Source organism: Ochotona curzoniae, unplaced genomic scaffold (assembly GCF_017591425.1).
Source record: "Ochotona curzoniae isolate NIBS_2020 unplaced genomic scaffold, NIBS_Ocur_1.0 scaffold_1852, whole genome shotgun sequence".
Classification (NCBI taxonomy): Eukaryota; Metazoa; Chordata; class Mammalia; order Lagomorpha; family Ochotonidae; genus Ochotona; species Ochotona curzoniae.
Window position 1 is genome coordinate 49,360,369 of NW_024467087.1, and position 144,179 is coordinate 49,504,547.

At 40.1% G+C, this 144,179-nt stretch overlaps 3 protein-coding genes across 3 annotated transcripts; 1 reads left to right on the forward strand and 2 right to left on the reverse strand.

Annotated features, from left to right (window-relative positions):
- The first annotated feature begins 10,250 nt into the window (after nt 1–10,250).
- SATL1 (spermidine/spermine N1-acetyl transferase like 1) lies at nt 10,251–19,425 on the forward strand. The gene is made up of 7 exons (XM_040999582.1): nt 10,251–10,316; nt 12,554–12,605; nt 14,684–14,764; nt 14,996–15,076; nt 16,324–16,425; nt 18,623–18,663; nt 19,261–19,425. The coding sequence occupies exons 1-7, from the start codon at nt 10,251–10,253 to the stop codon at nt 19,423–19,425; spliced, it is 588 nt and encodes a 195-aa protein (XP_040855516.1).
- Nucleotides 19,426–22,868: 3,443 nt separating this feature from the next.
- APOOL (apolipoprotein O like) lies at nt 22,869–105,720 on the reverse strand. Its single transcript, XM_040999699.1, has 9 exons — nt 105,609–105,720; nt 70,753–70,857; nt 63,398–63,517; nt 61,233–61,287; nt 59,352–59,450; nt 41,040–41,131; nt 31,888–32,001; nt 31,563–31,680; nt 22,869–23,398 (listed from the first exon to the last, which is right to left on the reverse strand). The coding sequence occupies exons 1-9, from the start codon at nt 105,621–105,623 to the stop codon at nt 23,310–23,312; spliced, it is 807 nt and encodes a 268-aa protein (XP_040855633.1). The 5' UTR covers nt 105,624–105,720; the 3' UTR covers nt 22,869–23,309.
- Nucleotides 105,721–130,120: 24,400 nt separating this feature from the next.
- On the reverse strand, nt 130,121–133,080 carry LOC121169126. Its single transcript, XM_040999583.1, has 2 exons — nt 132,168–133,080; nt 130,121–130,587 (listed from the first exon to the last, which is right to left on the reverse strand). Exons 1-2 carry the CDS (start codon nt 133,078–133,080, stop codon nt 130,121–130,123), a joined length of 1,380 nt encoding a protein of 459 aa, XP_040855517.1.
- Nucleotides 133,081–144,179: the final 11,099 nt, after the last annotated feature.

Here is a 144,179-nt window from a genome sequence, read left to right on the forward strand (position 1 = left end):
ATTCCTTAGACTGTGTTGCAAAATGACTAGCATCTGGCGAGTACTTATTAACTAGGCATAATCGCCATGATAATAGCCTTTTCTATATTAGCCCAAGACGCCACAAAAGATAGCTTATTGCTTTGATTGGTTTTCCAGTGCTAAAGTTCAGGTGAAGCAGAATTGTCTCAACAAATGCTGTTGATATCAATTCAATTTCTGGAAATGTACTTCCTCTAACTTTACTTCCTCCTCTACTCTATGTTTCTTTATAATCCCAAAGTGAACTGTATCCTCAATTTCATCAATCTTATTAGCTTTCCGTCTTCATTCAGCCCCAAATTCTGTTCCTCTGTAGAACTGCTATCGTTACTTCTCCTTTTCTCCTAGAATTCTGTTTCTTTGATTGGAGGGAGAGAATGGCTGGCATTATTACTCATTGGGAGATGGGACTCCTTTAAAACTAAGGACACAGCAAACAAATGGTTAGAGGTGAGATGAGGAACAAAAAGGGGAAGAGACTATGCATCTCTAAATCCACAGCTGCAGTCTGTCCCCTGCCCCATCTTAGCCACGTTTCAGAAAGGGCATGGGCAATTTGGAGATAGTAGAAAAGCAAGATTAGAGTAAGATTTACTTTGGTTACTGGGTAGTTTCAGAGGAAGACTATTTGAAAGGGGAAGAGCTGGATTTAAAGTATTTCCCTTTTGTAATACTAAGAATCAGAGGAGGACTTTCTTAAATATCTTCGGAATTATCCTATTTCAGCAGTTGCATTTTTCCTTTTACTTATGCATGTGCTAGGTCTAGTGTTTCTCATTAAAAATAAGACATACATTTTCACTAAAATAAAATGGAGAAAGACTAGAAATGTTAAATATTAATTGCTAATAAGAGTGTCTAAGACTCCTTTTAAAGATAGCTTTAATGTACCATTTTCTTCTGAATCTTCTGGAAATTATTTGAGGACTTAGAGTAAGACTATATATATATATATACATATATCTATATATACTATACTATATATATATAGATATACTATATCTATATATACATATATACATTTTAACATGGAAAAATGTTGTGCTTGACATTTGCTGGGTACATGCCAAAACTTAGAGGCTGACCAAGATACTTTAGCTAAGTGTCCTAAATTAAATATCAAATACAAGGCATTTAATCGTGTTTCCAAGAATGTTCATGTATTGATTTTCACCTATTTGAAACACTGAGAGGAGAGGGAGTTCCTGTCTGCTGGTTCATTCCATAAATACTCACAATTGGACAGGGTTAGCCCAAGGCCAGGGACCCAAAACTTAACTCAAGCACATGTGTAGCAGGGACTCAAGTATTTAAACCATCTTTTGCCATCCTCTGCCACTTCCCAGGATGTAACTAGCCAAGGGGAGGCTAGAAGCAAGGCAGCCAGGCCTCAAAGCAACCCCCTGGCATGGGATGTGGGGATCTTCACCACCGGGCCATGGCAATCCTTATACTGGCACGCTCGAGACAGCCTTTGGCTAGGTTTAAAATACTTTTTTTTTCTTCAGTCTCCAAGATCTGTAGGAAATGCTTAAAGAGATATGTATTTTGAAGTCTATTGCGCAAACGTGTTCACCAGACTACTGCTTGTGACCACAAAATTGGAAAGAATTAAAGATGTGCTTCAACACGTCAAAAATGGGATTGGTTTCCCACATGAAAGCACATGCTTCAGCAGTGAAGGGTCTCAGCACCTGCCCCAGGGCAGTGAACTCTGCAGCCGCGCCAGCCGTGCCACCGCACCCGCCGCGCCAACCTCACCAGCCTCATCAGCCTCACCAGCTGCGCCAGCCTCGCCAGCCTCACCAGCCGTGCTATCCTCGCCAGCCGCGCCAGCCTCACCAGCCTCATCAGCCTCACCAGCTGCATCAGCCGCGCCAGCCTCGCCAGCCGCGCCAGCCGCACCAGCTCTGTGGCTTTCTGGCTGTGTGCATTCATGCACCTTCACTTCGCCGAGCCTCAGTGTCCTTGGCTGTGAAAGCCAGATCTTCACATTTATCTCACTATGAGCATGAACAGGGGATTTTGTACAGGAAATATTTGTCATAATCCCTGGCGCTTGATAAGCGCTCAACAGGGCCTTGAACTATTTGGCACATAGCTGAGGTTTGAAACACATTTGCTGTGTATGGTAAATAATGTTATATCTAAAACTTTTAAGATAATGACTAATTGTACGTATTATGTGTACAGACGTTGTTTTGCTAAATATGTACATTGCTTTTTAAACATATTGATAATTTAGTGACAGAACTTGTATATATTTACCAAACATAGCATGCCATTTTCAAATATATGCATACTATGACATCGGCAAATTAAGCAAATTAACTCATGCACTACCTCCCGTATTTCTATCTATCATCTTTTCTTCCTGATGAGAACAGTTAAAATCTACTGTTAATGATTTTCAGGAACATAATACATTAGGGCTGTCGCGATGCAGCAACTTAAGGCGCCACCTGTGACACCAGCGTTTTGCATAAAAGCACAGGCTCTAGTCCTGGCTGCTGCACTTTTGATCCGCTTCCCACTAACACACCTGGAGCAGCAGTGGAAGACAGCCCAAGTGCTGGAGTCTCAGCAAACACATGGAAGAATTGGATGGAGTATCAGGCTCCCAGCATTGGCCTGGCCTAGCAGCAGCTTTTGCAGCCATTTGGAGAGTGATCTTTCCAGCAGATGGAAAAATCTCTGTCTGTCTCTCCCTCTATTTCACTCTGTCAAATAAATAATTAATATTTAAAAGATGATATTATTAATGAAAAATTATGTTGTCAAATTTATTGAAAAATTTTTAGTATTTTGTATTGCAAAGTCAGATATACAGAGAGGAGGAAAGACAGAGAAGATCTTCCCTCGGATGATTCACTCCCTAAGCAGCTGCAAAGGCAGGAGCTGAGCCAATCAGAAGCCAGGAGCCCAGAGCTTCTTCCAGATCTCCCATGGGGATGCAGGGTTCCAAGGCTTTGGGGCCGTCCTCAAGTGCTTCCCCATGCCACAAGCAGGGAGCTGGTTGTGAAGCAGAGCAGCTGAAATTAGAACCAGCGGCTATATTGGACCCTGGCACGTGCAAGGATAGGACTTTAGCGGCTAGGCTATCGTGCTGGCCCCAGTTTATTGAAAATTTTATCTAGCTAGGTACCTAGCTACCCACTTACCTACCTACCTACTTATCTAGATCATCAAAAATGAAGGGAAAGATAGTCAAATACGATGCATCCGCAGATAAGATTCTAAGCAAATTCACAGTTCCAGTTCATGCATTTCTTTAGAAACTGAATCCTTCCAATCTTCATGAGCCACTTTACTCCTGCAGTAGTCAAATGTCTTGAGTTGCCGTTGCAGGTAACAGCAGCATCTAGTCTCTTTGCCCAGCCCTCCAGAGTAGCCTTATTCTTCTATTGATGAACCATCTCAAGATGTAATTAGTCTTCGCAGTCTCTTGCAGCTCCCATCCTCTCTAGCATACCTGCCCCACATCCCTATACTTTCAGGTCCCCCAAAAAGCCACAGACCCAAGGCTAGTATGGGGCAAGCACCTTGGAGAGCCTTGTGCTGGGAAGAAGAGGGGCATATTTCCACACAGCACCAAACAGGAAGCAATCTGAGACTGAATACTGACATCTTCATGAGAACCATTCACTGCCTGTTTTGTACCCTGAGCCTCAGCACACCACATTCTTTTTTGTCAGGTTCTGCTCTTCAAATCATGAATGCTTCCTTTCGATTTAATCTTTCTTGGTTCGAGGCATCCTTAGCCTCTTGTTCTACACTGTTCGCTGAAACAAAACCCAAGTTTTGCTTTTTATATGTAAAGCAATTTTATTCTCTGTCACCACCTTAGCCTGGACTGCACATCCTTGTCTTTCACGGAAGGCTACCGATGGGGAATTTTTTCTAAACAAACAAAATCTGTGCCTGATCTGCAGCCTTCACTAAGCAAAGATGCGGAATACACAAACCCATAGATGTTTCCTTTACTGGACATGTGTTGCTAATATACAATATCTGCAAAGAAAGAAAATTCAGATTTGGGGATGTGCCACTTTCCAGCTGGAGCTAAGATAAAGGGAATATTTTGTGGCTGTCTGTCCTAGATATTTTCCACGCTCAGTATGTATTATATCATAAAATAAAATGCATCAAATATTATTTTTAAAAGTAAATGCTGTTTATGGATGCATGTCCCTAATGAACTTTAAGTTTTTATTGAAAGAATCACCCAGGTTGTCCACATTTTCCAGTCTGGGCCTCTGCCTTCAGACGCCTTCCCATCTAACACTGCTTCCTCCTTCCCTCCCTCCCTTTCCTCTTTGTTTCCTCTTTGTACTTCACAGGTTTTTAGGCCTTTTTTTTTTTTTACAAACAAACAAGCAAACAAACAACAACAAAAAGAAAATCTATCAATTTAAAGTGGAAGGGAAGATAGTAAAATACATTTGCTCTGAGCTGTATTGAGAGTCTCCAGAAATTTAAGTTCCCCTTTTTAATACATGAAAATCATACAAATGCCAGTTGAGGACGGCCCAAAGCCTTGGGAACCTGCACCCGCGTGGGAGACCCGGAAGAGGCTCCTGGCTTCGGATCGGCATAGTATCGGCCGTTGCGCTCACTTGGGGAGTGAATCATCGGACGGAAGATCTTCCTCTCTGTCTCTCCTCTCTGTATATCCGCCTTTCCAATAAAAAAATAATAAAAATAAATCTTTAAAAAAAGAAATGCTGGGCCCGACGCGGTGGCGCAAGTGGTTAAAGGTCCTCGCCTTGCACGCCCGGGATCCCATATGGGCGCCGGTTCTAATCCCGGCAGCCCCGCTTCCCTTCCAGCTCCCTGCTTGTGGCCTGGGAAAGCAGTCTAGGACAGCCCAAAGCTTTGGGAACCTGCACTCGCGTGAGAGACCCGGAAGAGGCTCCTGGCTTCGGATCGGCATAGTATCGGCCCGTTGCGCTCACTTGGGGAGTGAATCATCGGACGGAAGATCTTCCTCTCTGTCTCTCCTCTCTGTATATCCGCCTTTCCAATAAAAATAAAATAAATCTTTTTTTTTTAAAAAAAGATTAAATCCAAACTGGAACTGGAATTCATAATACTGTACTGGATTTTTATCGAACATTTTCAAAAAGGTATCTTACCGTAGTTAACTATAATTTAGATGTATAAACATATAATCAAATTCATATCTACAGAATTATGGTTGTGGATGTATATGGTATGTTGATTCAAAAGATTTGTCTAGAATGGACAAAATATATATTTTTTGAATATTTAGAAATACAGTTGGACAGATACTGGTTTACAAAACTCATAAGACTAACTTTTAATAAAATGGGTTGTTAAGACAAAATTAGATTTCATAAAAGTTTTGAGACAATATGTAAAGGAGGAAAATGTGAAATATTCAAAAAGATGTACACTTATGAAATCAAAACTATATCAGACTTTTTGATCCCTAAACTGGACAACACTGTCACCTTGTGGCAAAGGTTGAATACAGCGTGGTTTCTTTTAAAAACGATTTTCCCTGATGGCATTTGTACAGTGCATTTTGGAGTGGCTACAGCCTCCAACATGTGCTAATAAAAAAACTGTGAGCAAGGATATATATTCCTATGCGTGTCCCCTTAGAATAACAACTGCAAATGTTCAAATCCAATATTCGTTAAAACAAAACATGAAACAAAGCAGTCTTCAACTGATATAAATTTTCATGAATCAGAAGTAAAAGAGGGCCCGGCGCGGTGGCGCAAGTGGTTAAAGGTCCTCGCCTTGCACGCCCGGGATCCCATATGGGCGCCGGTTCTAATCCCGGCAGCCCCGCTTCCCTTCCAGCTCCCTGCCTGTGGCCCGGGAAAGCAGTCCAGGACGGCCCAAAGCTTTGGGACCCTGCACCCGCGTGGGAGACCCGGAAGAGGCTCCTGGCTTCGGATTGGCATAGCATCGGCCCGTTGCGCTCACTTGGGGAGTGAATCATCGGACGGAAGATCTTCCTCTCTGTCTCTCCTCTCTGTATATCCGCCTTTCCAATGAAAAAAGTAAAAGAAACTCATTAGCTAGTTGTAGATCACCAAACTGAATTTTCCAATTATATCCCTTACTTAATATATCAACCCTTCCAGTATTAAAGTAAAAAACCTAATCAAACCAAAACAAAAAGCGCCACAATAAAGATGAAAATTTTGGTTCCGGCGCGATAGCTAGCGGCTAAAGTTCTTACCTTGAACATGCCAGGATCTACATGGTCATCGGTTCTAATCTCAGCAGCTCCACTTTCCCATTCAGCTCCCTGCTTGTGCCCTAGGAAAGTAGTCGAGGACAGCCCAAAGCTTTGCGACCTGTACCCAAGTGGGAGACCTGGAAGAGGCTCTGGGCCCCTGGCTTCTGATTGGCTCAGCTTCAGCCATTGCGCTCACTTGGGGAGTGAACCATTGGACAGAAGATCTTCTCTGTTTCTCCTCCTCTCTGTATATCTGATTTTTCAATAAAAAATAAAATATTTTGAAAAAAATGAAAATTTTATAATTTTTGTAAATCAAATGAAATTATTTCATCTCTTTCCTGATGTTTCAAAAAAAGAGCAAATAACTGAGTTTTCTTCATTTTATTTGAAAATTCAGTAGTGTGACCTATGTCCAGTTACTTAACCTTTCTGAATGTCAGTTTCTTCACCTGTGAAATATATTACTGCAAGAATTCTATGAGTTGATACAGTGCTCCTTAGAACAATGCTCAGCATGACAGGAAGCATAAATTATTAAAATAAAATTTAGCTCTTATTTTTATTAGAAGGTGGATCAATATAAACAATGAATCTCCCTCCAATCTTTATTAGGCTTGGTAGAGTTTTGCGATGTGATCTGAGTTGCCTATCCAACTAAGACAACGGGCTCCCCAGGCCCCCTTAATATTTGGCATCAGTGCCATGATGATTGGGCTGTATAGTTTTATTTGAACCTTTTCATTCATGAAATGGGCTTTGAAATTTGTCTTCAGGCCCAGTGTGGTGGCCTAGGACTAAAGTCTTCACCTTGAACACGCCAGGATCCCATATGGGCGCCGGTTCTGATCCCAGCAGCTCCACTTCCCATCCAGCTCCCTGCTTGTGGCCTGGGAAAGCAGTCGAGGACGGCCCAAAGCTTTGGGACCCTGCACCCGCGTGAGAGACTTGGAAGAGGTTCCTGGCTCCTGGCTTCGGACCGTTGCAGCACTGGCCATTGCAGTCACTTGAAGAGTGAATCATCGGACGGAAGATCTTCCTCTCTGTCTCTCTTCCTCTCTGAATATCTGACTTTTCAATAAAAATAAATAAATCTTAAAAAAAAAAAAGAAATTTGTCTTCATTCCGTAGTTCATTAGACTTGGAAAAATTAGTTAATATTGCTAAGTTCCCATTTGTTGCAAAGATGGGAAATATCTGTCATATAACGAAACCAGCATGGGAAATGAAACTTCAATAATCTGATCCATAATTTTTTTTTTGCTGCATCCCATGTGTTTTGATGTTTTTATTTCAGTTTTATGCCAAATAATTTCTTTTCTCTTGTTGAATTCAGCACTGGCTCATGAATTACGCAGTGGCATCCTTTTTTCTCAAGACACATTCGTGTTTCCTTTTTGTCGCTCGTGTGTTGGTTACTCAGTGGCGCCTTTTTTCATGTAATTTGTTGCTGTTGTGGCTGTTCTAACTCATACCAGTTGTTGACCTTGTTTCATGGCTTCTCAATTATGGAAATGTATAATGATGGAGTACTGGGGTCTATCATATCCAGATGTGGGGGTACAATGCAACATGCATCCCTGCTTCCACAGGAAAGATGGATCCCCAATGAAACTGTTGCACATGTGTAGACAATGGGATGCTGGACTGTCTGACATTGTCTGTACCAACAATGTCAGGGTACACTTAAATAAGAGACTGACAGAATTATGACTCTTTATGAAGGACTACACCATTGTAGTAAAATGGGGAAAATCTGTCAGGGGGTGGGAGATTGGGGGAAAATCCCAGTCTATACAAAATTGTACCACATAATTCAAAAAATCAAAATAAAATATATATAAAAATAATAAAACTTTAAAAGTATATATAAACCTGTTATCATAATATGAGGCTTAGTACAGCCTCAACCAAGTCTTTGGTGAAATAACTTTATTGCTTGAATTACCAAAATCAAACAATTTTCAGCCTTGTGATGATAGATGGTGTTTTGTGTGTGTGTGTGTTTTATTTTTGTTTTGCTTTGTTGCTGTTTTTTTTTTCCCCCCTCAATGCTGGAAGGGCTTGACTCCCTTTATATCCCTCCTAAGAGCTAAGGTGAAGCCAGAATGTATTCTCAGCACGCCTCTTAAATGCACCTGCTGTTTTTAATTAACCAACTCAGACACTTACCCTCATGCCCCTCCTTTCCCCCATTCCCCAATCCTTAAATAACTCAAAACTGACGGCCTCGTGATAGCTAACATCTACCAGATCAGGTATATGCCATCCCTTTACCCTTCCCCCCATGAAATTCCTTCTTCCATCATTGTATTTGCTGGCTCATTTCCTTCAAAATGTGTACTATGTAACTGATACTAATGCTGTTGTAGACTGATTGCGGTTTTTAAAAAAAAAAAAATCATCGCCAGAATGCAGTCCAGGGAGACCGGTCCTTCCTCTCTCTCACCACACGGGGGAGCACTATGAAACTTAGACACCACCATTGTGATGTCACTAATGACGCAGTGACTGGGCTGCTACTGAAAGCTAGTTACACTGCCCCAGTTTCATTTTACTCCTCCCTCTACTTCGGCCTGTTGGTAGGGAAGGCTGGGTGACAAGCACCCGGTCAAGCATCTGTGACCACCAGAATGTCACGCTGACACATTGGAGGTGTCAATAGCCTTCCTCTCTTTATCTGATTCCCATCTTGATGGAGAAGTAAGTAGAAGTATGAATTAAGTTCAGAAGACCTGGAAACAGCCGGAAGCCTCCCACCACAGTACTGAAGCTAAGAGTTCCTATTACATCAAGACAATCATCAACCTGCCGGTCTTCTGTGAAAATCGGCCAACCAGTCTTTGACCAATCAGTCCCACAAATCAACCAGTCCTTGGCCAAGCCATCCTCAGTCAACCAGGTCCATCTGCATACGGACCAATAACACTGATTCAGCATGAACAAACAAGGTACAAGCCAGGATGATAAGAATCAATTAAGCCTGAAACAAGGAAACCCAAGACTACCAGAATCAAACCTCCAAGAGACAAGGCAACTAAATACTAGCCTGTGGGTCCAACGCCACATGGGCTACAGAAATACTGAAAGCTGGCCACTAGCTGCATGCCTGCCAACTACAAGCCAGCCACTGAGACAACCAGTTGCAAGAGAAGCAGTCCTGAATGAAGTAAACAAGTGGCAACCAAACACATGCCAAACGATTCCAAGCCAATCAGGCACAAGCCAATCTGAAACAAGCCAATCAAGTACCAGCGAATTAAGCACAAGGCAATCATATTATGCATATTACACATACTATTCATACTATTCATACTACAGTACAAGCTTATCAAGTAGCAGCCGATCAGACACGTTGCAACCAGTAAGGAGCCAATCAGGCTCTAGCCTAACAGTCCTGAGCCCACCAGCTGGCAATCAATTAGATTTATGGAGATCAGGCTCACCACAACCATACTGGGGTCAACCGAGCCCACATCAATCATATTGGGCTCGACCAGGCCCACGTCAACCATACTGGGGCCAACCAGGCCCACCACAACTCTACTGGGGTCAAGCGGGCCCAAATCAACCATTCTGGGGTCAACCAGGCCCAAATCAACCATTCTGGGGTCAACCAGGCCCAAATCAACCATTCTGGGGTCAACCAGGCCCAAATCAACCATTCTGGGGTCAACCAGGCCCAAATCAACCGTCCTGGGGTCAACCAGGCCACAATCAACCATTCTGGAGCCAACCAGGCCCAAGCCAACCAGTCTGGGGTCAGCCAGGCCCAAGCCAACCATTGCGAAGTCAGTTGGTTCCTAGTCAACCCAACCAGAGTCAGCTGGGCCCAAGAGAACCACACTTGAGCCGGGAGCAACTGTTTCAATCTCTCTGGTGCCAAACATGCCTGAGTCAACTACTTCAGATCAAACCAGGCAAGAGCCAATCAACTCCATGTCTAGCAGGTTCAACTCTAGTAGAACAGAGTCAAACAGAAAGGTTCTTCTCAAAGTTGAATCAAGAGAGCATGCGGCCTCTCCAAATACGACCTGCTGAAGCTCGAGATTGCCCCGAGATCATGCGCTTAATTAAAGTAAGTCTATCTCTCCCTATTGCATGAATTTTCATGGTCACTGTAGGGCTGAAAGACATGAAGAGAGGCATAGTCTGATGGCTCTGCTAATTATGACCTGTGTATGAAACCTTTTGGCCGTTACTTAACTTCTCTATTCTTCATTTTGTTTTCATGCATAAAATTGATTGTAGTAATTTCTGTGTATATATGTAAATCAACATCATATTGTGCACTCAAAAATCATAGATAATTAATTCACAGACATTTTTAAATTAAATGTGCTGTTTGTCCTGGAGAAATTTTAACTTTAAAGGAAAATCTTAGAGAAAAGGAACATGTAACTCAAACAAATGATGTGCCAGGGACAGAACTTCAGCTCTTAATGGGTAAGATATTGGGGGTATTACATCTTAGAACCTGATGATTGCCAAGAAATAAAAATATTGGCACATATTTTCATTTAATTTGAGACATTTATCTGAAAAACCGATTCTTGGACAGCCCCAGGAGTCCCAGGAGCTAGGTGAGAAAACTCACTTAAATGTGTACTTTAATGGCTTTCACAGAAATTATCCCAGTGCAGTTAAGGGTCAATTTAACAGTCATAGTTACTCTGAGGAAGTTGTGTGCCACTGAAAGCAACCATTTATACGATGCACAATGTAAAAGATGCTATATAGACCCGCACAAAAGCAACAGTTGTTTTTTACAGAGTAAACATACAGCTGGAGCAAAGCACAGATGTTAGAGATGGGACCCTTGGAAGAGTTTTATAATGGAAATGTTTCCATCCACTTACCAATATAGCTAAATCCTGTCAAAAATCATCTCAAGATTGTGTTGCATTTAATTGAATGTTATTTTATTGGCTAAAATAAACTACACAGGATGTTCTGGTGAAAGTCTGCTCTTGAAATAGGTTGCTTAAGTCATTACAAATCTGTAAGGAATGACTTGTCTTTCTTCCAAGACTTCTGTTTGATTATGTAGTCACAAGCACAAGTCACAAACAGCAATCAAAACACTGTACCCATTGTCAAAATATAATTAAAACAACAAATCAAAGAAAAAAAGAAAAAAACCAAAAACAAAACACTGTACCCAACAGGTTAGTTATTAGAGATCCATTTTTTTCCAGGTATCAAAAGATGATTTAAAGGAGTTTTGTAACTCTGGTATCTGACAGCTGGCAGACAACGGATATGCTACTCATTGAATAACAGTGACTCTTTCTACCTAGAAAACACCTTCCAAATATTGCCTATTGCCGCCATCAAGAGAAAACTAGGAGGAGTTTATAATGCCATGGAAATTCATTTCATGGAAAATGTATTAAAAAGCTATGCATGGACTTTTTGTGAGAGAATAAATGTATCCTTCAATTTCATTTTCCATAAACATTTTAAACCAACCTCCTCAAATGCCCATTTGTTTTAACTCCTGTTAATTCCAAAAGTTGCAAAATAGTCTCTATTTCCAAGAAGTTTATTGGAGTTTGTCATCATGGTAGTGTCTTGGCTGGATATATGGCAGGTTTTGTTGTACTGTCCACCTACCAGGATTCTTCCAAGTATTGCCTGTATGTACCTGTTTTAGCCTACTCTTAACCACATCATAGCATTATCTGATGAGTCATTTCACAGTTGGTCAGCCATAACTTCTTGCTTGCCAGACTTTCTGTTTTATTAAAGATTTAAGTATTTTTATTGGAAAGGCAGATATACAGAGAGGAGGAGAGACAGAGAGAAAGATCCTCTGTCCACAGATTCACCCCCTAAGCCGCCGCAATGGCCAGAATCAAGTCAATCCAAAGCCAGGAGCCCGGAGCCTCTTCTGGGTCTCCCATGTGGGTGCAGGGTCTCAAGGCCCTGGGTATTCCTGGACTGCCTTTCCCAGGCCACAAGCAGGAAGCTGGATGGGACGCAAGGCTGCCAGGATCAGAACTGGTGTCCATTTGGGATCCTGGCATGTGCAAGGCTAGGGCTTTAGCTGCTAGGCTACTTACGAGATTTTCTAAAGTCATTTATTGTGTTGGTTCTCAAAGTGTGATTTTAAACCTATGGTGATCCACAGATGATCAATGAGTAGTATAGTTGTTTTACATTTTAAGTTTCCAGATAACTGGATTAAATCTGACTCACTTTGACCATTGGCCAAGTCATATGTCCATAACTATTCAGTAGAAACTTCATAATGTTTATCATTTTAAGAATCATCACTCCAATGTAATCTGAAAGTTTGCTCTGCTTTGACAGGAATTGGCTACTTGTGACAATAAACGAGGTGTAACGAACTTGACGATAGCAGGTAACTTTTTTGGGTGTTTTTGAGCAAGAAAAGGAAACAGGTGTATGCACACACTTCTGTCTGTACTTACTTAAGCTGAAGCTGCTGAGCTTGGTAAAGATAATATTAACAACAGCTCTGTATACAGGATATCAATTTGATTGTTGTTTAGTGTTCCACTATATTATATTTCCCTATTTTTAGTGTGAAATTGATGTATAACAGCCCTTACACCTTTACAGATACAATAGAATCAACAAGTTTTCAAATTGTAGAACAACTGCTTTTAGTCAAAAAGTATGATTTCTCACACAGTATTTTGGTAGTAGCTTCAAAGGTTGGAATGGGTGCAAGCAAAGTGATTAAAATATTTTCAAAGTATTTATTATATTTTGATAGCCGGTAATATTAACAGCATTCGTTGGAGATCCATGACGTATTATAATTTCTAAGGCAGTGAGTAGGAAGTCTAAGAGAAAAGATGATTAACATGTATGAAATTACAAATGGCAAAGCAACCAGATACAGAGAGATATTTACTAAAACAAAAGACAGTTTGAGTGTTTGGGTTTCTAATTCCAATCTTTGGGAATATAGACAAAAAGTGGAATTGGCTGGATCGCATGATGATTTTTGAGAAACATTCATAGTGGTTTGTATAACAGTTGCGTCATTTTACTTCCCTATGAGTAACACATAGATTCCAGTTTCTCCACATCCTCACCAACATTTTATTGTTTAATTCCCATCCAGGGGCCAGCCTTGATGCTAGCACCCAATATATCTAGTTCCCTCCTAACCTACCTGGGAAAGCAGTGTAAGGTAGTTCAAGTTCTTGAGTACTTGCCACCCTCATAGGGAACCCAGAAAAAACTCTTGGCTCCTGGCTTATGACCTGGCCCATCCTTGGCCGTCAAAGCCATTTTCGGAGTGAACACGTGAATATAAGATCTCTGTTTCTCCTAACTCTGGCTTTCAAATGATTTTTTTTTTTAATTCCTTTCCCTATGAGTATGCACTGGCATCTAATTTTGACTTCAGTTTCCATTGTCCTAAATGATTAGTGATGTTGAATACTGTTTCCTGAGTTCACTTACCATTTGTCTATCTTCTTTGAGAAATACCTACTTATGCCCTTTGTTTAGGTGTTTGTTGAGTTACAAGAGCTTTTATATATTGTGGATATTAATATTTTTTAGATATGAGTTCTACATACTTACTCCCACTCCTGGAGAGTGTATTTTTAACTTTCTTAGCAGTGTCCTTTTATGCAAAAATGTTTTTACCTTTGATGAAGTTCAATTTATCTATTTTTTTGTTGCTTGTGTTTTTGGTATAATTGGTAATAAATCTGCCAAAATCAATGTCTTGAAGACTCTCCATATTTTCTTCCTAGTATTATAGAGCTTTAGTGCTTACACCGAGATTTTTGATCCATTTTAAGCTAAATTTTGTACATGGTATGAAATAAGGGTCCAACTTCATTATTTTGCATGTAGATGCCCATTTACTGCAGCATTAATTGCTTAAAAGACAGTTCCCCCTGCTCCCCAAGAATGGTGATGGGACCCTTATCAAAAGTCAACTAATCAAATTTGTGAGTATTTATTTTTGGATCGTCTGTCTCATCTCGTTGGTCCATTATGTCTATTTTTTTTTGCCAGTACCACGTGGTTTAACTCTTGAAGCTTTATTGTAGTATCAAAGTCAAGAAGTTGGAGTCATCCAACTGTGTTCTTCATTTCCACAATATTTTTTTTCTTGGCTATTTGGGGTCCCATTGAATTCCACTATAATTTCTGTGAGATCAGTGCTGGAATTTGGATAAGGATTATATTGAATTCAAGATCACTCATGGATTAGTCTGAGTTGAAAATTTAATGTGTTCTCAAACCATTCCCAAGCCTATTTTTTTTTTCTGATTACTAGTGGTGGCTTTGTAAATCCCTCTATTTTTAAAAAATATGTAACAGGTTCAAATCCTTTACATTTCTTAGGAGTTACTTACCTGGTTGGATTTAGGACAATGGCAGCCAGCTAACTGGTAAGCCTTTATCTCAGTGATAACAAACAGCAACTCATGGCTTTTGCATTTTCAGGATTAGACCCTTATTGTCCACCCAGGCTGCAGAAATATGGATTCCTACCCCCATTGCTCTCTGGCATGGAGAACTGTAGAGGTAAAGAATGGGCAGCCACCACTACGCTGAGAGCTAAATTTTACCTACGTTACCTACCCATCAAGCTGTCTCCTGAAAATTCCAAGTGTTCAAATAAATTCTGGAGTTTCAAAATAGTCACTTCAGACAATTTCTGCCAATACAGATGGAGAGGTGACTTCCGGTTACTTTCCGTTCCCACACCTTCCCTCTCCTGCAAACTTTCTGACTACTGTATGTGATTTATTTCAGATTTGCTCAGAGATGGCTTTGGGGATAATCCCCTTTTCTACTGCCTGATTGCTGAAGTTTATAATTCACGTAAGCCATCAGGTAAAGTAAATCTTGCTTCTCCCATTACATCTGGAATGTACTTTCCAAGTCCTAAAAACAAAATACTGTTATATAGCATGTAATCAAGAGTTTTTAAAGATGTGTTTATTTATTCAAAAGGCAAAGTAATAGAGGGAAAGAAGAAGAGAGAAGAGTGTTCTTCTGCTTCACTCTCCAAATGGTTGCAGTGCCAGGACTGGACCAAGCCCAGGCCAAGAGCCTGGAATTCCACAGCGGTCTCCCACATAGTTATAGGGGCTCTAGGGCTTGGGCCATCTTCGGTTGCTTTCTCAGGCCTGTCAGCAAGGAGCTGGATTGGAAGAGCAGACCCTTGTTCATAGGGGATGCTGGTGTCACAGGGAGTGGTTTATCCAGCTATGCTGCAATTCCTGCGCTATTCGTATCCTTGCTTTAAGCAGAGAAACCACAAATAAATGGTTTTTACTTTGCTTAAAACAGGAAATATGTAGTATGTATAATGTTTGCACATGAATTAACATAACTGTCCTTAAAGTTTTAGTTATTTATTTGAAGGGTAGAGATAAAGAGAGACAGAGGGATAGATCTTTCTTCTGCTGCTTCACTCCTCAAATGACCTAAGTGGTTGGGGCTAGGCCAAGCTGAATCCAGGAGCCAGGAGCTTCCTCTGTCTCTCGTGTGGGTACAGGAACCCAAGAACCAGGGTCATTTTCCACTGATTTCTCAGGCACATTAGAAGGCAACTGGACCAGGCATAGAGCAACCAGAACACTGTGCCTATTATAGCATGTTGGCATTGCAGGCGGAGACTTCACCTGCCCTGCCACATCATGGAGCCCAAGTTAGCATACATTTTGGAAGTACACCTCCCTGTGGGTCTGTTGTTGTAGTGCAGCAGGTAAGCACCTGTTTGAGTGTCTGCTGAAGCATCTGGGGCAGCAATGGACATGGCCCAGCAGCTTGGGTATGAGAGACCTGGATAGAGTTCCAGGCTCCTTGCTTCAGCTTGGCCCTGCTTTGTCTATTGTGCCCATTTGAAGAGGGCACCAGTGGATGGAAGATCTCTCTCTCTCTCTGTAACTCCCTTTCAAATAAATAGACTTTTAACTTTCTGTATTATGCATTTCTGCATTGTTTGACATTTTGCAGAATGAGCACTTATCCCTTTAATATCTAAACTAATAAACACCAAAGATGCCCCATTTGGGGGGAAAGAATGTTTTGATATTCATAAAGTATTAACCTCTTTGTATGTCCCCTCATCCTAGGAAGAACAGCCGTTGGATTTGCCATCTATTACTTCAAGTACACTCTCTGGACTGGCAAGTTACTCTACCTAGAAGATTTTTATGTCATAAAAGCTTACCAAGGTAAAATTTCAAATACCAGTTAGAAACTTAACAACTAAAAAAGACATTTCAATTTCAGGAGTAAAGACAGAGTATAAATATGGTGTTTGCGTTAATTTATATAACTCATTGCTATTTCATGAACCTGGTTACTGTCCTAGTTGTTATTGCATGCAGCTATGTCTTAAGGACAGACTAGGAAAAAAAAATAAACATTTCATTAAATCTTATCCAGGCTTGAATAAACTAACTTATCATAATTGTACTATTATCTTTAAAAAATGTTATAGCCTTCTAGGTTGGCTTGAGTAGAAATACATAAGAAGGGCCCAGCACAGTGGCCTAGCGGCTAAAGTTCTCACTTTGAATGCCCCAGGATCCCATATAGGCGCCAGTTCTAATCCCGGCAGCTCCACTTCCCATCCAGCTCCCTGCTTGTGGCCTGGGAAAGCAGTCGAGGACAGCCCAAAGCCTTGGGATCCTGCACCCGTGGGATACCCGGAAGAAGTTCCTGGCTCCTGGCTTCAGATTGGCATAGCATCGGCCATTGCACTCACTTGGGGAGTGAATCATTGGATGGAAGATCTTCCTCTCTGTCTCCTCCTCTCTGTATATCTGACTTTCCAATAAATAAAATAAATCTTTTTTTTAAAAAAGAAATAGATAAGAAATGTACCCTGTTGTGAGACAATAGTGAGAGATTCATTCATTCTTCACTGATCTATAAAGTAATCAATTATTTTCCGCTACCTTTAATATCACGTTCCAATTAAGAAAGAATGAAAAGCACTCCCGACTTGCATTTCAACAAAAGATATTATGAATGTATAATAGGGGACAATGCTGTGGTGTAAAGCCTCTGCCTGCAACACTGCCATCCCCTGTGGGCAATGGCTCATGTCCCACTGCTCCACTTCTGATCTGGGAAGGCAGTAGAAGATAACAAAAATCCTTGGGCTCCCGCACCCATGTGGGAGACCTGGATGATGCTCTAGGCTTCAGCCTGGCTCAGTCATGGCCACTGTGGCCATTCAGGGAGGGAACCAGTATTTCTGCTTGTTTTTCAATTTAACTCCCACAATAAAAAAAGGAGAATGTGATATTTGACCTTTTTCTTTTTTTAAAAAGATTTATTTACTTTTACTGCAAAGTCAGATATATGGAGAGGAGCAGAGGCAGAGAGAAATATCTTGCATCCAATGATTCACTCCCCAAGTGACTATAATGGCAGATGCCATGCTGATCCGAAGTCAGGAGCCAGGAACTTCCTCCAGGTCTCCCACGCAGGTGCAGGGTCCCAAGGCTTTGGGCCGTCCTCCACTGCTTTCCCAGGCCACAAGCAGGGAGCTGGATGGGAAGTGGGGCTGCCAGGATTAGAACCGGTGCCCATATGGGATCCTGGCGTGTTTAAGGCGAAAACTTTAGCTGCTAGGCCACGACGCTGGGCCTGCTAGGCCACGGTGCCAGGCCTAATATTTGACTTTCTGTGTCTGGCTTATTTCATTCAGTTATGTTCTTCAGCTGTGCCCATTTTGCTGCAGATGACAAAATTTCATCCCTCTTTATAGCTGAGTAACATTCCATTGTGCATACATACCAGTTTTTTATCCATTCATCTGTGCATATCAGAACTGCTGCAAATACAGTGAAACTTTGTTTTATACTTTTGTCAAACCAGTGGTTAAGAATGCTATATACTGTCATCTTAATGATCTGATTATTTAAAAAATTTACTGTCTGTATTTGAGTGAAGCTGCCATTTTTCCATTCAATTATGGCTCCTAGCTATTGTCTGTATTCCCACCAAACTAGGATCTTTTTTTTTATTTTTACTTGCTAACTTATCTGGTGAAGCATGAAGCCTTTAAACTGTAATGTAAATTTAGAATGTTATCTGAAAAGAAAACGGAGGAGGCAATCTGAGTGGGAAGCAGAGAGGGGAAGGGAGGGAGGAAGGAAATACCATAGTGTTAGAATTGTTTCTTCAAATCATACTGGAATCTATTCAAAACTAAAAATTAAAAAAAAAAAAACGACATCCCTGCCTCTTTCAAGTAAACAAGTATTTTACAAAAATATATAATACCCAGGTACAAGATTTATACATATGTATATGTACACACACCTATGTATACATACATATATTTAGATTAAAGCAAATATCTTGCTCGATGGAATTTTTCAACTTAGTTTTCAGTTTTCATTATCTGTTTCACAGGTCTAGGTATTGGAGATGAAATGCTCAAACGGTTAAGTCAGGTATGTATCACAATTTGTACTGACATTACATATATTTTTGTTTTCTTCAGCAAATGTTATTCAGCAGGGTACGAAGCAGGTAATTAATCTCATCATTTGAACATAATCTCAAAATGTACTCCAAAATTTTGTACGAGTGAAAGTGGCATTTCAAACGAGATGTCCTCATAGGCTACGTTATTAATTAAAAATTGATCCATCCTATATACTTTTTCTTTGTTACTACAAAGCAGAAGTTAATAAAAGGGAAATTATAAGGCTATCTTATCCATAAAATAGGTCCATAGCATATGAGAATAATATAAAATATTTTACAAAAATATGTAATACCTTTTGTTTTTTTGAAAATATGTATGAGAACATTGTTCTTTTTGAGGATATTTTTCTTTGAAGATTTTACAAATCAGATTTGGGGTTTTAAGGAGACAGGTTTTAAAGTTCCTAGTGGTAGGATTTTTTTTTTTAATAGCTATACATTAATCCAAAAGACAACTACTCTATCACTGTTTAATCATAGTATTATGCACATGGATCTTGCTTCGAGTAGATCTTCACAAAATGTCCTGAAGCTCCACTTCCTTCATTTTTTTTAAACAGATAGCCCTCAGAACCCAGTGTAAAGGCATGCATTTTCTTGTTGTCATCTGGAACCGGGCTTCTGCAGAGTACTACTGTCGTCGAGGAGCTTCCGACATTTCCTCCGAGGAGGGCCGTCATTTGTTCAAGTTTACCTATGCACAACTCACGGAAATTGCAAAGTAGTGATGGAAAAGGCCTTGTAATAAGTAGGTCCACTCTGGGCTCCAACGTCTGAATGTCATCTTAGTCCAATGGCAGTTTGACTTTGAGTACTGTACAATAAAGCAAGTGATCATAACACTTTTTGAGATCTTTTACTATGAAATATATTTTCTAGATGCCATCAACCATATAATAATCCAAACTACCAGTGGATAGCAGCAGCACTATAAGGAAGAAGTTAATTCCAAAGGCATTTATATGTGGCTTTGGACTATGTTCTTTTCACCTACCATATTGCAAATTTGATTTTTTTTTCACATTTTAACAGATGTAAAGTTGGGAGAAGTGTAAGCATCAATCAGTAGCACTATTTTTTCCTTAAAATATTGTATTATATTTGGTAAAAAAAAAATAGTGGTGGGAGTATAAACAGATGTGAGGCTTCAAAAATATGTATTTCTGGGGCTGGCATTGGGATTCACTGGGTTAAGTTGCCACCTGTGACACTGCAACCCATATGAGAATTGGTTCAAGGTCTGGTTGGTCTGCTTCTAATCCAACTCTGATAATGTGCCGGGGAAAGCAGAAAATGATGGTCTGGGCACATGGGATCCTGCCAGACATTGGAAGACCCAGACGGGGTTCTGGTATTCTGGATTTGGCCATGGTCCAGTCCTGGCCACTGAAATCATTTCAGAAGTGAAGCAGAGGATGGAAGATTTCTCTAGCTCTGCCTCTTAAATAACATTTTTTAAAAATATATTATTTTAATTTTTATTGGAAAGCTCTAAAGAGAGAAGGAGAGACAGAGAGAAGGATTTTTCATCCACTGTTTTACTCCCCAAGTGGTCATAGTGGAAAGAGCTGCCCTAATCTGAAGCCAGGAGCCAGGAGCCTCCTCCAGGTCTCCCACATGGGTGCAGAGTCCTAAAGCTCTGGCCCGTCCTCCACTGCTTTCCCAGGCCACAAGCAGGGAGCTGGATGGGAAACGGGACCGCCAGGCCACGAACTGGCACACATACAGGATTCTGATGCATGCAGAGTGAGGACTTTAGTCACTAGGCTAACATGCTGGGACCCCAAATAAATATTTTAAAAAATATAAAAGTCCATTTCAAATACTGGAAGTAAACTCTAAAGAGCTTACCTGTGAATGACTGGCACATCCGGTGCCCCATGCCTTGAGTAGCTTGTCACTGCCTCCTTGACATCTTCCCGGAACTACATTCCATCTCTGAACATCTATAGCTCTTTGACCGTGCTCAGCTTAGGGATGAGACTACACATTACATTGTATTTATGTATGTTTCCCTCCTCCCTGTCAGTCTAAAGCCTTTACTGAATTATTTTATATTCTTTATTGCAACAAGCATGGCAGTTTCTAATATGTACCAGGAAACTATGGGTATAAACATCACACTAAAACTCTTAGCTGTGCCCATAGAAGACTTACGTTGAGAAGACAGACAATATAATCAATTGTGTGGAGTGTCAGATCTAGAAACTGCAAGTGCAAAGGAGTGCAGTGGTGAGGACATCTAAATTACACCTGGGAGACTGAGAGGGGTGACACTGGAATTGGATTTGAAAAATGAGTAGGAATGGTTAGAATGTGGAGCAAAGTAAGACACAAGAGAATTCTAAGAAGAAAAACTAGCACAGGTAAAGGAAAATAAGTACAAAGAGTACAGGAAACAAGACCATTATAGAGCCGGTTTAAGATAACGTTACACTGGCAGCAGGGTGGCTCTGGGAAGAAGGAAGACAAATTACAAGGTAAGCTGGGGATAAGATGTACATCATCCTAAGGAGCTTTGATTTGATTCTATAGGCAGCTACAAGCCACAGATTTCAAAAAGCCAACCAATCATAATAGCTGTCACAAAGACTACTACTCCATAATAATACAGATGCTGGGTTAGAAGAATTGGGTCACAGACACCAGGTGTGACCTCAAACTCAACACTTGTTCTCTGTCGCTTATCACTCGTCTTTCTCAATACAGGGAACAAACAAACAAAAAATATAATTTCCCCATCTTCGCTAAAGGTGTGGCTATAAGACAAGTTTGAGTTGACATGCATACAGAAACCTTTTGAGAACATGCTAAGCAAGCACTGTGCTTTTATGATAAAAGGCAACTGGAAGCAACTTGTGCACATTCTACCCTGCTCCTTCCTATTTTCAGCATTTCCCAGAAGCATAGTAGCTATCTCGTGAGCACAAGCGGCAAACCAACATGCTACAGAGAGCAGTGGACAGCAAAAAAGTCCAGGTCCTTGATGGCACCAATGAGCCATTCTATCATTCCTGTGCTGCCTAATTCCAGGTTTTAAATGGATCCTTATGTTTAAATGCTATTACCAGGTTTACTGTTATTTATAAAAAGAACACATTCTGAACCGGGAGACAGCAAGAGTAATAGTGCGCAGTGGTCAGGAGGCCACTGTGGAATTCAGGAAAGTGTGATGCTGAAGGCACGAGAGCAGCGACAGGGTTAAAGAGGTAGAAATCGTTTGACAAATAAGAAGAGGCAGACAGAGAGAACTTCAGGTTTCCATTTACTGGCCCGGGGATGTATAAGACACATTTGATGGACATAATAAGTAATTAGAAGCATGAAGGCACTAAATATGAATCAGGACATAAATGGTAGCTGTAGCAAGCGAAATCTGTTGAACAAGAGAATGTTGGGAATGAGAAAACGGAGAGGCATACCAACAGATGAGGAGCCTTACATCTTAGGAGATCCAAAACACCAGGAGAATGAAGAATAACAGGAAAAGCAGGAACAACAGAAAGCAAAGGGAGGAGACAGTTTCAGGGAGGGAGTGGTGAAGACTCAGTAATTGCCTGAAACTTAAGGCAGGTTACAGAGGGCTGAATGTTGCCGGTGAGGAATGAAAAGTGTGTAAGGAAGAATAAGACATTAACCGCTTTTTAGAGAAGAAAGCCAATCAGGAAACAACTAAAGGAGAGAGACAGAGTGGGAGAAAAAAGGCTTTAGTGTCTGCTGCCTCTGTTACTGGGAGTCTGAAGCAGTTCAGAGTTTAAGACAGGAGGGAGAAGAGAATCCAAAGACTGAAAGTTAAACAAGGTATAATAGGGGTTCTAGCTAAGGTGGAAAGGGGTGAGACCAAGCACACAAAGAAAAGAAGGATGCGCGGTTGAAAACGGGTTAAGCCTTGAAGAAGTTGAGAATGGCCATGTCTATCCTTTATTTTGTTTTCCTGTACCAAACAGAAGACCTAGTCAGGTTTGGCGAGTTTAAGAGGCTTGAGAGGACTAGCAAGTTTGCATTAGCTTCTGGGGAACAGAACAGTAAATCATCAAGCAGCCAGCAGAAGGACTGCTAAATAGCACTGGGGACCTGGGAAACATACAGTCCTCCAAGACAGATGGCAATGTTTTCCGACAATTAACAGCAGTTAACATTAATAAAGTAGACAAAGCCAAAGCCCATGTGCCACAAAATATTGTTATTTTATTCCAGTGCTGGGAAATAAAAAACAGTACAGGTGAGAATACATCTCTCTACAAAGCGCTCTAATTTAACAGACACTAACTTGGACAAGCTAGAGCAGATACATACGTATAGAAATGCACGCACGGCTTTTCAGATTTTAGTTTCACTAGTGGTCATCTCTGCATTTGGTTTTGCTTCTTGATAAACAGCTTCCAAAGTTATCGGCTGTAGCCCAGCACTGTGTCTTGCTCATCGATCGACTGCTAGTGGGATTGCATTCATGGTTTGTGTTTTCATCACTGATGTGACTAGCCAAACTGCATTTGAAGATCCGAGTGAATAACTTGATTTGTTTCTCTGGATACGTCAGTTACCCCTGCTGTGATTTTCATCATTCTTTGCACCATCACACTTCTGGTCATTCTCTATGCAGCTTATTTCAGCTTCTAGTGCTGTACAGATCTACATCTTCTGGATGGGACTGCCCGTGATCCATGAGCTTGGGGTCAGGCACAAACTGTGTAGCACCTGATAAAACATATAAAATGGGAAAAAAAAAAGCAGTGATTTAACAAATTTATCTTTGCTACTGGCAACACAGCAGTGAACAAAATAGACAAAAAATTCTGCACTAACATGAATATAACAAACCGAGTGAGAGAGAGACAATGACATAAGTAAAACATACATATTATATTATATAGGGATAAGTACTATGCAGAAAAATAAAGAAGGGAAGACCACATAGGGTTCTTGGATGACTAGCAATTTTAAAGATTTATTTTTATTTTTATTGGAAAGTCAGGTCTACAGAGAGAAAGCTCTTCCATCCGTTGGTTCACTCCCCAAATGGCTGCAACGGTCGGAGCTGAGCCAATCCAAAGCCAGGAGCCAAGAGCTTCTTCTGGGTCTCCCACCTGGGTTCAGGGTTCCAAAGCTTTGGACCATCCTTGACTGCTTTCCCAGGCCACAAACAGGGTGTTGGGTGAGAAGTGCAGCAGACAGGATACCAACCGGCACCCATAAGGGACACCAGCTGTTACTGGGTGAGGATTTAGCTACTTAGGCTATTGCACCAGGCCCATGAATACCAATTTTAAATAGGGTGACCAAGGAAAGTCTTCCAAAAAGGTGCTATATGAGCAAAGTGACTGAGGAGACAGTGTGTACCCTGTAGGTGTCGTGAGAAATGCCTCTCAGCTTGAGTCAATAATGAGTCCAGTGGGCCCAAGGCATGTCTGAGGAGTCGATATAGCTGGAACATAGCATTCAAGATATGAAGCAAGGGCCAGTGTGTGGCACAGAGGGTTACGCCACTATTTGTATGCAGGCATTTCATGCTGACGTGCTGGTCTGGGTCCTGGCTCCTCCACTACCTGTCCAGTTGCCTGCTAATGTACCTGCGAAGGCAGTGGAAGATGGCCCATATACTGGGACCCTTCCACTCACGTGGAAGATTCGAGTGGAGTTCCTGATTGCTGGCTTCAGCCTGGCCCCGATCTGGCTATAGGTTGTCATTTGAGGAATAAAAGGAACAAAAGAGAAGATCAATCTCTCTTTCTCTTCCTCTGTACTGCAAATAAATAATCTTTTAAGAAAGATATGGTGTGTGAGGGAGATGAAGGTCAGCAGGACAGTGAGAGACAAGCGAGCAGACGGCGGGAGGCAGGCTCAGGGCCGTGAGGACTTTGCCTTTCACCATAAGTGAGATAAAAGCCTACCAGACAATTCTGAGCACAGCAGTGGCATGATATTTTTTTTTTTTTTTGAAAAAGATCACTGTTGGCTTTGGGCAAAAGAGACACTAGGAGAACAGAGGCAGAAGCTAGGAGACAAATCAGGAAGCGCTTGCATTGCTCCAGGAGAGATGCTAAGGGCTTGAATTCAGCACTGGAGATGCTGAAAAGGGGTCAGATGCTGAAGAATTCCGAAGGTAGAATGAGCAGGCTTTTCGAAGTGGATTGACTGTGTCCTGGGAGTGAGACTCCGAGAAACTGGAAGAACGGTGTTGACATTTACTCAGGTGGGTCAATGTGGATAGAGCAGATCTGGGGGAAAGGAGAGGTGGTACTCAACTTTGGGTGTGTTGAACGCAAGCTTCTTTAGTAAATATCTAACTGCAAATAGTAAGGGGGCAGTAGAACTGTGATGCTGTGGAGTTAGGAGGATGCTCGGGCTGGTTTATAAATTTTGCAGTACTAAACCACATATTTAATTTATAGAACGATACGGAATCATCGAGAATCAGAGGGAGAAGTCCAAGGAAGGAGTCCTTGGGATTATTCAAAATTTTGAGATTAAAACATCAGACTACAACAAAGATGACAAAGAATGAAAATCAGTTTGTGGGAAAAGGAAGTCAAGAGCAAGTGACATCCCAGAGGCCAAGTAAAAAGACTACTTCAAGAAGGGCGACTAAAAGGGAATTGAGGGGGTCCAGTGCAGTAGCCTAGCAGCTAAAGTCCTTGCCTTGCAAGTGCTAGGATTCCATAAGGGCACCAGTTCGAATCCCAGCAGCCCCAATTCCCATCCAGCTCCCTGCCTGTGGCCCGGGAAAGCAGTTGAGGACAGCCCAAAGCTTTGGGACCCTGCACCTGCATGCAAGACCTGGAAGCAACTCTGGCTCCTGGCTTCGGACTGGCTCAGCTCCAGCCATTGCAGCCGCTTGGGGAGTGAACCAGCAGATGGAAGATCTTTGTCTCTCCTTCTCTCAGTATATCCTTTCCAATAAAACTAATAAATAAAGCTTTAAAAAATAAGGCAATTGAGGCTTAGGACTGTGAAACACAGAGAGCAGAAATGCACTCCTGGATTGGCAGCGTGCAGCTCAGTGTTGCTCCCGACAGCCAGCTTACTGTCTGCCAGGCAAAATGCAAACTTATTTTCACACATCATCTTACAATGCCACCATGAGGAGAAGCTATCTTAATATCTCTGTTTCACACATAAGGAAACTTGAATCGAGAGATAACTAATGTCATTCAGTTGATAAGCAGCGCCCTCGGGTCTGAACTTCAGCTTGTCCAGCTTTACTCAGGCTCCCGAGTACAATGGCGTGAGTGTAGTCATCTCCTATAGCTATCTGAGGTACGAAGTGTAACTCTATACAGGCAGAGTCACACACAATGCTTGGAGAAAGGCAAGCTAGCAAAGAGACAACTCTTTTTCCTGAGATTTGTTTCCATTTTAAATGATTTTAAAAATCGCATTTGTTTTGGGTCTGGCACAATGGCTCAACTGCTTAATTCTCCCTCTTCAAACACCAGGATCCCTTAGAGGTACCAATTCACGTCCCAGCTGCTCCACTTCCCATCCAGCTCCCTGCCTGTGGCCTGGGAAAGCAGTCGAGGACGGCCCAAAGCCTTGGGACCTGCACCCACGTGGGAGACCTGGAAGAGGTTCCTGGCTCCTGGCTTCGGATTGGCTCAGCTCTGGCCAGTGTAGCCATTTGGGGAGGAAGCCAATGGATGGAAGATCCTTTTTTCTGTCTTTCATTCTTCCTGTAAATCTGCCTCCCTAATAAAAATAAATAAATCTTTGAACAAAGTATATTTACTTCAAACTGATTTTGTTAAAAGTGAGAGACAATCTTTTCTAAATTCTTCTATGGAAATTAAATTAATTAATTTCATTTTCACCTTTATAATGAAAAATAAAGAAAAACACATGAATGATTCATATCTATTCAGAAACATGATATAAAGTGTGACATTATATAATTATTGCCAAGTGTAGCTTAAAAACATTAACTAGATCAGATATTCACTCCTTATAATAAGTCAGTTCTCCATAAGACAATGGTTTTTAACACGAGAAGTTTGAGGAATCCATGTTACAATTCATGTGATTTCTTAACTAGAATGATAGAGATTGTCTTTATTTCTCAAAATATTTACGTAAGCTACTACATGAACATTATGGTACTTATTATATCTATCGTTAAATATTGTTGCTTAATATATTTAAGGAAGCTCAAGCGTTACTATTTATTTTATTTATGAAAATACGCTGATTTATTAAAACATCCTGGGAAGGGATCTTAGACATATGAGCATGAGCCGGTGCGCCTGAAGGGAGGGTGGTTAACAATCTTTTAGTGGTTGAGTTATTCCCAGTTTCTTTACTCAAACGTATCTTTACCGCCACCTGGTGGAAGCCAGTGCTCAATACATCTGAAAAATGTAAGAAATAGCTATTGTATCAAGTAGACATAGTATCTATCTGACAAATAATTTTATACGTCTTTTTAAAAAATTATTTGTTTTAATTGAAAAGTCACACATATATAGAGAGAAGGAGATGCAGAGAGGAAGATCTTCCACCTGATGATTCACTTCCCAAGTGACCACAACGGCTGGAGCTGTGCCAATCCAAAGCCAGGAGCCCGGAGTCTCCCACACGGGTACAGGGTCCCAAGGCTTTGGGCCGTCCTCGACTGCTTTCCCAGGCCACAGGCAGGGAGCTAAGTGGAAAGTAGGGCCACTGGCATTAGCACTGGCAACCTTAAGAACCCTGGCGTGTGCAAGGTAAGGACTTCAGCTGCGAGGCTACCACGCCAGGCCCGATCTTATATGTCTTAATGTACAAAGCTTTTTTTAAAAAGCCGCTTAAAATATTCATGAACTAAGTCGTCTCTCGCACTTATACTCCCTTTCTTAATTTATATTCGTGTCTAAAATTGATTTAAAAATTCTATTCACTCAAATTTCCTAGATTGGAAAGGTCTTTTGCCTTCAGATCTCCATTCCTAAGATTCCATAAAGGACTTCAAGATTTTAATTTGTCTCTACTTAGACCAGAGATCAGTAACTAGAGGAATATGCATTAGAATTGTCTGTGGTTTTTGAAAAATCCACGAGCTTTGGAGGTCTTGCCTCAGGGGATTCAAATTTATAATTATTGAACAGAGATTAAGTATGCAAATTTTGAAAAAAACACAAAAAATTGCCAGTAAGCGAGAACCCTTTGGTTTAGAATCACTTTAGACTTGGTCTGTCTTCGATTTCTGTCCTTTTTTTTTTTAAAAAAACACACAAAGCTAACTTCCTTTCATGCTCTTCAGAGTCATTAGGGATTACACCTATCATCTTGGAAATTTCTTCACTGCTTGACCTGGGGATCTCCAATTCTCCCCAAAGATGAGCTACTGAGCCAGACACAATAGCCTAGCGGCTAAAGTCCTCGCCTCGCACACTCCGGGATCCCATATGGGCGCCGGTTCATGGTATCCTGGCAGCCCCACTTCCCATCCAGCTCCCTGCTTGTAGCCTGGGAGAGCAGTCGAGGACGGCCCAAAGCCTTGGGACCCTGCACCTGTGTGGGATACCCGGAAGAGACTCCTGGCTCCTGGCTTTGGATAGGCTCAGCTCCAGCCATTGCAGCCATTTGACGACTGAACCAGTGGATGGAAGATCTTTCTGTCTCCTTCTCTCTGTGAATCTGCCTTTTCGATAAAATAAATCAATCTTAAAAAATTAAAATAAAATAATTTAAAGATAATAAAAATAACAAAACATTTTGAATCTTAATGGCCTAACTACAATGATGGATTTTTTCTTTGTACTTTTCATAGTTTTATCATCTCACAAAAATGTATTCTGTGCCTAAACTTCATTGGCAGAGTTTCTAAAAAGCTGGTGTTTGAACAAACAGCAAACAAAGAGGTTTCAAGTTCAAGACAACAATAGATTACTGTTACTGTCTCATCTGTATCTGTTACTGATATTTAGTTTCTACATCATCTCCCTGGTTTTTCGAGTAAGTCAGATATAAAAGATGGCACAGATCACTAAGAGATTGCTGAGTGAATTCAGGATTATTAGAAATTCTACTTCTGTGTGTTGTATATAAAATTAAGATGATATTTAGCATTTACCTTCAGAGTAACACACACTTCAGTGACATGAGCGATTGCAAAGTATGTTCTCACACTGCTCTGCTCCTTCTATTCTTTCCATACTTTAATTTGGTTACTTTTTTGTCTTTACTGATTTGCTGTGGGCTTCGTTAATTCATTCTGTGCTGTCCTTTATACAGTCTGCTGTTAAACTTATCAAATGAGTCCTCAACTTCAGGTACTATGTTTTTCCTTTTTTTTTTTTTTAAGAGATTGATTTACTTTTATTTGAGAGGCAGATTCACTGAGACAGAAGGAAAAACCGAAGAGGAAAAGAGAAGAGAGCAAAGGAAGGGAGGGGGAGAGATTTTGTATCTACTGCTTCACTCCCCAGACAGCCGCGACAGCTGGAGCTGAGCCAATGGGAAGCCAGGAGTCAGGAGAAGAGAGGGCAGAGAGAGAGATCAACCTTCCCTTTGCTAGTTCACCGCTCGAATGGCCGCACAACTAGGGCTGGGCTAGGAAACCAGGCGCCAGGAGCTTATCCAGGTCTCCCGCATGAGTGGAGGGATGCGAGCACTCGGGCTGCTCTCCCAGGTGCAATAGCACGAAGGTGGATGAGAAGCAGAGCAGCCGGGTCTTAACCTGGAGCCCATATGGGATGTAGCATCGCAGACAGCAGCTTTACATGCTACACCACAAGCCTCGTCCCAATAATGGTATCTCTCAATACTAACTGAAAAGTTCGTGTCTACTATACGTTGCACACAGTGCTTTAAATGCATCCATTCAATCATCAAAGAACCACGTGAACTATTATTATCCCCCCATTTATGGATAAGGAAACTGAGGCTTCAGTATTAGATAACGTGCCTCAGGTATCACAACTAGCAAGTTTTGAGTCTGGGATTAGATTCAAGTCTTCAAAAACCTGTACTTGTAATTCGTATTATTTCCCAGGTCATAGAAATAAAGAGAAGGTGAATCCCAAGGCTAGGATATTAATTCTAGATGATACATTGTTGTAGATGGACTCCTTATGCCCGCCAAAATTCCATATATTGAAAACGTAGTTTCCAATGTGTTGGTATTAGGATATAGAATTTTGGAAGAGTATCAGCATTAGGAAAAGTCATGATAAAGACTTTCTCTTTTTAGAATGCTTTTGGTCACTCAAGAGAAGTCAGCAAAGGGCTCCGTAACGCACATGAGTAAGGACAAGATACAATCCCGGGACGATCACAGTGAAACTCAAGCTGCAGTCGGCTTCATCTTCACAAAGAGAAAGGGGAACTGACATTTCGAAAACTGACCAGATATATTATGATCTTAAAGTCCAAAATCTGTGTAACTGATCTTAAAAGTGAAATGACCGAAGAAAACGGTACAACTCTAATTTTTAAAATCAATGATAATGTTTATAAGATAAAGAGGAAGGGAAGGAAGCTGAAAACAGAGGTATAATACTAGTTTTAAATGAGCTAACTTAGGTACAATTGAAACAAGTCGAACTTTGGTGTCAAGAAAATCTAGGCTCTTAACACAGCATTACTATTCACAAGGTACATGATTTGGGGCAAGTTACTTAAGCTCCTAGCGTTTCAGTTCCTTCAGTATAAAATGGAAATAATTATCACTACATCACAGCTTGTTTTTTTTTTTTTTTTTCCGTCTTTGGATGAGAACTGAGTACCATGATACACTGAGGACAACAGAATAGTCTCTATACAGGGCAGATGGCACCATCATTCCTTAATTCCACACACCTAAATTGGTCATATCTCCTTTGCAATAAGATAAAATAATGCACTGTGTCACTCATATCACACAGATGGACAAACTTATGCAAATAAGTGATGTGAGTTTATGTAAATATATTGGTGAAATGGTATAAATACTGTTATGTTCCTTTTGATTGCAAAAAAAACCATGGTAAGTATCTGCTTAGAAAACTCAAATTATCATGATGTGATCCTACAAATTGCAAATTACTAGTTAACTACTTGTTTCAAATATTAGAAAAAATTATGTTATTAAAATTGATGCTACTTGTACTATTTTTTCTAAAGATTTATTTGTTTTATATAGGAAAGGCAGATATACAGAAAGAAAGACAGACGGAGAGAAAGATCTTCTGTCCAATGATTCACTCCCCAAGCGGTCACAAAGGCTGGAGCTGAGCCAATCCAAAGCCAGGAGCCAGGAGCTTTTTCCAGGTCTCCCACGTGGGTGCAGGATCCCAAGGCTTTGGGCCGTCCTCAACTGCTTTCCCAGGCCACAAGCAGAGTGGATGGGAAGCGGGGTGGCCATGGTTAGAACTGGTGCCCATCTGGGATCTCAGCACATTCAAAGCGAGGACTTTAGCTGCCAGGCTACTGTGCTCGGCCCTATTATTTGATGCTGAAAGTTCTCTGACAACTAAGCTGACTAAAACTATGGATGATGAAAACCAAGAGTGACAAGCCGGCTGACAGATAAAAAGCTTAAGAAGTGGAGGCTGAGATTTCCTTTGTAGATGTGACTCACACCTATAAATTGATAGAACTCCGAAAGGCACATTTTCCTCTGCCTAACACAATAGTTCACATTTATAACGTGGTATTAAATGCTTCACTCCATCAACCTGTCACTGCTAATCTAAACGCCCCCACAGAAAGCCCTGTATTATCAACTATGTGGTAAATTTAAAAATTGTACCTAAGCACTTCATAAACTTAACAGAAACAAAAATTACAGATGTGAGAATGATAAAACATTTATGTAGAACACACATAAATAAGTTGAAACTACTAATCAGAATACAATCAAAGTATTGAAAAAGTGAATGAAATAACACTTGAATTATTCCAAACAAACCTGAGGTGAAGTCTGATTTGGTTTTGGTTTCAGAAGTAAGTTCTCTTGACAAAGGCACCGAGTGTTTCAGGACAGGAGCTGTTTTTCCAGATGCTTCTGTCTCAGCCGCCCTTTCTAGCTGTTTGTAAGGGGGGAAAAATTGCGCTAATAAGCAACTCATCATACTAAGAGAACAAAATATCCTTAAAAATATGCAGATGAAAACATTACCATTTCTTCATCTCCTTACATTCTGTGCTTCACCAGTGCCAAGCAGCCCCATCACTAGCCAACCCCCATCCAAATCAAACACGAAGTCTATCTTTTTGAGTCATTTAAACCCTACCTTAGCTTTTGCTTTAGGTTCCGGCAATGATTCTTTTTTATCTGTTTTTGTCCACCATGTTTTAAGTGCTTCATAAAATTGTTGGCTTGTAGCATATGCCTTCTTCCCAGTTACCTATTTAAAACAAAGAGTGAGTCAAGTAACACATATGTTCGAAGGTTAAAACCCATAGGAATACTCAAGTCAGAATCACCAGTAAAGATTTAAATCTCTGAATCATATCACACAAAGCACCACTTCTGAGTTTTGTATGAAAAAATTAGATGCCTAAAGAAAAACACCTAAAAGTCAATAATTTATTTCACACATCATAACATGCCAATTTAAAATTATAACCAGTGTTCTTAAAAGTTATTTTTCAACTGTAATAAGGCAGGATTGAAAATTGCAAAATCTTAGAGATCTGAATCATGATGGTGGCTGAGTAAAAGGCTTTCCTCTCTGCAGAGACAGAAAGATGAATGACTGTACACACACCAAACCACTTCGCAAGCCTGATAGGCCCCAATCCTTAGACTTTCTTTTTTTTTTTTTAAAAGATTTATTTTTATTATTTTTTTTATTGGAAAGGCAGATATACAGAGAGGAGAGACAGAGAGGAAGATCTTCCGTCCGATGATTCACTCCCCAAGTGAGCGCAACGGCCGGTGCTATGCCGATCCGAAGCCAGGAGCCTCTTCCGGGTCTCCCACGCAGGTGCAAGGTCCCAAAGCTTTTGGGCCATCCTCGACTGCTTTCCCGGGCCACAGGCAGGGAGCTGGAAGGGAAGCGGGGCTGCCGGGATAGAACCGGCGCCCATATGGGATCCCGGGCGTGCAAGGCAAGGACCTTAACCACTGCGCCACCGCGCTGGGCCCTAAACTTTCTTTAATAGTAAGAAAAGTCCCACTGAAGAAAACAGGAAAGAGTTGCCTGTGGTACCCCTCCCCCAGCTCCAAGGGGCAGGACAGGGAGAGGGAGACTGAAATACATTCCCATGCCAAGGCTGGTATAGGAAAACACTCAGTTGGACTGAGGCCCCCTACCCTGGCTGCCAGGCCCACACCTATGGAGGAAAGATTTGGAGCTTTCACAGCCAGGTGGTCTTTGCCACCCTTTCACCATTTAAGGAAAGCTGAACTCCAGCCCTGTGGAGAGGTCATGAGAGGGATTTCAGACAGTCCTTGCAATTCAGACCTGGGCCCAAAGTGCTGAAACCCAGCATCCGCACAAAGCCCACAGACCTCCGGCCCCTACCTGATGCTCCTGGACGGAGCCTCAGGAAACCTGAGCTCAGGGTCAAGACTCATTTGGGCACCTGCCACTGCTGCCACCTAGCTAATTTGGTGGACACACCCAGGACATTGTAAGGCTCTCTAAATGTGGGAGTCAGTGTGACCAAGGCTGGGTTAGTCTAGTGGGTCACAGAGTGCCTTTATCACTCTGACATTAGACAGCAAAATGTCACAAAACCATGTCTTGGGATTAGGTACTGGGCTGTTAAAGCCCAACCCTGAACTGATTCTAATGGACAGATTCAACCCTGGAGAGATCTATTGTTGTGGACAGTCTGTGGCCACAGACAAGGGGCAGAAATGGGGACCCCATCTTCCATCTACTGGTTCACTCCTTATACAGCTGCAATAGCTGGGGCTAGGCTGGTAGCCAGAAGCTTATTCCAAGTATCCCTCATGGGTGGCAGGGGCTGAATCATTTAGGCCATCCTCCATTACTTGCCCAGGAACATTAGAAGAGAGCTGGACTAAAAGTGGAGTAGCCGCGACGGGAGCCAGCATCACCATAGGAATCCAGCAGCATAGGAGGTATACGTGGTGTTGCAAGGATGAATCAGTATAAACCTAACAACAGTGGACCTAGGACAAATCACAACTTAGGGTGCTATCCAGTGTTGAAATAGCAGACGTATCCACAGGTTCAAGGAATATAAACAGATTGCTTAGAGTTTGTACAATAGCCACAAATGAAGTCAAATGATTATAACTCATCCTTCACATTCAGGTAATGTTGTACACTAACAATTAACAAATGCTATCAGCGAAACACAGCCACACCTAAAGTTTTTTTTTTTTTTTTAAAAAAAAAAAGATGCCAGGAAACAATAAGCTAGAGACTAAAATTTCCAAATGATCAAGATTTCAAAGGAATCATTGTTAGAACATGCAACAAAAGTCAAGAGAACACGGCAAGCTGCTTATACATTGCAACAGATAGATTGAGGAAAAAAGATGGAAGTAATTAAATGAAATCAGCAGAAATCCTCCCACTGGCTGAGAACGCCAAGTGAAATTCAACACACAGTAGAAGGCATCAATAGAACAACAGATCAAGCAGAACAAAGAAGCACTGGGCTTGCAGACAGGCTATTCGAAAATACACAGTGGGGGAGAAAAAAGATTCAGGAGGAATGAAGAAGGCTTCCAGGAAATACAGTAAACTATGAAAAAAGGAAAATGTTTTAGACATTGGGATTAAAAATGTCACTGAAAATGCCAAAGGAGTAACACACATATTCAAAACATAATGATAGAAAACTTTTCAAACCTAGAAAAAGATACACGTATTCAGGTTCAGGATGGTCAAGGGTCACAAATAAGATTCAACTCAACTGTCTACACCAATATATATTATAATCAAACCTTTGAAGATGATAGAAAAAGACCAGCTCTCCACAGCTGCAAAAGAAGCAAATAATAAAATTTCCTTAACTGCAAATTTTTTTTTTTAGCAAAAAATTGTAGCTCAAGAGACTTTCACAGTACTTAAGAAAGAAAAAGTCAACCAAAAAAACTGGTCCAGTAAACCTATCCTTCAGATAAGGAGAGAAAAAAGATGTTTTTAGACTAACAAAAGTAAGAAGAACTTATCATCATCAGATCTGTGATTAAGAAATATGAAAGAAAATGATGTTAACAAGACAGAGGAAAATATAAGAAGGTAGAAACCTTAATGGCAAAAATAACTATATAAACAATTTCAGAATGCTTCAATATTATAAACATGGTGAATAAACCATTTGTATCTTTCTGTGAAAACAAAAATAACAACATTAAAATGTCAAGCGAAAGGTGATATTGAATCAGGTCAAATGTAAATTCAAAACTTCAAAAGGCAGGAAAGAATGGATCACAAATACAGCTATTATTAGGATTTTTATGCTTTTGTTTTTGTCTCTTTCCCTATCTTTAGTCAGGATTAAGATAATATTTATGGGCCAGGTGCAATAGCCTAGTGGCTAAAGTCCTCACCGTGCATGCACCAGGATCCCATACGGATGCCAGTTTGTATCCTGGCTACTCCACTTCCCTTCCAGCTCCTTGCTTGTGGCCTGGGAAAGCAGTTGAGGACAATCCAAAGCCTTGGAACCCTGCATCCGCGTGGGAGACCTGGAGGAAGCTCCTGGCCCCTGGCTTTGGATCAGCTCAGCTCTGGCCGATACGGCCACTTGGGGAATGAACCAGCAAGATGGGAGATATTTCTGTCTCTCCTTCTGACTTTCCAAAAAAATAAATCGTTAAAAATATATTAACATTTAAGATACTTGATTATGGCCAAAAGAGGTCTTTTAAAAGTCTCATGGTAACCATAAAGCAACAACTGTGATGTGGTCCAGCCATCTGTTGGTTAGTGCCCCATGACAGGTTAACTCACAGTGGACAGAGTTTTCCAAACCTCGCCCTTCCTACCTCCTCTTGCCATTCAACTTAACTGACAGCGTGGAAGTGGCGCACACCTGCCCCCTCCTGCCTCCTATTGTGCGTGGTTAGGCTAGTTAACCACAAGAAAACTTTGGACTCTGGTAGCTCCCTTCCTGCCTCCTGCATTTAGTAATTGAATACATGGAAACTTTGTTCTGTACAGTTCTCCATCTCATTGTAAGATAAAAGCTTACAAAGCCCGGACTTCTGCTGAATGGCACAGTGGCTCCTGGAGTGCAGTGAGAGCTGCTGTCACCAAGTTTGGGAAATAAAGACTCCTCCTAATGTCCTTCAATTGGGTCTGGTGTGATCTCTCTTGCACTCTGCAACATAACCTATAATAGATTTCCCCAATGTAGAAAGCAAGTAATCAAACCATACCACTAGAGAAAACTCAGAAACCACAAATCAAGACAGTAAGAAAGGAAAACGAAAGAACTACAATTATAAAACAAAACAGTTATTCAACTGACAATAGTAAGACTCCACCTATCAATAACTGCCTTAAGTGTTACAGTCTAAATTGTTCAGTTAAAACACAAGGAGTGGTGGAGTGGATAAAAAACAGAACTTAACTAAATGCTGCTTATAGGAAGCCCTACTCACCACTCCCTCCAAATCTAGGATATCTGTAAACCTCATTAAATTCTAGATTTCAGAACATATCATTTCAACAGTCTTCACCCAGAAATGACATATATAAAATACTCATATTTCTTTTAAATGCCCCTCACATATAAATGAGGTCAAAAAGTATTTGCCTTTCTGTGTTTAGATGAACATCCTTCATGTTCATCTTTGAGGGCACAGTAGTTTCCTTCTTTTTCTAGCAGAGCAACATTCCTTTGTATATAGGCATTCATTTACCCATGATGAATACTTAGGTTGTTTCCCATCTCAGCTAATGTGACACACATTACAACGCACATGAGGGTGCAAGTACCTCATGATGCTGATTTCCCTGAATAAAAGTGGAAAGTAAAACAGTGGTTACTAGGTGCTGGTGGTGATCAGATGAGGACAACATTAGCACAACAAGGACAAGTTGACTAAAGGGCACAAACAGAACTAACAAATTCTGACAATCTACTATACAGCACAGGGGGTAATGGCTGTTATTTGGATTGTGGTAATCTACACAACATATGCACATATCAGATCATCATGTTGTGTATGTTGAATATATCCAGTGTTTGCCAAGTATTTTTTTAGTTTAATTTTTTTTTTAATTTATCTTATTTGAAAGACAAAGTTACAGAGAGATTGAGACAGGGAATTCTTCCCTCTGCCAGTCAACTCCTCAATGGCTGCAATAGCCAGGGCTATTCTAGGCCAAAGTCAAAAGGCAAGAACTTCATCCAGGAGTCCTACATGGGTACAAGGGTCCAGCAACTTGGCCCATTTTGCACTGCTTGCCCAGACATAGTAGCAGGCAGCTGGATCAGAAGTGGAGCGGCTAGCCGGGACTCACACCAGCATTTAAATAAGATGCCAGCATCACAGCTGGTGGCTTAGCATGCCACAAGGCTTGTCCCTTATATGTTATTCAGTGAAATTACTTCATTTGCTTATTTGAAAGGTAGAGAGACATCTTCCATCCACTGCTTCACTTCTCATAGACTTGCAACAGGCAATGCTGGGCCAGACCAAAGTCAGGAGCCTGGAACTCAATCTGGTGGTCTCTGGTGGCAAAGACCTGAATACTTGAGTCATCTTCCAATACTCCACAGGATGCGTATAAGCTGGGAGCCAGAGCATTTCCGGAGGAGCTGGGACGCAAACCAAGTACTCCAACATGGAATGTGAGCATCCCATGATCTTAAGCCACCATAACAAACTTCTGCTCCTTCCCAGCAAAGTTTAATAATTTTTTTTAGAAACCAAGCCTTTCAAAAGCAGAATATTTGTTATTCTTTATGTAATTTAATAGCAGAACTCCATGAGGAAAATTATAAAAAGCAAGGAGTACTTCCATTTTGAAGTACATTTTCAAAAGCGTGACTAACCAGAGTTGGACATTTATTTTTTTACCTACAATGTCATGACACACTTAAGAAACAGGATGATGGACTTCTGAGTGTTGCTGAGTGACTACACCATTGTAATACTATAGGGAGGGGAAAGCAGTTGGGGACAGAGGGGATGGTGAGGTGGAAGTGGAAATCCCTGAGCCTATGGAACTGCATTATGAAAAATAAGAATTAAAAAAAAAGTTTTGGGATTATATAGATTCTTAACGTTCCTTTTTGTATCAGATTCCCTGGAGAATCTCTTGAAACCAATGTGACCTTTCCTTACAAAATACACACGTAAATGGGCTGGAATTTTGGAACAGGAGGTTAAAACTATTGCCTTCTATGCTGGCATCCCCTATGGCACCAGTTTGTGAACTGGCTGCTCCACTTCCAATCCAGCTCCCAGCTAATGCACCTGGGCAAGCAGTGGAAGATGGCCCAAGTGCTTGTACCCCAATTCCGACATGAGAGACTCAGAAGATTCGTCTGGCTCATAGCTTCGGTCTGGCCTAGTGCTAGCCTCTGCGACTGTTTAGGGAATGAATCAGCAGATGGAAGATCTCTCTTTCTCTCTCTCTGTAACTCTGCCTTTCAAATAAACAAATGTTTTAAAAAAACAACTGAAAGTTTTTAAAAAATATATAGACATATAGTGCAAAATCTCTTACTTGACATCTGTTTAAGAGAGTTCCCTGATTAAACAAATCTATATTTTTTTAAATTATGATCACTAATGCTCAGAGTGCTCAACATTAATCATAGTAGGTATTCTTCAATACACCAAGGTACTCCTACTTTCACAAGTTAATTTGTCTTCTTACCAAAATAAGTGCAAAGCCTCTATATCAGTTTTGCTCGTAATTAAATAATTTAAACATAAAATTAAAAACATAATTGTTTTCAGGCAAGTTAAATTACATGCCAAGTAAAGACTCAAAAGTCAATGGCTAAAAAAAAAAAAAAAATGCTGTGTAATTTGAGGTACCCAAGTTAATTGTGAAATACTGGGAGATATTTAAAAAGCTGAAAGGGTTTGTTTCTTATTAAGTGTTCAGGCTATGTTAAAGAAATCTAAATAGGAAATCATTGAAGATATATCACAATTATCCCTCACTGTAAGAAAGATATTTTGAGTCTTCCTATCAGAAGACCAATACACAAAATCATAAAGTTGGAGTCAAGACTACACCTGATAGACTATTTTACTACAAAACACGGGGGACAATGGGGAGGTGGGTGGAAAGAAGGGAATGCGGGAGGATGGAGGAAGCCCTATGCCTGCAAAATTGTAAAATGGAAACTAAGAATAAAAAAAAAAAAAAAGAAAAGCTAAATGTAGAAGGGTCAATAGAAATTTGTTTTAGTTTGAAATAAAATTTTGGACATACATTTGAAAAATATGTATTTATATATATTTTTATATCACTTCCTACTTCAGTGTTTCCAGTTGATTATTATTACACCTAACGATGTAGAAGGTATCCACCAAATACACACATTTTTCATATAGTTTTAGATGGGAGAGGGGGTGAACACAGACTTTTTTTCATCATGAATCTTGAGTTAAGAAACTATGTACTCTATATATTCTATCCGGCCAAATATTACACATGATACTCATATACATAGTTTAAACAAAAGTGATGTTTTTAACATTAGAAACTTAACAATTACTGTTTATCCTACAAGATATTTTTGGAATTAACTTTTTCTTGAAGTGCAATAATTCCTTTGTGGGCCTGATGCAAGGGCTTAGTAGCTAAATCCTCACCTAGCACATGCCAGAATCCATATGGGTGCCACTTTGTGTCCTGGCAGCTCCAGTTCCCATCCAGCCCCATGCTTGTAGCCTGACAAAGCAGTAGAGCACAGCTCAAAGCCTTGGGACCCCATACTCATGTGAGAGACCTGGAAGAAGCCCCTGACTCCTGGCTTCAGTTCAGCTAAGCTCCAGTCATTGGGGCCACTTGGGGAGTGAACCAGCAGACAGAAGATTTTTCTCTCTGTCTCTCCTTCTCTCTGTAAGTCTACCTTTCAATAAAGATAAATAAATCTTCTTTTTTTAAAAAAAAAATCTTTGTTTTTCCTTTTGTTAAAGTAAAATCTTTTATTTCAAAAAATAAAATAATACTATGGTCTCATACTCACCTATTTATTCATCCATTTTTTTATCTTTACACATGAACAGAAACATGTCTAGAACATTCTAGCAAATATTGACTGATATTGCACGGATGAAGGTATTTTAGGTAAGTAGTTGCTTTTTTTCCCCTCAACTTTTCTGTAATACTTATTTCAAAAGAAGCAGGCATCATCATCTACTAGGAAGAATAATAAAGGACAGGGAAGCAAGGAGCCAGTTACGCCCCGGCAAGACAGTCACTGAAACTTCTCGGGGCACACTGTCCTAACTGCCAAATGAGAAAACATGGATGTGAGTTAAAAATGGGCAGAAAGCTTTGTTTGGGTACAAACCTCTTGTTAAATGGCTCTTATGCAAATTGTTAAGAAACCATTTTTAAAATTAGTTTATTATTTTATCTATCAACTTTCTCAATTATAACAAGATTTAAAGAGTACTGTTGTCTTCCTTTGTTATACGGTGCATAGCTCCATCACTTAATAACCTACATAGTACAACATATCCTTGACATTCTCAAAATACTGTATAGGCAATTTTAGCCACATCAATAATTAAAGAGATACAGTAATGAGAATACAAGTACAGAAAGCTCTTCTAGCAACACTTTATACAGGTTTGAGCGTGAGAAGAAAATGTTAAATGTTGATAAGAGAGTAAGAAAAGAGGGAAAAACTGCATATCTCACAGCGCTCTTCAATGTTAATATGTGTTAAAAATGTTAGCAAAAGCTGTTGCAGCCAGGAGAATCTGTGGATTTGTAGGTAAGCTCACAAGAAAATGACAAAACAAGTATAACAAACATTTATGGTAGGTGTTTATTTATTGCAGGTGGTTTCCAAACTGAGTTTGTATATGTGTGTGGATTATTTTACCTTCAAAAAACTCTGTAATGCATCAACCGGGTGTTTCCTACGTGATGTTAATTTGCTGAACTGAACAGCTGTCAGCAGGTGCAATTCTCTCTTAATTAAAATTTGAATTTTATATAGCTCAACAATGGAGAAGTATTTCTCCCCATAAATTCTAATTCAGTGTCTCTGAACTTAATCCTCAAATCTGCATTTATATTGTTGAATTATATTTAAACAAATCATCCCATTTATTTGTGATGATCATGTAATTAAGAATGGCATTTACCATGCTGAGATGCTAATGTGATTATATCAGCATAAGAAATGATACCACCAACTACATGTCTCTGAAAATTAAATGTTGCAGATGCTGTGTGACATTTGAATATTGTCACACTGAAAGTTAAAACAAATACGGAAAGGTTGTTATAATACAGAAAAAACTTACCTTTGCAATTATTACTGATTGAACTGGGTAGCAAACAGTTGCTCCTAAAGCGGTCATTCCCAATGGATAAGCAATTTTCTTAAACCTGGAACCTTATAAAATTCAAACAAATTATTAAATTCCAAACAGATTCCATGAAAGACCTGATATTGCATGGCAAGGTTTATCTTTGGCCCCCGTCCCACTTAGAGCCAACTCCCAATTGACCGGGGAGGGTCTCCCCAAGAAGCCGCTGAACTTGACCGGACAATGAGATGCTGGACTCTATGCTTGGTGTATGCTTGCAATGAAGGAATCTCAACTAAACCTGAACTGTGGTTGCGCAATGGGGGTGGGGGGGAGCCCACCATGGGGGGAGGGTTGGGAGAGGGATGGGGGGAATCCCAGTGCCTATATAGAACTGTGTCACATAATACAATGTAATTAAAAAATATATATAAGAAGAAGAAAAAAAATAGAAAAAAATTTAAATAGACAAAAAAAAATATTAATCAACATGCTAGCTAAAATACCCTTAAGGATCTTAACTCAATGAATTTCCTTTAGCCATCATATCCAATTTAAGAAAAGTGTTCTTTTACTATTGATAACTACCTACACAAAAGGAATTGATAATTTTCTTTTTTAAAGCTATATATTTTTTTTTCATGTCTAGGTAGTCCAAAGTTGTAATCATATTTTTAAAAAGTATCTAAAATAAAGTATGGTGATATAGAGAATTTCTACTATCATGACATAATGTTAAAGTGAAATGGACTATCTCTTACGTGTCCTTTTTTGATTAAGTACTTGAAGGTGAATGACCCAACTAACTAATCAGCTAAAGACTTTTAAAAATATATAATTCCTTCCTGTCATTGATTTAGAATAATAAGGCAACAGTATCTGCCAAGTAAGCTGAAATAATTAATACAGTTCTAAGAGTTCCTTAAGTAAGTACCTATGAGTCATTTTCATTATTTTTTTAGACAGCAAAATCTTTTCCAAAGAAAAATTTTAAAATAGAATCTCACTAAGAACTTCAATATTGGGCCCGGGGCAGTAGCCTAGCAGCAAAGTCCTCCCCTTGAACATGCTGGGATCCCATATGGGTGCCGGTTCTAATCCCGGCAGCTGCACTTCCCATCCAGCTCCCTGCTTGTGGCCTGGGAAAGCAGTCAAGGATGGCCCAAAGCCTTGGGATCCTGCACCCAGGTGGGAGACCAAGAAGAGCTAGCTCCTGGCTTTGCATTAGCTCAGCTCCAGCTATTGCAGCCTCTTGGGGAGCAAACCATTGCACTTAAGATTTTCCTCTCTGTCTCTCTTCCTCTCCATGTATCTGCCTTTCCAATAAAAATAAATAAATCTTTAAAAAAAGAACTTCAATATTACAAAATCAATAAAGTTGCAGCTTCTCTGTTTTAGGGCTAGGAAGCTCAGTATCGAAACCTGTTCATGTGGCCTTTCCTTAAAACCTTCATGGAATGCTACTTTCTGAGTTGCAAATTCAGCCCAAGCTCATATTCACCTGGCTGATGGTTCACAATAAAAGATATCCTGAATGCTTGTCTAGGTATCCTGGTCTTTGTGAACACAACCACAATAATTAGAAGGTGTATTTTTTCGAACTGGGATAAGCATTTTGGTTATGCAGAAGAGTTTTTAAAATGCCTAACTTTGAAAGGAAATAGCCTATCTGGCATAATCTGCAAACAACTTTGTCACTTAGGGAAGGTAAAAACAAGACATATTTCTTTGTTTGCTCCTAGTATTAGTAAGCAGGCTTTCTATGTCCACTCTGGAGCCAGGTAGAGGGAGTTAAGTAGGCTGGGTCAACCTCAACTTTCCTTTAGGTTTACACTCTTGTTTGTGCTATGAGGGGAAAGGGTCTAGGCTTATTAAAACATATCCTAAGTTGCTTCTATTTTCTAGTCCTGCCCATGATATCCTACTGTCTAGTCTTGGGGTCTTGATTTTCTACTATCTCCTGATGTAGATTATTTAACTCCACCAAATTCCTAATTGTGCTGCTCCTAAACGCGACAGGTGGCAAATTTCCCTTCATGCTGTATGTGCTCTTTTGCTGATAGGAGAAGCCGATTCACAAAAAAATAAACTTCATTTGGGTTCATTAGCCCAATAACAATAATTAGGGAAAGACATTAGACAACGCCCGTTCTTTAGTAGCTATGTATTCAGTGCTATTAAGCCAGCAAGGGAACACCTTTCTGAAAACCTCTGTGGTATAAGAGGGAAGATGAAACTAACAGCTTTCAAACTTTTTGAACATGACTCGTAGTACAGAATAAATTTTATGAAGATCTTTAAAAAGTTAAATGGCAAATGTGCAATATCTTTTACATTTCATATTTCCCCCTCAAACTGAAGCCTCCATATACATTAAAATCTATGATACACATTCATTGAAACAAGCTTTACAGAACAAGCATATATGTAAATACTTGCATTTTTTAAATTAAATATTTCCTGAGATCTTCTATGTTTATATCCCTACCTGATGGCAGGTTGAAGCCTGCAGTTTGAAAAACATTGTGTTACATTAGTCTAGTTCTGACATCTAGAACTTGGTGAATTACCTAAGGACCAACATTCTCTCTTTACAAGAGGATCACAAGTTTCTTACTGACAAATTAGGTAATGCATGCTACACATTTTCACTCAAAATTTAATTTTGACTCTACTGCATATGGTAACCTTTGTTTCCAATTATTTCCTCCTGAATAATTTACAAAAAATACTGTTTTTGCTGTATCCTGTATGTTTTGATGTTTTTGTTTTTATTTTCATTTCTTCTTAATAGTTTTTTTTCTCTTGTTGAATTCTGTTGTGGGCTGAGGAGTTGATTAGCATTTGTTAAGCTTGGCTCCTGCAGGAAATGGGCTTGGAGGCTAGTGGCACCTTGTCTGTCAGACTCATTAGCATCCAATTGTTCTGCTAGAGGCTTGGGGGAAAGGTATATATGGCTGAATAAAGGGAGGCTGAGAGAGACCTCTTCCACCACTACTGGTCTCCTGTCGGTGTCTGATTCCCTGACCCTCGCATGTCCATGCCACCGGTCAAGCCGGCCTGTACAGGTGGCGCCCAACGTGGGGCACGGCACGGCACGGCACGGCACGGCACAGCACGGCACGGCATGAACATCTGAGGGACCCCTGGACCTGCGAAGGTAAGTTTAGAATTTAAGAATTTTGCAGGGGCATTATTGATTTAATCCCCAGACCCTCTCCCCATTTAGGGGCACGAGGGACAATCTGAGGGACCCCTGGAACTTTAGAGGGGCATTATTGGTTTAATCCCCAGACCCTCTCCCCATTTAGGGGCACGAGGGACAATCTGAGGGACCCCTGGAACTTTGGAGGGGCATTATTGATTTAATCCCCAGACCTTCTCCCCATTTAGGGGCACGAGGGACAATCTGAGGGACCCCTGGAATTTTGGAGGGGCATTATTGATTTAATCCCCAGACCTTCTCCCCATTTAGGGGCACGAGGGACAATCTGAGGGACCCCTGGAATTTTGGAGGGGCATTATTGATTTAATCCCCAGACCTTCTCCCCATTTAGGGGCACGAGGGACAATCTGAGGGACCCCGGAAATGTAGAGGCAGGTTTAAAAATTTTCGCAGGGACATAAGTAAATTTATCAGGGAGCAATAATTCGCTAAAATGCAGGTAATTAAGGGAGTCCGAGATCTGCTCCACTCACAAGGCACCGACAGTAAGCTTAAGGCCTCGCAGAAGTTCGTTGAAACTATCTGTGACGTATCCCCATGGTTTGCTCTCCTTGTAGCCACCTTTTTCTTCTGGCACTTGGCAAATATTGCTTTGTCATCCCATCAAGCAGTGGTGCATCCCTTCCTTCAAAAATTATCTGTAAGAAGGGGAAGGGAGCTGCAAACCAGAGTAAGTAGACAGAAGGAACTCCAAACCAGGGTAACAAAGAAGGAGCTGCAAGCCAGAAATACAAGACAGAAGGAACATCGAACCAGAATAAGTAGACAGAAGGAATTCCAAACCAGGGCAAATAACGAAAGGAAACCGCAGAACAGACAAAGTCTAGAGCAATTGTGCGAAGTAGATTCAGAGTCCTCTTCTGAGGACGAGGAAGGGGTAGAGGATGGAAGTGAGTCTTCCTAGGATCCCCCGCCCATTGGAAGTTTGGCTGAATGCTTTTGCTGTCTGCTTTTTGATTCATCCAGACCTCCAATACCTGACTCTAAGTTTTCTGTTGCCTGGTTGTCCACCTGTTAAATATTTTTATAATATGATCAGGAAAAAAGGTAAAGTCAAGAAAAAAGATTTTACAGAATTTGTCCTGTAGGCTTGCAAATTGTACTTTGGTAGGTCTTTTGTTGTGATAAATGTTTGGCAAGCTAGCTTCATCTGCATATCCATGGCCCATGGCAACTTTTAGGGTTTTAGAATTCTAAGAAATACAAGTAATACAAGGCAGATCTCTTAAGTTTCATTTGTGATACTTTCAAAAATGTGAAATTTTATCTCAAATATTTGTTTTAGAAGTAAACTCTAACGCAGTACTAAATTATTTCAAGGTATAAGTTAGATTAATGTGGTATTGTATACATAGCATTTTTATAGTTTTAAATAAGTCTTGTGTTTTCGGCTGGTTATTAAATTTCTCACTGCTTTAACTTGGTTAAGATTTTGTATTTGTTTTAAAGGTATTTGAGTGATGATTCCATGTCAATATTGGAGTCTAATCTATAATGCATTAGACTAACAACAACAAAAACCTTCTTTTAGATATTTTTAGCCATCCTTAAAAAGGCATCCAAGAATTCAAGTTTCCAATTCTAGGGTTTCCCTTGGTACTCCTATAAAGCCTCAGGAATGCCAACGGATTTATCTCCTGTTTTGTGGAGACAGTTAATCAGGCTGATTGGATTAAGATTATTGCTAAATGGAGTAAAATTTTGTCGTGTCAAAATGTACACACCTATGGAATTGTGAAGGTTTAAATTTTAGTTTACACACTTTTAATGGTTTAGCTCTGCAGTTGTATCTGGTTATTCACTATGTATTCTTAGCATAGCTACTTTACTGAAAAGACTAAAATTCGCATTCTTATTATGATAAAAGAATTTCTTAAATGTGACTTTTCTCAAAGTCGTGGTTCAAAGCTATTTACTTGATGGTTTTTCAGCTACTAGTTTCTGGTGAACACTACTGAGAGAGGAGTTAGAGTGGGTAGTAGGCAGTTAGGGTATTCTGGGTCCCTGAGTAAAAGAGAATTTCTCCACCATGTCTTGAACTCACCAGGGCACGTCTCTTCCAAGGGACAGTGGTGCTATTAGCATATCAATTCCCCACCTGAAGTATCGGCCATTACCTTGGCTATTGTGGAAGGGCCTCAGGCTGATCTCTTTATCATTGAAAGGAGTAATACACCTCTGCCTAAGGCCTGGAATGTCCTATGTCTGGTATCTCTGTGACCTTTTGTTCCAAGGCCAGGTACCTTGGAAATCAGGAACTTTCTTTGTTTATGGAGAAACATCTTTGAGGGAAACCTTTAAAAGGTGCATTCCCCACCATTAATACGGGTTTTTACTTCTTTGCCTCCTGCCACTATGGCAGAGCACTAGGGTTCTTTTTACTTTTCCTCCTGCCACTATGGCAGGAGGTAAGGGTCTTTTCTATCTCAAAACCCCCTCCCGTCGCTAGGACGGGAGTCTTCTTTTCTCAGCCTTTCTAATAAATCTTGCGTTAAAACTAAACTGTGTCCGCATGAAAATTCTTCTTTCCTGCGAGACAAGAATTTGAGGTTGCTGCCATACTCGGAGTCAAAATTCCTGCAACAGTTTTGGTGCCGTGACTCGGATTCTACCCGCGAGACTTGAGTTCATCTCCAGCCAGCCTCCAGACATCCATCTCGTCGGATGGTGAGCAAAGCGGACTCTCTATCCTGTTTTTCGGAGACACTAGCTCTCCACAATTAGTAACTCTCGGAAAAAGAAACACCGGGTCCCTGTCAGCCAGTTAAATGCGTCTAGCGCGGCTGCCGGTCTTAAGACTCAGGGGTGAGGCTTGCTGAGTTTGGCTAAATTGATCCCCTGGAGCTGGGGTCCTTGGCTCCAGGAATGTCGGTTTTGTCCAGACTCAGTTTCCTTTCGCGGACTAAGCCCGTCGCGTGAGACTGGGAGAAGTCTTAGGGCGCCTCAGAAATTCTGGTCAGGGCCACTCTCTGATGCTTTTCGAAAGGCCTCTGGACTGTACCCCGGACTCCGACAGCCCGTCAGGGTGTCGGGCTGAAATCTGCACTCTTTCCTTCCTTCTGCGGGGACTCAGTCATCACCACTGCGAGGCCACGAGCCCTGGGCTGTGTGCCTCAATTCCCAAACAGCCTCAGGCACTGACGAGTCCTCCGTTACCTTTTCTGATATCTTCTCCAAAGGCTTTTTCTCACTAAGTCTCCTCATTCTCTATGGATTCAGTTTTTGGGTTTTCTTTTACTGGTCAGTATGTGCTAAATACCAGCTGGTCTGTGATGGGGAAAAGGAAAAGTCAGGCAGAGTTTCTTTCTAGGCCCCTCTAAAGATGAGATCTAAGATAAACTTAACTGGAAAGCGCTTTAATTCCTTCACAAGGCAGTCAGCAGAGACAGTTCCTCCAGGTCAGCTCTTAACCAGTGTAGTCGCTAATGTGAGCAGAAAATCAGAATCAACACAGGTATTCCTCCAGCTCTAGTTAAGGACATTGTTACACAGGCTTATAGAATCAGGCTGAAGTTTGAGGTCAGGCTTGTTCGCTCAAGGTTAGAATGAATTTCAAAAGGAGAGCATATTTTGTCCGGCAGAAGTCCCAGATGCAGCAGGGTGCAGGGGATATTTTTTGGCACATGCTGCTTCTGACTTGTATGTTCTCCAGGACATCAGAGTATTGCACCAGGCAGAGGCCTAGGTCTAGCATGGCGCAGGAAACAGGAGCGGATTGTTCGCTCCTGGCACATGCTGTTCTAACCGAGACATCCCACAAGGCGTGGAAGGTCGAGCGACGTGAGTCAAGTGTGCTGACTTCACTCCCACCTTCCTCCCTTCTTCTGTGGTCTTCAGCAGCGCACACCTGGACACCACGGGCGAGCTATGGGAGTCCTAAGAGACGTCTTAGACTCAGGAGAGATAGAAACTGAGGGACGCTTCTAGTTTCTATCCTCATTTCAGTGCTCCCAGCACATGCTATTCTGACGAGTATGTCCAGGTGCAAAACCAGGATTTACTTGTACTGGCAGGAGTCCCAGAGCTAGCATGTCACAGGAATGGGGGGCTGAATGGAGATACCCCTTGGGGTGCCTCCGCAATTACAGGGATGCCACAGCCTGGCTGCCAGCTTTGAGCTTTAGAGTGGAGAGTTAGTCTGGATGGGTCTCTTTGCATAACTATGCTGCTGTGCTGTGCTGGCTCCAACGCCATGTGGAGCACACAACTGGCTTTTACCTTGGTCCTTCCCTGTTCTGTTTTTTGCTTTAATTGTCTAGTTTTAGGCTTAATTGTTAGAGATCTAACAGGAGGTAGAAGTTCATTTTGTCTCTCCTTGGTCACTGATCTCGGGAACCAACGGGAATATTGCTAGTTAACAATGGGCCAGACCCCAGACTCCTGCACCCCCGGGGAGAACTTAAAATTCATTAACTCTTTGTAGCCTGAGAGATTCCTTCCCTTTGCAGTTTCCTCTGACCCTGACTACTAGTATTTCATTCTATGTGCCTTTTGCTTCATAGTGTATCTCACTGTTCATGCTGTGTTCATGTTTCAATCAAAGTTTTTCTGTGTCATTGCAACTGGCTTCAGCGATGAGTTCTCAGTGTTTTTGCAATGTTTTCTGCTGCTTTTGTTGCTATTTGGTCTTGAAGTTTAACCATCTACTGATTTATAGTGCCATCCTAGCTCTGACCAGATCTGGCCTACAGTGTTTACACCCAGAGTAGTGCTTGCTATAAGGAGGAGCAGATTCTGTGTGCGAGCTTGTATGTTCTAACTAAAGTTAAAGAATACTTGCATAATTACAAAGATTCTTGGTGAAGTTTCAAAAGCTGCTAATGCATATACTGGTGGTTATGTTTATTGATCAAGTTGTCTTTTAATCGTGAAGCTGTATCAAGTTGTGGGATTATTTGTGTTCTTGCATTGTTGATTATTTATGTTCTAACTTGCAAAAAGCATCGTCTGTGAGATTTTGTCTTACAGGAAGACAGCAAGTCCTTAAAGGATGTATGGTATGATTGAATATTGTGTACAACATCTTAATGTTCACCTTTGGGACAGTGGAACTGAAATCTTATTTGTCAAAGCAACTTTTTTTTAACTTCAAGTTATTTTCTTCTTATTGGTGACTAAATCTGCTAGCTAGTTCCAGTATAATGAACTATTAACCTAACAGACTGCTATTGGTACAAATGTGAAAACCACTAAAGTCTAATAATCTTATTGCATTATTGTTTATAGCTGTTATCCTAATGAACAAGGCCTAAAACAGTGCAAATGTGTGTATAAGTCCTACAGGTGGTTTCACAGTGTGCTGTATGAATAGATGTTTATATTTGTTATTACAATTCTGACAATGAATGCTTCATCTTCTAGTTCCAACAGATACTATTGCATCCATTGCAGATAGAACTAAAGCTAAGCAGTAAGCTACAGGTTCCAACTAAAAGCACCTTCAACTAGTGTTACTAAGAGCAAGATGTGGTAACTTTAAAACACTTAAAGAGATTTTTCAAAAGCTGTTACAAAAGTTTTACTTTATAATGTATGTTATCTGATATACGTGACAAGCTATGTAGTCTATTTCAATTGACTATGGACAAATGTTCATAAATGAGAATTGCTAAGCTGAATCTTATTTTGATTTAAACAAATCTGAGATTAAGAGCCACAGAGAAATCCCCCAGCTTCTTAAACTGCTTGAGGAATGACTTTAAGTATATTCCACTAGATTCTATGTAGAGAAGAATAGGTGATATAGATAACAGATTCTTAACTGCCCAGGACATTAGGATAGAACTTTAGACAAATGGGACCTGAATGTGCCCTGATATCCTCTTAAAGGGGTCACCATGGTCTTTTACCTCAGACCAGGAGGGGATCCCATGGCAAAGCAGGATGAGAGAGGTATGTGCTTCTGGTTCCAGTGAGACCCCCGGAGGCCTCCCAAGTGCTCTTCATTGCAGAAGCAATGGACACTTCATCAGAAAGGCCACCCAGGGCCATGTCCCAACTGCCAAGGAGGTCATTGGAGATCTGACTGTCCTTGAAGGCCAAGTACTTCAGGTCAGTCATCTCCCATTGGATCTCCCACATGGGACGGAAGCAGCCCTGGAACCTGCACAGGCTCAAGGCCATCCACGGACTTCGGTGACACCTCGGAACAGCACTCAGGAGCCCCGGGTGGATCTCACAGTGGAAAGGAAAGTTTTAAGTTTTCGTCTGGACACTGCCTTCTCTGTCCTAGCTAGCTTGGGCTTCTTCCCTCTCTCAGGGTGACCATCAGGGTCTCTCAGGAGCCCCAAATTAGCTTAGGTGACAGACAGATTAATCTAGAAGCTCCGAAAAGCAGCTTTCCTAGGGAAAAGTTAGCTTGTAACTGTCAACCTGTATCACTGACCAGGCTCCTGACAGGGCATGTTTGCCATCGCTCTTCAGTTTGTACTAGACATCACTAGGTAGAACACCCTCACCATTCTGAGGCAGGGTTCATGTCTTCCTCATCTACTAAATTATTGGGGATCTCTCTGTTCATATATTTAAGACTCTTCTGTTCTCCAACTGTTACAACTACGGGACTAATTCATTGCCTTTGCCCTAATGTGTGGAGTTTTGTGAATTCTTACTAGAATGCCATAAGCTGCTGGGTTATTGTAATTCACAACTAGTTTAGTCTTTTGCCATCTATGCTGTGATCCAGATAAGTCTTGTAATGAAATGTTTTCAGTGTTGTGCTTTACGTTCTAGGCTCAATGTCTTCTGACACTCTTAGGGTTTCCAGCAACTGGTAAAGTACAATTGTTATTTTAAAAATCCACCATTTGTATACAAAGCAACTGTAGTATTTTCAAAAGTCAAGTAAGTTTAAATCTTAATTCAGAATCATCAATGCTAGACGAAATTATAACTCCATGGAAACTTAATGTTTACATGCCCTATACGGGTTCAAGTCCTAAAGCCATATGTTAACTTTCATTGGTTCTGTGCCTTCGAATGGACCTAGATAATAATCTCACATAGCTCAGAAAGCTTCATGTGTGTATTATGTTCATTGAGTCTAATTGTCTCAAAACTTGAGCTTAAAAAGAACTATTTCAAACTGATAAATCTAGTTCATAGCCTTAAACACTGCTCAAGTCCAATGTTCAACAAAATGTTTCTCATATCTAAGTTCTAAAACTCAAGTATTTAAACTGATGCTTCCACCAAGCCCATTACATATTAGGTTGGGAGAGATTATAATTGTCTTTGTTTTGTCATCTAGACTTCAACAAGAAAGAACACCCAGAGTTCAAACAACCTGCCAGGCACCTCTGATGACTTCTGCCAGGCGTCTTTGACTTCTACGTTCCACTGGGGACCCTTAGACCGACCCCCAGAGGAATGCCCAACTGCTGCCTTTGAACTTCGTCCCATGTCAGCAGGAAGCAGTCAGAGCGGTCACCGTCCCATTTCCCCCTAACAGCAGTTAGGGTCACTTCTTCTGGGGGGCGGAATGAGAGAGGAGTTAGAGTGGGTAGTAGGCAGTTAGGGTATTCTGGGTCCCTGAGTAAAAGAGAATTTCTCCACCATGTCTTGAACTCACCAGGGCACGTCTCTTCCAAGGGACAGTGGTGCTATTAGCATATCAATTCCCCACCTGAAGTATCGGCCATTACCTTGGCTATTGTGGAAGGGCCTCAGGCTGATCTCTTTATCATTGAAAGGAGTAATACACCTCTGCCTAAGGCCTGGAATGTCCTATGTCTGGTATCTCTGTGACCTTTTGTTCCAAGGCCAGGTACCTTGGAAATCAGGAACTTTCTTTGTTTATGGAGAAACATCTTTGAGGGAAACCTTTAAAAGGTGCATTCCCCACCATTAATACGGGTTTTTACTTCTTTGCCTCCTGCCACTATGGCAGAGCACTAGGGTTCTTTTTACTTTTCCTCCTGCCACTATGGCAGGAGGTAAGGGTCTTTTCTATCTCAAAACCCCCTCCCGTCGCTAGGATGGGAGTCTTCTTTTCTCAGCCTTTCTAATAAATCTTGCGTTAAAACTAAACTGTGTCCGCATGAAAATTCTTCTTTCCTGCGAGACAAGAATTTGAGGTTGCTGCCATACTCGGAGTCAAAATTCCTGCAACACTACCACCACTAAGTTTAATTGAGAACAATTTTTTCAAGTCTCTATAAGTGTGTGTCTCTGTGTGTGTGTGCGCGCGCACATGTGTGTCTTAAGTTTGTCTTCTGTATAAGTTGTTTAGAATTGTAATAATATATTACTGTCTCCTTATTAGTCAGAAAATGTTCTCTTTTTGTGAATTAAGTTTAAACTTCCTGTAGGAAACATTTTAAAAAGCAGGTAAATTTACACATCTGTCTCATCAGCTATCTGGATCCTTAGCTGCAAACCCAGGACACATAATTTACATATCAATATCAAAAGCAGGTTGCCTTGAGCTCTGAATTCTGCAGGCACTCCCAGAGCTTTCTGATAGGACTATAAAAGTATCTAAATGATTTTAAAACTTTGCTACAAACTCATTTACTTTGAATAAAGCTATTATTTGACAGTATTCACTCTATACTGTCCCCATTAGAGTAAGCAACCTGGTAGCTCAAATTTAAGCCTTCCCTGCTTACAATCTTCAAGGACAGATATTATGGAAAGTGCCAACCGTACTATCAAGGATTATCTTACTAAAACTAAAAAGGGGGAGTATAGCACTCCCCGAGATCATTTGAACCTTGTATTATTTATCTTAAATTTCCTAACTTTGGATGCTGAAGGACGGTCTGCTGCAGATCGTCATTGGAATCCGTCTCATAAGGAGAAGGGTTATGTGATGTGGAAGGACGCCTTGACTGGGCAGTGGCAAGGCCCAGATCCCGTCCTCATATGGGGGCGAGGTTCAGTTTGTGTTTTCCCAGAAAACGAAAATGCTCCAAGGTGGATTCCTGAGAGGCTTGTCCGGCAAGCTCCTGCTGCTGAGTCTTGTGAAAGCTCAAGACTGGCCAAGATGATGGCATTTGAATCGGAAGATCAACGGGACAAGCAAGTATATTAGACCTTTATATAAGTATATTAGTATTTGGTAAGCACCCCTCTCTTTATCTTTTCTTTGTCTTATTGAGAGAGGAGTTAGATTGGGTACCCAAGTCATTTTCTCAAAAAATATAAAATCCCCCACCGTGTCTTAGAGCAAGTCTCTTCCAAGGGACAAGGATGCTATTAACATATCAATTCCCCACCTGAAGTATGAAGTATACCTCTGGCCATTGTGGGAGGGCCTCAGGCCGATCTCTTTATCATTGAAAGGAGGGCAGGAAGAAGTAATACACATCTGCCCTAGGCCTGGAATGTCCTATGTCTGGCACCTTTGTGGCCTCTTGTCCCAAGGCAAAGTGACATGGAAAGCAGGAATTTTCTTTGTTTATGGATTTCATGCTAGTTTCTCCTTTAACCAGACTATCAGACTATCTGGTGTGGGACCCCAGCTGTTAGGGGTCTGGCCCAACCTTTATAATAGCTCAATTTCTGCCTGTGCTTTTTCTTATTATTCCCCTGTTATTACCACGGGGAAAATACCCACCTTTTCTATGTGGCAGCTTGTTGGGGTATGGACATGCACTGGCATGCACCCCATTTTTCCCTTCTTTAGGAATGTAATTATTCCTATGGAATTTATCAGTTCCATCTCTCCTCTGGACTAGAGGACTCGCTCACGTGGATATACCTCAGCTCCTTGAATTTTGAACTTGTGTCTGCCTGTATTATCCCTATGTCTCTCTCTTACATACAGAAAAGGCCTCTAAAGTGAATGACACAGAGTTCCAGTGCACCCTGACAGCATGCTAGAATGGCAATTGTGATTCTGCTGTTATCCTGCAGCCACCCTGAATCCTGCCTGTGCCTGTTGGGACTGACGGAGAGGCCTCTGTTGGCCTGATAAGCTCAAAAGAGACTTTGGCATAACGGCGACCATCGTAGCCAGTACATCAGCAGCCGCCACCACCAGCTTTCGTGGTGACAGTGATCGAGGTCGCAGATCTGACTGCCAGTGTTATGGAACAACAGGACTTTACTATGAACATCAGGGGTGGGCACGCTTACGCTGTAACTGTGGGTTGATTTGTTGGCACAGAACAGCAGATGCTGTGAGATTTGGTTTGGCCTCCTGTACTCCATCATATGCCTCTTTGTGTGTAACCCCTGTAGTGCAAAATATTTCTCTAGGCCCGGGAATTGCTGTCTGTGCATTGCTACCGAACTAAGATGTTTCTATGGTCAGGGCCTCTTGTCTCCCATTATGCCTCTATGTATGTTTCACCTGTGTAGTGCTTTGTTCTCCCAAGCCCAAGAATTGCTGCCTGCTTGTTGCTACTGAGGTAAATCACTCCTAGCCATGGAACAGGGTAACCAACCTCCCCAAGTATGGTTTGTGCAGCTGCAGCAGACAACGCATTGGATGGCAGCCAGTGACGGGTAAGATGGACCGGGCACTGACCAACCTAAGACAGGGGCTCCGTCATGCTACGGAGATTCCCAATGACGGGTAAGGCTGGTAACCTAGAGTCCACAACCTAAGACAGGCGCAGACAAGTCTGCTTTAAAACAAAGAAGGGGGATCTGTTGTGGGCTGAGGAGTTGATTAGCATTTGTTAAGCTTGGCTCCTGCAGGAAATGGGCTTGGAGGCTAGTGGCACCTTGTCTGTCAGACTCATTAGCATCCAATTGTTCTGCTAGAGGCTTGGGGGAAAGGTATATATGGCTGAATAAAGGGAGGCTGAGAGAGACCTCTTCCACCACTACTGGTCTCCTGTCGGTGTCTGATTCCCTGACCCTCGCATGTCCATGCCACCGGCCAAGCCGGCCTGTACAGAATTCATCACTGGATTACAGGTCACACAGTGACATCATTTTACCCAAGAAGCTTTTGTGTTTTCTTTCCTTCACCCATGCGTCAGTTATTCAGTGGCATGTTTTTTTTGACTCCATGGCACTGTAAATTTTTTGTTTTAACTTCATATCTGTTCTTGACTTTGTTTCGTGCCTTCTCATTTAAGGGAATGTACAGTGATGGCATAATAGAGACTATCATATTCAGACATGAAGATACAATGCAGTATGCATCCCTACTTGCAAATCAAAAATGAACTCCCTCGGGCCCAGCGCGGTGGCGCAGTGATTAAGGTCCTTGCCTTGCACACCCAGGATCCCATATGGGCACCGGTTCTATCCCAGCAGCCCCGCTTCCCTTCCAGCTCCCTGCCTGTGGCCCGGGAAAGCAGTCGAGGATGGCTCAAAGCTTTGGTACCCTGCACCCGCGTGGGAGACCCGGAAGAGGCTCCTGGCTTCTGACCGGCATAGCATCGGCCGTTGTGCTCACTTGGGGAGTGAATCATCAGACGGAAGATCTTCCTCTCTGTCTCTCCTTCTGTATATCTGCCTTTCCAATAAAAAAAATAATAATAATAAAAATAAATCTTTAAAAAAAATGAACTCCCAATGAAACTGTTGGACATATATAAACAATAGGATGCTGGACTGTCTGACATTGCCTGTACCAGCAATGTTAGGGCACACTTAAATAACAGACTGATGGACTCATGACTGCTCATGAAGAAGTGTACTATTGTAATGGTATAAGCAAAAACAGTTGGGGGGTGGGAATTTAGGAAGGGAGTAGGAAAATCCAGTCCCTATGGAATTGCACCATAAAATTCAAAAACAAATAAAAAATTAATTAACTAAACATAAAAAGGGCTACTGAAGTTTACAATGCCATAAAGTTAAATAACATGCTACTGGATATGATAGTTTCTTTTCACAGTTACTATACATCCCCTTAAATGAAAAGCCATAAAACAAAATCAATTACAGGTAAAAACAAGAAATTAAAAATGCCATGAAGTTAAATAACATGCTACTGAATGACTAATGTGTAGCTAAAGAATTAAAATTCCTATTTTTCTTTCTGTTGTTGATTTTGTATTGTGGCTTTTTCATTTAATAGGATGTATAGTAACTGTGTCATGGAGACTATCATATCCAGATGTAAGGATACAATGCAGTACGCATCTCTACTTCTAGACCAAAGATGGACTCCCAATGAAACTGTTTACTATATCTTGACAATAGGATGCTGGACTCTCTGCCATTGTCCATGCCCGCAATGATGGACATATGACTGTATGAAGAACTATACTATAGTAATAACATAGGGGAACTCAGTAAGGGGGAGATGGGATTGGGGCGGGGTAAGGGAAATCCCAGGGCCTATGGAACTGTATCATAAAATGATAATAATAAGAAGAAAAAGTAGTATAATTTTTTTCAAAAAAAACCATTAGAAAAAAACAAAACAAATTCAATCAGATGTTGCTTATATTTTAGAATAAGGAATGGGAAACAGAAAGGTATTAATGCAAGCGGACTTTAAGCCATTCACGGGAAATTCACATTATTTTTTATATGTGATTTTCCTTTAATTTTCTGAAACACCTAGGGGTAGACAATGGAAAGGGGAAGCACGGTTACAGTGGGACACTGAAATGTTCTATTTACACAGAGGTTTTGGATCTAATCAAACATACTTGACACAAGACTACTTTTAGGACTATATCTGGACAATGTATCACAAAAGTTTCTGACCTCAGATTCTAGACTAGTTTCAAAGTATCCTTTTAACCATATGTAATTTAATTTGAAGATAATGACTAACAACTGGAATGTGGACAGAACGGATACATGACCAGAACGGGCTACCAACCATAGAGCTATACAAACTTGGTAAGGGTTGGTCCAGGACAGGAATCAGTGTGGTCTACTAAGAGGATTTTCCATTTTCAGAGGTAGGAGATGTCAAATGCAAAATTTACCATGTGCTGGATATACAAATATGAGGATACTTTAGGAAATGGAGTTAAAAATATAAGGTCACATTGGTACAAGAATTCTTGAAATCCATGCCCAGTTTTTTCATAATATGCTTTTCCATGAATATTTTGAAAACTTCTGTATGTACATACTTTTTTAACACCACAATCAATCTTATTTTTAATTCCATTTTCCAAGAAATTTTTGAAATAGCCTGTGATGTGCTTTTTCTTAAATCCTTGCTTCCATTCTAGAAGTTTGGAATTTTGGTAATGCTACATAGTGTCTATCAATAACATCTTGATCACTCAGCTTCTAATGAGCTTGCCTCAATGACGACATCTTACATTGACACAACTCATTACTGAAAGTGTTAAGCACAATTTATACAATTCCACTAGACAAAATTCTAGAAAGTTTGCATATGGTTTCCTCTAAACTTCACCCTATGTGCCTGCTCCCTTTACTGATTTTACTTAGCATCCATTCAGTGTAATAAACTTCACCCATGAGTATTATTAAACCTCATTGGAGTCTTCCTACCTAATCAATGAAACTGGAAATATATTGAGTACCAGAAAGAAAGAATGGTAAATTTGGTAAAGACACAGGTACAAAGAACAAAGAAAGAAAAACATATAAAGTCTCTTGCTGAATTAACATAGTAAATTGAGTTGTCAACGTTCACAAATTGCATTCCAACCTGGTGAATGACAGTCAACCAACTTGGTCAGTGAGACCAAGCAGTTCTGGTATATGAGTGATCATGACTAGGAAAAGAATATTAGTGAGTCTTACTATATATATATATATATATATATATATATATATATATATAGATCTCTCTCTCTATATATATATATATATATCTACATTAGTATAAGGCTTTCAAGGCGTTTTGGTAGTTATAGACTATACCAGGTATAGCATCATATAACTACCACTATAATCAGGATATAGAACAGTTACATCATTCCTAAAAAATAACTCATGGTATCCATTTATAATTCCATTCCTTATTCCTAAAGCTGAAGCACAACTAATCTTGCTCCTGTTAGTTTTTTCTAGAAGGTTATCTAAAGTAAATCATATAGACGTTTTTTTCCTGTCAGATTAATCAAGATAGCACATAAAAGAGCATTATTTCTTATGGAAGGGCTTTTGATTGGTTGGGATGATACTCTGCCGGCTCTGCCTGCGGACCAGAGATGGTCTCCCCATGAAACTGTTGAACTTATCTGGACTATAAGATGCTGGATTCTATGCTTGGTGTATGCTTGCAATGAAGGAACCCCAACTGAACTTGAACTGTGGCAATGCAGCAAGGTGGAGGAATCCACTACGGGGTGAGGGGGAGGAATCCCAGTGCCTACAACTGTGTCACATAATGCAATGTAATAATATAATAAAAAAAGAGGATCATTCCTTTAAATGGATGTGTTAGTCTGCTTCTGGGTGATTATCAAGAGCTACCATAAACATTTGTACACTGGCTTCCCATTTCTCCAGAGTAAAATACCCAGAAGTAGAATTACTAGGTTATATGGTACAATATGTTTGTACAATGTGTAACAAACTGTTTCCCAGACTGCTTGTCCCATTTCTCATTCTTACCTATACTGTGCATGAGAGTAAGCTGCTCTCTATTCCTGACTACAGTTGGTATGGTCAGTCTTTATAATCCTAGATGTTCCAATAGGTATGTTACTACACCTCACTGTAATTTTCATCTGCAGTTCTCTAATGATTAATGATGCTGAGAGTATAAAATCTGTATGAAAGCAGACCCAATATACAACTGAATATAAAACTTTCAGGGACTGCATTATGGCACAGTGGATTAGGTCACCACTTTGCAATGTGGTCATTCCATATGAGCAACAATTGATGTTTCAGCTGCACCACTTCCAAGGCAGCCCAAGTATCAGAGGCCCTGCCACCCACATGGGAGACTCAGATGGAGTTCCAGACTCCTGGATTCAGTCTGGCCCAGGGCCAACTGCTGTAGCCACTTGGGAGTGAACCAGTGGGTAGCAAATCTCACTCCCTCCCCCCTACTTCCCACTGTCTCTTGTTGAACTCTGCCTTCCATGCCTTTCAAATAGATTAACAATTTTTAGAAAAGCTAAACAATTTATATGATCACTTACGTGGATAGTACACAATAAGATTTTTTCATGACAGTAAATTCAAAACTGGCGCAAAAATGCAGAATCTAGTTTTTAAAACACTACCTTTTCTTGCTGAAATCACGCCTGCCAATCCTGAAGCTGTAATCACTCCAATTTTTGGAAGAAAATCTCGAGGAGGATTCTTCAGATACACATACGCATCTTAAGAAATCAGTATAAAATTAATATAAATGACAGATTACAACTGGGCATTCAGTATAGGTATATCATAAAACCTTGAAGATATTTACTAAGATCATAGTAGATGACAAACACTTTAAAAGAGCAATGCAAAATTATCATTTTGAGTAACAAAAACCTACCCACAATGCTTACTTATTACAAAATAAAATCTTCCTTCTATAGCTGCTGTAATAATACTTGTTTCCTTAGTTACGTAGGTGATTATTACTTTTTACAGAGACATATGATGCCAGAACATACAACTCAGTAAGAATGACTACAAAGTCAGATTTCAGACTGTGTCTGTATTATAGCCACATAATGAACATCCCTCCGCCCTTATCTATCCAAACACTGGTAGGATTCAATATTGACATACTTTATTAAAGTTCATTGAACAATGGTTTAGAGATACACACACCTACTAGACCTTGCTTGCCAGTGTTCTCCAATAATCTCACAGCGGCATGGCTCTTGGTGTTCATCGTGATTAGGAGATGAGAGCCAGGCCAAACAGCAGAAGAATGGGCAAAACTCCAGATGCCTTGGCTTTACAAATATTTAAGTTGTTTTTGATTTCAAAAATAACAGTGTTCTATCCTAGCTGACTAGTTGTGGTTATCACATTTAATCCAATTCTTAAAGATTAATGAAGGGTATCATTTTGAAGTAATTCTTAATGCACTAAATAATGATAGTTAAAATTCAGATCATCAACATCAAGGAGACATTTAAAATTTTAGCTGATCTTTCTGCCCCCCCACACACATATCTATTTTGACAACCAGTACCAGACAAGAATATTAGTAAGCTATATGAGCAAGCGATACCTACTACAGAAAACAACCAGCAAGCTAATGAGTCAAAACATTGCTTTTAATATTAATTTAAATATTTTACAGTGATTGATTATATGATATCCTAGCAAGTAATAGTGAAGCATATATTTCAACAAATAAAACCCACTTATATTAATAGGAATTGGAGATAATTTTTTTTATTTATAAGAATATAATACGGATTTTATAGCCAAAATAGAACTTCTAATGTAGGCACTAGCATTTTCTAGTTATGTGGCCTTGGTAACCTACTTTAATCTTTCCAAACTTAGTTTCTTCCCCTGTGAAATAGAAATAACTATAATATCAACACATAGAATTGTTACAACAATTATTTAAATTATGTAAAGTGCTTTGTTCAATGCCTTAGCATATAATAACTGCTAAATAAATGGCACATATTTTTCCTGTTATTATTATCAAGACTATTCATATATTACCAATAAACTACAATATATAGTATCTTTTAAGTAGGAAAAAGTTTGATAATGGATAATAAATCTTTCTCATATTTAAATAGTCCAACTTAAAGGCACAACAGGCATTGTGATGATGACAACTAAGCTTCCTACTGCAATACCGGAATCTCAAATCCCACTGGAGTGCTGGTTTGTGTCTCAGCTGCTCCACTCTGGATTCAGTTCCCTGATGCACCTGAGGAACCAGTGGAAGATGACCCAAGTGCTTAGGGCCCTGCACCCATGCGGGAACCATGGCAGAAGCTCCTGTTCCTGGCTTCAGCATTGCCTTACCTTGGCTGTTGTGGACACTTGGAGAGTGAAATAGCAGATGGAAAATTGATCTCTCTCTCTCTCTCTCTCTGTCTCTCTGTAGGCATGTGTGTGTAACTCTTTTAAACAAATACATAAATCTTTACAAAAAGACACAATAGAACATTTCTAATTATGAATAATTTACTTACCTTTTCCAAATTGCACTGTATCTGTTATCCCATTTTTCACAAAGACATAAACACTCTAAGCAAAAAAGGGGAAAAGGGAAAAAAAAAAAGGACATGTACATTTCTGAAACAGTTTATAATAAGGTAAAACAGCCTACATCTCTCTGAGCTGACTTAGCATCAGACTCAAATATAAATGCAGCTTGTGTATTTATTCACTATGGCTTAACAGCTTCTGTTCATTTCTTGTTCTTCATTCTGTTTAACATAGACAATGTGCTTACTCTTTTCGTCACGTAAGTGGGTAATATCCATAAATTTATTAGAACAGCTCACAGAAAAGACAATAAAGCAATATAAAGATTTATCATCTTATTTTACAATAGCTTTGAAAAATGAAAGGAATTTAAATAAAACATGAAAGAAGGCGTATTTCAACTTAGAAGTAGCATGATTAATAAAGATGCAATGGCAACAATATACCAAGTTGTGGAGAAAGTAGAGATAAAAACAAAAGTCTAAAGGAAAGAGTTTCATCTTCCAACTTTTTTAGTGTGCATTAGGATGAAAAAACTACCCTAAATTTAACATTGATCACAGGGTAGAAAGTACGCTACCCACGCTAGTGTCCATTCTGCTGTTGAAAAGGTAATTAGAGAAAGACATCATTTTTACAGAATATATTATGTTTTCAGGAGAAAATTATAAAGGAAAACTTGTTTATACTGAAGACAAGATACTTGGGAAAGTGCTTTCTTCAACCTACTTCAGCATGCTAGCAGAATAAAATGTTCTTTTAGTACCAAGTTGTACCATAGTTACAGCAGTAATTTAAAGCTGTCGCAGGAACAATTTCCTCACTGAAGACAAATGTGAAACTTCTATGGAAGATTAGGTCTCAGGAGACTCAAGTCTGAGTCATCTAGTTATTGATATATAGCCTGCAAAGCATGATTCAGACCATAATTACTTAAGATATTGCCCTCAGAGACTGAACTATTAGAGGTGTCTAGTACAAGCAACACCATTACAAGTGTATGACAAACACAAATTTCAAAAACAATACCACATATTCATCAGATGTTTGAAATATCACCTGGAATGACGAGCATGTCAATTTGGTATTTAACTTAACGATAAATTATTTCTCATAAGCTCATTAGAGTTTTCTTTCTTAAACAGATTAGAACTAAAAAATGCAAGAGTTCATGCATAGATAGGTTGTAATTGGGGAAAAGTTATGAGGATAATGATGAAAACACTGGTACCAACATCATTATTGAAATATCAGCAATGAAGATGCTAACACATCTGCTTAGGTAATAATAAATTAACATCAGAGTTCTACCAGCTTATTCCACCACTCTACTACTAGGTATTGCTACTTGAAGCCTAAGTATTAGAGTGAGGCAAATTTCACTTTGCCCAGTAGTTGACTACTGTCAGAATGGTCTCATGAACTAAACCCAACAAGTGAATAACACTTTGCTCCACCAAAAACCAACAATTCAGCATTAATTTCTGAACTTTTTATGCGAAAGGAAGTGTAACTTTTCAGTGACAAAAATGTTTTCTGAACTACTTTAATCTATGCAATGGTGATACAGAAGTTTAAATATGGCTACCAATTCACTGCTGTTACTCTTACTGAAAAATAGAATTCAATTTGCCTCTTTTTTAAAACTGAGCTTGCCATATTGATTAATTTAACCAACAAATGCTGCAGAAGTGAACTTACAGCACACATAAAACTGGTAAGAAGCTTGGCAAAGTCTGCCTAGTACCTGAAGCATCATTTCTAGGAGCCCTAAATTGTTCGTGTAACTATCTGACTACCACGGGTAGGTGCTCTAGTCAACAATACTAGCGGAGCACTGCCTTCCGGACACTTTTGACAAGGTGCCAGAGATGAAAATGAACTGTCCTGGAGTTTCTAGATCAGTGCGTTTGCCAGATGAATAGCACTGAATGACCTCTGTCAGCACTATATGTAACAAAAGAATTGGCTATCTGAACTCTAAGCAAATTTCCCACTCAAAAAAAACCCATGAGACACTATACAACAGTTGCTATTTTAAGCCACTAACTTTTGGGGTTATTTTCACACGTTAACAGTATGATTATTACATGATGAATGGATAATTTTTCAGGAGCCTGATATTTAATCATTACTAGAATTGACTTACCTTGCACCAGCCAATATAACGACCAGCTCTAGTACGGATGGATGCAAAGCCCATTTGTAAGTGACCAGGCTGCTCTTCAACATATTTAGATTCGAGAGGTGGTGCAGCATAAATAGGGAGCTAGAGGTAAAAGAAAAGTTCATGCAAAAAGAAACAAAATATATAGACTGCCTTTTCTAGTAAAATGGAAGAAGAGAAATCTTCAAAAGCAATTACGAATTCTAACAAAATGATTTTAAAAACCATCTGCAATGCAGGGATGATACAATAAACTCGTTCTAAAGATCATACAGGGACCAGAAATTAGAAGTAACATCATAGAGCATATTATCCATTAATTCTAGTCTTAAATATCTTTAGAGAAACAACTACGACTTAGAAATATTTGTGTGTGTGTGTTTGTGTGTGTGTGTCCACTGGAGTTCTTTAATTGCAAAAATCTGGAAATAAGTAAAACTCTCATTAACAGTAGAAAAGGCAAGTAAATTGGGGTATAACCACAGGATAACATAAACTAGGGAAGCAAAATTTACAACTACATGAAAAAAATTGGTTAAACTACAGAAATTCAATGTTAAGCTATAAAAAAAAAAGATAAAGAAAAACAGCATGCAGGATTGTTCACATTAATATATATAGTTCATGTGGGCTCGGCCCTATAGCCTAGTGGCTAGTCTTCACCTTGCATGCGCCAGGATCCCATATGGGCACCAGGTCTAATCCCAGCAGCTCCACTTCCCATCCAGCTCCCTGCCTGTGGCCTGGGGAAGCAGTTGGACATACCCCAAAGCTTTGGGACCCTGCACCCAGGTGGAAGACCTGGAAGAGGCTCCTGGCTCCTGGCTTGGAATTAGCTCAGCTCTAGCCATTGCGGTCACTTGGGGAGTGAATCACCAGAGAGCAGATCTTCCTCTCTGTCTCTCCTCCTCTCTGTATATCTTACTTTCCAATAAAAATAAATAAATCTTAAAAAAAAAAAGGCAAGTGCAGACATTTCACTTAAGACACTGGCTTCTCTGTTGAACTTATCTGGACAATAAGATGCTGGACTCTATGCTTTGTAGATGCTTGCAAGGAAAGAATCTCAACTGAATTTGAACTGTGGTAATGCAACAAGAATCCACCATGGGGGGGGGGGTTGGGGAGGGAAAGGGGGAATCCCAGAGCCTATAAAACTGTGTCACATAATGCAATGTAATCAATTTTTTAAAAAAAGGCACTGGCTTCTTGCATCCCATGAAAGAATGTCTAGATTCTAGGCCCAGTGCGGTAGCCTAGAGGCAACGGTCCTTGCCTTGAACGTGCCGGGATCCCATATGGGTGCCCGTTCTAATCCTGGCAGCTCCACTTCCCATTCAGCTCCCTGCTTCTGGCCTGGGAAAGCAGTGGAGGATGGCCCAATGCCTTGGGACCCTGCACCCAAATGGGAGACCTGTAGGAAGTTCCTGGATCCTGGCTTTGGACTGGCTCAGTTCCAGGTGTTGTGGCTGAATGAACCATCGAACGGAATATCTTCTTCTCTGTATATCTGACTTTCCAGTAAAAATAGACTAAAAAAAAAAAAAAGAAAGAAAGAAAAAAGAATATCTTGGTTCAGTCTTGGTTCAGGCCCAGTGCAATGGCTAGATTGGCTAATTCTCTCCCTTCAAGCGCAGGGATTCCATGCAGGTGCCACTTCATGTTACAGCTGCTCAAATTTCCATGCAGCCCACTGCTTGTGGCCTGGGAAAGAAAGCAGCAGAGGGTGGCCCAAAGCCTTGGGACCCTGCACCCGTGTAGGAGACCCAGAAGAGGACTGAGGCTCCTGGGGTCCACTTGAGCCAGTGTTTTCATGATCTTTGTGTCTCCCTCTGTAAACCTGCATTTCAAATCAAAAGGAATAATTTTTTTTTTAGAATGTCTGGGTTCAAATCCCAGCTTCATTCTCAATTCCAGCTTCCTGCTATCTGTGGACCTTTGGAAAACACAGCATCTTGGGTTCTGCCAGCCACAAGAGAGACCTTGACAGAATTCCCAGCTCCCAGCTGCAGACTTTCCCTGGGTCAGTCTCTGTTATGGTGCGGATTTTGGCAAGTGAACTAGTAGGTGGGAATTTTTTTTCTCTTTCTCACACATAAACATATTTTTAAAGGAAAGCAATTTTATTTTGCTGTTAGTTTATGGTAGACATAATCAGGGAAAATCAGGTTTGCAAATCAAACAGCAAGGAAACTAAATGAAAATATCTTTGGATTTCTTCCTCTATCAACAAACTTAAGACTATACCAGATAATGCTACATTTCTGAAAAATGCTAAAAGAGTAAATCTAAACTAATCTCACTACAAAGTGTGATATGCATATGTTATAAAAATAGTCCACTAGTTATGTATTCATATTCTTCAAAACATCATCTTGTGCAAGGTAAATATGCACAAAATTGTCAACTTTCTAAAACTTACATTTTCTTCAGAAAATTAGATGGTAAGTTTTTAAACTTTTCAAGTATTAGGTCACAAGAAAACTTTTACTACCAAGTGACCTTCTGCAACTCATACTAGGAATAAAGAGTTAGTCTGCCTCTTTTAAAACTAATGCATGAGGTTCCTGTGTCATAAAATGGAACAGTAATAAAAAAAAGTTATGGGAAAAAAAACGAATGCATGAACAGAAGTCATTGTACTTAGGTCAGAGGTATATATTTTTATATTAAAGATGCATTTTATACATACCTTTGTATATGTATATATGTGTGTGTGTATGTATATACATGTGTGTATATGTACATGTGTATATGCAGTAGATTCTATGCTGGTATGGAAATCTCACCTCTGTCCTAGAAAAAGAACTGTGCATGGATACACTACATTAGAGTAGGCAAAATTACTTACATCGTGTTTATTATGTCCCCATTCTCTTTTTTTTTTAAAGATTTATTTATTTGTATTACAAAGTCAGATATACAGAGAGGAGGAGAGAAAGAGAGGAAGATCTTCTGTCCGATGATTCACTCTCCAAGTGAGTGCAACGGCCAAAGCTATGCTGATCTGAAGCTGGGAACCAGAAACCTCTTCCGGGTCTCCCATGCGGCTGCAGGTGTCAAGGCTTTGGGTCATGCTGGACTGCTCTCCCAGGCCACAAGCAGGGAGCTGGACGGGAAGTGGGGCTGCGGGGATTAGAACCGGCATCCATAAGGGATCCCGTTGTGTTGTGTTTAAGGTGAAGACTTTAGCCGCTAGGCCATGCCGCTGGGCCTGTCCCCATACTCTTAATTCTTTACAGTTCCAAATTCAAACTTGGTATTTGAGTGGTCTTAACCTATCCCCACATAAATCTGCTGGCTCTTAATTGATATCCTATTATACATTAGATCTACAGTTTAGAAGAGGTTCTTTATCTGGGGCCTATGAAAAATAAAATTTTGTATATGCAAATTTTAAAAAGATTATTTATTTATTTATACTGATAAAAGTCATATTTACAGAGAGGAGGAGAGACAGAAAGATCTTCTACCCAATGGTTCACTCCCCAAGCGACCACAATGGCTGGAGCTGAGCCAATCCAAAGCCAGGAGCCAGGAGCTTCTTTCATGTCTCCCACACGGGTGCAGGGTCCCAAAGCTTTGGGCCATCCTTGACTGCTTTCCCGGGCCACAGGCAGGGAGCTGGATGAGAAGTGGAGCAGCCAGGATACCAACTGGCACCTATAAGGGATCCCAGCAGTTTCAAGGTGAGGATTTAACCACTTAGGTTATCGCGCTGGGCTCATGACTAGCAGGAAGCTGGATGGGAAGAGGGGCAGCCAGCACATGAACTGCCACCCATTTGGGATCCTGGCGGCTGCAAGGCAAGGGATTTAGCTACTAGGCTATCACATTTGGCCCTTATATATGCACTTTTCTAGGAGGAGCATAACAAAGTTTTCATCAAAGTCTCAAAGGAATCAGAATGGTTAAGATTCAGCACTTTAACAAATTTTCCTTCTAAGTCATGGGTATTCAAGCATAGCTGGAAGGTTTATGATAAAAGGATTTCAACTGTACTGTGAGATTTTTATGCATCAACCAGTAAGACATTACTGTAGTCTCCACTGAGAGGAGAGTCTGCTCACTATGGAATACAACTAATGTCAAGGACTCTCATGCATTCTATAATATAGTACAGAACACTGATTTTTTTATTTTAAATTAAAAATATGTAAATTCTACTAGGAACAAATTCTGCTTACTTTGATACCTATATTTTGAGCTATCCAAATACAGGGATATCAAAGAAGGTTTTAAAATGTCACAGTTCTAAGACTAGTAAGAAGAAAGAGAAACAATACTAAGAGTTAGAAATTGTACAGGGAAGTGAATCTACAGTTCTGAGGAAAACTAATAAAGCTTCACTCAGTACTTAGAATAGTACTTTAGGATCCAACATTGTGATATAGTGAATTAAGCCATCAATTGCAATGGCAGCCTCCTGGAGCCCTGGTTTGAGCCTGGGTTGTTCCACTCCTGACCAAGCCCCCTGCTACTGAGTCAGGTAAGGGAAGGGAGAACTGTCCAAAGTACTTGGGCCCCTGCTATCTACGCAGGATTCCAGGATGGAGTCTGTGGCTCGTAGCTCCAGCTTGGCCAGATCTGGCTATTGCAGGCATTTGGGGAGTGAACAGCAGAATTGGAAAAACAAAATCCTTTCTCTTTCCTTCCTTCTGCCTTTGAAATAAAGACAGAAGCCTTTACAAAAAGGATAGTATCTCACATATAAGAGGAGCTATATTTGAAGTGTTATCTTACCTTTATATATGTTAGCCTGTCAATATATTAGATTTTTAAAATGCTTTCTGAGCTATAATTATGCTTCTAAAAAATGTATCCTAAGGAAATATAGATTTATATCAAGGTTTAGGTACAGGGAGTTTCAATAAGCACTGATTGTAATAGCAAAGTAGTAATATTGTTAATTTCTACAAATTTATACAAAGCATACAATGGATGGTGGTACACTTACATGACGGAGTACTTACAACTGCATTAAGAAGCCTTAACAATATCATACAGCTATTACGTAGAAGAGTCATGATTCAGATTTAGACCAGTCTGACTCAAAACATATTATTAATAGATAAATCTTAGGAGGGACCTGAGGCCAGAATAAATAAATAGCACAATGGTGAATAGAATCAGAATCTTCACAACTGTAGCTCAGCAGGTTCACGTGTCAGGCAAGGTCAACAGCACAACATTTAAAAAGGCAGAAATACACTTGCAACGGAGTCCAAAAAGTCCCTAGTGTTTTGCAAAATTCATGAATTTTAAAGAATCACAAGCTCACTATACCACAGTCAAAGACTGGCTATAAGTATTTTTGATAGTGAGCACTCAAAAGAAAAATAAATACCCACACAGATTAATAGGTATATGATAGGTAAGAGGTTAGAGTCTGAATCTATCTTCAAGACTCAAAATACTTTAAAACTAAAGAAAATAACAACCATGCTGCAGGAAGCTAAAGTTATGACATACAAGGACTGACCAAAGAAATGAATATGCTTATCCAGGAAGTAAAATTACTGAAAGAATAGTTGACATTTTAAGGGTTGCTTCTTTGGAAAAGAGATAAGAATTTTTTCTGATGACAGTGATGCACATGGTACAATACCGACGGGCAGAAGTTATGAGAAGTTATGTTTGCTGTAAGGAAAGACTTTACGTTCAACGAGAAATGAAACACACTCCTTCGGTTCCTTTATCCGGTATTTTATCCATGTAAAAGATGAATGGCCTCGATTTGTGCCAACTGTGAAAGGGATTAGAGTATCACACAGGGAGCTGAATTAGAAAATACTTATGATCATTCCCCAAACTGAGATCTTAATGATCCTACTTATCTGAGATTATGCAATGTTGGCTGTACCTGCACAAAAACTAAAAAAAAAAATACATATTTTCCTTTATTTATTCATTTTTAAAGATTTATTTCTTTTTCTTGCAAAGTCAGATATATGGAGAGGAGGAGAGACAGAGAGGAAGATCTTCCGTCTGGTGATTCACTCCCCAAGTGAGTGCAACAGCTGATGCTATGCCGGTCCGAAGCCAGGAGCCAGGAACTTCTTCCAGGTCTCCCATACGGGTGCAGGGTCCCAAGGCCCTGGGCCATCCTCGACTGCTTTCCCAGACCACAAGCAGGGAGCTGGATGGGAAGTGGAGCTACCGGGATTAGAACCGTCACCCATATGGGATCCCAGTGTGTTCACTGAAATTCGAATGAGATGTTTCAAGGGCCAGTAATTAATCTAGCACACTGGGTTCCAATCCAGGCTGCCTTACTTTCAATTCAACTTGCAACTACTGTGCCTGGGAAAGGAGCAGAAGATAGCCCAAGTACTTGGGCCCCTGCCATCCATGCGGGAGACCCACGTGGGGTTTCAGGTCCTTGGCTTTGGCCTCACACAGACCCAGCTATTACAGTCATGTAGATGGAAGACCTTTCTCTCCTTCCCTCTCTGCCATTTTGTCTTCCAAGCAAACAAATCCTTAAAAAAAAAAGATGTTTAGATATTTGAATTATATATAACATATATTTTTGAAATACCTTATGACTACTTCTCTCAACTTACAGAATGTATCTTATAAAGATCTCAAATGCAAGGTGTTGCGTTATGGCACCCGGAGTCAGACATGTCACTGCTTGGGACACTTGCATCCCATATGGAGTATCTGGGACCGAGCCTCACCTTCGGATTTTTCAGCTTCTTGTTAACGTGCTTGGGAAGCAGCAGGTGATGGCCCAACAACTTGGGTTTCTATCATCCACGTGAGATACCTGCATGGAATTTCTGACTTCTGGCTTTAGGTTGGCTTAGCCCTGCCTACTATAGGCATCTGGAGAGTGAACCAGAGGGTAGAAGATATTCTCTCTCTCTCCCTCCCTCCCTCTCTTACTTTGTGTCACAATCTCACTGTCTCTCCTTTGCCACTCTACTTTTCAGGTAAATAAACCTTCAAAAAAGGATTAAAAAACGTGCCAGGATTCCATAAGGGCAGCAGGTCTAATCCTGGCAGCCCCGCTTCCCATCCAGCTCCCTGCCTGTGGCCTGGGAAAGCAGTCAAGGACGGCCCAAAGCCTTGGGATCCTGCACCCGTGTGGGAGACCTGGAGGAAGCTCCTGGCTCCTGGCTTTGGAATGGCTCAGCTCCAGCCATTGCAGTCGCTTGGGGAGTGAATCATTGCATGCAAGCTATTCCTCTCTGTCTCTCCTCCTCTCCATATATCTGCCTTTCCAATAAAAATAAAATCTTTTAAAAAAATATCTGTTTCATCAACACAGGTAACAAAAAACACTTAGCTCTTATATTATGCAAACTTCAAAAACGTTTGTAGGCAATTACCTGCTCCGGTCTCACTAGATGCTTTTTGGATTCCTCTTCTTTGGCTGCATGCACACTCACAGATGCATATATCAGACCCACAGGAGTAGTTGTAAGTTTTCCCACCTGTGAAAGATGCATAGAAAAGATATTTTTAGTTAAAAAAGCATTCCATCTCCCATTTCTGATAAATCTCAGAAAACATTGTTATTTTTACTTAAATATATTAAATACTTAAGCCTCCCAACTACTTCATACGTTTTTGTAATTCGTTCCTAAAATCCTCTTCTCATACTTAAAGACAGCAAACTACTTTTAATTACTTGTTATCCACTTCATGCAAAAATACAGTAATTATCAGGAATCATATTTCTGCATAATAGTAGAAGCACTTCAATAATTACCAAAATTGTAGGGATGAAGGGGGATTGATCATGGTATTCAACACATAAATACTAACAACAGTAAGAGTGTCTCAGAACTATCAAAACTATTCAAGCAATATTTTGGGACACTGTTCTTCACAATGGGGTGATGGTCTAGTGGCTAGGATTCAGTGCTCTCACAATGGGGTATCTAAGATGACATCCAGTGGACAGCCCCCATTCCCGGGTAGTGATTTGTTTTGGCATCCTCCATCCTCCCACCCCAAATACAGGAGAAAAGGTCATATAAGGAAACTTGGAAGCATTTGTCCCTTCCACCTTGACCCTCCCCAACCTAATCAGTGGTCCTCATGTGCGTGCATTACTTGTCAATTATGTAAATATCACCAAAAATTAAAAATTAAAAAAAATACATAAATACTGCCAGAGCACCTACTATGTACCAGATCCTGGCACATAAATAACTAACTCTCCCAGTGTTAATCATATACCAGAATAATTTCCACAGATTATCCATTCAACAAGGACGAAGGAAGAGCTTTCTAAGGAGCAATACTTCTTTTGTGTGTGAGCCAAATGTTTATTTGTTCATTTATTGCATTTGAGGTACTCTTTGATGATATCCTTGGCTCAGGACTCTGCCATAATCCTTAACGACTACACAACTGCAGCCAACCACTTACTGTGGCTGTAAAATCTCTCTCTCCCTAACTCTGCCTTTCGAACCAATAAAATAAACAAATATTTCATGGAAAGCATGTACTATAAAAACCTTTGCATATTTTTAAATTACATTGAATTAAGTATATTTTAATTGTATTTTCTTTTTTTAGTATTCAAATACTATAGAATTCATTTATTTATTTTTTCACATTTTATTATTATTGCTATCATTTTACGATGCAGTTCCATATTCCCTTAACTCTCCACTGTACTTGTAATTTGCTCTACTATGTTCTTAATTTCTGATATTCCAGTCTTGATTTGCTTTACTACTTCCTTAAATTCTTTGAACTCTTGCATTAACTTCTCATTTTTGACCAGAATCTTTAAAATGAGTCTTATGGATTCTGTGTCCCCCATTTTCTCAATGTCTTCCTCAGTTAACACTGAGGTTGGCATAGGGTTTTGCTCCTTTGCAGGGGAGTTTTCAGTCATATTCATTGTGCCTTTGTCTCTTCTTTGGCTCTTGATCATTGTACTTCTGGTTAGCAGAGTCTTCTTCTTGGGGCAGGTTTCTAAGCTGTGTCATCCACAGGTCTACAATGTGATTTTACTTATTGCAGTTGGTACACAACTTTTTGCTTGCAGCCACTTGTGCCACAACCTCCAGCGAGTTCCAGGTCTGGCTTCTTATGTCAGATATCTACCATGGTCTCCACAGCCCCAGCTCTTGACTCACCACTCTCCACCTCCTGTGATACCGTGCTGAGGCTGCACTGTTGTCTCTGCAACCTTTCTCCCTCTTCTGGTTGGAGCAGGTCCCAGGATTAAAGAGACACCAGGTATACTATCTGGTTAGGTTGTTGGTGGCGCTGATCTTGTTGGAACTTGTTGGATGTTAGGTCTGGGTGCCAAACAGACTTGTTTTGACCGGTAAGATGCCACAGTCAGTATTATTTTCCTGCGGGACCTCAGCGAGTTCTTGCAAGCTCAGCACATGCGCAGTTCACTGCTGTCCCCTGCCATCCCAAAGCTATTGCCACAGTGCGCAAAATGGCGCCCAACGTGCTACCATTACAGTTCTTGATCTACTGGCTGTCAGATCCAAGGGCTACCCAGACTGCCCCAGATCGAACCCGTAGAATGCCACGTCGTTGCAGTTCACTGAGTAAGAAATGAGCTCACTCCCCGCTCAGAGCATGCTCAGTCCTTTCCCTTGCCCTTTCCTCCTTAGGTAAAATGGCGCCCAATTCAGCTCTAGGGGGCTGACTGGGCTATGAAATCCTCGCTGTTCTCGCACTGCCCTCCTGGGATCTGCTGCTCTGTCTCTGCTCCTGGTCAAATCAAACGGACCAGCAGGACAGACAGTTCCCCGTCTGGGTTTCCCTCCCAAGCTCCCAGTGAAAGTCCCTTCCCACCTGGTTACTGGTGGAGTTCCAGCTGCTGGTGGAGTTTAGATCACCGTGCTGGAATATCAATCACTGCAACACCACACTGCTGTGCCCGCTGCTTTCCTGTGTCTGTCAGTCTCCAGGTACCCCTCTGCTGTTGTTCTGTCCTTTCGTATTTCCTGAAATATGTCCTCTCTGCTTCATTCTGGTTAAATGCTTCTCCATCCATTTAAACGTGTCCTTACCCTATTCCGCCATCTTGATTCCCCCAAAATCAAAATAAAATCTTACTGTATTTTCCATGAAGCTTTTGAACTTTCCTCACATTTCTTACCTGATGAATTCGTTCTTTGGTATCAGTCAGACCCTTTGCTAGCTAGGGAAGTTCAAATGTCACATATGTGGGCCTGAAGAGTCTGTTAGTTTACTGCAATCTGTCTTTTACCTCTGAAACACATTTGCTCATCAAAATACATCAATGGTTTTTTTTTAAGTTTATGTTTATAATTATTTTTGTTTTCTATGACAGTTTTATAGGCATAATTTAAACAGATCTGTCTAAATGCAGTGAGCGATGAAGAGTGGCACTGCTCAATAAAACAATGTCTTTCCTTCTCCTAGTTACCAATTTGTTTAGCATTTTATATTGGCTTCTCAGCAGTCAGAGACACAACATTTGACTTCTCATCAATTCAGCTCATGACAACGAGCGCGTTTTCCCCAGTGCACTTCAACAATGAGTAAGCATGTTATGACACACGCAGTGACAAACATCAGCAGATTATGCAGCAAGTATCCCACATAAACATCAAAATGGGCCTTCAAATTTGAGACCTGTGGGCCTGACGCAACAGCTCAGGGGCTAAATCCTCACCCTACAAAGTGCCAAGATCCCATATGGGCACCAGTTAATGTCCCAGCTGACCCACTTCCCATTCAGGTCCCTGTTTGTGGCCTGGGAAACCAGTGGTGGATGGACAAAACACCTTGTATCTCTGCACCCACATGAAAGACCTGAAAGAGATTCCTTGCTCCTGGCTTCAGATTGGCTCAGCTCCAGCCAATGCCGCCACTTGGGGAGTGAATTAGTGGATGGAAGAGCTTTCTGTCTCCTTCTCTGTAAATCTGACTTTCCAATAAAAATAAATGAATCTTGTAAAAGTTTTTGAGATCTATAAGAAAATTCAATTGTGCTTTTTAATATTGGAGGTAAAAATTGGTTTTAATTATTTGGTTCAGGATCTTGGTAAAGCTGTTCCTAGCACCTAATGACAAGGTGAAGTTAGTATCAAACTTTAGGCCAGGTACCGGCAGCTAAATAGAACACCAGGCACTGGAGTATCCTTGGGCTTAGCTGTCTGTGAAGCTCAGAGAGGTGACAGTGTTATCAGGGAAAGAACACAAGCCTGTGAAGTGAAAACCCGGAGCTCTAGTCATCTCCAATATGAACTGGGACAACAGCTCCGTTTGCCCACCTACTAAAGGTGGCAGCACTACAAAGTACCCAGTTTTCTTCTGATGTTGACAATGCAGGAGCCTAAACTTCAGTTATTTTTCACTTATTTTAAACACCTTTTCTTAAAAACAAAACAAAACTAAAAAACTGTACTAGGTCCAGCGCAGTAACCCAGTAATTAAAATCCTTGCATTGCATGTGCCAGGATCCTATATGGGTGCTGGTTCATACCCCCAGCTGCTCCATTTCCCTACCAGTTCCCTGCTTGTGACCTGGGAAAGCAGTTGATGATGGCCCAAAGCCTTGGGGCCCTGCACCCATGTGGGAGACTCGGAAGAAGCTCCTGGCTCCTGGCTTCAGACTGGCTCAGCTCCAGCCATGGTGGCCACTTGAGAAGTGACCCAGTGGATGGGAGATCTTTCTCTCTGACTGCGTAAATCTGCCTTCAAGCAAAAATAAATAAATGTTTAAGAAAATCTATTTTAAAAAAATCAAAATGGCAGAATAGGGTAAGAACATTTTTAAACAGAGAAATACTAGCCAAGCTGAAGCAGAGAGGGCACATTCCAGGAAATAGAGGAAATTGGAGAAGGGAACTATGGAAATCCCAGAGACTATGAAACTGTATCATAAAATAATTATAATAAATGAAAAGAATATATTTATTTGGAAGAGTGTGTGTGTGAGAGAGAGAGAGACAGAGAGAGAGAGACTTTCATCTACTGGTTTATTCCCTACATTGCTGCCAAGTGCCAGGCGGACTGGGCCACGCTGAAGCCAGGAGCTAGGAGTTTCATCAGTGTCTCCCACGTGGATCACAGGGGACCAAGCACTTGGACCATCTTTCCTGTTTTTCCCAAGCTGTTATCATGGAGCTGGACTAGAAGTGGGGCAACAGAAATACATACCAGTGCCCATACAGAATGCCAAGTGTTTCAGGGTGCAGGTTTTATCTGCTATGTCACAATGACCCCACATTTTGAACATCTTGAATATAGGGACCATAATAGGAATTTTAAGAATTTTCCATTAACATTCATTGAAAACATACAATTAAAAACTATTTGCTGGGGTCAGCACTGTGGTCTAGCAGAGAAAAGCTACTACCTGCAATGCCAGAATCCCACAGGGGTGCTGGTTTATCATCCAGCTGTTCCACTACCCAAATAGCTACCTAATAATGCACCTAGGGATGCACAGGATGATGTCCATACTCCTTGGGCCCATGCGCCCAGGAGGAACCCCTCCCCCCAAAACCTGCTGGCTCCTGGCTCCGTGTTGGCCCAGCTCCAGCCATTGTGACTATTTGGGGAGTAAGCCAGAGAATGGATCTCTCTAGAAAAGCGGCAGAATATGGTGTATCTGTTGCTATTCACATAGAAGACCCAGACAAGTTTCCAGGCTCCTGGTTTCAGTCTGGTCCAACCCTGCGATTTGGGGAATGAACAAACTCAACTAATCTCTCAGTCTCTCCCTCTCTCCCTGTCATTCTCTTTCAAATAAATGGAATAAACCCTTAAAAATAACTGAAATTAAAATTACTTCCTAGTTAATTTGAAAATTTCATCCTTAAAACCTATTTTCTTTTTCATGCTCCCAATGGGGACAGTGTATATTTGTGTGGAAACAGAGATGTACAAGAAAGGGTAGGTGAAGTGTGTAATTATTAAACACGACAAATAGAGTTCAAATAATAACAATCATTTCATTAGTAATCTAAAAATTTCAATATGTCCTATCTAGCAGTAGGACTGATATAAGTATTATAATACCTTAGTCCCAGCTCTGTTCTTAAAAAGATATGAGGTCTCTGGGAGTCATGTCATCTCTCTGTGACTAATTTTCCTTACTTGGAAAAATAAAGCCTTGACCCCTTTGCTGTAGTGTAGCAGGCTAATCCTCTCCCTGTAGCACTGGCATCCCATAGGTGTCAGTTTGTGTCCCAGCTGCTATGCTTAAGGTCTGGAAAAACAGTGCAGGATGGCTTCAGTCCTTGGGCCCCTGCAACCCACATGGGAGACCCATAAACAGCTCCAGGCTCCTGGCTTTGGATTTGCTCAGCAACAGCTGTTGTGGACATTTGGGGAATGAACCAGTAGATGGAAGATCTCTCTGTCCCTCTTTCTGTAAAATCTGCATTTCAAATAAAAATAAATCAATCTTTAAAAAAAAAAGTCGTAGCAGAACTTCCAACATTTGGAGCAGGGGTCTTCCTCTAGGGGATCCCCCCTCCTGACTGCAGAGACAGGAGGCTTCTGACTTCAATCTTGCCTTACTCACTTAAAAAAAAAAAAGTACTAGAGCAGAAGAGCAGATAATCTCTTAGGAGTCTCATCTTAGGTCTGCACTATTGGATACGGCAGCTGCCAGCTACATGTGCTACTTATACTTTATTCAATTAAATTAAGTCGACATTTCAGTTTCTCTATCCCACTAGCCAGACAGACATGACTGTTGTGGCTACATACTGGACAGTATAGAGCTAGCTCACCGCCACTACGCAAGAAGGTTTTAGTGGGGAGAGGCATCTCAGAGCTCCAGCCTATAGTTCCTTCTCATGACTCTAACAAAAAGATTATATACATGAATTCAGCTTTGAAATATATATATTTGAAAGGCAGAGTTACAATTAAAGAAAGAGAAGGGAGGGAGAAACAGGGAGAGAGAGAGAGAGAGGGAGAAAAGGAGAGAGAGGGAAAAGGAAAGAGAGAGACAGAGAGAGAGAGAACCATCTGCTGGTTCATTCTAAATGGCTGCAATAGGCCAGGACTGGGCCAGGAGCCAGGAGCGTCTTCTGGGTCCCACTTGGGTTATCTTTGCTGCTTTCCCACATGTGTTAGCTTGGATCTGAATTGGAAGTGAAGCAGTCAGAACTTGAACTGGTGCCTATATGCAATGTCAAGCATCGCAGCTTAACACACCACACCATAATGCCAGCTCCTGTAGGAAGAGAACTGATTAAGACAGGATATTGGGAAGCTTTGCCAGTGTAGAGCCACAGCAGGCTGCAATCCCCTTCTCTGGGAACAGCTGGTACGGACATGCACAGGCTGGGGACTCCCCAATCTTCCAGTTTACAGTTTGACCTAACAAATCAGAGAGGTGCTTCCCTTCCCAGCAGGATTTTGAGAACTCCCATATCCTCAAGTACAGGTAACAGATCAAAGAGAAAGGCACCTGCTACAGGAACAAAATGTTTACTAGTAACCCCTCTCTTGCAGTTAACACGTAAATCATATCCTGCTTCAAATTCTCCTTCCTTTAGCCAACTTGATTCTCAGTCTGTGAAAGTTGGATGCTGTTAATACACCTTGGCTACTGACCATCAGCCCGCAGTCCATATGTATGATTATCAGCTCCATGCACTAAGTGCATCACTGGGGGTATAGCTCAGTGGTAGAGCATTTGACTGCAATAAGTGCATCAGTGCCAAACAGTGAGCAACCCCATCAAATGTATTTGTTTTAATGGTGCATCAACCCATTCAGAGTATATAGACATGCTATCCTAAAAGTAGTACAATAACTAGATGTTGATGACACTATATAGGAACACAGTGGCGCTACAATTAGTTCAAAGTAAATGGAATTTATTAAAATGAAAAAAATTGTGATCCAGTGCAGTGGCATAGTAGGTTAACCCTCTGCCTGCAGTGCTGGCATTCTATCAGTGCCCATTTGAGCCCTGACTTCTAGACTTCCAATACAGCTACCTGCTTATAGCCTAGAAAAGAAAAGCAGTGGAGAAAGCCCAAGGTTTTGGGCCCCTGCACCCAGTGTGGGAAACATAGAAGGAGCTCCTGGGCTCCTAGCTTTGGATCATCCCAGCTCCAGCCATTACAATCATTTGGAGAGTGATTCAGCAGATGGAAGATGTGTCCTTATCTTCCAAGTAAAAATAAATGAATCTTCTCAAAGAACAACAACAAAAATATTGTATCTACAAATAAAAATGCTTTTCTTAAGATACTCTAAAAATAACAGAAATGTAATTAACAAAACCAAATATACAATTTATTTTTGTTTTTAATTTTTTTAGTTTAAAAAGATTCTATTTTTATTTGAAAGAGAGAGAGGGAAACAAAAAGAAGAAGATCTTCCTTATGCTGGCTTACTTCCCAACAGGCCACAACAGCTAGAGCTGGGCCAATCTGAAGCCAGGAGCTTCTTCCAGGTCTCCCACGTGGGTGCAGGGTTCCAAGATTTTGGGCTGTTCTCAACTGCTTTCCCAGACACAAGCAGGGAGCTGGATGGGAAGTGGAGGAGAGCCAGGCCACACACTTGCACTCATGGAATTCCATGGCTGCAACACAGAGGATTATCTACTGAGCTACCACAGTGGCCCCATTTTTTCTTATTTTTTAAATAGGCATTAGATAAATGTGCTAGATACCAGTGATATGAACATAAGAGAAAACCTACTGGTCCTCCTCTCACTCTCATTTCTGATAAAACTCACTCATTTCTGAGCTTCCTTGCTCTCTCACCACTTACTAGGTTGCTATGGGAGTCCTTTACTCTGGCTAACCTCAACTAAATGCTTGATGTGTGTCACTGCTCCAAGGAATGCTTCCGCCACAAGAACCCTGCTCATTCTTCCAAATTACTGCAGACAGCACTCTGGAATTATGTTTTTCCAAATTGTCTAATGAAATTTGCTCTCTCACACTCCTTTGAATTCCATCCAGTCTGCACTTTCATTGAAGTAATACTAAATATTAGCAGCTTTAGAATCAACCTTGGGATCCAGCGCATTCCCAAGCACCAGCATTCCATATGGGTACCAGTTCATCTCCAGGCTGCCCTGCTTCCCATCCTACTCCCTGCTTATGGCCTAGGAAAGCAGTAGAGGACGGCCCAAAGCCTTGGACCCTGCACTCACGTGGGAGACTGAGAAAAAGCTCCTGGCTCCTGGCTTTAGATCAACTCAGCTATGGCCATTGTGGCCATTTGGGGAGTGAACCAGAAGATGGAAGATCTTTCTGTGTTTCTCCTCTCTATAATGCTTTCAAAAAAAAAAAAAAACTTTCAAGGAAAACAAAAATAAAAACATATTGAAGTATAAAGCCTGTTACTTTTATCGTAAGCATAAGGTTGTCTGTTATAATTATCATCATCTGACAATTTACTAAAATAACATTCATAAAATATTCAAATACAAATGTTATAACTTCTAGTCTAGTAACACTATGGAAACATTAGTACAATCACAATATAAAATAAAGAGGAGGAAAAAAAACTTTCTATAACAAAAGCTGGTTTTTTTCTGAAACTGGCACTATGGTGTAGTAGACTAAACCTCCGCCTCCAGGGCTGGCATCCCATACGGGTACCAGTTCATGTCCTGGTTGCTCCACTTCCCATTCAGCTCCCTGCTTATGGCCTGGGAAAGCAGCAGAGGATGACTCAAGTCCTTGGGCCCCTACATTCACGTGGGAGACCCAGAAGAAGCTCCTAGCTTCAGATCAGATCAGCTTCAGCCACTGCAGCCATTTGGAGAGTAAGAGTAGGGAAGAACTTTCTGTTTCTCCTTCTCTCTGTAACTCTGTCTTTCAAATAGAAAAGAAATATTTTTTCTTAGATGACACTATTCTAACCCTGGTTCACTTCCAAAATGCCTGCAACAGGCAGGACAGAGCCAGATCAAACCCAAGATCTAGGAACTCAACCTGTTATCTCCCACATGGTTAGCAGGACCTGACAGCCTTCAGGTATGTACTACCAAGAAGCAAGAATGGCAAATGCAGCTGGGACTAATGTGCAAGCACTTTGGTGTGGGACGTGGGCATTCTTCACACAAAACATTTCCATATGTTACCATATTTATTTTTAATTTAAAAAAATTGGTGTGTCAGAGTTTCTAAGATGGCCGACCTTGGAAGGCTGGTGTAGCTGAGAGCGAGCAGAGGGACAGGGATGGGATTCAGCTAAGCAGAGAACAGAAGAAGAGAATTGCTGGGAACGGTGTCCGAAGTCCCCAGGAGCTGGTACGACCAAGGCAAGTGTCTCACAGGGGAAGAAAGCCACAAAGCATGCTCATGACCGTGATCTATAGCTGGTGTAGGTGAAAGCGGACGCCATCCAGGGCAAACAGAGATGTTGTCAAAAACTGGTGAGTCACGAATCGACAGAGGGAAAATCTCAACAGAACTTTTTGCCTACCCGTAAGAGACAAAGGGAGGCAGAGGGAACCTCGGGCAGGACACTAGTGAAAGAAAGCCAGGCTGAGAAAGCCACAGACACAGACCCAGGCAGCCTCTGCTGGAGGAAGGGATGATATTGGGGAGAGGGTAAACGGAGAGTGAACCATATGAGTCAGAGGCAGGCGGGGTGAAGCTGGAATCCACCAGCACCCAAGGGCTCTGATGCCTGAGTCTCCAAGAGACACACCCGAATTAACCTGAGAGGGTGACATGGAGTCCCTCAGGGGCAGAGGTTTCTGTCGGTCACAGAACAACATGAGTAGGAATACTAGGAATGAACAGGATTAGTATGCAGGTTGAGCAGCCGCCTGCCAGCCAGGCAGGAGCCATGTAGGCCACTGACAACGGATCTGCAAGTGCAGGGAGTGAACATAGCACTTGCCCATCGAAAGCGGAGGCAAGGTAGGGTGAGCTGCCTCAGAGCCAGGCAGTAAAGAGAGGAGATTGTGCCTGCTGATTGCACACTGAAAAAGCAGCAGGGATACTCTCACACCAGATGACCACCCAGCGAGCAGAAACCACGGAGGCACCAAGCAGCGAAGGTGTTTGCACATAGAGAAGAAGCTGGGAGGCACTTGCCCTGAGTGCAGAAGTAGCAGAATTATCCCCACCCGGGACTGGGAAAGGAGGGGACATTTAAGCGCCGAAAACAATGAAAGTTCCGGTTGTCCACAAGGTGGCAGCAGCTGATAAACATTTTGGTTGCTCAGCTGTGATGGGCGCATGACGTTTTAAAAGTATCCTCACAATCCACCTGCTACCTGAAAAAGGCAGGTCAAAGACATACCTTCACACCCACTCACAAGCAGGGTCACTGCATGTACATTTCTGCCTTAGTAACACACAGGTCATCAGATAGGCACAGCTGTCCCAGAAACCCCCAGCAACACATCCACAAAATGGATTAGGTTCCTAGACTCAAACCATCTACCAAAACTTAGCGAAGAAGCAATGGAAAACCTAAACAAACCTGTATCAGAGGCAGGGATTGGATCTATAAATAAAGCCCTCCCAACTAAGAAAAACCCAGGCCCAAACGGTTTCACTGCTGAATTCTACAAAGCATTCCAAACAGAGCTGACCTCAATCCTGTATAAACTCTTCAAAACAATAAAAGGGGAGGTAATTGTTCCGAACTCATTCTATGTTCATTGCAGCACAATCAATAATCACAAAAACATAGAAACAACCTAAATGCCCAAGAACAGAGGACTGGATAAAAAAAACTGTGGTTCATGTACTCTATGGAATAGTACTTAGCTACTAAAAAGAAATGAAATACAATTGTGGCCAAATGGGCCAAGCTGGAGACCATTATGCTAAGGGAAATGAGCCAATCCCAAAAGGTCAGATATCATATGTTTGCTCTAATGTAAGATAATATGCTCTCAAATCTAAGGATTTTACACATGAATTTTGCCTTATTGCATCTCTTAGTTATTTGTACCTTTTGTAGTAAGATCTTGTGATGTAATGCATTAATCAGTCATCCATAAGAGACTGATTATAATCAACTAAGATTGTCAATGTGCTTTTTATCACTGTTATTGCTACTGCCCACAAGTAACAATGATCTGGTCCTTATTAGTAACAGACGGGACACAGGCTCACATGTATTCCTACAGGAATACCACCCTAGCGGCACATTGATACCTTTGTTCTATGTTCGTCAACTTCATGGGAATGAAGTTTCACCATTTTTCCCCATAGTGGACTATGAAGTGCAGCAGAAATTAATATGTTCAAAGGTAGGAACAGAGAGAAGTAAGTCCTCATGCATGCTGCACAAGAATGGACTCACAGTGAAATGATTATCTCCTATGATGTTGGGAGACACCTCAGCGGCAGCATGATGGACTTGTGAAAATTCACGAAAGACATCTGCTGTGAGACTGGAGGGGAGAACCGTGGGGAGGGAGGGAACTTGGGAGGAGAAGGGAGACCCAAGTGCCTATCAAACTGTGTCAAAAAGCAATTAAAAATGCCCCCAAATGAATTACCTATTAAGTAAATTGATTAACTTTCTTCAAAGTTTTATGTTATTTATTTGAAAGACAGACTGACAAAGAGAGGGGGAGAAACAGATAAGAAAAGAGATCCTCAATTTAGTGGTTCACTTTCCCAAATGGCTACAATGGCTGGAGCTGTGCCAAACAAAAACCAGGAGCCTAGAATGCCATCTAGGCCTCCTGAGTGGGTGGCAGAAGTTCAAGGATTTGAACCATCATCCACTGCCTCCCAGGCACATTACCGGGAATTTGGATCGCAAGTGCAGTAGCAGGGATTCAAACAGGCCCTTAGGTGGCAGCCTTATCTGCTGACTCACAGCAGCAGCCAAGAGATTTATTTTGTTTTTTTGAGCAGATTTGGGAAAAACTGTCTTCTTTACAAGCTATACTTTTAAGGGTATAGTGTAATTCAGTTACCTAGAACTTACAGGCATCTAGAAGAGTTCTAACAAAAGCTCTAATCTCAAAGTCTCTTTGGTCAGATATCTGCCTCTCAACATCCAGCAACCAATCCAAAGGAAGAACCAAACAGCTGAGTATTACAGGCAAGGGCACTCCAAATGACTAGTTGTCTTACAGAAAGACAGGTTACAAATACAAACACCAAAAAAGTAAAAGCAGTAAAGAGGTAAGGCAGAAGTACACCATGGCTGGGAAAGGAACTAACCATACAGTTACCAATGGGAAACAAAACAGCCCTGTGTTCCGGTAGTATTAAGCTAACTGTGCCGTTCCTCATCAGAATGTCTGAAAATATAAGAGATCTTTGAAAACAGCGTGTTCAATGTTTGAGGAATTTTATTAAGTTCCAGGTGTTCTATAAAGTCTTTTTAAATCTCCACAATATTATATAATATCAGGTATTATGTAGGATGCTGCTGGCTGAAGTTTTGGATTGTCCAACTCAAACTAGCTTCAACAATGAAAAAAAAAAAATTTACTCCCCACACAACAGAACCCTAGAAGTAGTCCAAGCTTGAGGACTTCCTGATTCAGTGACTTGGGTTCTTGCATCTTTCTGCTCTATTACTCACATTATGAATGAGAGTGTTTCACACAGCAGTTAAGATGTGGTTTGGGACACCTATATTCCATATTAGAGTGCCTGGACTTGAGTTTCAGCGCCTCTACTTCTGATTTCAGCTTTGTGCTAAGGCACACTTCTAATGGCACCAGATGATGTCTCAGGTACTTCCATTTCTGGCACCCAAGTGGGAAATTAAGTCTGCATTTTGAATTCCTGGTTTTGACCTGGACCAGCCCTGGGTATTGTAGACATCTGGGGAGTGAACCAGGGAGGAGATGAAAGATATGTGCCTCTGTTTTTCAAATCAATTTTAAAAATGAATAAAAAATAGTGAATGTAACTTCAAATGGTGCAAAGTGCGAGGTATTAAACATTGAGGCCAGTGTGATAGCTCAACTAGCTAATCCTATGTCTATCAGTGCCAGCATCCTACATGGTCATTGGTTTGTGTCCCAACTGCTCTACTTCCCATCCAGCTCCCTGCTTGTGGCCTGGGAAAGCAACAGAGGATGGCCCAAAGCCTGGGACCCTGCACCACATAGGAGATGCAGAAGCTCCTGGTTTCTAGCTTCAGATCAGCTCAGCTCTGGTCATTGCAGACATTTGTGGAGTGAACCAATGGATGGAAGACCTTCTCACTATCTCACTGTTTTTCTCTCAGCAAAATCTGGCTTTCAAGTAAAAATAAATGATTAAAAAAGAAAATTACAGATTAAGAAACACTAAGAGAAAGTGGTGACCAGCAGAGTATCTTGAAACAAAATAATCTGAAGACGAATATGCTGATGACATAAACCCACTTTAATTTTAGTAAGAGAGGTGTAAGCAATTAACACTCATTGCATGCCTACAATACTTCAGAATGTATTTTAGCAGTGTAGAAAGCAGACTATTCTGAATGGGGTGGGCAACTAAAAGAACACAAGTCATCTGCAGTGACCTTTAGAAGGCAGAAAAACACTTGGAAAAAGGCCGCATTTGATTTACTAAGCATGTCACACTGCCCACAAAACTCAGAAACTGTATTTATTTCATTTCCTGTTTATGGGGGAAAAAGAGCAAATGACACCAGAAACCTTTTCAAAATTACTTTCTAAGGCTATTTCTGAGTTCAATATCAATTCAGGTTAAATATCTATATTTACATCTGCATGTTCAGAACAGTCAAAACATCTTACCATTGGCAAAACTAAAGACTTGAACACAATGAAGGATGAAGAAGAGATTTAGCTCTCTGGCTTAAGAATGATGGGAATTCACACTAAATGTAAGATTGAATTTTGTTCAAAATTACAGTTCTAGCATTTAAAAGGTCAATTTCAACTTAACCAGAACAAATAACTACCCAGTTTTGTGTGACTGTATTATTAAATAATACAGCATTAATGTTGAAGTATTCCAAGTACTGAGTACTTTAATTATGATGCTGTATAAAACAATAAAATTACTTTGGAAGTTTTGAATTCTTATCATTCAATAATTGTGATTTAATTATTGCTAAGCAACACTTAAAGTATTTAAAGTTTATCTTAGGTAAATAAAAATCTGGGAAGCACAAAATTAAGCATAAAAATGTATACAGGGAATACAATTATTTTAATAAACAGGTCCTTAAATCTTCCAGATTGGGGCTGGCATAGTGGGTTAAGACACCATCTACAATGTTAGCATTCCATATGGGTGCTGATTCAAGTCTCGGCTCTTCTGCTTCTGATCCAGCTTCCTGCTAATGCACCTGGGAAAGCAGCAGAAGACGGCTCCAGTACTTGGTTCCCTGCACCAACGTGGAAAACCTGGAAGAAGCTCCTAACATCCGGCTTCAGGCTGGCCCAGCCCTGGCCACTGTGGCCATTTGGGAATGAACCAGTGAATAGAAGATTTTTCTCTCTTTCCCTATCTCTCACTCTACCTTTCAAATAAATAAATTTTAAAAGATTCTACCAGAAATCATGCTGATCAAGGCAAACACACTAAATGTCAACAAAGACACACACACACACACACACACACACACACACATGAACATATGCATGCCATATTTACAAAAAATAATCACATATTTACCTTGTGGAGATATGGGAAAGCGATACTGAGAGTATTCTTCTTAAGAGACACTAATATTCTACTTAAACATGATTTTCAGACATGTCAGATTAGAATTAAGATGCTACACATTAGAACTACATGTAATTTACCTTTATAAAGCATTTCTTTGTTCTCTCAACTCCACAAGCAATATTATTTCTATGTCCTTTCTTATGTCTTGTGACATAACCAAGTTGTCTTTTCTAGCTCCCAAACACAGTAACTACATTCTTCCCTCATGCCCTCATTCATTCATTCCATTGTCCCCATTGCAATGACTTCCCCTTTTCCTGACACCAGCTGCTACACAGCAGGTACCCAGAAAAATCACTGCTGAAATAACACACTTAGATAAGCTCTGCCTTTCCCTGAAGGCCTAGCGCAAACCTCACCATGCCACTCAATATGAGGCATACAAATCAATAGCTTTCATTTTATATGCAAATCCAGTATTCAATAAAGGCACTTTTTAACAGTTCCTGGAAAATTAAGAGATCAATTTATTTTGGTGCAAAAAAAATTTTGAAATTGTACACTTGAGGGGTGTTCAGAATACTCATGGAAATGTATATTTATTATGAAAAAAATCTATGCATGTATTCCAGGAAAAAAATAAAGAATTATTTACCTTATTTGAAAAGCAGAGTTATAGAAAGGGGGGAAAAAGAGGGTTAGTGAAGAGAGAGAAAGCTGATTTTTCATCAACTGCTGCACTATCCAAAATGCAGAAATACCCAGGGCTGTGCCAAACTGAAGGTTGGAGCCTAGAAGTCCATCCAGGTCTCCCACAAGGGTGACTGGACCCAAGTACTTGGGCCATACTCCACTGCTTGCCCAGCCACATTAGCAGAGAGCTGCATATGAAGCAGAATAGTCAAGACTTAAACTAGCAGCACTCAAATGGGATCTCAGGCAGAGGCTTAACCAACTGTGCTACCTGCCAGGCCTTCAATTTTTTTTTAACCCAAATAAATTTCTTAGTTCTATTTTATGCAAACTTTTTAGCACCTGCAGATGTTATATTACTGTTTATCTTTTTTTTTTAAAAGGATGCAGCCTATTTTTCTGTTATCATGCAGATTCAATCTAAATAGTCATCTTTTCATATCCAAAGGACTTACTAAACTACAGAACTCAAAACTAAGTAATACAATGATCTACAGATTTAAATGAGGCTATATACATACAGAATCTAATAAATTATTTTATGTAGCATTTATTGAATACCCCCTTGTCCATACACAGCAAACAATTAAAGGTCTTAACCTAATACTATAAGACTACTTCAGCTTTTTCAAACTCTAATAAAAATGATAAACTATCTTTCCCCAAAATGTACTGACTTCCAAAAATTTCTTGCAGGACCCCAGACTCCCTGAAGCATTGGATGACCTAATCAACCTAGCGCCATCACAAATGAAATTTATCACAAATGATCATAGGATTGTTCTAAATGTCAACTATAAAAAAAAATTCTTAGTTAAAATAATGCGGTTGTTGCCATTATGTTATATTAAATAAATAATGTAAGACATTAATCTTTGAGCCCAGTCCGGGAACCCAGTGGTTAAAGTCCTCGCTTTGCATGTGCTGGGATCCCATACGGGTACCGGTTGGTGTCCAGTAGCCTTGCTTCCCATCTAGCTCCCTGTTTGTGGCCTGGGGAAGCAGTCCCAAAGACTTAGGACTCTGCACTCACATGGGAGACCTAGAGGAGGTTCCAGGCTACTGGCTTCAAATTGGCTCAGCTCAGCCATTGCAGCCACTTGGGGAGTGAAATCAGCAGATGTAAGACTTTCCTCTTTGTCTCTCCTTTCTGTATATCTGCCTTTCCAATAAAAATAAATAAATCTTTAAAAAAGATGTTAACTGATGTGTTTCTTTCTCCTAGAGGAAATATTACTTTATATACTTAATTTTTAAAGACTTTTTAAAAATGTCTCATTTTGTGAAAGCCAAGAGATCAAGCAGTAGAAGGGGTTGGAAAGAGATGAACAGAAGTTTCCCTTGCATAGTGACATCAGCATTAGAGAAGCTGTTCATGGGGAGATCTCATCACCACAGGGCTATTTATAAACTCTGAATCACTGCATTTGGGTAGGGAACAAAACGAAGTTACAGTCTGCTACCTGTACTAAACAAGAAAGTAGCATGCATACATCCCCAATTACTTCAATTTGTGTATTTTCTTTTCATCTCTTCCCCTACCTTTTCATTATTTTGCCCACAACTATCAGTACCAAATTGTTTTTTCAGTCCTCATTTCCTGTTTTTTCATCTTTCTTCCCAGTAATTCACCTTACAGCCACACGGGGAAAACTGTGACTGACTACATCAGTATCATTCTTTTGGGTTTTTTTTTAAAGGTTTATTTATTTATTGGAAAGTCAGATATATAGAGAGGAGGAGAGACAGAGAGGAAGATCTTCCATCCCATGATTCACTCCCCAAGTGAGCGCAACAGCCGATGCTGTGCCGATCCGAAGCCAAGATCTAGGAAATTCTTCTAGGTATCCCACACGGGTGCAGGGTCCCAAAGCTTTGGACTGTCCTGGACTGCTTTCCCAGGCCACAAGCAGGGAGCTGGATGGGAAGTGGAGCTGCTGGGATTAGAACCGGTGCCCATATGGGATCCCAGTGCGTTCAAGGCGAGGACTTTAGCCCCTAGGCCACGCCACCGGGCCCAGTATCATTCTTTATAGGGGATTTATTTTGTTTATACACCCTATATGCCCAAATGTGCAAATAGGAAAATACTATTGAAGAAAACAAACAAAAATGGCATAGCTATGCATCTCAAACATCAAGCACTAAATGAGAGAAACAGCAATGGGTGTGAAGATCAACTGCTCATTTTTAATAAGCAAATGATTATTAAACCTAACTTAAAAGGGTAAAAGTCAGACTGGTTTCAAGTTAAGGGCTTTGTATCTGGCTAGTATCAGAATTCAGCCTTGGGGACCAGAGAGTTTTGGTGTGTGGGTAAAACCGCTGCCTGAAATGTACCAGCCCCTTTTGGTGCCAGTTTGTATTCAAGCTTATCCAATTTTTTTAAGGGTCTATTATTTGTATTGGAAAGGCAGATTCACAGAGAGGAGAGACAGAAAAATCTTCCATCACCTGGTTCACTCTGCAAATGACCGCAAACGCCGGAACTTAGCCTATCCAAAGCCAGGAGACAGGAGCTTCTTCCAGGTATCCCACCTGGGTGCAGTATCCCAAGGCTTTGGGTCGTCCTCTACTGCTTTCCCAGGCCACAAGCAGGGAGCTGGATGGGAAGTGGAGTGGCTGAAGACGAACCATTGTCCATACACAATCCTGGCACCTTATAAGGGGAGGATTAGCCAACTGAGCCATTGTGCTGGGCCCCATCAGCTGTTCCATGTCTGATTCAGCTCCCTGCTGATTAATGGCCTAAGTAAAAGCAGCAGAAAACAGTCCACATGTTTGGGCTCCTGCCATCCACAAGAGAGACCCAGATGAAGCTCCTGGATTCAGCCTGGCCCAGCCCTGGCCATTGATGCCATTTGGGGAGTGAACCAACACATGATAGATCTCTCTCTTTCTCTTGTTCTCTAACTCTGCCTTTAACAATACATAAAGGGACACATGTTTTAAAAATAGAATATTTGCCTCAGAATGTAAAGGGGCCTTAAAGACTTTTACTCCTATGATATTAGAAATATCCTTTAAAATATGCGACCAACCATCTCCTCACTGCTCCCCCAATTTATACATGGCTCTTTCAGTGCCAGAAAAACTCTACTCAGAGAGGATTCTCTTTTTCTTTACAGTTCTATGATACTGTAAGGAGTGACTTGAATGGTGGCCCCAAGAACTGATGAGACCCCACCATCCTGGACACAGCCATCACCTTAAATACCTGCTTACATGGCACTACCTTAAATCACCCAGGTCTAAATCCTCTTAAAAGTCTCCTAAGTTCTGTGCCCTTTAGGCTTAAACTGTGTTCTCAGCCAATCCACTGGGCCACCTGGCAGCTCGACTCACCAATGCCCTGATACACTCATCCCTGGCAGAACTTACAGCAGAACTGCCAACCCACATACTCTGAATCCCTGCCTTTAGGCTTCAAAAATGCCCTTTGCCCTTCATTCCGGGCTGCCTGCCATCTCCTCTCTCCCTGATCCTGCTCTCCCCTGCTGCTACTCTCTGGAATAAAGAGCTCCTATGGCTCCCTCATTGTGCCTGGTATCTTAGCTTGGTGGCTAAAAACTAACAAAGGTCTGTAGATTCAATTGAAATATATGCCTGCATAATTTTCATTGGTCCTGTTTCTACTTCTTTGGATAATATAGAAAATATCCAAGCATTCTCCCACAAAAACACATCTTAATTTCACTTGTCTATACACTTGTGTCTTCTAGATTATTCCACAAAGATAATAAGGTTTCTGATAACAAATGCCACTAAACCCATCTTGTGCTTTAATGGAGATACTATTGCATTTTTCTTTTTTTTGGCTAAGACTGAAAGATTTTTTTTGGCTTCATTCTGGAGCTACTGCCTAAGAGCTATTTCTTGATAGCAACATTCAAGTCTTCCACAACAGTACACTGCTTCAAAGTAATCACCAGTGACTGACAGAGGATCTGTATTTATCAAGGTGCTTATTTTATTCAGAAAATAATGAGGGAGTGAATCTATAAGAGAATAAACTATCATTAAATCTATGAGAACAGCCAAGCCTATCTATCAACCTTGGTATTATTTATTACACTAGGATATGAACAGCAGATAATTGACTAAAAGATGAAAATTTATAAAACCTGCCTATATTTTCTTACAAAATTCTTGGAAAAATATTGAGGAACTGAAGTACAAATAACCCAACCATCAAAATCAAGTTACAAAAATGTACCATTCTGATTCAAGCTGCCCATGTCAGCACTTCAGTCTACTTCAAGGGATTGCAAATGCTGAGATCTAAATGAACGGACCTGTGGAAAAGTAATAGGTACAAAACAGCTGCCAAACTATAAAGTACTAGAGATTGTATCATGCCTTAATTTACACCCTAATCAGTAGGCCTTCCCTAGATCAATGAGAATGCTACTTTCACTCTCATAAATATAATTGTCATACTAGAATTTTACTCTCTTCAATCTGGATTATTCTTAAAAAAACGGTCCATAAGCCATGAAAACTATTTCACGCATCACAGCACAGGTTTTAAGTGAACAATCTGAGGATTAACCTCTGCATTCAAATTTCTAGCTCAGTGCTTCAATGATGAAGAAAAGATACCAACTTTATACATAACGGATATGGCAACCAAAGAAACACAGTCTGCTCTACAGTTTCAAAGATTATTTATGTTACAAAAAATATCATGAATAGCTAACCAGGAATCTAAAAAAGAAAGCAGAACAAGTTTAAGAACAAAGTATAAACAAGCATTTAACAAAAATTGATGTAGTACAATAGATTGCTATTGTACTTGTTTGAGATGTTCCCTGTCATGAGTAACGGGTTGTGTTCACCGGCATGAAGGATGTAAGATTTCAAATGAGGTCTGAAGACGGGGCCCAGCATTCATTGCCTGGTGGTTGAATCCTTGCCTTGCACCTGTTGGGATCCCATATGGGCACCAGTTCATGACCTGGCTGCTCAGGTCTCATCCAGCTCCCTGTTTTGGCCTGGGAGAGCAGTGGAGGATCATTTGGGGCCTTGGGACACTGAACCCACACGGGGAGCCCAAAGGAGGCTCCTAGCTCCTGGATTAGAATTGGCTCAGCTCCAGTCGTTGTGGCCACTTTCGGGGATGGACCAGTAGACAGATGATCTTTCTCTCTGTCTCTCTTCTCTGTAAATCTGACTTTCCAATAAAAATAAAAAAATCTTAAAGAAAAAATGAGGTATGAAGAATAGAGGAAATATGACATTAGCTATTGAGAATATAAGGTTTCTTCCAAAACAAAATAACAGCATCTAGCAGTTACTGGACATTTGTAATAGCCCGAGTATACTGTTGTTTACATAATAATTCTATGCATATTTTCTAATATTCATACAAAAACCTGGAGAAAAACAAGTACTATTCTTACCTTCATCATTCAGATAAAACTAAGGTTTAGACAGATTAAATGATCTACTGAAAGTGATACAGCAGGAAACTTCTCTCACATGAGTCTAAGGAGACGTGTGTGATTATTCATAACAGGAAAAACTATCTGGAGAAATTATAATATCCATTAAAAGACTGGAAAAATATTCTGTCTTCACACAACATTATACAGCAATGAAAAGGAAATTAACTACAGGCATAATTATAAAGATGTATAAGCACAAATATCAACAATGGACAAAAACAAGTTGCAAAGAACTATAAATGGCATATTAAATGTACATAAAACTAACATCCTACAAAACAATAGTATATAAAATTTAGGGCTGTATGCATGTATAGTAAAAATCTAAAACCATGCAGAGCCACATTACAGAATAGTCAGGACAATGGCTGAATGCAGTCAGGGCTGAAAGTATACAGCAAAGGTTTTGATTGCATTTGAAGTGTTCACTGCTTTGTTAATACCTTCCTGTATGTTTGCACTATTTTGCATTAAGTTTTTAAAATCATAAATCATCTTGAGATTTGTTCCCATTGCCTTCAAAATGAATTCCCAACTTAGCATTCAAACACCACACCAATTTGCTTTGTTTCTAATGCAATTTTTTCTTAAAGCATGCTCAAATTAAATTTTCTGATTTAGCCAGTCTAACTCCCTTTAGTTCCTGAAATGCAGCACAACAATTTGTTCTACTTAAAGCCACTGATGGTAACCCAACTTCTTCGTTTGTTAAAATCTATACAGTCTATACTCTAAAAAGTATAAAATGTTTATGAGAGCACCTACTATATAGGTCACTTTTTATTTGAGTTGTGAAGGACTTATATACTTATCATAATATTTAAATACATGTTATCTTATACTGTCATCCATTTCTTTGCCAACAAACCTCTAAGATCCTTTACAGCAGAAACAATATCACAGAATCCTTTCGGTATTCATGTGTAATAAACATTTTTAAGCTATTGAACAGAATTTGAGGCATTATATTCACCAAGATTCCGTAGATAATTCAGTATTAATGCAATAAAAAATTCTCATAGAGAAGTAATAGAGATAGCCAATAGAAGAAAACTCACTGCACCCTATCTGAGAGTGATGTTAAAGATATAATCCTAAACTATTAACTGCATGTCACAATTTGAAGACAGAGAAGCTGCAGAGTGAATATCATGATTAAAATACAGAATAGATCACAAAAGACTACTTCCTTTAACAGTACATGTTGGAGATTTTAGCATTAGGAGTTACGTTTTACTATAACAATAAGGGATCTTCTAAATAAAAACCTAAAAGAAAAAGGGAGCCTTACAGTTTCAAAAGAAGGTGAGAGGTATAATTTACTAATTCTGTGTCAGAGCTGCCAAAGGTATTCTTTTTCATATATATTTAGCTTTTGTAGTTTCTACATGCACTGTGATTCTCACCTCTACTCATCCTTAAACAGCCTTTTCCTGTGGATGTTCTCTAAATTTTTCTCTTGTTTTTCAGGAGTTTGCCAATGACTTGTATAGGAGAGTGGAAAGTGAAGTGTGTAAGGTATATGTGGTTTTTAGCCTAAGTAGTCTTGCTTTACTGGCATTACCACATCCCCCATCACAGAGAAGCCTGAAACATAAAATGGTCTCATAGGAGGGTTTCCCTCTGTCTCAGGAAAAAGGAAGTACAGTGAGTCTGATCTCTGTTATAAATACCTGGAACCTTCATCTCAGGATTCCCAGACTCCTCCAAGGCTTAGTCCAGCTGACCTGGTTGCTAGTGCTTCCCTTACCATCCCTGCCATGACTGCCTCCACCACAATCTCCAGCGGTTTGCCACTGTGTGTCCTTTTAGTGTGTTACTGAATTCAGTTTACCATTCTATATCTATATTTGTCCTATAATGTGACTATTAATCCAGTTGATACTGTGTCATTTTTTTTTTTCACTTCTAACTGGATGATTTCAAAAGCTTTACTGTCAAGTTCAGATTGGTTTGGTCTACTTGATTGAGTTTGTTGTTAAAGCTTCATAGCACATTTTTTCATTTCATTTGCATTCATTACGTTGTTTGGTTCTTTTTCTTTCTTTTTTTTCTCTCTTTTTCCATGCACTTATTTGAGAGGCAGAAAGACAGAGAGCTCACATCTGCTGGTTCACTCCCCAAATGGCCACAACCAACAGCCCCTATATGGAAGCCTAGAGCAGGAGCTGAGAATTCAATCTGGATCTCCCGAGTGGATGGCAGAGACTCAAGTACACCTACTGCTGTCTCCCTGGGTACACCTTAGCAGGAAGCTGGAGAAAGAACCAGATATGGGGCTCAAACTCAGGCACTCCTATAAGAAATAATGGAATGCATTTGCCCTCTTAGATAATGTCTCTGTTGACAATCTCATTTTGTTCATTTATTGTTCTGAGTTCACTGAGTTATCTATGTTCTCCTGTATCTTTTTAAGCTTTCTTAAAATAATTATTTTAAAAGCAACTGAAACTACATGTTGTCTACAAGAAACTGACTCCATAAAGATATGGAAGGATTAAAGAAACATGTATGTGCATTTGACATAATGGCTAAAAACACTGCTTATTACTAGAGTGCTGGATTCAAGTCTGATTTCCTCTTTCTGCTATCTGCACACAAGGAACCAGAAAACAGTGGCTTAGTTAGGCCCCTGCCACCCATTAAGCATACTCCAACTGAGTTCCTATCCCCTCACTTTGGTCTGACCCATTCCTAGCTATTAGAAGCATTTTGGGAGGTGAGCCAGAAGACATGAGATAACCCTCCATCTCTGCCTTTCAAACACAACAAAACGAGGTTAATAATAATAATTTAAAAGAATAAATGGCTAAAGAAAAAATAATCATTTAGAATTATTTCTCATGTAATCATAAATCTCTATTTGTTCCATGTTACCCACTGGATAATTATATTGATCCTTTGACAGTATCAAATTTCCTTGTTTCTGGGTGCCTGTGCACAGGTTTCTGGTGGCCTTATGTTGATGTGAGTGCAGGTGAGGGGGCAGTCATCTTTTATTACCTTCACAAACTCGGCTTAGTAGGAAAAGATGTTCTTTAGGTAGCTGGAGCAGCACCAGTTAAGTGCGGTATAGTGCCAACAGTCTTGAGAACAGTATAGCAGCATGGTCTTTGTGCAGCTTTGTAAGCTGAAGCTAATGTTTTCAAAGATCACAGTAGTCCTTGGAAGTCAATTCTGTAGTTTTCTGCAGTGGTTATACTGGCCAAGGCCATTTGGAATCCTTGATTTTGCTAGCTTCTTGGTTACTCTTGTTCTTTTTTTTTTCCCCCAGAGGTGGATGTTTTAGCAAGGTGACTCTTGGCACTCACAGAGTTACAGCAGTACTGGGATCACTGGAGTGCTTGTTGGCACTATGGTTTGAATGATGGCCTAAAATCATAGTGAAGAACCTGGCAGTCAAGATGCTCCTATGAAAATGAGGTGATGTTTTTCAAAAATGTTACTAATGTGTCAGGTCTTTGCTATCAAGAATAGGATCAGTGCCTTTCTAAGAGTTAAAAGTAGCATTCCCACTACTTCCAAGTGAGGACTTGACAAGAAGACACCATTTTTACAGCAGAAAGCCTCATCAGATACCTAACCTTTTGGCACCTGACCTTGGACTACATAGCCTCCATAAACTGTAAGCAATAAATGTAAATGTTCATAAACTATTCAGCCTACGATAATTTGTTAAAGCTGCTCAAATGGACTCAAACAGGAGAGGTAGTATTACTGCTTACAGTGCAGGCATTCAGAGCAACAGCAGATCTGGGAATATGTAGTTAGCAGTGAATGAAACTGTCACAGCACCCAGGAACAGAGACACAGATACATCTTCTGTGGCACTAGCCCTAGTGACCAATACTTAAACTTCACCTTATCTCCAGAACCCAGGCCTCTGTTACACTCTGTGCTGATTTCATATCACATACCCAGAAAGGTACGTGGCCCTACACTCTGTTAACAATCTACACAATTCTGCTTTCTGGGTATGTGATATGAAATCAGCACAGATCTAGCAATGACAGAGTGTAACAGAGGCCTGGGCTCTGGAGATGGGATGCAGCTAATAGCACAGCCAACAGGGATAAACAACATGCAGCTACAACTGAGAACTAAGAGAATGGAGGACATATCAGTCACAGTGCAATATTTGCTATGACTTGGGCTGCAAAATACAGGGTCCACAGCAGTGGCAGTGTGATCCCAGTGATGGTAAGTCAAAGCCTTGGTTACAGATCCCGGAGCCAGGGAAGAGAGCTGTGGCAATGCTGATTTAGAACTTGAAGCAGGGTACAAAACAATGATTAGTCTAGCCAATCAAAACACTAACTACTCAGAGAATCAGCTAGATGGTAGAATGTGGTTCTCTTAGCACTAGTTTCCCAGTAGAAACACTAACAACTTCTAAAATACCTTCAGAAGAACTAAAGAAATCCAGTAAGAGATCACACAGCCTCAGAATATACCACAGAATTAAGAAGAAATGTATTGAAGAGGGCAGGAAAGACAATTTTTCTTTACCTGTATTACTCTTCTCCCACTCCCAGATAGCACAACATAGAGAAATAGCCTCCACATGGGAAATACAAGAAGGAAGTCATGACCAGATTTTGCCTGACTCTAGCACCAGGTTTGCTTCAGTAAAGCTAAGTAGTGTACATGGCCAATTTCCTGAGCTTCCTGGGTCTACCTTAAGCTTCAGACCTGTGCCCCCAATTCAGTCTCCAGGCAGTTCCATCCCCAAGCTGGCATTAATGGCTTTAAACTCTGGACTTTTCTCAGTGCCAGGCTAGTTCCAGCAGTCACTGGCTTGGGAACAGCCCCAGCATCAAGTTTGGACCCCTCAACAGGTTGCAGGTCTACATAAGCAGTAGGCTAACTGTTACAGTCAGTCATCAAGTTGGCCCCTGTGGATACAGGCCCCAGATACAACCAGCACCAAACTAGTGCCCTTAGCCTCAGACCCCAGGTTAACTTGAGAACTGAGCCTCAAGCCCAGACTAGCACCAGAAAAGGCCCAACAGACCCAGATTGCAGGTCTTATCTTGTCAACTCAATCACCATATCTCCTCCATTGCCCAACTGACATCTTCAGCCCTGGACTTCAAGTCTAATACATTTCCAAACCATTGCTACAGAATTGCGGTACAGTTCTACCCTTAGATCAGGCCAGTCTGAGCAGCTCTGGCCTTGAGACCACTCCTAATCCCTAGCTGGCATCCATAGCCCAATCTTCTGGTCCTCTCTAGCATCACTCTGACCCCACTGAATCAGACACCAGGCCAGCCCTTGTACACACAGGATCTAAACCTATTAGCATTGAGCCAACAACTTTAGCTCTATGTTTCCAATCCACTACCTCAACATGTGAGTTGCCCTAGTATATACCACCAGACCTCAGCACTAGAGCTCTCCGCAAGGATCCAGGCTCTAGGACTGCCCCCTGGTTCCCAAGTCCCAGTCTAGTATCTAGACTCCCCAAACCGAGACCAGCTTTTGAGGGTATAGACTCCAGCAGAGCATCTATATACCAGGATCCAATTAGCATAAGCAGACCCAGGCTCCACATACTATGCCCAACCAAGGATCTAGGCACCAAATCAGGATCCATGTTTCCAGGTTCCAGACCAAATCCATTTAGAAACAAGCTCCATGTCAGTCCCAGCAGAAGGACAGCCTCAGGCTTAGGCCGCCCCTTCAGGTCCCAATTCCACTCCAGAAGACCCCGGTCCCAGACTATACACTACAGAACTGAGGCTCTGAGACAAGACCAACCCTGAGAACTCAAGCTCCAGAGCCACCCCAAGCGGTCTCAAGTACCAGGCACAACCTAATGTCAGGCCAACTCCCATGGACTCATCTCCAGGCCCATCTAAGTAGGTCCAGGTAACAGGTTCCAAATGAGCAATCTAACATTTTACCTCAAGGAATTATAAAGTTGAACAAGCAAAAAAAGTTCAAAGTTAACAGAATGAAGAACATGAAGAAGATACAAGCAAATATAAATAAAACAAAGACTAGAGAAACAACAGAAAAGATCAGTAAAACTAAGAGTTAGGGGGTCAGCTTTGTGGTACAGTGGATTACATCACTATCTTCATTCTGTATGAGCAGAGATTGGAGTTCTGGCTCTTTTAGCTTAAATCAAGTTCCCTGATAATGTACTTGAGAAGGCAGTGGAAGATGGTCAAGTACTTGGGCCCCTGTGGCCACAGTAGGAAACCTGGATAGAGTCCCAATATCCTGGCTCCTAGCTTCAACAGGGGTTGCAGAGATTTAAGGAGTGAACCAGCAGATTGAAGATCTGTCTGTCCCTCTCTGTAACGCCTTCAAATAAATAAATAAATCTTTAAAAGAAAAATTTTAAAAAATAAGTTGGCTTTCTGAGAAGATGAGAAATACTGACAAGTTTTAGCTAGACTAGGTAATAAAAAAGAAGACTCAAAAATGCAATGAGAAATGAGAGAAGAGACATTTACAACCAATAACACAGAAACAAAAAGGATTATAAGAAACTACTACGAGAGCCGGGCAGTTGGTGAAGCAGTTAGACCTCCCTTGGGATGCCCAAATCCCAAATCAGAGTCCCTGATTCAAGCCTTGAATCCTCCACTTCAACTTCCAGCTACTGGCTAATGTGGACACTGGAAGGCAGCAGACTATATAAGTTAAGTGCTTGAGTTCTTGAAATCCACATGAGAGACTGAGACTGAGTCCCAGGCTCCTCCCTTCAGCTGGTGGGGGTATCTGAGAAGTGAACCAGCACATGGAAGATCAAGTTCCCCTTGCTTTCGTCTTCACCCTCACCCCTGCCCCTGCCGGTACCATTTCCCTCTATGTCTCTTCTCCTGCCTTTCAGAAAATATGAAATAACAAAAAATTTTCAAAGACTACTGTGCATAGTAAGAGATAGCCTGGAAGAAATAAATTCCCCTAGATACACAGAAACTATTACAACTGAATTATTTCACTTATATGTGAAATCTAAAAAAGTTGAACACATATAAACAGAGAGTAGAATAATAAGTACCAGGGGAAAAAAGGATGGGAGAAAGGGGAGAATGCTGGCCAAAGGATACAATCTCAATTATGACATGAATAACTTCAGGAGGTCTAATATGCAGCTTAGTGAAGTTACATGTGTAAACTCTTTGGTAGTCATTTCACAAAATATAACAAATCATATTTTAATGCCTATATTTTATAGCCTATATTCCTACTGAACGACAATCTTTTTTTTTCCTTTTTTTTATAGATTATTTATTTGAAAGTCAGAGTTACAGATACAGAGAAATCTTTCATTAGCTGTTTCACTCCCCAGATGGCCAGAACAAGTAGGGTTGAGCCAGACTGAAGCTAAAGAGCCAGAAGCTCCCCATGTGGTTGGTCAGAGGGGCCCCAGCACTTGAGCCACTGTCAGCTGCTCTTCTCAGGCCATTAGCACAGAGCTGGATTGGAAACAGAGCAGCTGAAGCTTAAACCAGCTCTCAAATGGATGGAACACAAGCAGCAGTTTTACCTGATATACCACAATGCTGGCCCCAGTTTTTACTTACTAGTTGAATCCCATTTAGTGAAGCATTAAAGCCTTTCACTATACTGTAAATTAAAAAAATGTTATCTCCAGGCCCAGCGCGGTGGCGCAAGTGGTTAAAGGTCCTCGCCTTGCACGCCCAGGATCCCATATGGGCGCCGGTTCTATTCCAGCAGCCCCGCTTCCCTTCCAGCTCCCTGCCTGTGGCCTGGGAAAGCAGTCGAGGACGGCCCAAAGCTTTGGGACCCTGCACCCGCGTGGGAGACCGACCCGGAAGAGTCTCCTGGCGGCTGTTGCGCTTACTTGGGGAGTGAATCATCGGACGGAAGATCTTCCTCTCTGTCTCTCCTCTCTGTATATCCGCCTTTCCAATAAGAAAATAATAAAAATAAATCTTTAAAAAAAATGTTATCACCAAGATTAAGGAAGAGAAAGGAAGGAAGGGAAGGCAGGGTGGGGGAAGAAGGAGGAAGGTAGAAAAGGCAGTATTTCATTCCTAAAATTGTAATTTATAAACAACATGGAATCTATTCTCTTTGCAATAATTATCACATTAACATGAGAACTGTACTGTAGGAATCACCATGCATTTGCTGTGTTCCTGAGAATCTAATGTATTAATCATAAATTCCTTAAAGAACAAATATTTTTTTAAATTTTGCTAGACTACAATGTTATTTCTCAGTTAGACCTCAATAAATTGGGGGGGGGGAGAGAGAAAAATTCCCAGAGAGTCACACACCTTCCCCCTCTACATGAAAACCCTAAATTTATCATTTACCCAAAAACTACTAATAGCTACAAATCACAAACTCAAGTGTCTAGCTAGCTTTTCAATATCATAAGTAAATATCTAACACAAGATACTTAGGGGAAAAAAAAAAGTTCGTTTCAGCTCATAGTTTTGGAAGTTCTCAATTTCACACAGGGCAGGTCCCCCTTTGGTTCAGCCGTCCGATGAGGCCAAAGGGCAGCAACAGCAGACTGTGTGGAGGATCTCAAGGCAAGTCAGGAAGCAGAAAGAACAACTAGCTCCAACTCAAGTTTTGCAACACCCCTTAGGAGGGAATTACCTGCTGCGACCACACTCGCAGCAACCTCAGGACCTGCCATTAGGTCCACCTCCTTGATTATAACTGGATTAAGTTCTCCACTTGGCAATTTTAGGATTTAATCATCTGCATGAGTTGAACAACTAAGAAATATTTGAACCATAGTACTCAGCAACTTCTTTTCCGTACTACCACCTATTATGGCAACATAGATTTCATTACTGATCTACTCCTTTTCTTGAGTTTGCTTGGCAGACCTATAGAGAGCATTCACTCCCCCAAAGACCTGCAACAGCTATGGTTGGGCCTAAGCCAGGAGCCAGGAACTCCATCAGGCTATCCCATGTTGATGGTAGGAAACTCAGCATTTCAGATATCACTCACTGTCTTTTAGTGTGTATTAGCAGGAAGCTAGATGGGAAGGGATGTGATTCAATCTCAGGCACTACACTATGGTATGCAGTGTCCCAAGTAGCATCTTAGCCTGCAGTGCCACTACAACAGTACCTAATCCTGATCACTGAGGGTATAAAATTACCTACATTAGAAGACTTTTTTCTGAGAATTAAATAAAATGCATCAGAAGTCTGACACAGTGCTCAATAAATAGTAGCCACATTTTTATATCAAATTGTATTATAGGGCCCGGCGCTGTGGCCTAGCAGCTAAAGTCCTCACCTTGAACGCGCCTGGGATCCCATATGGGCACTGGTTCTAATCCTGGCAGCTCCGCTTCCCATCCAGCTCCCTGCTTATAACCTTGGAGAGCAGTTGAGGATGGCCCAAAGCCTTGGGACCCTGCACCTGCGTGGGAGACCGGAGGAGATTCCTGGTTCCCAGCTTTGGATCGGCGCAGCACCGGCTGTTGTGCTCACTAGGGGAGTGAGTCATCGGACGGAGGATCTTCCTCTCTATCTCTCCTCCTCTCTGTATATCTGACTTTGTAATAAAAATAAATAAATCTTTAAAAAAAAGAATTGTATTATAAACAAATTTGCTTTCAACCTGTGATACTAATGAAGAATGGCATTTGTCTGAAACACTCCACTCCTCCCAAACCTTTCAAATGAAAGGTAGTCCTCTCTCCAGCCATTCCACCCAATTCAAGCAGTCAGGAAAAGTGCTCAGTAGACTAAGTTAACTGTCTTTAGTTGCCCAGCAAACTGCCTGACTCGCCCCTATCTTACTTCTCATTAATACTTTCCGAGGCTTCAATAATAATGCACAATGTTCTTTTGGTACCTTGGCCTCACAAAAGCCTTCTTACAGCCCAAGTTCTCCAATAATCTTACCCAATAATCTTACCCACGTCTATCTCTCACCTCCAAGATACTAAAACTCCAAAATTTATCTGACTAAAAATTGAATGTTTTTTTTTTTTTTGCCTCTCTTACTCTAAATTTGCTCTTCTTTCTCACTTTCACACTATGCTCCTCAATTTCCAAACAGCCAAGGTTATAACTTCTACCTTCCATATCATTATCCAGTCTGCACAACTATTTGGATAAACTCCCTGGCTCTTCTATCATTCCCACCAAGCCCCTCTAGGCTGTGGACATTGCTAGAGAAACAATGGTGGATCCAAACCATATGGACCCTCATTTCTCAGCAATTTTTTCATTCAATGTCTACAGACCCTTACTGAATTTCCTACACTCCATTTCCATGCTTAAAGGCTCATCTACTTTTTCCTCTTTCGGTAGACAACCTAATACTTAGAAGGCAAAGACATTCAAGTGAGCTCCCTTAATTTCCTTCCTTTGTTCTTCAGAATCTCTCTGTCTTTACCTTTCATCTCCACCAGTTCTGGCCTCCAAAGCTCAGGGCATCTCCTCTCTGCCAAAGATAATCTTCCTATTTTTCCTCTTGATTTTACTACTTCTTTATGAAATATGGTTAAAAGTCTAGGCTCGAAACTCAGACCATGTGATTTCAGATCTAGCTCTACCACTTGCTATTGTGTTACACTACCTTTCTAAGCCTCGGTTTGCTTACTATAAAGAATAATTGCAATACCTACTCATAGTACTACTGTGAAACAGACAAAAAGGCAACATAAATCACTCAGCAAAATGCACAGCACATAACAAAATAGCTATCGTTGCTATTACCGTTTGTTTTTTTAAAAATATATATTTATTCTTATTTGAAAGACAGAATTACCAAAAGGAGAGCCAAAGAGAAAAATCTTCCATCCACTGGTGCACCCCCCAAATGACCACAAGTTGGAGCTAAGCTGACCTGAAGCCAGGAGCCAGCAACGTCTTCCAGATCTAACATTGTAGGTGCAAGATCCCAAGGACTTCAGGCATCCTCCACTGCTTTTCCGGGCCATAAGCAAGGAGCTGGATTGGAAGTAGAGTAGCCGAGACACAAACTGATGCCCATATGGAATGCCGGCATTGAAAGGGGGAGACTGAGCAACTGAGCAACTGCACTAGCATGAACCAGCAGATGGGAGCTCTCTGCCTGTACCTCTCTTCTCCGAATAAATTTTAAAAGAAACTTTTCTGGAATTTGCTACACCTATTCCAAGATTTCTTTCCTTCTTTCTACCATCAAACTTCTCTAATATACATTCTCCTACCTGAGGAAGCAAGAAGTCGCAGAAAGACCATGAAGTCAAATATGCTTGTGTTTAAAACTGAATTTCTATTTAGCAGCTGCATAATCTAGAGCAAGCACTTTCTCTGAGCATAACATTTTCCATCGGTGAAATGGGTATATTATCCATCCCTTAAGTTCACCAAGAGGATTAACTGAAAATATATAAATATATCTACATATACATTATATTTATAATATATTTATATAATACATTTTATATTTATATAATAGATTTTATAATGTAGATTTCTATTATATTTATATAATATATATTCATCCTTTCCTTAACCCCCTACAATCTGGTTCTCTCTCCTTAGCTGTCTTCAGCTCTTACCACAACCAGCATCATTCATGACTTTGAAAAAATTATTTAATTTCTCAAAGCCTTAATTTTTCATCTGCAACATGGCCGCAACAATATCTATCACATAAAGTCTTTACAAAAATAAAGTGTAGATTTTTTTCAGCCTAGTGCCTGACCTCTAGTAAGCACTTAATAAATGGTGGTTGATGGTGAATTAATGGTCAAATCAAAGAATTGTTCAAGTTTCTCCTTCTCTAGGCTTCAGGGACAATGTACTATCCTGAGCTGCTTTTGAACCCTGACTGTTCCTTCTGTCTTTGCACCTGCTCGATGTTTATGCTCTTTAAATCACATGTGAGTTCTTTCTCCTTTGAACCCGAAGAGCACTTTGTACTTCTCTTGAGATTAGGCACTGGCCTTCCTCTGTATCACAGTCCCTTGTATTATAAATTGTGTCTCTATGGTTATTTTCATTTATTTTCATCTGCCAATTATCTGTTCATGTGAGAATGACTGAGTGTCTAATATAAGGCACAGCTACATGAGATACTAAGTATACAAAACTTAAGATAATTATTGATCCTAAGGTCTCTGTGCTTTCGGAAAGTAGAACAGGTAAGTAAGCAGTCCATTTTTGCAGAACAGGAAATACTAAGGCTAAGGGAGCAATGTTGTGGTGTAGTACATTAAGCAGACTGTGACACGGGCATCCCACAGCCAAGTGCCATTTTGACTTTGGCTGCTCTGTTTCCCATCCAGCTACCCGTTAGTTGTAGCTAGGAAGGCAGCAGAATATGGGCCAACAATTCAGCCCCTGCCACCCATGTGGAAGACCCAAATGAAGTTCCTGGCTTCTGGCTTTGGCCTATCCCAGCACTCGATATCACAGTCATTTGGGGAGTGAACTAGCAGATGGAATACATCTTTCTCTGTATTTCTCTCCCCTGACACTCTGCCTTTTAAATTTAAAATAAATAAATAAATAAAGCTAAACACAAAAGAAATACTACAGTTAAGAGTAAGCCCAGGATCTTGGGGCCCGGCGCGGTGGCTCAGTGGTTAAACGTCCTCGCCTTGCATGCCTGGGATCCCATATGGGCGCCGGTTCTAATCCCGGCAGCCCCGCTTCCCTTCCAGCTCCCTGCCTGTGGCCTGGGAAGGCAGTCGAGGACGGTCCTTGCAAGGCAAGGACTTTGGCCACTAGGCTATCACACTGGGCAAGATGTTGGAAGGTTTTAAGCAGGGGAGATGCATAACCAGATTTATATTTAGTATTAATAGTCTGACAATTCAGGGGGAAATTCATCCTATGGGGAGTATACTACAGGTAGCCAAGTTAGGAGGGTGTAACAATAATTCAGATAAATTATGTGAGAATCAAAAATTATGTGAGAACAATGAATCCAGATAGACATTAAGTCACTATAAAATAAACTTCAACTGGACTTAATTATTCATACTTATATCTCTGGCACCTGGCAGAATATTTTACACTTGAAGTCCGATACGTCAATATTTGTAAGACTACAGCTATTAAAGCCTAGTTAGAAAACATCTGCAAACAGCAGAGTCACTTCCTGTAATCTGATTCCTAAGTAAAGACCTTTCCCCAATACAGACCTCAAAACAAACTTCGGTTATTCGAATCCAAAGACTATAAACCCTGCCACTGCGGATCTGTTTGACCCGTAAATAATGTTTGAATAAAGTCCTTCGCAGGGGTCACGAGGCCCCGCCCCGTGCACTGAAACAAACAGTAAGAATTCTTTTTTCTTCGTCCCAGCTCACGACCCAAACGCCGGCTGTGTGCCCCGCCGTGGTACCAGGCATTTTCCCTCAACCGTTCCCCACTTTCCGGCAGGGGATAGAGAACAGACAAGTGTCCCTGACCGAGACAGCTGTAATGAGCTTCAAACGTATCACGACTCCAGAATGCTCACTGTCGCTGTCTCCAGCCTGTCCGGTGCTGCAAGACTCCCTTCGGAAGGTAAGAGAATCCCTTCTGCAGAGCCTGGGATGCTAGGGGGCACTCTGAGAAACTAAAGTTTGTTTTCACTTACCCTAACGACCGCCATATCTACGACCCTCTCCGTTCAGGTTTTCTTACGGCGAGCGAAGAGGGACAAACTAGTTCCGCTCTCTTCCCTCACCATAGCCCCGCCCTGTTACGCCCTTCTGCCTGCTTCCGCCCTTTGTCAGTCCTCCCAAAGCTGCTCCAGCGGCAGCTACGGTTAGCTGGTTTGATGTTCCTAGCGGTTTTTGTTTGTTTGTTTGTTTTTTATTGCAACCAACCCTCAATGAGTTCACGATGAAAATCTTTCAGAAAAGTCTCCACCGTCTGAAAGTTCTCTTGGGCACACAACTTTTCATTACTTTTCTTTGTTTCTGGTATGTACAATTTGTACAGATAATGACACAAAGCACAACTTCAGCTGCCTTAGTGAATGACTGCGAGTAGATAACAGTCACAGGGGAACAAGTGAGCAACTTCACTCATTATGAAATGCTCACGAAACGTCACAGGTGCAAAGGAAAGTTGCTGTGGCTTCCATTATCAAGCTTATGGTTTTGTTTTTGTTTTCAGGAGAAAAGGTGGCATTGATGCTTATCCCAGAGAACTCATTACTAGGAAGGAAAAGCAAAAGCACTACGCAGGGGAGAGAGTGTGAGGTTGCTGATTTAAATAGGTAAGGGGAAACCCTGATAAAGTTGAGGAAAATCCGGGAGGAATTTAATGAAGAGTGCTCCACGCAAGGACTAGCCTAGGGAATTACCAGAGTGGCTGGAGTGACAAATACAGGAGTAGTGAAGTAGTTCACAGGGTAGGAGCTGTGTGTGCCACCTCAAGGGATTCGGATTTTGTTCTGAATACGGCGGGAAGTCATTGGAAGGTTTGGAGCAGAGGCGTGACATTCTCTTTAAGTTACATTTTAATAGAATGATTTTGCCAATCTCGAGGGTGGATGCCATGAACAGATGCAACATTCTCCATAGGAGGAAAGTGTCCTTAGGCTCCCTGTGAACAACTCTGGGAAAGGAGAGAGATTGAGAGTGTACCCTCCCATCCTCAATATTAATTTACTTATTCATTCAGCAAATATTTAGTAAAGGCAAACTCGATACCTGGCATGAGTGACACAGGAAAATTTTCTAAATCTGAAGCAGACCCTTCTTTCATAGAATTCTCTGTATGACAAAAATGTTTTAACAAATAACAATGAAATATAACTAATAATAATGGACACCAAAAAAAGCAGAAGAAATGAAGTGTATATATGTGCAAATATACTATCATGATAAAAGCAAAGCACAAACTAATGAATTAATGAACAATAATGAAAAATAATAAAGCAATGTATTTTAATTGCATTAACACCTTTTTAAGGACAAAAGTTTACACCCACGTGTTGATTTACCACAGGAATAAATAATATTACATTTTCAGGTTTTGAGCCTTAAGAACTATATGGTTTTCAATTACTTGATCAGAATCTAATGTCTAAAAATACTTTATTGCCTGCCTATTCAATAGATGTATATATAGATTTATTAGTCCATTACTATTCTAGTTGATGAATAAACACTTTTTCTTCAAGTTTTTGTGAATTTTATTCAGTACAATTTCACCTCAAGCAACAGATACACAAATTCGAACTCTGAAATTGTGATAAGCTTGGAAAATATTTGTAAAAATACAATTACAGCTATTTGCTCTACAAACATATTTGGAAATGTAATATGATCCATAAAGTTTTTATAAGATGCATAGAAATGCTATGAAAAATTGCTCCCCAACAAAGGGTAGATTGGAAAATTGGGAACTTGATTGTATCCATCGAGCTTTTAATTGATCATTTAATTTCATCCGCTCCCCCTTATTTCTTAGCTAATACAAAAACAAGTACACATCCTTTCCTTTCCTTTCCTTTTTCTTCTTCCTTTCCTTTTCTGGTGAAAGCCTACTTAGAGCCTGAACCAGCATACAAACACTGGTGCCCTAGAGCCACAGGAAGGGGCCTACGGCTACAGCAGCACCACAGTGGCCAGAAGCCCTGAGGTGTGGAACTAGGTATGCACAAATGATAAGCCATACTACTCCAATGAACTAGCCAAGACCTCCAATACCTCTTCAAAAGGTAAAAAGGTAAGTATAGCCTTTGGTTTCTATATATTAAGGCTGTGGCACTTTAAGATTTTTTTTTTTAGTTTTATATTTTTTATTGGAAAGTCAGATTTACAGAAAAGAAGAGACAGAGAAAAAGATCTGCAACAGTGAGAACTGAGCTGATCCAAAACCAGGAGCCAGGAGTCTCTTCCAGGTCTCCCACATGGTTGCAGGGTCCCAAGACTTTGGGCCATATTCTACTGTTTTCCCCGGCCATAATCAGGATGCTGGAAGAGACCTAGAGCAGCTGGGATATGAAGTAGCACCATATGGAATCTTGGTGCAGGCAAGACAAGGATTTAGCCACCAGGCTACCAGGCTGGACCCTAAGCAGATGAGTTTTACCAGACTCTTCTCTTGATCCTCTCACAAAGCTACCATTGGATGTCACTGGAAGCTAATCTTCAAACAAGAGACTATTGCTTTAGGCAATTTGACCTACACTTAAGATCAACTTCTATAACAAATCCCTAAGTGTGTAAGCATTCTAAGTAGTCATAGGCAACCCGCAGGCCTTAAAATAAGTATTCGCCAGTCAGGGAATAGCAGGCAAGGGGCCTGACTCTTTAGTCTTAGGAAAGCTGCATTAGCAACTTGCCACAGCACTGGTCAAAAAGTGGCAGGTCGAGAGTGACAAGCTTGGGTTCTAGACAGGGCTGGACTCATGGTGCACAGTCTAGCTTGTCTCGGTTGATAGGCCGGAGGCCCGATACTGGGATCCTAGGCAGACCAGAGCCAAGGTATATGTGCCAATGTGATGATCCGGGAGTGGGTAGCCCAGGGGCCTCATGAGACTGTACCCACTGTGCGCAACTTTCCTTGGGTGGGGGTTTGAGGCCAGGGTCCTGGGGGTGGGGCACATCTGAGAGTAGGCAGGCCTGATGCTGGGATTCTGGTCAGGCTGCATGCCGGGTACACTAATGTGCTGGCCTGGAAGCCTGCCGGCTACTAGGGGATTCTCACTGGGTCCTAGCAGTCCAGATTAACATGTTGGTCTTGAAACAGGCAGGAAAGGGACCTCAAAGGTCTAGGCAGGCTATGCCCGCAGTGCACCAAAGGACTGGTCTGGAAACGGTAGACCAGGGGCCTGACTCTGGGGTCATAGGCAGGCTCTACCAGGGGCACTGAGCTTGGCCAGAGGATTGAGGTCAGGGTCCTGTGGGCATGGGAGGGAGGGATCTAATGGCCTTTGACAGGTCAGGCAGCTGACAGGTCCTGGACAGACTACATCCACTACACAACAGTGCACAAGTCTGGGAAAAACAGGCCAGGTGCCTGAGGATTTGGTCACAACCATGAGTCCCACTAACCGCCTTTGGTGTAGCTAGGAAACCTGGGCTTTCATGTTCCATTGGTTGTAGACACAACAGGATTCCAAGCTCAGGGACCAGAGACCAGGGGCTGTGCCCTGACATGAAAGCACACAGTGCATGTTGTGTTGCCTCCTATTGCTGGCTCCTGTGCAGGGAAGAGGATCACACCCAGATAACACAAGTAATGAATCAGCCTGCTCCTCAGATGCTACCTCGAAAGACAAAAAAAAAAAAAAAAAAAGTTACAAACTACTTGGAGTGGCGATGACAATGCAGGGGGCACAGCCATTGGCACCAGCTAAACATTCTATGGCTAGTAAGATGGATCCATTAAATAAGGAAAGATTTCCAAACCCCGGACATGCAAGCCCTACATGCCTGATCAGCAGGAAAGGGCTACAGAAGATGAGATGAATGTACTTCTTTAGCAATCTCTAAGAAAAGGGATTGTAAATTTCAGGAAGGAATGGTATGGGTCGGAGGTAGCAAACTTGGAGTCATGAATTGGAAGCCATACTTCCCCCACATTATACATCATACAGTTTACTTACTTATCAATCGTTGTCTCTTCCCCAGGTTGTATACCCTCTTACTGGGACTTGGTAGTGGGATCCGGCTTACTAAAAGCCAGGCACCTGGGACGGGCGTCCTCTCTCTATCACCTTACTCTCTTTGTCCACTCTATCCCTGAATGTGTTTCTGTGATTTCCTGACCTTTTAAAAAATAAACTTTACACACACACACCCCTAAAGAACTTTTAGAGGAGAGCTACAGTCCTTTAAGCTTTTTTTTTTTTTGACAAACTCTCTTCTTTGAAATTTAATGACTAGGGTGAGAACATCAAATTGTTTTATCACCAAGAACACCAATTTACTCTAAATCCTATTTTTTTTCCTGAGGCTTTTTGAAAATGCTTGTTGAATTGTTAAGGACATGACAATGTTTTGTTTTGTTCTATGTTTTGTATGAATGTATATCACCAATTTCTGGCAATCTGTTTTGAGAGAAGTGTTTGGAGATGGTCAGAAAAGAGCTTTATGAACTGTTCCGGTTTCCCTGTGCAATTCAAGACCTTTGTTTTGTTTTGTTTTTAAAGATTTATTTTATTTTTATTGAAAAGTCAGATATACAGAGAGGAGGAGAGACAGAGAAGATCTTCCATCTGCTGATTCATTCCCCAAGTGACCACAACAGCCAGAGCTGAGCCTATCCAAAGCCAGGAACCGGAATCTTCCTCCAGGTCTCCCACGCAGGTGCAGGGTCCCAAAGCTTTGGGCTGTCCTGGACTGCTTTCCCAGGCCACAAGCAGGGAGCTGGATGGGAAGTGAAGCTGCTGGAATTAGAACTGGAGCCCGTATGTAATCCCAGCACATGCAAGGGGAGGACATTAGCCACTAGTCTACTGCTCGGAGCCCTCAAGATCTTTTAAGTCAATCTTAATAGTTTCTTATTCTGTATTTTCCATTGAAAATTTTGAACCCAAGACTCCACCCCCCATATGTAAACTAACTGATATTAATCTAGGAGCCCTGGAATACATTTTTGTTAATTACTATAAGTCCGTCTTGGGTTTTAGAATTTTGTGACAATGGCTCCTAGTTCAAAGTAAGGTCACAACTTGAAATCAAGAGAAGAGCATTTTCTCTGTTCTGACAGTTGTTAAGATTTAGGAGATAGCTGAGCTTTTGGAGCTTGTGACTGGTAAAATGAGTGGGAAGGGAAGTAGATTGGAAGGAGAAATAAGGGCAAAGAGAAAAGAATAAGAAAGGATTGGAGAACAGTAATATAAACACCCTTACGTCGAGGAGTGGTTCGTGGGGAATCTAAAGGAGAGATTGTTTTAAGTTTTCATTTTTTTTTCTTTTGTGTGGTCTAAGGAATGTTTTAAAGACTCAATTTATGGATCTGATTTTTTAAAAATATTTTTCCCAACCAATAAAAACTGCAGATCATTGAATGCTCAAAATTCTATTTTCTTCTTTTTTTAAGGCACCACTGAAATATATCATTTAAATTCACATCCCGTATTTGAATGAATGAGTTCGATTCTGTTATATACTTTCTATGGATTTTGAGAATTGTGTAATAACAGCAATCTACCATAAAGTATAACACAGAAGAGCTTTAAGTGCCCTGCAAATCTGCTGTGCTCCATCTATTCATACCCCACCATCCCAACTCCAGGAAAACAATTGTCTCTTTTCTGTTTCCATAGTTTTGCGTTTTCTAGAATGTCATGCAGTTGGAATTATACTATATGTAGCCTTTCCACATTGGTTTCTTTCACTCAATAGTATATGTTTAAATATTCTCCATATCTCTTCACAGTTTGATATGTGATTTCTTTGTATTCTCTTTTTATTATTAACTTCACATTGTATGAACCATAGTTTGTCATTCCATTCACCTAAAAGGGGACATTTTTGTTATTCCCGAGTTTTGTCAATTATGAATAAAATTACTATGAGCATCTGTCAGCAAATGTTGTATGTACATAAAATTTCAACACTTCCGGGTAAATATCAAGAGCTCAGTTGATCATATGTTAAAAAAACAAGTTTATTTCTGTAATAAAGTAGCATATTGCCCTTATGGGTACACACTGTTATATTCCTACCAACAGTGAATAAGATTTCTTGTTGTCCTACATTCTTGTCAGCATTTAGTGTCAGTGTTTTAGCTTTTGATCATTCTGATTGATGTCTAATGATATCTCTTTGTTTTCATTTGTAGTTTTCTTTTACATGGATCTTTCGGACCTAACACCAGCACTGGCAAGATTAGCCTATTGAGCAAACACATTGGCCCAAGTATGTATCATTTTTTAATCTGGTTGTTCAATTTCTTGTTGTTAAGCTTATTGAGAGGTTTTTTTTTATGATTTATTGATTTTTATTGGAAAGTCAGATATACAGAGAGGAGAAGAGACAGAGAGGAAGATCTTCTGTCTGATGCTTCACTCCCCAAGTGGCCGCAACAGCAGAAGCTGAGCCAATCCAAAGCCAGGAGAAAGGAGCTTCTTCCGTGTCTTCCATGTGGGTGCAGGGTCCCAAGGCTTTGGGCCATCCTCGACTGCTTTCCCAGGCCACAAGCAGGGAGCTGGTTTCGATGTGGAGCAGCCCAGATTAGAAACCACACCCATATGGGATCCCGGGCATATCAGGCAAGGATCTTAACCACTACGCGATTGCGCCGGGCCCGAGAGTTTTAAGTTTGATTTAAGTTAGGTCTTTCAGGGCCCAACATGATAGCCTAGTGGCTAAATCCTCACCTTACACATGCCAGGAACTTACATAGGCTCTGATTTGTGCCCTGGCTGCTCCACTTCCCATTCAGCTCCCTGTTTGTGGCCTGACAAAGCAGTCCAGGACAATCCAAAGCCTTGAGACTCTGAACCCGCCTGCGCAGACCCAGAAGAAATTACTGGCTCCTAGCTTTGGATTGGCTCAGCTCTAGCCATTGCAGCCCCTTCGGGAGTGAACCAGTGGATTGAAGATTTTCCTCTCTGTCTCTCCTTCTCTCTGTAAATTTGACTTTTGAATAACAATAAATAAATATTTTCTTAAAAAAATAATTGTTGGATCTTTTACAAAGTACAGAATAAAATAAATTACAACTCTTATTGTCCTGGATGTCAGCAGAGGTGCCAGGAAGTACATATGTGTCCTGAGTCAATTTAGTATGTTAGAATTGCTGAAGTTAATAGGCAGTGTCATAAAATTAAGAATAGTAGTATGTGCATGTGGTATACATTAATTTTTTTTAAAGATTTATTTACTTTTATTGCAAAGTCAGATATACAGAGAGGAGGAGAGACAGTGAGAAAGATCTTCCGTCCGATGATTCACTTCCCAAGTGTGCGCAATGGCCAATGCTGTCCCAATCCGAAGCCGGGATCCAAGAACCTCTTCCGGGTCTCCCACACGGGTGCAGGGTCCCAAGGCTTTGGGCTGTCCTCCACTGCTTTCCCAGGCCACAATCAGGGAGCTGGATGGGAAGTGGAGCTGCTGGGATTAGAACCAGCGCCCATATGGGATCTCACTGCATTCAAGGTGAGGACTTTAGCCACTAGGCCATGCCACTGGGCCCAATTTTTAAATTAAGTTTTTGAAAGGCAATGTTCATGAGTAGGCATTGTAAGCTACTACTTGAGATTCTCACATCGCATATCATAGTGCCAATTTGTAGTTTATTGCATCTATGGTATCTGTTGTAAAATAAAATATAGAGTATTGCCCAGTGATATCGATTTAATGAAGCTCTTTAATAAAAATGAGCATACTAGATTAGTAATGTGATGGAATATATGCATGTTAATTTGCAATTTTATTCTTTTTAAAATTATTTTTACTTTTATTTTTATTTATCATGATGCAGTGCCTTAAGCTCAGGGATTTTCCATTCTGCCTTCTCTATTTCGATCTCCCCCATAATTTATGGAGGATAATATATTGATAATTCAATGACACAAACATAGTAATATAAAGGCAAAGTATTGTATTTTGTAGAAAAATACACAATGAAGTTATCAGGATTTGCCTTGACAATTGCTTAGTCCTTCTCTTATAAAATGAAAAAATATTTTCTGTAAATGTTTTATATAATCTAATAATAAATATTCCAGAATACACATCAGTAAAACTAAAGAATTTAGACTTTTGTTAATCAAATTTGTTAGATGTTCTGCTCTTTCATTTCTTTCTCTTTTTTAATTGTGTTACTCCATGATACAAGTCCATAGGCTCCAGGATTTCCTTTCCCCCTTCCTAAAACCACGCACTCCCACTAATTCCCCTCCCCAAGTCTTTACAATACTATAGTCCTTCACATTAAGTCATAAGCCCATCATTCTGCAATTTAAGTGGATCCTGATATTGCAGTACAGATAATGGCAGAAAGTCCAGCATCTTATTGTCAAGAAGTATTTAACATATTCATTGGGAGTCCATCTTTGATGTGGAAATAGAGATGCATACCACATTGTATATTCACATCTAGATGTAATAGTCTCTATTACACAGTTACTATATATCCCCTTTAGTAAAAAGCCATAGGGCCCAGCACAGTAGTCCAGTGGCTAAAATCCTCACCTTGTACATTCCAGGATCCCATGTGGGTGCTGGTTCTATTCCCAGCATCCCTGCTTCCCACCCAGCTCCCTGCTTGAGAGAGCAGTCGAGGATGGCCCAAAGCCTTGGAACCCTGAACCCGCACGGGAGACATGGAGGAAACTCCTGGCTCCTGGCCTCGGTTCAGCCCAGCTCTGGCCATTGCAGCCACTCGGGGAGTGAATCAGTGGATGGGAGATCTTCCTCTCCCTCTTCTCTGTATATCTGCCTTTCCAATAAAAATAAATAAATCTTTAAAAAATGAAAAGCCATAAAACAAAATCAGCAGTGGAGAGAAAAATAGAACATTTACAACATGAAGTTAAATAACATGTTACTGAATGACCAGTGTGTCACTGAAGAAATGAAAATCAAAGACCTTCCTCAAGCAAGCAATGCTTTTGTGTGAAGAAATAAATAAAAAAAAAAAAACCAAAAAAAACCCTCTTTTTCTTAATGAATGAAAATAAAACAAAAATATCAACCCCCTGAACTGTAGCAAAAACAGTATTGAAAGGGTATTAATTTGATATTTTACATGAAGTTTGCCTTACATCAGAGAGAACGTATGATATTTGTCATTTGTGGATTTACTTGTTTCATTTAGTATAATGGTCTCTAGTTGAGATCATTCCATTGCAATGATTTTCATTCTTTTTAATGGCTGAATAATGTTCCATGGAGTAGATGCCTCATAGTTTCTTTATCCACTCCTCTTTGGATGGGCATCTGGGATCTTTGCGTGTCTTTTTTTTTATTGTAGGTTGTGCTGCTGTAATATAGGATTACGGGTTCCTTCCTCATATACAGATTTCATTTCCTTTGGATATTTTCCCAGAAGTGAGATAGCTTGATCATACACCAGGTCAATTTTTAGTTGTCTTAACACTTTCCATACTGACTTCCATAGTGGTTGTACTAGCCTACCCTCCCACCACCACATTTTAATACAGATAAAAGCAGAAATGTTCAAAAATCACTTACCTTGAGCAGAGTCTTCCTGATTAGTATTTTTTCAACAAAAATGCTGAGGTTTAAGATAACTGAAAGTTGTTCTATTGCATAAGTAATGCACATTAACAATTGGAACTTATTTAGATTGTAAATAAGTAAAGACAACAGAAGAGTTTTGAATTATTAACAACATAGGCAGTGCATATTTCTTATTACATTTTTGCATAAATGCCTTTCTACTGAGTAATAGATGAATTAAATAAAAATTTTTAAATTTTGGGAAAAATTACTGGCAAAACCTTGAACAACCTCACCCTTACTTTGTTAATATCATTCAATGACTTATATAAGACAACTCTGGGTCATTTCCATGTCTTCACTATTGTGGCTTGTGCTGTTATAAAATATAGGATTGCTAATCACTTTCTCTTATGCAGATTTTACTTCCTTTAGGTGTATGTCTAGGAGCAGGATAGCTGGGTCATATGGCAAATCAAGTTTCAGTTGTCTGAGCACTTTCCATACTGACTTCCATAGTGGTTGCACTAACCTACAGTTCTAGTAGCAGTGAAGCAGAGTACAGTTCTCCCCACATCCATACCAGCAGGTGTTGTTAGTAGAGTTCTGAATGTAGGCCATTCTCACTTAAGTTAGGTGGACCTACAATGTGGTTTCCCTAATAGCTAGGGAGCCTAAGCATTGTTTCTTGTGTCTATCAGCCATTTGAATCTGTTATTTTGAAAAATACCTTCTTATTCCCTCTGCCCATTTCTTCACAGCATTGTTTGTTTTGCTTTTGTTGAGTTTCTGAAGCTCTTTGTAAATTTTGAATATTACTCCCCTATCTTTTGTATAGCGTGCAAAGATTTTCTCCCATTTGCCTCTCTGCTTTGTTAGTTTACTTTGCCATACAGAGCTTCTTAGTTTTATGTAATCCAATTTGTTTATGTTGCCTGTGGGAAACCTTTGCCAATGCCTGTATCTTGTAACGTGCGTCCTATGTTTTTCTTTAATAGTCTGATGGTTTCTGGGTACAGATTTAGGTCCTTGATCCATTTAGAGCTGGTTTTTTGTATACGGTGACAGGTGGGGGTCTTGCTTTTTACCTCTGCAGGCTACTATCAAAATGTCCCAACAGCATTTGTTGGAGACCAGCCTTTTTACTTGAATTATTTTCTGTTCTCTTGTCGAAGATCAGTTGGCTGTAGATATGCGACCTCACTAGTTTTGTCGTATATTACAGTTAGTGGGTCTCTAAACACACTTGTGTTTATCAGCTTGGTTCCAGGAAATTATAGGTGAAGCTCTTATTTGTGACTACTGATAGAAATTCCATTTGCGTTCCTTGGCTGATAGAATAGGGATTATTGTGGGAAAAGCCAAATGGAAACTATTCTGAGATTCTTTTTCTTTTTTTTAATCAAAATACTAAGCCAAGTCCTTAATACAGCTTCTGCATGGTCATGTCAATTATGACAGTAATCATCAAAGATTTGTGTTAATTTTTTTGAGTTCAGCCTTTGGGTAAAACTGATGGGAGACTACGATACAGTGACCTGAATCATGTGATGAGTCGTGATATTTTTCTATGTTGGATAGGGTTTTCTTTTTGAACAAAATAAATATAACTTCTTGAATCTAATATGCAGCTATTAATTTAGGCAATACATTTTTCTCTGCTGTTATTCACTAGGTTATCATATGAAGGAATTCACCTTAAAGTGGTTATATGGATCTGTACCATACTATCTGAAGGCCAGCACAATTGTCTTGCTGTGACTCAGAAATTATTTTGTCAAGTTACTGACTCACATGAGAACATTCACCATTGTGCTCTCCTCCAAAGTGCCATATCACTTATTGTGCCCATAAAGATGATAGTGTGGTAATTGGTCATGGATAACTGGAAGTTGTAAAAACGTTAAATATCTTGGCATGGTATATGGGTGTTGCTGGGAAATAAAAGTTGAAAAAGATATTCTGACTTGCTCCATCAGTAAAAGCCTCTTCACTAGAGTGGTACTGTGGTCAAGGGATTTTTTTTTCCTGCATAACTGAAGACAAACAGCTGTACCTTGAGCTCCCTACCACTAAGAAGAAGATATAACAGCTGACAGATATTTTTAGATTTTGGTGGCAGCATGAACTTCACATGCATGTCTTTCTTCTGTTCAGTTACTGAATATTGTAGAAACTATTTGCTTTATGTGGAGACAGAAATAATTAAAAAAAAAACTCTCAAACCTGCCCAGGGCAAGACACTTCCTTCTCCATGCATTAGCTCTCATAATTTCACTGGTTTACTGATATTTGAGTGCCTATTGAAGATTGAGACAAAAGCAAGTTTTAGTTTGTGGTAAGCTGAAATAAAAGAGTTGCAATGGAGTCTAATTACATGCATTCTTTGGTTGATGTAGCAAAATGCCTGAGATTGGGTATCTTAGGAAGAGAAGATATTTATTAAGCTCACAATTTTAGAGGTGGGAAATCCCATGGGTTTGACTTCTCATGTGAATCTTAACTGTGTCGCAACATAGCACAGAAGTGAGAAGGGACACAGCTACATGCAGAAAACCAACCCGCTGTTCAATGTGTTCTAAGCTATAGTTGGGCAGGAGTAAGATGCTCTCATGTTAGATTGCACAGTAGTGTGACTATTGATAATAGTAATGTTCTGTGTGTTTCTCTAAAACACACCAAAAAACTAGGAGACATGACTTTGAATGTTTTCACAATAAAGGAATATTCATTGCTTGAGTAGATGGATGTGTTCACTCTTAATAGACATTATACAGTCTATATGTACATATATCAACATTTACAAAGTACCCCCCTTAATGTTATACAATGTCATCTTAAATTTTTTAAGATTTATTTTTATTTTATTTAAAAGTCAGAGAGAGAGAGAAACCTTCAGTTTGCTATTTTACTCCCTAAGTGACTGTAACAGCCATGGTTGGGCCAGGCTGAAACCAGGAGCCAGGAGATTTATCTGGTTGCAGTGGCTCAGTCACGTTGGTCGTCTTCTATTGCATGCCCAGTGTTTTATCAGGGAGCTGGATAGGAAGTGAAACAAATCAGCACACAAACCAGCACTTATCTGGGATGCAGGCACTGCAGATGGCAGCTTAAACTACTGTGCCACATTGCTGTCCTTAAATTGTTTAAATTATCAAAAACAAAACAAAACGAAACATCATGCTCTTGTGAAACTATCCAGGTTATAAAAGACCTACCCTAATGACTTCTGAGGTGGTAATTACTTATCTGCCACAAAATTAGAATATTGGAGGGGCCAGCATGGGGATGTAATCCTTTTCCTGCTGGTACCTATATGGTCACTGGTTCAGGACTCAGGTGCTTCATTTACCAGTCCAGCTCTCAGCTTACAACCTGGGAAAGCAACACAGGAGGTTCCAAGTGCTTGGGCCCCTGCAACTATGTGTGAGACCTGAACGAAACTCCTGGCTTCCACATGTGGACCATCCCAGCTCTAGCTGTTGCAGCCATCTGGGGAACAAACCAGCAGATGGAAGTTTGATTTTTTCTCTCTGTCTCTTCCTCTATGTCCATAATTTTCAACTTTCCAAGTAAAATAAATGCATTTTTGAAAAATTTAAAACAGTGGAAATTCTCAGCAGGAAATTAAGTAGAATAATAAGAAACAGATCTATTCTCCTCGAACAAATATATAGTATTCAACAAAAAGCATGCCATACAGGTTCTGGTTCATGTCCCAGCTGCTCCATTTCCAGTCCATCTCCCAGCTAATGAGTTGGGAAAAGCAATACAAGATAGTCCAAGTACTTGGGCCCCTAAACCTATGTGGGAGCTCCAGATGGCATCCAAGTTTTTCTCTCTCTCCCTATAAATATATAGGATCCCCTATACCTACAAGACTGTACCATGATAAACAACAACCACACTTGAATAACTAAAAAAAAATAAGAATGTTGGAGTGTTGATGTAAATATGTGGTTTTAAATATATGTTGATAGATTAAGAAGTATACATGTATAGGTGTTTGTTTCTGTACAGTAAAAGAGACCACACATGTACAGTACTGATCTGCTTAAAACCTAGATCTGGGGTTCTAAAGAGCAATGTTCCCTAAAAGAAATTAATGTTCCTTGGAGAAATGATTGATTCTAGGTGTGTGGTAGAAAAAAATACTGGACATCTCTGGAGCATCTTCTGCCAGCAAGCCATGCAGCACAAAGGAACAGTGAAGCATGTTGAAAGGATATCAACCCTTTGGGTGGTTACAGGGACTAGTATGGGAATAAAAATAAATAATAGTAATGGATTTTAAATCAATGGATAAGATCACAAACTCTGCAGATATAAATAATTGATGAAAAATTGAATTTTTCATGAGGAACAGAATACTTAAGTGAAACAAATGGAAATTGTGTGTCATATGGTGAGATGCAAGAGGAAGAATACAACATCCTGCAGTATTCCTGAAGACATGTAAACAAAATCTATGAGAAAGCATCAGCAAACTCCAAATCTAAAAACATTCTAAGAGCAAGAAAAATTGGACATTTTTTTTTGTAGTCTTCAAATAGGTTAAGTTTATAAAACCCAAGGGGGAAGGCCAGGCATGGTGGCCTAGCAGTTAAAGTCCCTGCCTTGAACGCGCTGGGATCCCATATGGGCACTGGTTCTAATCCCAGCAGCTCCACTTCCCATCCAGCTCCCTGCTTGCAGCCTGGGAAAGCAGTCGAGGATGGCCCAAAGCCTTGGGACCCTGCACATGCATGGGAGACCTGGAGAAAGTTCCTAGCTCCTGGCTTCAGTTCAGCTCAGCACCTGCCGTTGCGCTTACATGGGGAGTGAATCATCGGACGGAAGATCTTCCTCTCTGTCTCTCCTCTTCTCTGTATATCTGACTTTGCAATAAAAATAAACAAAATATTTTTTTAAAAACCCATGGGGGAGACTGAGGAACTGCTCCAGGTTGAAAGAGACTAAGAGATCATGATTCATGTGATACCGAACTGGCTCTTTATGCCATAAAGGCTAGTGTCAGGGCACTTGGCATAAATTGATAGAGTCCTTCAATTGCCTGATCTTTATCACTGTGTTGTGGTTACATAGATAAGTGTGCTTTTTAATGGTAAATACATAGTAAATTATTTCAGGGCAATGGTAATCAGATATACCATTTATTTATTTAAATGTATACTTATTTTTATTTGAAAACCAGAGTGACAGAAAGAGAGATTCTATCAGTCAGTTTGTTCCCCCAGATGTCTACAAAGATAAGGCAGGTCCAGTCCAAAGCCCAGAGCCTAAAACTCCATCTGCTTCTCCCACACTGGTGGCAGGAGTCCCAATAATTGTACCATTCTTCACTGCTTTCCCAGGATTACTTGAAGGGAACTGGATCAGAAGTGGAGCATCTGAGACTTGAACTCGCACTCCAGTATGAGAGCTTGGCTTGGCAAATGGCCCCACAGCACCCAACTCAGCTAGGCAACTTAGTGTTACGTGGATCAGAAATAAAAATGTTCTCTAGGATATAGTGGGTTTGAGGGGGAGGAGCAGTATATGATAGTTTCAAAATGAAAATACAAATTCCTTTGTCACAATCCCAGAAATTTGTATTTAGTATTAGAGGCTAGTCTCAGAATTTGTCTTGTCAACTATTTTTTTCAAATGATTTTTTAAAATTACATAAAACCTGAGGGACCAAATTAGAGAAAACTGTCTTACTTTTTGCCATTGTTGAACTATGATATGGTAGGTTATGGCAGAATTTGTTGTCTAGCATTTTGCTCCTTTATCTAGAGAAAATATTCTTCTAAAATCACTATACTTATGAATACCACTCAATATCTACTCGATAGTATTTTGCACACAATAAAGAAGGATCTAAGCAGACTTCTTTGTCTGACTTTATTCACTGTTAGTGCTTTCTTATAAGAAAACTTGTCAATGATTGCATTCTTGCCAGTGTAGCCTTTCATGACTATCCTAAATATTCAGTCTGATTCCTCTACTGTACTGTAAACCCTGGGATGTTTGTGCAAATTTATTTTTTTCCACTATTGTATCTCCTAGTACCTTGCACAACACAGGCTACATAGTTGGTGCTCAGCTGCGCACTGCTGAATGAATTTCCAACTCTTTCTGCAGGAAATCTTCAATGAAGTGCTACTATTATGATACAGATATTTGTGCATTCACTAGTTGGAATCATTTTGTCTAATATAAATGTTTACCTATTTAAACATAACCAGAAATGTTAGCCTAAAATTGGAACACAGCAATAATGAGTAATGGCTAAGTTAATTTGACCTTACTTATCATATTTGTCTCATCAACGTATTACAGTGGGTAAAAACTCTAATAATATGTATTACATAGAATACAAAGGATTGTTATACGTAACTGATTTAGCAATGTTACTTAGAATTTAAAGTCATAGCATCAAACCTGTTTTTGATCATTTTTTATAATTATTACTTTTTTCTAAAAGATTTATTTATTCTTAATGGAAAGTCAGATATACAGAGAGGAGGAGAGACAGAGAGGAAGATCTTCTGTCCGATGATTCACTCCCCAAGTGGCCAAAACAGCCGGAACTGAGCCAATCCTAAGACAAGAGCCAGAAGCTTCCTCCAGGTCTTCAGTGAGAATGCAGGGTCCCAAGGTTTGGGGCCATCCTCGACTGCTTTCCCAGGCCACAAGCAGGGAGCTGGATGGGAAGTGGGGTTGCCGGGATTAGAACTGCTGCCCATATGGGATCCTGACATGTTCAAGGCGAGGACTTTAACCACTATGCTATAACGCTTGGCCCTATGATTATTTTTAAACATGTTTATTTTTTCCTACTTGGAAAACAGAATGAGAGAAGAAATGATTTTATTCATTAGTTCACTTAAAAACTGGGCCCGGATGAAACCTGGCGCCTGAACTCTACCCATGTCTCTCCTACATGGATGGCACTGTAACATTAGTGAATGCTTATTCCTTCCTGTTCACATCCTGGTTAACAAAAAAGTTTAGCTATTGATATTGTGACTAATTAGATTGTTTGTTCATTTCAGCAGATAAATAATACTTGCTTGAAAATTCCAGAAACCAGGCCTGGCACAAAGGCTCAACTAACTAGTACTCCCATTGCAAGTATCAGGATCCCATATGGGTGCCAGTTCATGTCCCAACTGCTCCACTTCCCATCCAGCTCCCTGCCTGTCGCCTGGGAAAGCAGTCGAGGACGGCCCAAAGACTTGAGACCCTGCATCTGCGTGGGAGACCCAGAGGAAGCTCCTGGCTCCTGGCTTTGGATTGGCTCAACTCCGACCATTGCGGTCACTTGGGGAGTGAACCAGTGGACAGATTTTTCTCTTTGTCCTTCTCTCTATATATCAGGCTTTCCAGTAAAAATAAATTAAAAAAAAGAAAAAGAAAATTCCAAAACCCAGTCTTAAGAATGCTCGCTGAAGCTGCAAAATGATCTGTTCCACAGCAGTCAGCCTGACCAGAGGATTGGGTTTATGGACCATAGAATGAAAGGAACCACTTTGACTCCAATCAACCCCTTAACACATGGCTTAAGGCCAACATGCAATAGCTCCTATCCATAGTTCCAGTTCTCTTTGTTCCTGAATCTCCTTTTCACTCTCAGCTGCTTTGAAAATCTTCTGTTGACTTGAAAATTGGGAAAAATACTTCTGAGATTAAAGGTGTGTGTCCCCTGTCCTTAAGATCTGTAACTTCTTGAATGAAATGGTTTTCCTCGTCAATTCTGTTTCTGGTGAATTGGCTGTCCAGCAAAAAATATCCAGTTCTAATTTTAATGGCAGCAGCAGTGACCCAAGTACTTGAGCCTTCACCTGCTGCCTCCCAGAGTGCACATTAACAGGAAGCTGGACCAAAAGTGGAGTGGCTTGGACATGAAAGACACTCTGAAATGAGAGGTGGGTATCCTAAGTAGTGGCTTAAATCACTATGTCACAACATTTGCCTTTGAAATGGGTGTTTTGTCAGGTACGGCTTAACTTTTCAAGCACTCAATTGCTTGACTCTATTAGCTGTTTGTATTACAAATAGTGGAATTAAGGATGTTTATAGCATTAAGAAAAATGTTTCTAAGAGAAATAAAAATAGAAAACACAGAATTTGAATGCAGATGACACCATTTATTGAAATACAAATTTACAAACATTTTTAAAGCAAATGAAAAATTTGATTTTAGAAATACGTTACTTTCACGTTTGGCCAAATACATATTTTCAGCAGATTGATGCATTAGAAAAAAGATAATTTTAAGACAATTTTGCAGTGCACCTTACACATCATTGTAACATTGAAAACTATGCCTAATGAGTACCACAAAGTGACATTTACCATCAATAATTTTATTAGACACAAAATATCAACAAGATAATCCTGCAGAAATATGACAGAACAAAATGTAATCAATTACAGTCAGTATCACAATTTGCTTAAAGAGAAGGTAGAATAACAACTAACACTTGTATGTTATATAACCAAGAGCACAAGTTACAACATTGTACAAATACAAAATTGAAAATATTCAAGAGAAATATCATTATCCAGGTGTTGAAAATTGGTTTCCAAGATGTAAGAGGGAAGTAAATTCATTTTTTATTTCTGTAGCATCAAACAGAATTAGCTTTTTAGTTGATAAGCTTTCTAATCAAATTTGTGTTCTAGAAAAATTGACTTTCTGAATAAAAAGCTGAATTTTGTTGAGATTTGTAGAGAAAATAAAATAGATGAAGCATAAAGCACAAATCACTATTTCCAATTTGGAATCCTGGAAGCTAGCTGTCCATTTGATTTTTACTTCTAACTGATTAGGAAACAAAAGTCAATATTTGAATATTTGTTTTACTGCTTGTCACCTTTAGCAGGGCAAAGGTTAAGAATCACAGATTTATATTGTTAATTGCAGAGGAAGTGATATTGGAAATATTCAATTTGGGGAGAAATTAGTCTTTAGTAAAATATATGCTAGTCTTTTTAGGGTACTTAACAAATGCAACGTGTTGTAAAAACTCGATGAATAAACTTAAATGGCGATAGTGTATGTATTTCTTTTGAAACCTCCTGTTTTCTGGGTCTCCTATGGAGTGTATGTGCACACGTATATTCACACATACTCACCCAGGAAGACACTAAAATCAAATTGCTTAAATCATGTGACTGTACTTGAACAAAAGCCTTTAGGAAATAGATGTAGCAGTTACATCAATAGTTGTAGAAGTAATTTTAATTTTACTTTTAAAAACAAACCTAATAAATGTTTAGTGAGTGTTGCTACAGAAATAAAATTAACTTAGTAATTTAAATTTAAAATAGTTATAACCCCTCTGTAAGATTATTTGTTGTAATTTTAAGGTAGCAAGATAGTAAAATTCCTTTTGTAAGCTTTGCAAGATTAAGATAATTACATAGATTAAGCACCAGTTCTATATTCTAGTGCTGTGACAATTCAACCTCTGAATAAAGGAAAACATCACATCAATCCACATCACGCTTTATTTAAAGATACAATACACGCTCAGGTACACACATCACAAATATATTAATATCACCTTAAATGGTACACTGTGTAAACATGGTAGACACTTATTAAGTGAGACAGACATCTACAATGGCCAGCAACTAGTGGCAATGCATGTTTTTAAAAATCAAACACAGCATCAGTGTAAAATGAAAAATGTTTCACAATACCAGTGTACTTTACTTACTATCCTTTTCTTCACAAAGCCAAGCTGTATTTCCCCTTTTCAAAAGGTGGACATTTTAAAATCATGATTAGTACAGTCTTAAGCATCGCATCAACTCTTGCTGATTTTCGCAACCAGAAAAGACCTTTTTTTTTTCTTTCCAAGACAATTTTATACTCCAGTCACTGGTGATAAATGTAGCAAAAGAGAAATGTGGTATCCCTTACTGGAAAAATACCGGACAGAATCACATAAAACTAAAACATTTGGTTTGAGAGTTTGAGAAGTTATTATGTGTAGAGGTGTGCTTACTAAATTTTGACAGTAATGGGTATTTCCAAATCAATAGTACTTTTAAATGAATTCTTCTTCACTGACTTTAAATCCCTCTAAATACTGCACATATTTAGTGTTATATTGGCATTAATTCTAATTATCTAGTAGTGAAATGCTAGATTTATGGAATAAACTTTGTCATTATTATTCTTCAACTTTCCAATTCTAAAATGGTTGTATGTTTATTTTAAATGACTCTATACATTGAAAGAAGAATCATGAAAATATATGTATATCTTCATGGCGACCCTCATTCGATTGAGGTTCTAGGGACGGATCAACACTATTAGATGTGGATATTTCTAATATAGTTCAGCGTTACGTAACTACTATTTATGTCATTGTGTTTTTAAAATGAGTTTTATTCTGAAGATGATTTTTGATTTTAATATACGTATAAGAATAGAGAAATTGGCTTATATTGAATACTAGTTACATAAGGTGATGAAATATACTAAAGGTGAGTCAGTTTTAAAAATAAACTCTTGAAATATTCATTTTTAATAGCAAAAATATGCTCTAGGTAAATTCAAAAGGTATGTATTTTAATTTTTCATTAATATTTTACAATTTAGATGAATAAATTGGATGTATATCTGTTCATGTACTCAGAGTCTAAAATGAGTACTTCTTAAGGTGAGAGGCATTTTATAATATATGAAACAAGGAAAAATTTGGATTTTTGAAATCAAAAATTAAAATAAAAAGGCTTGAAATCACATTTCATTTGTTTTCATAATTGAAAAACCAGTATTAATCAGCCTATTTTACCTACTAAAAATTTGATTAGGAGGTACATGGTTTTCAGGTTGTGACATTTTAACATAATAAATTTGACTCAGCTCTTTTAATATCATGGTTGTTACAATTTGGGATACTGTGGTACATTCTGGAAAAATACAAATTTGAGTTTTTTATTTTTCTAGACCAATAAAGCATAAAACAGACATCCGTACTCTATTCATGACCTTTACGTTAGTCTTTACTCCAACCTGAGTTCTAGATGTCAAAATACTGGGCAAGTTTCTGATTACTGTTTGGGTGGAATTGAAGAAGTAAACGTGTGGTGATAGTTGAGACAGGAGAAGTAAAGAAGAATGTTGGACTAAGTCTCAGGACTAGGCTGAAAGTGTGGAGACTGGGCACGGCATAGAGTGAGTAATGCGGATAGTATGGAATGAGACGGTGAGAGGAATAATGTGAGTCATGGGGTCAAGATAAAGGATGGAGAAGATATCCGAAATGGGGTAAGAGGCGGGAAAGTATTAAGGGTCAGGTAGGTATGAGGTTTGTGGGTATGGAAAGAGGTCAAGCCTGTTGTAGGGGGGTGGCATTAGGTAAAGAACAGGGTAAAGTTAGTGTTGGGAGAAGGGGTTGGAGTTAAGGGATCAAGAATCATGTAAATTTTAATAATATGAATGCAAAATGAAATCATTTTAAGACATTTTTGTTCAGGTTAATAAATAAGATGGTATCAAAAGAGCAAAAAGTTCTTGAAAATAATAAAGAAAACATCATTGACTTTAAAAGCTATATTTTATTCTAATTTGGCTTTGCTGTTCTTTTTTCCTCTCATTTTCCACAAGATTGTCATTCATCAGTGATGCTCTCTGCTTGTAAATTGGTTACTTAACAAGGCACATGATCTGGTAAAAGCACTTTGCTATGTTTTGAATTTTTGTCAAAAACATATTTAAAGTATAGTAATTAAATGGAAATGTCACATGCAATTACTAGGGCTTTCTTGTTAGTTAATGGATTTTAGAGTAAATAACCACACTGTTTATACTGTCTCAGTCCTGAAAAAGAAATAGCATTGTACATTCAGTTACTATTAGATTAGTGATGAAGAATTCCCTGCCACAGTTTTAAATATTTTTTCTGTAGTTGCACATTTTAACACCACATGTATAAACCCTAATTCTTCATTTTACTTTCCAATTGCACACTGACTCTTTCAATTATTTGAAGACTCTTTCACAAACTATTAACTCCCCTTTAATCTAACACATAGGTTATGGTTATAAAGTGGATTATTTTCCTACTCAGAATGCTTCCAAAATATCTTGAATTCAATGAAACATTTTGAGAAATATTTTCCTGATGTTATGCCTACTGAAATGAAGTGTAAGTGACATGATTAGATCTCACAGGCTCTTAGGTGTTCTGTGATTGAATCAATCTTTCTTAGCTTTGAGGAACACAGATTAGTTGCTTAATTTTTAAGGACATAAATAGAGATAATAAATATTTTTCTTAAGTAAAAATTTTTAAATTCTTCTGATAGCAAACTTATGAATTAGAAATCAATTGGACTTAACCGGATTTACTTTATACAACTTAATTTAAATATAAAAATCATTTTAGTACCATCAGGTGGTTGAATGTAAAATGATTTGTAATCTTAAATTGTATCTCTTAACAATGAGCAGGGCACATTTTTCTAGAGTATTACAAGGAAAGATTCAGGCTTATTACAATAGTTAAGTAGGAACTACTCATTTTCTGATCTGCTGTACTTTCTTCAATAGATTATGTGGAAAAATTTCAGTCTTTTCTCCTGTCTTATGACATCATAGAATTTAGCAAGTAACTTAAACCTATTTTTATTTGGTAAGAGCAAGAACATTAGAAAGGACCTACAATTTTTCTTCAATACTATCCTTGGACATTTTTAACAAAAACATCAGATTCAATTTATGTGAAATTGTGATGAAGTTTTTATTCACTATATTCCATGATATTTATTCTTTCTTCTGTAAAATTATGATGACTATTGAGGGATACTAGATAATTTCCCTGAAACAAAAACTTTAAGAAAACATGACACAGTCTTTGAAGATAATTACCAGTCACTGAATCCTTTGCATTGCTGTTTTGAATTGACAAAATTTAGCAGAATAAAACCAATGTTATAAGCAAAAGTTGTTTATGAAATCGAGAATCACCTTAAGCTATCTTCCTATTTTATTTTTTTTAAATAATTTCATTCAATTTCTTAAAATTTTACAAAGAAAAAGCAGCTGGCCATTTTACATACAGTTTTTATGTTTAAATTTAAAGCCACTAAACACAATTTCCAAATATATACGCATGACAAAGCACGAGGAATTAAACTCACAGAGCAGGGTTTTATCATTGGTGGTGGTGTTGAAGTGACCATCTCCATTTGCACACCAGTATTATGTATAACTAATCCTAATTTTGATTATCATCTTTCTTTTCACTTGTTAGTTCTAAGTAAGTCATCTTTCAGTTTCCACCTTGTGTTTGGTTTTTGTGCACACAAGGTGGTTCCTTTTGAAAGTTAGAATGTAACAGATATATTTCACAAAGTCAGTGTGACAGGAAAGCATATAGCGTTGATTATCTGTTCACCAAGGTGAACTGTCAGGTTTTTTTTTTTCCCATCAGGCATTGACAGTAACTGAAGTATATGACAGCTTTTATCCTACAACTTCTGTGGTTTTGTCACCCCATGAAAGATGCAGGTTACTCAAGTTTGAAATGGTGTCCCATCTTCTGGGATGGTAAGAAGTAGGAAAAAGAAATCTCACTACCTTTTCTTTTCTTTTCAGGCCAGTGCCCTGGTTCAGTAAGTACACACTGAACCAAGGGGGAGAAAGAGAGAGTGTACAGAGGGAGACTAGCCAGCCTCAGAACCTCTTTTCTCAAAGATCAAACAGATCCTGTGAGTGGGCAGGACTTTGTCCTCAGACCACAGATTACTACCCCTTGCACAGTGTGGCAATGCACATTAAGGGGTTAGGTGGTATCCTATAATTTAAATTGCCCTTAGTTTCGTAAAAACAACAACTACCATTATTCAGAAAACTGGAAAATTCAAGTGTACAAATTGACTCGTGGCCCACATGCCCTAAAATTGTGAACAAAATGTATAGAGTGTATGAATAGGAATTAATGAGATTGTTTCTCCTATGTAGCCTAAGAATTAATCTCATTATCTTCCACTAAAACTGTAAAGAGTCTGTTGATAGAAATGTGTTGAAAACCAAGTTGTATAGATAACGGTTGCTGTGTAGTTTGAATAATGTGCTGATCACTTGGGCCAATCAAAAGTGGTCCTTGTCCCTCTGATAATGGTGTTCTAGTCAGTAATTTACTAAAAATATGTCAATGGTTTTCCCTTCTGTCCTATATCTTTTTATGACAAACTAATTTGGTAGTTGGGAAAATAAAAGTAATTTCAAAATAAAAATATTTTAACATGCAATATTTAGGCATCCTGTGGTGCTGTTAATCTTATCCATGTTATTTACATCACAACCACATATGCTATTTACAGTTCTACAGTTGTTTGTCTCCTTGTATTTTTAAGGCTTCCAGTAAATATTTACAATTTTGTCAGATACATGTCGGAAAAATAAATTTAAATATTTAAATACTCTTGTAAGCAAGCTTTCTTCAATGGCCTTATCTGGATATCTCAGAGAAGCACTAATCAAGAATCTTCTGCCAAATTTCCTGGTTCCTTAAATTTCAGTCAACACATTTCATGAACATTCAGTCGGAATTATGCATATGACTATTAATAACCAAGAAATTACTTTTATTTTCCCATCAAAATATCCAAGAAGACCTGAAGTTATTGTGAGTATGAGATGTGCAATATCATGTGGAGTTTAGTTGATATTTTGTTTAGTGATAGATAAATCGTTCTCAAGTAGAAAGTTCAACTTGATCAAGTAAGCATCTGACTCCACTACGATTCACTCTCAACTCAAATCATATAAACAATTGATAACTACGATTAAGAACAACTTATACCTAAACTCCTATCTTGTACCAAAATTCTGATTGTCGATACTCATAAGAAGTATATGTCTAATTCAATTTGTTCATTCTGAAATCATTTGTCTTATTGATTATTCTCAGTTGTCAGATTTGGTGAATTTTCAATTTGATGGTTAAGTGTCATAGTAGGTTTCCTTACTGAGCAGATCTACTTTGTAAGGTGCCATCTTTTATAACTGGTGTTCACCTATCTTTAAGAGTTCAGTAAGTGGAGAGGAGACAATGCGTCTGGATGTTCCAACCCTGTTTCTGAAAGTTTCCACATTATACCCAGGAAATTCATTGCCACTCCTCCTAGTAACTCCATCATTACCTCTGAAGACGTGAGAATTACCCAAAGGAACTCCACCATTGCCCCTAGGAACTCCAGGAAAATCTGTGGGGATCCCAACATTATTCACAGAAACTCCAATATTTCCCTTAGGAATTCCAACATTAACCATTGGGACACCAATAGTATTGCAGGAAATTCCAGTACTGCCACTGCGAAGTCCAACTCTGTCTCTGCTAATTCCAATCTTATTGCACTTTGCAGAAGAATTCTCAAAGCTTGGATTGACAGGAGGATGCTTGCTGGAACCTGACAAAATGCCCTTGTGCCAAGCTTCTTCAATGCTCTTCTTCTGCTTTGCATTTTCTAAAATTAAACAGCAAAAAATAGGTTTTAAATGATAGAAGATTGATTTATGTATAGAAAAGAAATTGAATATGAATGATAAAGATGCCCAACTTTGATCCAATCAACCTCGATAATTTAGAATCATATGACAATAGCACCACAGTATGAAGCCTTTGGTTTAGCAAACTAGCATCCAACACTGTTTTAGATGTAAAAGATGGACAGAGAGAAAATAAAGTTCTGACTAAACAGGTCCACACAGTGCCTAGGATTTGGAGGGAAAGCAAAATAGAGATGTAGGGAAAAGACAGGGGAATAGAGGTGAAAAAGTTTGTGGTGAGAGGAGTGCTGTGTGGGAAGATAGTAGCACATGAGAAATTACAGTGGAAGGTGATCCAAGGGCTTTGTTAGGAACAAACAAGCTTAGTATTCATTTTGTTTTCCTTTTGTAATATGAGAAACCAATGCAGTTGAGAATCCAGTGGAAGCATGAAACCATGAGAATGGGAGCAATCAGGAATTTGCAGAAATCTTGGATGTGAGATTGGGATTGAACAAACTGTGTGAACATTTTAATGGATTATATGATGATCTGAGCAAACTGCATTATGCTCAAATGCCATTCACTAATAAATAACTTCCCAGAACCAGAAATATGCATAGAAAGACAGACAAATTGCACGATGGTCAAATTATGACTTCCAGACAAAGCTGGGGTGAAATTTCACGTTTTTCTCTGAAACTACATTCAGTTGCCTGGTGGGGCTACTTTTCAACAAAGTTCCAGTTTATAATACTGTCTCCAGGAAGTTCTGGAGGCAGGCCTCTAACATAAGTTGGAACCAAAACTTCTTAACATTACTCAGGTATACATAGCGGTATTTTTGCATATGTTTAGACACCTTAAAATTTTACTTTATAGTTAATAGAAATGTTCAATTTAGGGTTTAATATGTATTGTAAACACTTTATGAAATGAATTATATTAATATTATAACAGCAGTATAGACTACAATGACAGTTCATTTGTCAGTTAATACTTTGTAGCTGCTAGAATGCTCACATGCAGGAGAAAATGGGAAATGTTACTTGTTATTTTTTAACCAACAGAGTTTCTGCTCGTTGTTGCATTTATTTTGTAATCCAAGCAACTGTTATTTAGTTGCTACATAATGGAAGTGTTAAGAGGATAACTATTTCTATTCCGTGGTTTACTCAATCTGTGACTGAGTCAGAATTAGTCATACTCTCAAAATTATCTGCTTAACTGAAGTTATTTTCTAAAAAAAGAAATATGTAATACTTCAAACTTCTGAAGTTATAATGTGTATGTTTTAAGGGTTCATTTCTCCATGAATTTTAACTGGTGTTTGATTGAATTTATCAAATTTATGGTTAGGCTATCATCTCCAGATATAAGGCTTAAAACTGCAGGGTACTCAGAATTCTCTCAGAAAAAAAAAAAAAAACCTTATAGGATAGAAAGAATTAGATTTTCAGGTAGTTATTTGGAAAATAAAAGTTACCGAGGAGAGTCAACGTCTCTGGAAAATTATATGTCATTTACTGAAGTTGTATAGCATGCTCAAAATTCTTACCTCTTTTGAGCAAATTATGATCACTTGGGAAAAAGAAGCGTGTCTCCTCTGGATTCAGTGTTAACTCAGTTGTATTTCGGTTTCGGCTGCTGGCATCATAGTATCTTGGCAAACTTTGACTTCGCTGCCGCCGGAGCTTGGGCTGCTGGGGCAGCAATGGGAAAGGGCCTTCCAAAGCCTGGGGATGACGACCCCTGGGAGGAGTGATTGTTTGACTTTTCTCTGCTGCTGGAAGATGAAGGTGACCAGTCTCCCTGGCCTCTTCTGTGGAATTGGTTTGGAGAATGTGGAGCCCTTCACTGTTCAGTGGTGCTTCTAAAAGCTCTGCCCAGGAACGCCGGAAGATGGATCTTTCTCTAAGAGGATACATGCTTCTTGCTACTTCTAGGTCATCACTTCCTGGGGATTCTGCATTTTCGGGAGATTCCAGCCACAGATTTCTTGGGGTTCCTGGGTTACTGTATTCTGAGGATGGTGAACATTTATTTATTAAAGCCTCCAGGTGTATAAACCCAGTGAATTTCAAAGTTGGAATTTCTGTATCATCTAGCTCCTCCTTTCCAGGCACACCAGCAACAAGTATTGCGGTGCCTTTCCCCCTTTCATCTGGACTGACAATTCCTGTAACGTCTAAGCGAAGAGATTCTAGGACCCCTGAAGATTTAATTGGAATTTTCTCTAGGCGAAGAAGCCCTGAAGTTTTTGGTCTTACAAGGGCAATGCACTCTAACTCCTTAGTGAGTGGGGTGGTGGTAAGCATCACCACCTCTCTGATAATCCCCAGGTCCCTTGGAAGGATACCTTCACGAGCTTGTTGACTGGAGGCCTTAGCTGATTTCTGTTGTTTTTGTCTTCTGGCCTCTTCCCGAATGTCCGCATCAATAGGCCGAAAATAGATGAACTCATCAGACATGTTTTGAGCACGTCTGAATGGGAAGTTTGGATTGATAGAAACAATCTGAAAGAAAGTTCCAGTTCAAAGAAATCACATTACCTCAACACACAGAATACTTCAGTCTTCCAGCACACATTTCCAAATGCAAATACACCGATCCAGAGTTCCTAACCCCCACCCACCTGCTTAACGAGATCTTACCTCCAGGCCAGAGCCCACCTGACTGGGCTTAAGGCCAGGTATTACACTATTAGAGACAGCCCCTAAATCCTAGAGCTCATTGAAGTTATTCAGACTGTACCAAATGGGCTTCTCCAGCCCAGTTATCCCTTCCATATGTTGACCTTACCATATTCCTGTACACAAATATGTAATAATAAAATAATAGGCCATATTAATATACTCAAATACTATAATCACCCTTCTAGACAGTGCACTTCCATGCTTTTTCTGTTGTTTTGTTTCAGTGTATTCACAGTTTGAAAACTATTCCTGCTGTTTAATTCCAGGAAATTGTTATCTCCCAGGAAAAAACCGGCAGGACACCAGCAAAAATGATGGAGAAAGTAACCCTGAACATTCTCGTCACCATAAGAGCAATGCGAAAACAGAAAACATAAGAAGTGATTTTCCTTTCAGAATTCTGATAATTAACAAAAGGCTTACAACAAATAGAGTCATTTATTTAAGAAAAAAAAAAAGCTGAATTTTGGAAAGAACAATGAGCTTTGTTGCGTTTTAATTTACTCTATGCCCATCACCAGATTTCTCCCACATGCATTCAAACACCCAGTTCTATGATAGATTTAAAAACCGACAGCCTGCAATCATGGCGAAAATAAGGAACCTGGTGGCCAAAGGGGAAGACAGAAGGGACTTTATACTTTCAACGAATAATATCTGAACAAAGTGTCATCAATTGTCCTGTCTGGCAACCACTGATCTGCTTTCCATCTCAATTGTTTTACTTATTCTGGATGCAGCACATAAATTATACAAATTTGTGGCCTTTTGATTCTGGCTTCTTTCACTTAACACAATGTTTTCAAACTTCATCTACTTTATGGCATTTGTCAGTACTTCATCACTTTTATGGACGAGTAATATTCCAACACCACATTTTGTTGATTCAGGCAGTAGTTAGTTGATAGACATTTGGGTGGTTTCTATGTTTTTGCTCTTAAGAATGATGTCAATATTCACACTCATGTTTTAAGTCTTTGTATGAATACATTTTCATCTCTTGGCTACATGCTTCAGAGTCTTCAAAGTGGAATTACTGTATTATGCTCTAACCATTTAACTATTTGTGGACCTTTCAGATCATTTCTCAAAGTGGTGGCACTGTCTGAAATTTCTTAGAAGGCTTTTAAACTTGTGTTTAACTTGGTTTTCTTCCAAATATAGTTTAATAGTAACAATTTTTAAAAAAGCTTCACTCTATCCATTTGAAAGGCAGTTGCAGACAGGGAGGGAAAAATACAGAGAGAACCTCCCTCCACTGGTTCATTTCCTAAATGGTCACAATGGTCGGATTTGGGCCCTGCCAAAGTCAGGAGTTTCTGCTGGGCCTTCAATGTGGCACTTGAGTCATCATTTGATTCCTCCCATGGTGTATATTAGCAGAATTGTGGATCAGAAGTAGAACTGGATGGCTGATGGTAAGGTAATCCTCTGCCCTGTGGCACCAGCATCCTATATGGGCACCCATTTGTGTCCCAGATGCTCTGTTTCCTGTTCATCTCTATGCTTGTAGCCTGGGAAAGCAGTGGAGGATGGCCCAAGTCCTTGGAACCCTGCATCCATATGAGAGACCAGAAACTCCTGGCTTCAGATGAGCTCAGCTATGGCTGTTGCAACCATTTAAGGAGTGAGCCAGCAGATGGAAGACTTTCTCTATCTCCTTCTCTGTAAAATCTTTCAATAAATAATTTAAAAAAAAAAAAGGAGAAGTGGAACTGGGTTTAAAACTAGTCACTCAGATATGTGTTGTCGGCATCTCAAGGAGTGTTTCAAATCCTGTACCAAACACTTGCCCCAATTATACCAGTATTGATCACCTCAGATACTGCAACAATATGAATGAGATATAAACTAACCCACCTTCTTTTGTTATTTTTCCCAAATCTGTTTCCTGAAAATGATACTCAAATTCCACACTAGGAATTTTTACTCAGACACTGTTTTGTTCATGAATACACTTTTAAAAATTACTAAATGTGCTAGCAAACAATAGAAAATTAGCATAATCCTCTTTTGGCTATCACGGATCAATGTTGATATGATGACAATACTTACGGTAGCTGCTTCATAGCAATTGTTACACCAAATTATAGGAAACTCTCTCTTCAGGGCCAAAACACATTTCGCATAAATCATGGCACCAATATGCTGGTACTCTGTAAAACAAAAGAGAGCTCTGCTTTTGAAGAATCTATCCAAAGTTAACTTGCAGACTGGAAAACTCTAGATAGCCTTCAATGTATGTTAGAGCTTGAACAGAAGAAAAATACTTTCAAAAGGAATGTTTTATCCTTTTTTTTTTCTTTTCTCCCTCTATCACATAGCATCTTAGCTGGTAATGATAATGGCTGTTATTTTTCAACTACTCTGGAAATTTGGGGTATGTAGGCAGTCTGCACCTAGGATTTCATTAAATAATTACAAACTGAGATTACTTTTGGCAATCCAGTAACTATCAATTTCAAGAACACTAAAACTGAGTTCATCTATGGAAATAGTGAATATTATAGCACACACAGGCTGCATTTTTCCACTCTGTGTATGTGTGTGTGTGTTTCTGGGCAAAATAGTTCAGTAAATAGTTGCTAACGTGAATATTTTTTAAAAGTAAAATTCTTCCATTTATTTATTCATACTTAGTAATTGGCTACACTTTTACAAGTAAGTTGCAGTGAAACTTTTTGTCAGTAAATATTGGAGTTTCAGAATCTGATAATGCTTGCTTTTTCATGAATATGCAAGTTAATAAAATGTATATGTTTTGCTGCCTAAGCCTCTTTTGAAAGTCTTTTTCACTACTTTGAAGATCAAATTACTTGCAAGATTTTAAAAAACATATTGCCAGCAGTAATGAATGCATGAGAATGTTTTCTACAATAAGAACTTTTGTTTCCTTGGTCTCAAAATCAAAATCACTTTATAAATGACCCTTCTATCAGTGAAAGTGATTAAATTATACTTATGAATTCATTAAGGGAACTGAAGAATTCTAGGGACTATATAAATTAAATTATTCCAAATCTAATTTATCATGTAGACAGAATTATATATATATGTATATATACACACACACACACACATATATATATGTATTATTTATAGGATTTGCAGTGTTTGGAGAATAGAGAATAGGTAAGAAATTTGTGCTTTGACTTATCCCAAGAGGCAGTCAGGAAACACTAGGTATAGCATATTTAAAATGTTTCCTATTTTAATAGATCAACTGTCTCCCCCAACAGATTATATAACATCTGGGAACCCAGGAGCCTTCCTTCCACCTGCCAAGTGTGTAGCTGTCCTCGAGGGGCATGGAGACTTGGGCTGGGGGGCCAATGGAGCAGAGCCTAGAAACTCCCTTGTGTATTTGGGTCCCAAGCAGATGGCTGGGTCGGGGGCTGGTTAGGGTCCGAAGCTGTGGTATGCTAATGGGCTGGGCTTGGGAGCTCATTAACATGCTTCAGTCCCAGCTGGGCAGAAAGTTGGGGTACCTGGTTGGCACATGTGCCAAAGGACTATAAATGAAGTCCTGGGTGGGTGGGCAGAGCTCCAGACCAGCATGCCACCCCACCAGAACACCAGGCTATGGCAACCCATATGCTTATGGTGCAGAGGCTGTGGATTGATCAGGGAAGGGGGTATAGGATGTATGGGAGGGGGCCACTGAGGAAGTATGTTACAGATGAGGAATGAATTCTGATGACAAGGCCATTGTACTTGCAAGTAAGCAAGGCAGTTGAGGCCAAGCAGTTTGGAGGAGCGAAGCTAGAAGACCTTTGTGGGTCAGACCAATGCATTTGCCCATGTGGAAGACCTGAGCTGGACTAGTTAGAATTGACCACCACAGACCACCACCCACCATTGCACACTAAAGCTAAGGACTGAGGACCTACCTAGCAGGGCTAGATCACAGTAACCACCAATGAGTGTCAGAACAGGAAATAGGAAACATTAGGGCCATGACGGTAACCAGCACATGAGAGAACCAGGCCTGGGAGCATATTCGGTGGGGGATATGTAGGATCAACCCTGTAGAACTTCAAAATTCTCTGGTTTGCTCAAGAGCTGGTGGTAATAATGGGTTGAGCTAGGCATGACCATAGAACCCCAAGACACTCATGCATACTGGGGTTAGGAATAGGCCAGACTGGTCCAGACTGTGGTAACTGTAGGCACATCAGGAATTGAGTGTGAGGTGGTCCAGGCTGGGCCGCAACATCTACAAGCTCACACAAAGGCCGATAAAGACCTAGCAACAACTGGCACGGGTGGGACTTGGGTTTGCAAGTGGGGCTGGTAGAGGAACTTGGGAAACTCCCCTGTTGGGTCATAGCTGCCCCTAGTGAGTACATGATTCAGGGCCGGTTGTTAGTTGGGCTGGGCAAAGCTGCTCCACTTGTTGGCAAGTGTGTGGGCTGGTTTGAGGGTTTGGTGGGGCGGACTGGGCAAGGCCCAACCAAAACACAGCACACTGGCATGTACAGGAGTCAGGATGGGATGTGGGCAATGCTGGGTTAGGCTATTACACCTACCCGTTTGCATAAAAGTCAGCGATGGGGGCAGATTGGACTGGGCCAGGCTGCAGCATGTGATGGCTAAGGACAAGATGGGAGTTGAGCTGTTGCCAGACTAGGTCAGAGTACCACCAACACATTGAAATCTGTGGCTTGGAGCAGGCCTGGTCAGGGAGCTAAGGGGACACCCCAGATGGATTATGGTTCTCACTGGTGAGCATGAAAACTGGAAATGGGGGGTATCAAAATGGGCTGGGTATGCCTGCAGTAACCTTGGAAAGAATGTGAACTGGGTGTGGGATGTGCCAGACTGGGTTAGGCTCCAACACCCACTGGTTATATCAGAAACCAGGGTGGGTATAGGATGGGCTGGGTAGATCTTGGCACCTGCTAAACCACATGAGAGTTGGGTCAAGTGGTGGGTCAGGAATGGCTGGGCTATTGCACCCAACTGTAAGAACTGGAATGGTTGTGGGCCAATTGGGCAAGGCCACTGTACCTTCCAGGACAGGAGGTGGGCCATGTCAGGCTGGACTAAAAACACATTGGTGTGATGAGATCTGCCACTGGGAGGAGACCTGATAGAGGAGCTTGGGGAACTCCTCTGTCAGGATGCAGTCTCTGCATGTGAGCACAAGAACCAAGGCAAGGAGCAGCCTAGACAAGGCCAGGATACAATACTTGCCAGCAATCTTGTGTGTCTGGTGTGGAGGCAGTCCAGGCTAGGACAGTTTATGACACCCACTGGCAGATATGAAGAGCAAAATGCGGTATAGGAGAGGCTAGGTTGTGCTGCAACACCAGCTGGTTCACATTAGGGCCGGGACTGAGGGCAGCTCAGACTGGGGCTAGGCTGTAGCACTCACCAACATGAGCCAGGCCAAGCTACAGCACCTGCCAGCAAATGCCAAGGTGAGGTGGGCCATGCCAGACTGGGTCGCAGCACCCATCAGCACTTGTAAGACCCAAGAGGCAGGGGATGAGCATGATGGAAGGGCGGTGAGGACTGCACTGCTGGACTACTGCTCCCGCTGATGAGCATGAGACCTGTGACTAGGGACAGGCCAGGCTGGGCAGGGCTGCAGTACCTGTTGGCCTGCAAGTGAACTGGGCGAAGGGCAGAGCCAGGCTGGGATAAGTGACCATATCCACTGGTGCATGCATGAGCCAGAGTAAGTGCAGGCTGGTTGGGCTTTGCCACAGCATCAGCTGGCAAGTGCTGGGAATAGGGCAAGTCCTGTCAAGTAGACTGCAGAACCACCTAGAAATGTGCAAGATCCAGGGCTGGGAGTGGGCCTAGTAGGGAAACTGTGGGCATCCATCTGAGGGGCTTCAGCTCCCACCTGTGAGCATGGGAACCAGACCTGGGGACAGGCCTGGCTGGGCAGGAAGTAATATCTGCTAGCAGAAGTGAGAGTTGGATAGTGAGGTCCATTGGACTGAGCTAGGCTGAAGCACCCCATGGGTGTGTGCAAAAACTGAATGGGATGCGGGGCAGACCAGACTAGTCTGTTGCACATACTGGCATGTGCAGGAACCAGGGCTGGAAGTAGGCCTGGTGGGAGTTATTGGGGGTTTCTCTAACAAAGCCGCAGGTCCTGCTGCTGTGCATGAGGGGCAAGTGCATGGTGGGTAGGTTTCAGCTGGGCTGTAGTATCCATTGGTTTGCATAACAGACGGGGTTGGAGAGAGAACTCACCCAGTAACTGCAGCCACTAATGTGTGTGTAGGTTGATGTAGGTGACAGATTAAGCCCATACTGGCTAGCATACACAGGAGTCATGTCTGGGGTCACCTCATTCATATTTTCTTTGGGAACACCCTCCTCCCCACCCAATTGAACCACTGGACTCAGAACTCCAACCACAAAGAAAGCACAGGGTCTGTGGTCTGACCCTGGAGTGCATGTCGGTACTGAGCCTCATCAGTTGCTGATAACAGTGCAGTTGCTGGTGTGCCCAGATGAACATCGGGGATATGGTAGTTCATCGGGACCTACAGAGGACATCCTGTACCATAGCAGAGGATGGAGGGCAGAACAGATTGGGACAACTCTCCTGCCAAGTGCCCACAGCAAGTATCTGAGCAAATGGAGACTCTAAGGTGGACTATGAAAGCCAGTGGATCTTGGAAACATTTCCTCATCCTTGGAACAATGAAATCAACAGCATTTCAGAAATATTGAAACAACTTGAGTAGTACCCTTAGAGCATGCTCCACATCGGGGACCCTGAGATGAGATGACATCCAGTGGCCGCTCCCATTCCCAAGTACTGATGTGGATAGTATACTGGATGTGGCTTCTCCCCTTCTTTTCCCTCTTCCCCCAGATACAGGAAGAAGAAAAAGTAACTTGGAAATAATGGTCTCAGCCACTTTCCCCTAGTCTCAACCCTTGTTACCCTAATCAGTGGTCCACATGGGCCTGCATCCTTTACAACTATGTAAATATCATCAAAAATACAATTAAAAAGTGTAAGAACTGAAAAAAAGACATTGTGCATTTTGATATCTGTTTGAACTCAATTTTAGAACTATTTCAATGCAATTAAGTAAAATTGAAGATATATCTGAACAAATTACTATCTTGCATTAACTAACTGCATTATAGTAAATCATCAGACAACAGAATCTGTCATTTGTGGAAAGATTTGTTCATAATGTTATTTATAATGGTCATTTTTTAAAAAAAAAATTGCACAGGTGTTTGGGACGTTCAGGTCTTTACCTGCATTATTTGCTGAGTCTCCAAAGGAGGAACCATAGGCTAACTGTAACATTTGTCCAACCCAACTGAAAAAAAATCACAGAGAAAGAGTAACCATTAGTATCAGACAATAGTTACTGAGTGATCTACAAGGCACTTTCTCATTTAATAAATCAAGCATAAGAGGTAGCAGGTGTCATGTTATTATTCCTCCCTTTTAACATCACCTGTTAAAACAGAGGTTCAGGAAAATTAAATAATATGCCCAAGTTCACACATTTAGCAGGTGATTTTGTTGTTAATCTGGGCAGCCTAACCCCAGAGCCCATAATCTTTACCCACTACAGCACAAGATCATCATTCCAGATAACCTTATCCAACAACATAACTTATTGTTTAAGATATCTTAAATTACAAAAGAATAAAAGCTAGACAGCAGGTGCCAACAAGTTCCAAAAGCAATGATTTTCTTTAGAGATAAGTTTATAATTACTGATGCAGTTATAGTGTACACCAGAATTAAAGCAAATGAAAACTGCATTTGAAGCTGCCACAAATTATACATGAAATGTCATTAATTATGAGATCAAATAAGACTATATCATGATGGTCAGGCATCCCTGATGCTTTCCACATCACCAACATTAGAAAACTCAGTAGTAATATTTGTCAGTCTTCCTTGTTTATACTTTCAAGATGAATGAGGGCTGCCCTGAAAGCATCTAGCAAGGCAAAATTCGGTCAAGATTTAGTTGTATTAGGCATAGATTGTAGTGTTAGAAAGTATGCTAACTGTACAATTGATGTATGCAATTTTATACTGGATGTGTTCATTCACTTTTTTTTTTTTTTGGCCAGGTGAAACCTTTAGATGCCTGGGCTAGAATTTTTTCCCTCAAATCAGCCACTTTATTCTGCTTCTTAAAAATGCTGAAAACAAAACAAGACCATCTCTCCTTCCCAATTCAAATACAAATTTTAACATTTCACAATTGATGTTGCTGATATTTAGCAAGATGGAAGTGACAAGTTTGAAGACAAAAAAAATCATTAAATGCTCTAACTGGAAATGCTATCACCATCCTGTTATAAACATCTTTCATTATCACAAAATATCCTGCTGAGATTTTATTGTCTAACCTCCAAATCTTTCTTATTTTGTGGGCTTAAATTTCATTTAGAATCTGTGGTCTTTGGATGGAAGATTCTCTTTGTCTCTCTCTGTTTCTCCCTCTTGCTGTAACTCTAATTTTTTGGGTAAATAAGTATTTATTTTTTAAAGAAAATTAGTGATACAAAGAGAACAGATTCCATGTATTTTATAGGTACAGTTGAACTGTACATTCCTAAAGGTAACCATACTAACCTCTGTTTCCTCCCTCGCCCCCAGTTCTTCTTCTTCCCTCTCATCTTTTCATTAATTTTTAAAAAGACATAATAAGACTTTAAAAAGAGAAGTCCTTATGTTGTAATGTTTCAACCTTCTATAAATATTAAGCATATACTTAACATAGCTCTCTGTTAAATCAATAATTCTTTAGTGCAATGAATAAAAAATTTATCCATATTTATGGTTACATCATGATGTAAATATTTCATAAAATCTCTTGATAGCTTCAAAACTAAAAAATGTTTTTTAAAATATTTGAAGATAAATTGTTCTATTAAAAGCTTTCATTAAAATGTACATAAAAACAGAATTCTCTCTCCCTCTTTCAAGTTCAAGTGTTCTCTGTGCTGCTTTAAGTATTGGATTTTGTAGGAAAATACTTGCCTCTTTACAAAACATTATACTAGACAGTCTTGTCCTAATATAGGGTAATTAAGGATGTTTAGGGTCTAGTAACTTTGACAAAAGTGCTAAAACTTTTTGTATATTTGCAATTTTAATGCATAATTTTTTTAAATGTCAAGAAATTAATATTTTTAATCTTTACAAAATTATAGTCCTTTAACCTCTCCTTGAAAGAGTAAATTACAGATTAGATACTGAAATTAACTTCTGTATTTTCAAGAATAAGTTAAAGAAAAAACTTTGGAAACTAGATTTTTAAAATTTAAGTGAGAAATTAACGCATGTTACAAGTTAGTGCATTCATAGAAATTAAAAATTTTTTCCTGTTGTGCATTATGTGAAGAATATCTCAACTTTATCGAAAATGTAATGTCAATAGCATTGTCAGCATTGAAATAGTTTTTAAATCTGTGAGAAAACAAGCAGAAATCAAGCATTTGTTTCCCTGCTGCACATACTGGCATTTTATTTTTCTTAAAATGGTACCCATGGTGGTTTTGGTTTGTATTTCCCAGAAAATTAATGATTTTGATCATTTTAATTAAAAAATGTTTAAAAATGAGTTTAACTTTTTGAAAATTAAACCTTTAAAATTATTATCATTAAACTACCAAGGTTAAAAAAGTATAAAATATTTAAAATGTAAAGATGGCAATAATCTGTTCATTACACAGATTAATCACTCCTGAATGTATAAATTCTTTATAAAAACATTTATTTATTTTTATTGGAAAGGCAGAGAAGGAGAGACAGAGGGAGAGATCTTCCATCTGCTGATTCACTCCCTAAATGGCTGCAAAAGCTGCAGCTAAGCTGATTTGAAGCCAGGAGCTTCTTCCGGGACACCCACATGGGTGCAGGGTCCCAAGGCATTGGGCTGTCTTCCACTGCTTTCCCAGGCCAGAAACAAGGAGCTGGATCATAATCAAGGAGCAAGTGGAGCAGCTGGGACATGAACTGGTGCCCATATGAGATGCAGGAACTTGCAGGCAGAGGGTGAACCAGTTGAGCTATCATGCCAGCCCCTAATGTATAAGTTTTAATGGAAGAGATATACTTCTTTATACACACAAGTATTTTCATTAAAATAATTTTTACCTTCATGACCAAATAGAGACACGCAATTAAAACTGTTGGGATTTCTTTCCCCATCATTCTGTACATCTCGTGACAGCATTTATCTTGGATTATTATTTCCAGGATTTTCAAGATTTAAAATAATTTAAGGTGTGTTTTTTTTAATAGATTGTATTTACTGAGCCTTACTTAATAATGAACTTTCTAATATTGTAAGCACAAAAGCTAAAAACATTATGCTTAATTGTTTAAAACGGTACTATTAAAATTCTGTTTCATACTGAAAATATTTTAAAGTATTTCTTTTTCATTTTCTTTGTCTATTTTTCTTTCTTTTAAAAAGATTTATTCATTTTTATTGGAAAGTCAGATTAACAGAGAGAAAGAAAGAGAGAGAATGATCTTCCATCCACTGGTTCACTCCCAAAATGGCCACAGCAGCTGAAGCTTAGCTGACCAGAAGCCAGGAGCCAGAAGATTCTTCTGGGTCTCCCATGCAGGTCCGGGGTTCCAAGGCATTGGGCCATCCTCCACTGCTTTCCCAGGCCATAATCAGGGAGCTGGATGGAAAGTGGAGCAGCCAGGATTAGAACCCATTAGCCATTTGAGCCATCATGCCAGACCCAGTATTTATTACTTTATTTGAAACGATGATAGAGAAAGAGGGAGAGAGAGAGTGATAAAGATAGAGGCAGAGACACAGAATGATAGGGAGGCAGAAGGAGAGAGATAGAGAGAAAAACGTTTATCACTCTTAAATTCACTCCTCAAATAACCACAATGA

Excerpts from the sequence above, each read along its gene's own strand:
- SATL1 (XM_040999582.1), top strand. The coding sequence starts at position 10,251 with ATGCGGCCTCTCCAAATACGACCTGCTGAAGCTCGAGATTGCCCCGAG. Across the intron at positions 10,317-12,553 it reads AGATCATGCGCTTAATTAAA|GAATTGGCTACTTGTGACAA; the intron begins GTAAGTCTATCT and ends CTGCTTTGACAG. Across the intron at positions 15,077-16,323 it reads TAATTCACGTAAGCCATCAG|GAAGAACAGCCGTTGGATTT; the intron begins GTAAAGTAAATC and ends CCCTCATCCTAG.
- APOOL (XM_040999699.1), bottom strand. Across the intron at positions 63,518-70,752 it reads ATCTAGTGAGACCGGAGCAG|CTCCCTATTTATGCTGCACC; the intron begins GTAATTGCCTAC and ends TTTTACCTCTAG. Across the intron at positions 31,681-31,887 it reads AACCTAAAGCAAAAGCTAAG|CTAGAAAGGGCGGCTGAGAC; the intron begins GTAGGGTTTAAA and ends CCTTACAAACAG.
- LOC121169126 (XM_040999583.1), bottom strand. The coding sequence starts at position 133,080 with ATGTCTGATGAGTTCATCTATTTTCGGCCTATTGATGCGGACATTCGG. Across the intron at positions 130,588-132,167 it reads TCATAATTTGCTCAAAAGAG|AAAATGCAAAGCAGAAGAAG; the intron begins GTAAGAATTTTG and ends GTTTAATTTTAG.